We start from the raw sequence: 144,179 nt of genomic DNA, 5'->3' as shown, positions 1-144,179 counted from the left end.
ATCTGACACACACCCCACTTGTACACTGTATTTACATGCACCCACTTCACGTAGCCTTTGCTTGTATCTGCATCTGATGTATATATTTGGACTGATGCATTTGAATTGAACTCTTTGTTTTCAGATGCCTTCATGGTCCGGTCAGCCGCAGGCCAGGCCATCTGGGCCTCCTTGGGGAGCTGGGCCATCTGGGCCATTTCACGGAGTTGGGTCACCCGGGCCTTTTCAGGGGGCGGGGCCATCTCGGCCTTTCCGAGGAGCCGGGCCATCTAGGCCTTTTCGAGGAGCTCGAGGAGGGTCTGTCTGCAGACGCAGGGCTCACGTTGTAGAGGTGGAGCCTGATGAGGAGGAGGAGGATGCTGAGGAGGAGGAGGAGGCTACCGACCGTCAATCAGAGACATCTGCTGAGGAGGGGGGCTCCGGTTTTGGTTCGGGGAACAGAGGCGAGGCTGAGGGGGATCCTGAGGATGACAGCTCCGACCCAGATGATGATGATGGTGCAGAGGTTGTCCCGCAGAAGAGGATGAGGAGTGCTTCTCGTTCCCGTTCCCGAGGACATTGATGCCGCTGTTTCCGGCTTTATTTTTTCTTTTACTAGTAGTTTGTAGCACTTTGCGCATTGTTAGGCAGTTTTATTTTTTGTAAAACTTGTACCTTTTTTTGTTGTAAAGCATGATGGAATGAAATAGCTTTCGAAAAGGTGTTTGTATTTTAAACTTTAGCATCGTATCGCATCAATTTATTTTGCGCAAAAATGAAATTGAATGGGAATGTGCATTGTGTAATCACCAAGTCAGGTAGTGAACTGACGCAACAAACTAAGCAACTCAACTTACTAAGATATAACAGGACCTTAGGAAGTTTACAACTCGATAAGCAATATGCAACAACGTTGACAACGCAAATAAACAAGACTTTAAACAAAGATTGTTTAAGCAGAGAACAATGACTCAAAAAACACGAACCACGTCCGCTCGACAAACAACTCGATAAGCAAAACAACAACTCGATAATCAAAACTACAACTCGATAATCAAAACTCAGCAATAACAGAGTGTACTTCGGACGATCTGGGCACCGGAACGCATCCGAAACGGAGGGAGATGAAGGCCTTTGACTCTCCCGTTGCATGGAAATGCTTAAAACTTTCCCTCGAAGGGTGAAACAGGGCCAAGGGGATACACTGCAGCATTGCCAGCCACCTTGGGGAGCCGGCCGGCCATTTTTGTGGAGAGAGACAGCTGGCCGGCCAGTTTTGTAAAAAGTGAATGGCTGGCCAGCCAGAAAAGGTGGCCGGCCGGCCACTTAGTCCTGCAGCCACCAGATTTTTGACACGTGTCCCCGTGAATAGTGTTTTTCCCTCTATAAAAGCCTCAACTTCGGGAACATTCATCTCATCTTAGTTTTAGCCAAAGATGGAGGCGTTTCTCGCAGAAAATGTCACATCTTGGATCTCTTCTCTAGATGGCTCGGAAAAGCTGAATTTCCGGGGTTTTGGTTTGAATGCACTATTCATGCTGAGCCGTACTCCGCTACATCTCCCTTTTCTCCATGCCGCGGCAAGGTTCTGGAATCCAGTGACGCATGTTTTTAGCTTTGCTGGCCAAGAGATGTGTCCCACTTTCGAAGATTTTCAGGTTTTGATGGAGTCTGAATGCTCTGAAGTGATCTTGCCCCAGCTCTGTTTTGGCCATGCTCAGGCTTTAGGGCGGATGTGTGGGCTCACGGCGCATGACGCTCGATCTCTGATCTGCAGTGGGGAATTGGACATCCTCCGCTTGATCCATCGTTTTTTCGACGCCGGTGACCGCAGCAACCATTATTGGCAGGGTTTCCGGCAACACGCCCTCTGCTTATGTTTGTTGTCTCACTTTCTGCTTTCCTCGGGCTTCGGCGGGGCTAGCATTCGCCTGATTGAAGTCGCCCAAGGTTTGAGAGAAGGAAAGAGCTGTATTGCCATGACCTTGGCCGAGACACTGATGGGCTTAGATTCTGTCTATCGCCGGGAGGTGACTAGGTTTGCCGGGAGTCCACTACTGCTGCAGGTAATGTTTCCCACCCGACCTTACATATATATTTGCTCACATCACTCGACCCTCAGGCTCGGTTTTTCTCACAAAACCCTTGTCTTACTTTTCTCTCATCGTACATCTCTCTGTTCTTTATTCTCTCATTTTCCATCCCTCCCCTAGGTATGGTTAATGGATAAGTTGCAGGTTGTGGACTCTTGCCCGGCCTATTCAGCTCGAGGCTACTTCTTTCGGCAGCGCCTAGTCAATGCTCTTGACGAAAGGTGGTGGTTTGATTGGATGTGCAATTTGTCCGCAGAGCTTGGCGTTGTCCTTGGCTCAACCTCCCGGCAATGAGCTATAGTATGTCTCGGCTGATTGGGATCCAATTGATTGGTCTAACCCACTGCGTATTTTATTTTCCGTTCCGGTTCCTGCGTCAGTTTGGTCATGATCAGACCTGTCCACCGGAGGGGATTGAGTATCCAGCTGCTTTCCCAGTCTGGGGTGCACAGCTTGCCCGATATGCCACAGCATGGAGGACTAGAGAGCTCCTGGCCCCTGCTTCTACTTTCAGTTGCACTTTGTCCGATGAGTGCTTGGATTGGCTCAATGAGGAGGCACAGGTTGGGCCTAGCTTGGCATCAGATGCTCCGTCCAGCTCTGGGAGGGGACGCAGAGATACTTGATTCGACTATGCCCCAAATTTATTGCTTATTTAGCATTTTCAAGTTTTCTTTATGAATGTACCAAAAAAGCAACCTCGATTGTAATGCAAGAGCAGGAGAACTCTATTTTGAAATCAATGAAATTGAAAGTTATGGTACTGAAATTTTTTCGCTTTTGGTCCAAAAATGGTCTTAGTCGTAAAAAGATTAATTTGAACAAAGTCCACTTTTATTAAAACTTTTCAAAACTATTTTCGATGTGGATCAGAACTGGACACGCCGAAAATCTGTCACTGAGATGCACAACCCCAGATCCCTGCAACTGGAAAGTTGCCCCTAGTCTGAAGAACAATGCGGCACTGCAAAGCAACGGAAAGTTGCCCCTTGTCTGAGTAACTTTGCACCGTCGCGGCAACGGAAAGTTGCCCCTAGTTTGAACAGCACTGTACCGGAGATCACGATAAATGCTGATGGATAAAGATGACTGAGATGATCAAAATGGACAGAGTTGATCGGGGAAAAGTTTATGGCTGAACTTCAAGGCGAAGCTGCCTACGTATCCCAAAGATGGGAATCAAGCCTTACGTAGTTCAGGCTTAGGTTCACTCGAGTATTTTCACTCTCCTTTTGCGCTCTAACTTTTGCCAAGGCCGCCCTTTGCGGGTTTTCAACCTTGCGAGCTCGGTTTTTATATTTTCTAATTTTTTTGTGCTCTGACTTTTGCCTAGGTCGCCCTTTCGGGTTTTCGGCCTAGCGAGCCTCTCAAGGATAGTATTTCTTCAACTTGTCCATATTGATCGGTTGTGAGAACTCCAAGCCATCTAGATCCATCAGAACCACAGCTCCACCTGACCAGATGGCTTTGATGATGTAAGGACCAGTCCAATTAGGTTTGAACTTGCCCCTTGGGTCGTGGATGGGAGCTCGGTTATCTTTGAGCACCAAATCTCCTTCTTTCAGATTCCTGGACTTAACCTTCTTGTTGAAAGCCCGGGCAATTCTGCGTTGATAGCCTTGGATGTGGTACAGTGCTTTCAGTCTTCTTTCATCAAAGAGCATGAGTTCTTCGAATCTGCTTTGCTGCCAATCTGCTTCGGCTATCTGGCATTCAGCCAATACTCGTAACGACGGAACCTCAATCTCGATGGGTAGAACAGCCTCCATTCCATAGACCAATGAATATGGAGTTGCCCCAGTAGAAGTCCTGATTGAAGTCCTGTAGCCCCACAGAGCAAATGGCAGCTTGTCTGGCCAATCTCGATAGGTTTCCACCATCTTCTGCAGTATATGCTTGATATTCTTGTTGGCGGCCTCAACCGCTCCGTTGGTCTGCGGCCGGTATGTAGATGACTTATGGAAAGCCACATTGTATTTCTCCAACAAGTCTATCACTTCTTTCTTGAAGTGGGAACCATTATCTGAAATTATCTCGTTTGGCACCCCGTAGCGACAGATGATGTTGTTTCTGATGAACTTTGCGACGTGTGACGCCTTCAACACCACGTATGATTGGGCCTCGACCCACTTTGTGAAATAATCTATCGCTACTAGGATAAACTCATGCCCGTTTGACCCCTTCGGGGTAACAGCTCCGATCACATCAATTCCCCAGACTGAAAAAGGCCATGGCGAAGTCATGTTGTACAGTTTTGACGGCGGGATGTTCATGCGGTTTGCATGAATTTGACACTTGTGGCATCGCCGAACAAAGCTAATGCAATCTTCCTCCATGGTTGACCAGTAGTAGCCCTGTCTGAGGATCTTTCTAGCCAGCATTACCCCATTCATATGTGCACCGCACTCCCCCCCATGGATGGCTTCCATCAGGCGTTTCGACTCTTCAGCTTCTACACAGAGCTTATGCATTCCCAGATGACCCCTTTTGTACAGCTTTCCTCCGCAGATAATGAACTGAGCAGCCATTCTTCTGACAGCCCTCTTATCCTTGGCATTTGCCCCTAGTGGATATGTCTCCTTTTCCAAGAAGTTCCAGATGTCGTAGTACCAGGGGTTGCCGTCTTGAACCTCATCTATGGCGGAAATCGACTCGTATGCCGGCACGAACTTCTGATCAATAATGACTGGACGCATCCGGACTCCGGACGGGATGTCTATCATGGAAGATAGAGTTGCTAGTGAATCTGCAAACCTGTTGTTCTCTCTTACGAGGTGGGTGAAATTTAGCTTCTCAAACCGAGGAATTAGCAGATCCAAGGTTTGGTGGTAGATTATCATCCTTTCCTCCTTGACCTTCCAATCTCCTTTTGCTTGAGACACAACAAGGTTTGAGTCCCCAATGACGTCCAACCGTCTTGCCCCTAGTTCCAGGGCTGCTTCCAGGCCAGCAATACATGCCTCATACTCTGCTTCATTGTTGGAGACTTTGAACTGGAGCTTGAATGCTAAAGGGATACGGGAATCGTCAGGCGCTATCAGCAACACCCCTATCCCATACCCATACTGGTTTGACGCTCCGTCAAAGTACATCGTCCAAGTTTCATCTTCGACGTGCAGAATGGCTTCATCTGGGAATAGATACTCAACCGCTTCATCCCCCTCAACCGGGTGGTCGGCAAGGAACTCCGCTACCGCTCTCCCTTTTACTGACTTGCGTGTTACATACTTCAAATCAAATTCGGAGAGCAACAGCAGCCAACGAGCTAGCCTACCCGTAAGTGCTGGTTTCTCGAAAAGATATTTGATGGGATCTAAACGCGAAACTAACATTACAGAGTGAGCTAACAGGTAGTGCCGCAGCTTCCTGGTTGCCCATACCAAGGCCAAACAAGCCTTCTCCAGCAGTGTATAGCGGGTCTCGTAATCCAGCATCTTTTTGCTCAGATAGTAAATGGCTCTTTCCACTTTGTCTTCTGACTCTTGCGCGAGCATGCAGCCCATGGTAGTCTCAGTTACCGAAAGGTACAATATCAACGGTCTCCCCGGCTCTGGTGGTGACAACACGGGTGGGTTCTGTAGATACTCTTTGATCTGCTCAAAAGCTGCTTGACATCGGCCGTCCCATTGGAATTTCTTTCCTTTCTTCAGGAGACCAAAAAGTGGTTCACAAGTCAAGGTTAATTTTGAGATAAACCGTCTTATGAATTGCACTTTACCCAGAAAGCCTCGCACCTCCTTTTCAGTCCTTGGTGGTGGCATTTCTAAGATGGCCTTGATTTTGGAAGGGTCGACCTCGATGCCCCTTTGTGTGATCAGAAACCCTAGCATCTTCCCTGCTGTAACACCAAACGTGCATTTCTGGGGATTCAGTCGCAGCCGAAACTCTTTGATCCTTTGAAAGAATTTTTGTAAGGCGGTGTAGTGGCCCTCTCTATCTTTGGACTTGACAATCATGTCGTCCACATACACCTCGACCTCTTTATGGATCATATCATGCAATATTGTAGTTGCTGCCCGTTGATACGTAGCTCCAGCATTTTTCAACCCGAATGGCATCACTCTATAACAATATGTACCCCACGGGGTAGTGAACGCAGTCTTCTCCCGGTCTTCGGGTGCCATCACTATCTGATTATAGCCTGAGAAACCATCCATAAACGAAAGCAAAGCGTGTCCCGCCGTGAAATCCACCAATTCATCAATGTGTGGCAAGGGAAAGTCGTCCTTCGGACTGGCCCTGTTCAAATCTCTGAAGTCTACACAGACCCGAATTCTGCCATCCTTCTTTGGCACCGGAACAATGTTGGCCAACCAAGTTGGATATTCAGATACCAGCAGGAACCCTGCGTCAATTTGCTTGGTGACCTCTTCCTTAATCTTGAGGGCCCAGTCCGGGCGAATCCTTCTGAGTTTCTGGTTGACAGGTCGGGCCTCGGGGTCAAGAGGGATCCGGTGCTGTACAATCTCAGGATCGATTCCAGGCATGTCTTCGTAGGACCACGCGAAAACATCTTTGAAATCTTTTAATAAAGCGACTAAGCGCTCGCGCTCCTCCGAAGACAACGTGGACCCGATCTGGACCAGCCGCGGGTCCTTCTCAGTACCAACATTCACAGTAGTGATTTCATCCATTAAAGGTTTAACAAATCTTTCCTGCTCTTGATCAATTAATCGTTGCAAAACTGGGGGAATTTCTCCCTCGTTGTTTTCATCAAAATTTTGAAAATCCTGATTTAAGCAATAAATCAAAGGCATAGAAAAATACTCGGAAACCACATCCACATCATTCTTATTAAATATTTCCAAGCCGTCAGATTCCTCTGTTACAACAGACTCAAAAGAAAATGAAAATGACGACCTAGACAGGACTGTGGCATCCGGGTTATCACCCCCAGGAATACCGGACTCAGACTCAGTCGAGCTGGAATCTGATTCCGACGCACAAGATTCGGTAGAATCAGATTCCGGCTCACTACCTGACCCGGAGCTGCTAGATAAAAAGCCTTCTTCATATTGCCAGATGAGAGAAGGTGCGATAGATGCATCCAAAATCGGCGCTGGAAAGCCCGCAGCTATTTCATCTCCAATCATAGAAACCGAAGAGTAATCCCCCAAGCACTCTTGGCCGATCGGAGGATCTGATAGTAGACTCGCCAGTGCTACCCCCATTTCAAGCTCTGTGCTCTCAGAATCCACTGCTTCACACTGCTCAGCCTCAGTTGGTGGGTCTGTCTGCGCTTCGGCAACGTCATCCCCAGATAATTGTATGTCGAAGAAGATTTCAAAACCAGGCACGCGCTTCCCTTCTGCGTTTAGCCATGGCTCCGGGAAGCCGCAGAATGGAAAATCTTCCCCCTCCCGGACGAAACGTCCGTTTAGGGTACCCCAGATGGGCCTGTGCATTAACTCAAATGGCTTCCCGGCCTTCTTTGCTCTGGCCCTTCCGGCCATTTCTTTTCCTTTCCTCACCCAGTCCTCTTTGGTGGGCAGATAACCCAGTCCAAAGGCGTGAGGGTTGTGTGGCACTTCGGCCAACACTGAGACGCCCTTCCGGCCGCTTCTCCCTAATCCCATCCCGGGGGTATGTTTTAGCTTGTTCATGAGGTAGATAGATTGAGCACTAACGTACATACCCTCATTCACAGCCATGACATTCTGCACCACTTGAGCCTCGGCCAAAGTGAACCCCGACAAAAACACATCCTCCGTGCCGTGCTTGATCTCCAAAACAGGTGTGGACACTTTCGGCGGCGGATGGATTGATGAATTCCCAAAAACGATCGCTACCCCTTTCCCGTGAGGGTACTTTAGCATCTGATGTAGAGTGGAAGAGACTGCTTTGACCTGGTGCAACCACGGTCGCCCCAAAAGTAGGTTAAAGGTTGCGGGAACGTCCAAGATATGAAATTCGATGTTGTGTTGTCCTGGACCAACCTTGGTTTGAATTTTAACAGTCCCCATCACTTCTCTGCTGGTATTGTCGTATGCTCTGATCACTTGGGTAGTTGGGACGAAGTCCACGGGCTTTAACCCGATTGCATATGCCGTTCTGGTTGGGCAGACATTAATCGCAGACCCGGTATCAACAAGTACCACCGGTATCCACTTATCCCTACATTCCACAGAAATATAGAGAGGTTTGTTATGACTTGTGCCCTCAGGCGGTAGCTCCTTGTCCGAAAAGGTTAATGCCGGGGAACCTCCTCCCGGAAAAACCAGCCCAACCAGCTGTTCAGGCGTGGTGTCTATGGAGAGTTTGGACTTGTCCATGGCAGATAGGACAGCTTCTCTATGTACTCGTGATACCATTAGCAGTCCCCAGATGGAGATGTCTGCTTGTATCTTCTTTAACTGTTTCAGCACAGCTTCCTCCTCAATCTGCTTCTCCTTCTGTTTCTGCGCTTCTCTGTCTTTCCCGGATGCCTCGGGTTGGTCCAGGTGTGGGGGTTTGAAGTACCGCCCACTTCTCGTCATATGGTCAACCTCATCAAGGTACCAAGTGTCATCCGGTTGATTATTTCCCCAGTCTTCATCCGTGTGGGCAAGACATAAGTCATCGTCTTCCCACCACATTCCATCGGCAGCCAACAGACACCTGTCCGGCTCCGGTTTAGTTGCACTTGCAGTATTCCCTATCAACATGCTCGTAGCATTCTCTATCTTCGTGCACACAGCACTTTCAGTCCCCTCAGGGCCTTTAGCTTTCCTAATTCTCTCAGCCTCCTCGAACTTTTCTCGTTCCAGCTGCATCAGTACAGCTGTTTGTTCAACAATTCCTGTATCCATAATGCCCAAATCTCGAGCGGAATTCTTAGCACCGGCGCTCTCCGGCGATACAACTTGACTTTCGGCCATTCCGGCCACAATTGATACTTCCGCCCCTGCTGGGCTCTGTTCTGGTTGGGCTTCCCCCACTGCATCTGGTTGATCTTCGAGCCATCCAGTGGCCTCCGCTGATCCCTCATAATCGTACCAATTGATTGACGCATCCCCCAGTTCCTGGTCATCGAGAAATTGCAAGTTAGCAAAGTCCTCCTCTACGGCTGTCAGATCATCTGCCCATAGCCCAGATCCATCTCCCCGGATCATGCATAGCTCTCCTGTCTCTGGCAATTCTATACCTAGCCCAATTCGGCTCGTTGATAGGATGTACTTGCTTGGATCATAGGCTCCCCCAGCAAAACTCTGTCCAGTCCCAGATCTAACAATCTCATTCTCTCCCAAAATCTGCCCTGCCCTGTCTTCGACGGTCACCACCATCGGTTCTGGTTGGGTTTTGGAGATGTCCACCATGCACAAAAAGTCAGTGCAATCGGGGAGGAGCACCTCCGGTTTGGGTAGGTGGGTGGGCGTAATATAGATGCTAGGATCGTAAGATGCGACCCCAGTCTGGATAAAATTAATTCTTTTGGGAGGGGGAGGTTGGTTATGTGGTGGGAGAGGGTTGGTGGTGACATTGGGTTTATCAGGAGGCGCGATCACCTGTTTGTCAATAAGATCTTGGATCTCATGACGCAATCTGTAACAACGGTCGGTGTCGTGACCGTGTTGTTGGTGATATGCGCAGTACTTTGCTGGGTCATAAGAGGGGGGGAGTGGATTCGGTAATGGCTTTGGCTCCAGGGGTTTTAAATGATTTTTTCTGATCAATATTCCCAGAACTTTGGTCAGGGGCATATATAGTAGGGTAAAGGTTCTTTGGCCTCGTGGTTGGAATCTGTTGGTTTGTGTGTTGCTTCCGGACGCGCCGGAGAAGGGTGTGGCAGTCATGGGCCTTGGAGGGGGAGGGGGAGTGGTGGTGACCATACTAACTTCCGAGGCTCTCGTATTTGCAGCGCCACTCGGGCCCGCATTGTTGTTACGGTTGAAGGTCCTCCTCGGTTGTTCTCTGTCGTGGTCAAACAGACCTTGTTTCATTGCGTCTTCGATTTGCACCCCCATCTCATGTAAATCTGCGAAAGTAGGGAAGGGGACTACAATCATTCTCTGCATCAGCTTTGGGTGGAGATTCCGCACAATCATCCGGATTTGATCTTTGTCAGTGGGCCTTAAAGTCATCATTGACGCCTTTGCCCTCCATCGGATCACAAAGTCCGAGAAAGTTTCCTTGGGCTCTTGCCTTGTCGTTTCAAGATCACGAGTTGTGATCTCGATCTGAGTGTTGTATGAATATTGCGCGACAAAGGCCTCAGCCATTTCATCCCAATTCTTTTTCACTTCATCTTGTAACTTTGCGTACCAATGGGAGGCCACACCCGACAGGGTTCGGCCGAATAGTGAGAGCTTCTGTGGTCGTGTTAGGCCCATTGGCCGCAAAACGTCTGCAAACAGTCGGATATGGACCATGGGGTCGCCGGTCCCGTCAAAGCGGTCGATTTGTGGCATTTTGAACCTATCGGGGAGTGTTACGGCCTCCTTAGTATATCCATCTTCGATATCCGGCATAGCCTTGACCCCTTGGGATTTCTTGAAGAGCTTCTCCAGTTTGCTCAATTTCAGAGCTGTATGATCAACCTCGACCTCGAATGGAGAGTCCGGGTGATTGGGTGTATGGACCTTGGACAGTTGTGGTGGAAGCGGGGGCGGAGCTGGCCCCATTGGAAGATTCGTGTCCTCTTGCGGGTTCTGGATAGTCGGCATAGTATTCTGGGTGTTTGGAGGAGCGTTCTGAACAGCAGGTGTCTGCTCAGGTAATGGAGCCCTCGCCGGAGGAGGAATTTGTTGTGAAGCAGATGCTGTATTCTGTTGTTGTAGTCTGGTAATCAGCTCAGCCTGCTGGGTCATAATTTCGGCCTGCTGCTTAGCGAGTTCATCTCGGCGAACGGCATCCTGCTGCATGGCCCGCATGGTTTCCTGCATTTGGCGCATCATTTCCTCAACTCCTGTTGGTGCCGTCATACTGTTTTGATTTGTCTGAACTACTGGCAGATCTGTCTCAATGGGGATCTCAATCCGACTGTCCACTGATGGGGGAAACCATTGTTCTGGTGCTCTTTGTTCAGATACACTGCGCTTTTTCTGCTTCCTTCTGGTAACAGGGGGTAGAGAATGGAACACTGGCTGTCCGTCGATTAGATCCTCAGATCGATGGAGTCGACGACCTCGTGTCCAGAGTGCTTGGGGAATGCCTGCTGGGTTGGAAGCAATTGTGCTAAAACTGACCTAGCAAAAGATAAATAAAGCGAAAAGGAAATAAATAAACAGATAAACGGACAGCATAACAGCTTAAAATAAAATGCATGACACACAGTCGGGCATAACAACACACAGTCAATAAGCTGAATACACACTGTCCTCAAACACTGATTATTATCCCTGTATCGCTGTCCCCTAAAACAGAATCTGATATCCGCAGATAACTAATTCTCAAATACTGGCTGATGCCCGCAGGCCTGATACCCAAACTCATGTACTGAACTGATGCCCGCAGGCCTGATGCCGACAATACTGAACTGATGCCCGCAGGCCTGATACTGACGATCCTGAACTGATGCCCGCAGGCCTGATGCCCAAACTCATATACTGATACATGCATTCCTGTAGAGACGCACTCTAAAGCACATAACAAATAAGTGAGAGCCAAAACACCCCTATATTGGGGTAGGGTTTCCCTGTCCTATTTTGTCAGGAGCTAGGGTTTCACTACGCACGCAGCGGCTTCAAACAACCTATAAACGGGTAAGCAACCTGTCCTAATTTGGAATGGTCACTATGGATCCGAATATGCACTAGGTCGAAAGGTCAAAGAGGGTGCCCCGGTAAAACCGGGGTTTGTGTTCCCATACTGGCAGAGCCCACAACCGGTCAGCCTTATGGTCATGCCTTGACAAGACAAGCCTCCGGCAAACCGTTCAGGAATAGCAGATGGCAAACACGGTGTCCTAGGCGCACCAATGCAAATGCAATGCAAAGAAACACACAAGTGTAGCCAAAAACAGATATCATGAGTTCGAGTCAAGTTCTCTAAATCCCCAGCAGAGTCGCCAGAAACTGTAACAAGCCCGCGGGGGGACCTCGCCACAGCTCAGACTCGACTTTCGTAGTTACGGTTCTAAGTCTGAACCAAAGAGTCCAAATCCGGCAAATCATTTTTGAGAAAACAGATTTTTTTGAAAGAAGTGCCAAACATGGACTGCTTTGCCAGATACAGAGTCGCCACCTAAATATTTTATTTTGGGAAATTTAGGAAACCCTGACTCGGTGCCAAAAGGCCACGTGTCCGTCATCACCAAAGTTGCCTCGGCTCGGGAACTTGGGTACGATTGGGGAAGGTCACTTCGTGAGCACCCCCGCTCGCCCGGTCATAGACCGGCCTCTACTAACCATGATATCTATTTTTGAAAACATTGTGAGTTCTTATTCCGGTTATTAGCCTAGGTTACTATGTGATGCGCACAGCATACAAGTATAGACTGAGTCGCTTGAATTGGAACAAAACATTTCATGTTCGCTTTTTGAAAATGGTTTGCTACCCGCAGGTAGGCTTGAAACATTTGATGATTTATTCCAATTTAAGTAACCCAACCTTCACCCACAGGCATTCAAGCAGATATATCATATAAGCACATAGCCTCATGGTAAGCATGCTATCATGGCATTCACTTACACGCATGCAAGGATGCTAAAGCATAAAGCTCACCGGGTACTCCAAGCCAAAATAGAAACTTCATTAGAAATCATGCATGATCCTAACTATACAAAAATGCCTAATGCAACACATGCAAAATGCAATTATAGCAGGCTCGGCTATTCTAAGATGGCATATGAAATGTTACAACTATCATGTATTCAATTTGGAATTGAAAGTACAATGCAGTTAGTATGATGCGCCGAGCCCGGTGCATGCAATACAGATAAATGATGCAAACATGCTGTCATACTGTATGCTAATTGAAATATGCCCTAATCTAACCATCATAAGCTGGTAAATAAAAGGGAGAAAGACGTGGGGTTGGAAGACATACATCACACTCACGCACACTTATTACAGTTATGCCCTCACTCGGAGGGTCCGAATAAATATACAGTCCCGAATAAAAGAATATTACAGTCCAAATATTACAGTCCGAATAATATACAAATTCCTAATTAATTAATGAATTAACTAAGAAAGCAAGTAAAACTGGCGTGAGAGCCAGGGACTGCCTTGCTTCTGATGGATGATGCATGTCCGGGTTGTCTTGCGCGGAAATCCACCGGAATGCCCCAATTAGCCTCTGTTTACACCTGTTCTTGAAATGCGTGCCAAGCCCCAAAAAAGTTGCTGATTCTTCGTTTTGCTGCAACAGAGAGCAGGAAAGGGGCATAGCAATGTATTTGCACAGATATATACATGTCTCGATCCTCGTGCCACCAATCACGCATACCGAGGCATGATGGCCGAGGAGTCGAAATGCACAACTCAATATAGAATGAATGCATATGAAACTACACCTAAAACCTAATTCCATCATGGATAATCCGGAGTGTCGGTGACTGGGGAATTGAGACACATTCCGTCACTCGGAGCACGAAATGTACCTCGTTTCCCGTGCCCGAGCTAACTCCTATTCCGAACACGATGCAATATGCATGATATGCATGAAATGCAACTAAGATACAATCCTGACATACACAATGCTATGGAATGACATGCCTTGAAATGCGTGCACACAGGCACGCAAACCGAGAAAATGGAAGAATGTGATCTAAGATACAACCTAGTATGCACAATGCTGGGAAAATGAGATGCCTCGAAATGCGTGCACACGGGTACGCAAACCGAGGCGATGGCATACGCAATGCAAATGGCATGGAAACATGATATGGGCTTATACCAACATGAGTGAGCCTCAGCCACACTCACATAAGAAGCCGGTTGATGAAAATGAAGTGCCTCGAAATGCGTGCACACGGGCACGCAAACCGAGGCAATGGCATATGCAATGCAATGGCATGGAAATGACATATAGAATGCAACATGGACTTATACTAACATGAGATAGCCTCAGCCACGCTCACATAAGAGGCCGGTAGATGAAAATGAAGTGCCTCGAAATGCGTGCACACGGGCACGCAAACCGAGGCAATGGCATACACAATGCAATGGCATGGAAATGGCATCATGGACTTATACTAACATGAGAGAGCCTCAGCCACACTCACATAAGAAGCCGGCGGATGAAAATGAAGTGCCTCGAAATGCGTGCACACGGGCACGCAAACCGAGGCAATGACAGAATGCGATGTAATGACATGAAAATGTGATATGGGCTTATACCAACATGAGTGAGCCTCAGCCACACTCACATAGGATGCCGGCGGATGAAAATGAAGTGCCTCGAAATGCGTGCGCACGGGCACGCAAACCGAGGCAATGACAGAATGCGATGCAAATGACATGAAATGGATAGCAATCATTCTAATGGAATTTCAGCACTAAAATATGGGGGAAAACAGTCCCGAAATGAGGCGAAATGACACGAAATGCATGGAATTGTCCCGAAATGCGAATTTAGGCACCCGAAATGGCCTATAGCTATACCAAACATGCACAATATGGACATGCAATGCAAAGACAGAAGCTAGACAGTCCCGAAAAAGGAACTTTCACAGTTATAAACATGGCCAAACAGCAAGCATAGGTATGGCAAAAATGGCATGCAAGAATAGGGGCCAAGAGAGGGGTAATGAAGCAAGTGATATAAGCAAAATCCAAACTAAAAAATTCCCTTCTACAACACTGAAGAGGGACCAAAAATATGAATATTTACAGTATATGGAAACCTCAAAATCAGTATACAAACATGATAGAAATGTGATGCAAAATGAGGCTCAAAAGTGGCTATAACATGAGGTATGCAAAATATTCACCAAACAGCCAAAGACCCTTAATAAAACATGTAGAATGGGCCAAAATAGGACTATTTCCAGAACTGTAAAATGGCCAAAAACAAAAGCATGATAGGCTAACTAAACACGCAAGAATGGGGAATGAAAGAGAGATATAACATGAAGTGGCATATGGAGGTCCCAAACCATGAAAGGACCTAAATGAAACATGAATAATGGACCAAAATAAGCACTTTTTAAGAACTGTAAAATGGACAAAAACAAAAGCATGGTAGGCTGCCATTGCATGTAAAAATGGGACCAAAAGGGGAGTATAAAGGTAAGTACAACATGGAAGTCCCAAATGGTGTTGAGCCCTTCTTCAATGTTGAAGAGGGGCTCAAAATAAGCCTAATATCAGTTTACAACATGCTCAAAAACAGATTACTCATGGGCCAAAAATAGCATGCAAGATTATGACATATAAGAGGATCAATGAAGCAAGTGCATCATGGAGGGCTCAAACAGGGTTGAGCCCTTAATGAAAAGTGAAGATGAGCTCAAAAAAGGGCCACTTTCAGTTAGGGCCGGAGCTTGAAACAAAAAGCATGTGGGGCTTACAAATAGATCAAGAAAAAGGGTCAAAGAGGAGAAATGTTACTCACCCTTGAAGACTAAAGCTTTTGTTGCTTCTTGGATCAATTTGCAGCTCCTTTAGCCTTTGAGGAGCCTTCCTTGTTGCTGGAAATGAAGTGGTGATGGTAGAGCTTGGTGGTGTAGAAGAAATGGTGCTTAGGGACTTAGAAATTTTCAAGGAAATGAGAGGTATAGAGAGGGATTTTTCTATGGAAGCTTGAAGAACAATTTTTCTAACCCCAACATATGATATAGCTTGCTTGTTATAAGGGCCAAAAAGGGGGTGTAAAGGTGAGGGAAAAGGAGGGCAACTTTCCCCCACAAAATATCCCCCGGATAAAGATATTTTCTAGGGGATAAAGCTTCACAGCTGTAAAGTGCACAGTGCAAGGAACTCGGCCGGCCTGTTACTTTTGCTGCAGGTGGCCGGCCGGCCACACCCCCTAGCCGGCCGGCTAGGGGTCAAAAGGGTCAATCAGATTTAGTGGCCGGCCACCAACTGATGGTGTCCTCCTATGTGTGTACAACACAACCCTGTGGTTCAAAGTTCAAGAATGTGGGTCCAAGGGGTTCAACATTAGCTCGGAAAGAGGGGTTCAAAAGGGTCAGATCGAATTATTGGCCGGCCACCAATTTTTAGGGTCCTCTCATGTGTGTACATCACAAATATGTGGTTTGGGTTTGAAGAAAATGGCCCCAAGGGGTTCAATATTAGCCCGGAAGGAGGGGGTCAAAAGGGTCAAGTAACATTAATGGCCGGCCACCAACTTTTAGGGTCCTCCCATGTGTGTACATCACAAATATGTGGTTCAAAGTTCGAGAAAATAGGCCCAAGGTGTTCAACATTAGCCCGGAAGTGCGAAAAACGGGCGCCGGAGGGCGTCGGAGGATGTATAACTGGTTGCTGCAACAATTGCTGGCCTTCCACCCTTCAGTGACCTTCCTAGTGATAAAACAGAGGTACCTGCCAAAAATGAACGAAAACCGTTGCAAAACGAATGTTCGGGGGCCAAAACGCGCAGTTCGGGGTCCCGAAAATGGGCTGTTAAGCACCGAAAGTGGCGTTCGGCCACGAAGTGGGTTTCTCAGACCCCAGTGTCCCTCAAAAGGGAGAAAATAGGAAGTATGCCAAAAACCGGAGCAATAGGAGATGGTTAGGCGGTCCCGAACCGAGGCACACGGCCAACGATCTCGAAAAACCGAAAACCGGACTCCGAAATGGGCAAAATGGCCTACGGCCACAAAATGTAGCCCACGGCCACTGAGAGATGGTCTACTGGACCTCTCCCTCCCCTCAAGAAAAGAAACAGAGAAAACCGAGTCTGATTCGTAAACCGAGGCAAGGTACAAAAGAGGGTTCGGAAGTCCGGAGGCAAGGCTCACGGCCGCGACTCTGAAACTTCTGAACGAGCACATTATGCAACATCACCAAGCGCTCAATCGGTGACGTCTGAGTCTTAAGGTCGGTCAAAAATGGGGTGTCTACACACGCGGAGCGGGGACGTTCGGGCAGTTTACACGCCCTCTCGAAGGAAGGTCCGAATAAATAAGCTAAGCTACACTAAGCTAAGCTAATTATTACAAACCAACTAATTAACTATTCTAGCTAATTAATTATTACAACACAATTGAATAACTAGCTATGCTAAGCTAATTAAAATATTACAAAACGAATTGAATACAATATTTGAATTGAATAATTAGCTACGCTAACTAAGTAAAGCAACTAAATGGCCTTGAGGGCGAGGGAGACATGCATGCTCGGTTGGCTTCCTCCCGAAAATCCACCACCTTGCCTTTAGATGCCTCTGTTTGCACTCGTTTAACCACTGAAAATTGTGCCAACTTCCAGATTGCCTCTGTTCCAACACAGGAACACACTGACGCAAAATTCACTGATGACCGATCGGCTACTTTAGGTGGCCGGTCGGCTGGTACTGGTGGCCGGTCGGCCACTGCTTCTCTGAACTTCCTCATTTTGCTGCAACAAAGAGCAAACAGAGGCAAGGCAGTGTATTTTCCAAGGAATGTGTGTACTGCCACTCTCCTTATCATTTCTCAAGCTCAAAGGAGTATGGCACTCGGCTCTAAAGCCACCAATCAAGCATTTTCATGCATGATGGCCAAAGAACCAAGCTTGTACAAGGTTAATGAATGCACACATAAGACTCAAAAAGCCTCCACCCTATCATGCATGATCAAGGGTGTCGAGGACCAAGAAATGTGACACGTTTCATCACTTTGAGTATGAAACATCCCACATTTCTTGTGTTTAGATTAACGTCCAATCTAAACACATGCAATGCAATAGAACATGCTTATCTTGTTCATGTTTTACTTGTCCAATTCTTGTTTACACATTTTAGCTTACCAATTAGTCCTTTAACCGGTTAAGTCCAATGTGAAGTCCTCTAATTGGAAAGATGGCCTAGGCCACAAGCACCTTGAGCATGAAAGAAGCCTCATGCTGTTGGTTAGTAGAAACCCTCAAGAGAGGATTAAAACCATTAGGCATGAGAGCCTCAAATTCACACTCAAGCCAACAAGGGGCTTAAGATCACTTCCAAAGAAAATTGAAAAATGAAGAATAGAGGGAGGTTACAGACTTTTCAGTACTGAAATGGCATGAAAATAGTGCTATAACATGCAAGCAACACATGCACAACATGTTCAAAAGCTAAAACAACCAAACTAGTGAAAAACATTACACTAGAGGCATGCAATATCAAGCTTAAATGATCAAACCAACTCTGGACAGAGCTTTAAACATGCCAAAATAGTAGCCAAAACATGCTAAGATTTAGGCATAAAAGGCAAGAAAAAACATGCTCGCATGTTGACCCGCAAATAAGGCACAAAGCACAACTCTCAAAGGCAATGACAGAGTGAACTAAGTGAGAGTGTGACAGAGGTATATGCACTGAAATCACATGTAAAATGATGCTATATCATGCAATCATTTCATACAAAGCATGTTAGAGGCCTTAAAACACAAAGTTAGTGAAGGCATTTGAACTATAGCTATACAAAACATAAGCCATATGACTAAGACCACCCAAAACAGAGTTGAATCAAGACAAAACAAAGCTTAAAACATGCTAAGATTAAGCTAAGTTAAGCCATAAAATCATGCTACTTTGTAATGCTAACTAGGCATGGAATAGAGAGACAAGGAGGGGAGGCTACCCCCTCCTATTTTGGACCTCAAAACAAACTTTTTGCCACTGAAATTCCCCTAGAATTTAGTGGTTTAAAGGCCAAAAAAGGTTGACTTTAAAAGCCTTTAAAAGTAGCACAAAAGGCTTCACAAGCTAAAGAGCAAAATATGAGACAACCTCCCTAACTCAACAAGGCTTAAACCACCATTTTAAAACTTTAAAATCAGAGTTTTTTATGGTTGAAAAACCATGTCAAACTAGCATAAAGTGATGGCTAAGCACTTAATTAAAACAAAGCTTAAAAGAGGTAAGTCCTTACCCTTGAAGCACAACACTAAAACAGGTGTAATTTTGAGCTCAAATCAACCTTAGGAGCTCCCAAATAGCCTCAAAGAACCTCAGCTCCAAGATGAGGATGTTTGGTTAAGGATCTTAGAACAAAAGTATAGAGAAATCTCACTTTCAAGCACAAAATAGGGAGGGAGTTCTAGAGAGAGAGAGAAAATTTTTGCTCATAGAAATGTATAACCTCAAAAATGGGGGAGAGACCTCCCCTTCTATAGAAAATCAAGCCAAAGGCTTGCTTTTATCTTTCCATACACGTGTATGGAGATGAGCATCAATGAACAACAACTGGCACAGCTGGCAAAGAAATATCTGAAAAATGAGAAAAATGGCCGCCGACCATCATTGGTGGGCGACTGGCCATCAGTGTAGCCGACCAACCACCATTGATGGCCGGTGGGCACAAGCCCTGGCCGATAGGTTGCAGGGATGACTGGCAAGCCACCCTCTCCTCTAGAAGCAAAGAAACAAGCTCTTGGTCCACAACTAAGCACAAAACAGACAAGTTTCAAAAGCTCAAAGGCAAGGCACTAACATCAGGCGTTCAAAACGAACACATACATGGATGATCATCGAATATTCAAACGATGACGTCCAAGTCTTGAGGACGGTAAAAAATTGGGTGTTTACATGGTGTTATAATAAAATAGAGTTTTTTGCCAGGCCAACCAATTTATTAGCTGGACGGCTAATTAATTGGCTGGCAAGCTCACTTTTTGGCCAACCAGCCAACTTCTTCTGAGATAGAATAAAGCAGTCTTCTGATGATGAACAGAATAGTTTCCAAAGATCTTTAAGGCATATGAAGTTAATGTTTTTCTTTTAATTTGAGAGAGTTGTGAGGTTTTCATTTGTTGTAATATTTTCTACCTTTCCTCCCTTATACGGATATGTAATTATTTAAGTGTTGTAATAATTTTCTGCCTCGCTTCTTTTCTATCCCGTTCTTTTATTTGCTTTTCTTATTCATAAATATGCAGTATATTTTGCTTTTCATCATATCGATATTTTGCATCCATGTTTCATGCATTAAGATTAGGCCAAATTTGTATGTATTAGTTTAATCGATTATTATGTGATTTTGTGCGCTACCTCATGTCTTGAGATGATTCACATGTCATATATTAGAAGCCAGATCTTAGTTGCATTTCATGAATGAATTGCATTCGAATTTTGTATATAAGATCATACATGTTTTACTAACTTTGTTTTGTAACTGTTCACAGGACGTTGGTAAATATGTAAGTTTTTATGTTTTAGCATCCTGCTTGTGTGTTTTGCTTACTATGTTTAGCATTATACCATGAGGCTATTTGCTTATTTGGTATAACTCTATGCATGTCGGTGGATGAAGATTGTGTCTCTTAATTTGGAATGATATTGATTTTCATGTTTATAAATTTCTTTAAGTTGTACATCGTCAAAACTCTTTCAAAACACATGAAATCAAGTTGTTCCAAAATAAATGACACAGTCTATACTTGTTTACATCACATAGTAAATTTTAGGATTTATTAAATAATTAGAATATGAACATATAAAGTGAATAAAAATCATATCATGGTTTAGTAGAGGCCAGTCTTTTGATCGGGTGAGTGGGGGTTCTCAATTAATGACTTTCCCCTCATACCTAAGGTTCCGAACCAAGTAACCTTGGTTACGACGAATAGTGGCTTTAGCACGAGTCACGAATTTCTTAATTTTCTCAAAATATTAGGTGGTGTCTCTCAGATCTGATAACGCAGTCCATTTTTGGTAATGGTTTTGCAATAAAATAAATTTTCTATAAAAGTTGCCAAATCTAGACTCTTATCTATGCACTAGTGAAACTAGATCAAAGAAATTGAGAACCTGAACTGTTTAGCGCGCTCGGGTACCCCCCGGGCACGTTACACCTATATAACAATACTAATTTACCAAGCGCTAGCTGGAAGGTAGTAGTACCTCTGATTCGAAATGCCTGGTACCTCTGATTCGAAGCACATCAACATCATCAACTCATCACAATTCCACATAAATTCCAAATTACACATTTATTCTACATGACACAACACGCGTATTCCATTCAACAACAATCAATACCATCCTCCACCAATAGCCAAGGGCAAAACCTCTAAGCAACGAGCATCCAACTTTTATAATAAAATAATATAATCCTCATAAGGCATTAAGCTTAACAACGATAACAACAATAATAACAACATTAACAATAACCATAACAATAACAATAGCAACATTTTACCCAAGGTATAAACCCATTTTTTTTTCTCAACTTACCAAAAGAGTTTATAAACATCTTTTTTATTTCAAAACCAAAACCCATTATCTCAAATCTATAACATCCATAACCCTTTTCAAAAATCCCCTTTTAACTTATAAAACCCCCAACTTTATTGATCTACACTCATAACACAACAAATACACAACGCAAATTAAATTCCACAACCCAAAATATAGCGATCCCGGTTTTGCCTCGATCTTCATTGTGTTCCGGACTCGGGTTCCGTAGTTGAACATTGTATCCATGCCTTTTCCCCTTTGACTCTTTGTATTTGAGTTTTGGAACTTGTTGGGCGAGTTTGGAATAGGTTGGTTGTTAGTTGGTTTAGGTTGATATTGCCCAGATTTTGGCATCTTCGCTCGAGCGAGGCTTGTGTAATTTGCTTCTTTGCTCGAGCGAGGTTTCTTGCACTCAAGTGAGTTTTGAGGGTCCTCAAGTTTTATAGCGATTCCGGGTTTTGCCCTTGTTGAATAGTGATCCAGACATGTGTCCGTGGATGTTAGTTGTGGTTTATTATCTTGTTTGCATCCTCTTTACTTCATATTTGAGTTATGGGATGTGTTTGGTGGGTTTGTTTCAGGTTGGTTGAGTTTAGAAACCAAAACTAGTTGCCCAGATTTTTGGCCTGTCCGCTCGAGCGGAGATGTTGGCGCTCGAGCGGGGAATACACCCATCCAGTATTTGTTGTGCAGTGTTGTACGCTCGAGCGTAGGGTGGGGAGCTCGAGCGGAGGTCTGGTTCTGCAAAAGTGCTGAGCGAGTGCATTCTGCGCTCGAGCGGGAGGTTGGCCGCTCGAGCGGAAGTCTGTGAGTGGCCGCTCGAGCGGGGTGTTTTACGCTCGAGCTGAGACCTGGGTTAAAGTCCCGAAATTGTGACTTTCCAAATCACTTTTTCACTTTCTCTTCTCTCTCTTACTTTTCCAAAATCACCATTGTTGAGCCTCTCACTCTAGACTCTACCTTCTCTCTAGGTTTTGATCTAGTAGGAGTGATTTGCTCACCTTTGGCCTTTACAAAAAAGTTGTTGATCGTCGAGGGCTACATTTTAATATGAAAATCTCGGGTTTTGGAGCACGTTGGGTTTTGTCGTCTTCTCCTTTGGGGCTCCGAATTTGAGGTAGGGATATCCTACTCCTCTCTATGGATTTTGTCTTTAAATTTTGGTATTTTGAGATGTTGGGGTTGGTTTGGTAATTTTGTGAAAGTTTGGGGCTTTTGTGCAATTTTACAAAAGTTGGGGTTTTATTCATAATAAACCTAGATGCATGTTTGGCATAGAGAAATGGAATGAATGTTAAATCATTGATGAAAATGGGACCTAAGGGTTGAAATGTTAATTATGGGAATTGACCTAATTACATTGTTTAATTAATTGGGATAGTTAATTGAGAAGAATGAGGAAATGAAATGTTGATTGAATATCCATTGTGCATTTATTTTCTGTTTAGAAATAACTGCTTTGGGCTATCGGTGGAGGATAGTCTTGATTGTTGTAGACAATGCATGTTGATTAGGCAAACTGAAACTAATCAATGAAGTGTGTCATGGAACTTGACGGTTGATAGGATACATTGACTATATGTATTGAGTGATGGTATATAGAACCCATGTGTTTGTATACATTATGTGTAGAGGAGGAGAAAGGGGATGTACTCCGCGGTTTAGGGGAAGATAGGGGATGTACCTCTAAACCGGATAGTGTTGGGAGAAGATAGGGGATGAACTCCGTAGATACAGCTCATATGCTTGTCTAGAGAAGTGAAGATAGAGCTCATATGCTTATCTTTGTGAAGTGTGGATATAGCTTATATGCTTATCTGTGGATATTGTTGTTATACATATCTGTTGTAGAATGTGGATATAGCTTATATGCTTATCTGAATGTGGGATATAGTTTTTTATACATATCTGTGGAAATGATGATAGAGCTAGCATGCTTATCTATTGAAAAGGGGAAAATGAAAAGTGACTTGGACTCATTTGTCGGTTGACATAAATGTGTGATTTATGTGAATGTATCAGTGTTGGCCATCTATCAATTGCTAATATTTTAGTCATTGTTCATGGTTGGTTTAGTGTATTTCTACTGGGCTGTGGCTCACCCTATATGGGAATATCATTTTCAGGTGCAGGTAGCATGCCACCTCCAAGGACATAGCTTGGGAGGCTTGAGGCGGACATAATGTTGTCGTTTTACCTTTTGATGTATTACATGTAAATACAAGCCAAGGGCTTAACGTGTATGAGTTAGTACTCTTTTGATGTAACCAAGTGTTAACTTGGAAAGCTGTAAGCCCGTAGGGCATTTTGCTTTTGTTGTTAACATGTAATACTTTTGTAATGAAACACTGATGAGTAGAAGAATGTGGTGATTTTATATGTTAATGAATGTTTTATTTGATGGGTTTATTGTTATTATTTTGAGGGCGTTACAACTTGGTATCAGAGCGTACCGGGTTCGAATACTTTGGGTACGTGGGAAGTGATTAGGATCACAATGGGTTTGTCTCGCTTGGTAGAGACTTAGATGTAGTATCACATGCTTTGTGTTTAATTGATAACATGCTTATGTGTTTATCTGGGTATGGGATTTAATTTCTAGGATGTTGATTGGATCCTTGGGTTTCTGGGAGTCTTGTTGGAAAAGCACTTGATCAATGCTATTTCTAACCGGAACTCTAGTAACGCCTCGGGACTATCATTATCCGGAAATGAAATTCGTAAGTGTTTATGTGTTTATGTGCTTATGTGAAGTGAATTACAGTTGTCCATGCGTTAGGACGTGAGTGTTCAGTTTCGGCACATTTGTGAATGTGCTAATGTTCTGTGTTACCTTTATTAGGATGTCAGGACGAGGAAGAGGTGCTAGGCGTGGTAGACCTGCGAGGCAGGAAGCACCGTTACAGGGTGAGATTCCGGCAGTGCAGGAGGGAGTTGGTCAGGCCAATGTGGCCGAGCCCGTGGGTCAGCAGGCTATGGGTGCCTTGGCTAGAGAGATAGCAGGAGCATTGGGTATTCTTAGAGCTGGGAATCAGGCCGCTGAGGCAGGGCCTTCTTTCTTGAAGAGGGAGTTCTTCCGGTCTAATCCGGATGAGTTTATTGGGGATCCGAAAGAGCCACTGAAGGCTGATGAGTGGCTAGAGCAAATGAGTAAGACGTTTGAGATGCTTGGCATCGAGGACGGAGCACTGAAAGTGACCTTGGCATCCTTCCAACTGAAGGGAGATGCGGGTCAATGGTGGAAGTACGAGAAGGCTCGTGTTGGTGGTACTTGGGAGGCGTTTGTAAATGCTTTCCAGGAGAGGTTTTTATCGGCAGTGGCTAGGGAGAAGCTGAGGGATCAGTTTAGCCGGCTTAATCAGCAGGGCTTGTCGGTGGCCGAGTTTGAGGCTACCTTTACTAGTCTGTCCAGGTTTGCACCGGAATTGGTGGCGTCTGAGGAACGCCGTTGCTACGAGTTTGAGCGGAAGTTGAGGCGGGGCCTCAAGTTGAGGGTTGGTGGGTCTTACATCCGAGAGTATAGACACCTAGTGGACGCTGCAGCTCATATGGAGCTTATGATGCAAGAGGAGGATGAGGGGCAGAAAGGCTCCAAGAGGAGCCAGGATAGCCAGGGTGATGGTAGGAGGCAGAAGGGTTTTAACCCTCAGCAGTCGCAGGGTGGTGTTGCTAGATCGACCTTCCCAGTGCCGAGTGCAGGCTCCGGGAGAGGTGGTCAGGGGGAATTCACCTGTTACAAATGTGGCCAGCTGGGTCACAAGGTTTCTGTTTGCCCGCAGAAGGGTGGGGGTCAGAGAGCTGCTTCTTCTTCAGCTAGACCGCAGAGTCAGAGTTTGGGCAGGGGGCAGCCCTTGTCTTGTTATCAGTGTGGGCAGCCTAGGCACCTGAAGAGGTTTTGCCCGCAGTTGAGTGCTACTTCGGGAGCGTCTGGTTCTAGGCAGACGCAGGGTTTTCAGCCAGCTCAGTCTGTGCAGGCCTCGAGGGCCAATCCGAGAGCTTCGTCATCCCAGTCTGTGCAGCAGTCTTTTGCTCCGAGAGGTGAGCAGGTAGACCAGGGGCCTACGGGGCGCGTGTATGCTTTTACCGCGCAGGATTTAGTACCAGCTCCATCAGTAGTGAGAGGTACTTTTCTGTTTTGCAACTCGATTGCTAATGTGTTGATAGACACGGGTGCATCTCATTCTTTTGTATCTGCTGCATTTGCATCGGTTTTGGAATTGGAGTTAGCACAGTTAGCATCTCCTATTTGTGTGGTATCGCCTTTGGGCGGTGAGTTGATCCTGAAACAGGGTGTTAGAGGATGTGATATAGAGGTCGCCGACTATAGGCTTCCTTTTCCGTTTGTTGTCATGCCCATGAAGGGTTTTGATGTTATTTTGGGTATGGACTGGCTATCGTCATACCGGGCTGTTATTGATTGCTACCGCCAGAGGGTCACGTTATGTACCTTGAGCGGGGAGTGGTTCCATTTCTTGGGAGACCGGGTTGGTAGTGTTTTGCCACCGGGGTTTGATTCGCGAGGGCGAAGTGAGCTTAGTAGTCTACTTGCCAGCTTTGAGAGTGGTGAGAGTGGTGAGACCCAGGTTGTGTTACCAAGGGTGGTTTGTGAGTATTCGGACGTCTTTCCCAAAGATCTTGTTAGTTTGCCACCTCACCGAGAGATAGAGTTCTCTATTGATTTAGTGCCCGGCACACCGCCGATTTCTATGGCACCTTACCGTTTTGCTCCAGCAGAGTTGGTTGAGTTGAAAGTTCAGCTCCAGGAATTGCTCGATAAGGGCTTTGTTCGCCCTAGTGTTTCGCCGTGGGGAGCGCCGGCCCTCTTTGTTAAAAAGAAAGATGGTGCCTTGAGATTGTGTATTGACTACCGGAAGTTGAATCGGGCTACGGTTAAGAATAAGTATCCTATGCCCCGTATAGATGATTTGTTTGACCAGTTGAAGGGTTCCCGTTGTTTCTCTAAGATAGACTTGAGATCGGGTTACCACCAGTTGAGGGTCAGGGAGGAGGATATTCCGAAAACGGCATTCCGTACGCGGTATGGCCATTATGAGTTTCTGGTGATGCCATTTGGGCTTACCAATGCACCGGCAGTCTTTATGGACTTGATGAACCGGATTTTCCGGGAGTTCTTAGACCGATTTGTGGTCGTCTTTGTGGACGACATCCTTATCTATTCGCCTTCAGAGGAGGAGCACGAGGAACACTTGAGAGTGGTGCTTGAGTTACTTAGAGCCCATAGGCTGTATGCCAAGTTTGGGAAGTGTGAGTTCTGGCTGAGGGAAATCAAATTCTTAGGCCACGTAGTATCCGGGGAAGGGGTGTCCGTTGATACATCCAAGGTTGAGGCAGTGCAGGATTGGGCACAGCCTAAGAGTGTGTTTGAGATCCGCAGTTTTCTGGGATTGGCTGGGTATTACCGCCGGTTTGTGAAAGATTTCTCCAGGTTAGCGTCACCGTTAACTAGACTGACTCGGAAGGGAGTCAAGTTTGTGTGGAGTGAGACTTGTGAAAAGTCGTTCCAAGAGTTGAAAGTTAGATTGACCACCGCTCCGGTGTTGATTATTCCGGAGAGAGGGTTGGGTTATGCGGTTTATTGTGATGCCTCACGAGAGGGTTTGGGTTGTGTGTTGATGCAAGAGGGGAAAGTGGTAGCTTATGGCTCACGTCAGTTGAAAACACATGAGAAGAATTACCCCACACACGACCTAGAGTTAGCAGCAGTGATCTTTGCCTTGAAAATCTGGAGGCACTACCTTTATGGTGAGAGGTTCGAGGTATTCTCGGATCACAAGAGTTTGAAGTATCTGTTTACACAGAGAGACTTGAATTTGAGGCAGAGGAGATGGATGGAGTTCATCGAGGATTATGATTTTGAGTTGCATTATCATCCGGGAAAGGCCAATGTTGTGGCAGATGCCCTTAGTAGGAAGACCATTAGTGATGTAGCTTGTATAGCCATCCGGGAATGGGAGCTGTTGGGAGCACTTGGTGAGTTTGATTTGCTACTGGGCGAATCTGTTGAGGCTGCGGCCTTGTTTTCTGTTGTTGCGCAGCCTACACTTGTGACTAAAGTGTTAGAGGCGCAGAGAGGTGACCTTGAGGTAGAGTCCCTCCGAGAGAAGATCTCCAGTGGGAAAGTTGAGAAGGGTTTGATGGTGTATCCCGACCAGAGTGTGAGATACCGTGATCGTTTGTTTGTACCGGAGTCTTGTCGTGAGGAAGTACTCCGAGAGTTTCATCATTCGCGCTTTGCGGTGCATCCGGGAGGTACTAAGATGTATCAGGATTTGGGTCGCCAGTTTTGGTGGCGGGGTATGAAGAGAGATGTGGCGGTTTTCGTATCGAAGTGCCTTACTTGCCAGCAAGTGAAGGCCGAGCATCAGAGGCCAGCGGGTTTGTTGCAACCCTTGCCTATTGCCGAGTGGAAGTGGGAGCATATCACTATCGACTTCGTTGTAGGTCTTCCGAGGACTCAGCGGGGTAGTGATGCTATTTGGGTGGTTGTAGACCGGTTGACTAAGTCGGCGCACTTTATTCCTATGCGCGTGAGAGATACGGTAGATCATCTTGCCGATTTGTATGTTCGGGACGTAGTGAGATTGCACGGGGTCCCAGTGACGATCGTCTCAGATAGAGATCCTCGTTTTACTGCTAGGTTGTGGCAGAGTTTGCAGAGTGCCTTGGGCACTAAGTTGACCTTTAGTACGGCTTATCATCCTCAGACTGACGGGCAGTCCGAGCGTACTATTCAGATCCTCGAGGATATGCTTCGGGGTTGTGTCCTGGACTTCAGTGGGACGTGGGAGAGGCACTTGCCTTTGGTAGAGTTTGCCTACAATAACAGTTTTCAGTCTAGCATCGGTATGGCACCGTTTGAGGCCTTGTATGGCCGACCGTGTAGGTCTCCAGTTTGTTGGGCCGAGGTGGGTGATGCACCTTTGTTGGGTCCGGAGTTGGTTAGGGAGACGACGGAGAAAGTTGAGCTTATCCGTAGGAGGCTTGTTACAGCCCAAAGTCGGCAGAAATCTTATGCTGACCGTAGGAGGAGGCCTTTGGAGTTTGAGGTAGGTGATCATGTCTTTCTGAAAATATCACCTAGGCGAGGCCTGATGAGGTTTGGGAAGAGTGGAAAGTTATCCCCTCGGTTTATTGGTCCTTTTGAGATCCTTGAGAGGATTGGTGAGGTTGCTTATCGGTTAGCCTTACCGCCGCAGTTGTCCGGAGTGCATGACGTGTTTCATGTGAGTATGCTTCGGAAGTATGAGCCAGATCCATCACATGTGTTAGATTGGACCGATTTAGAGGTAGATGAGGATGCCTCGTATGAGGAGAGACCGGTTCGGGTCTTGGATAGGCGGGATCAGGTCCTGCGTGGCAAGACCATTCCTTTGGTGAAAGTCTTGTGGAAACATCACGGAGTGGAAGAGGCCACTTGGGAACGTGAGTTGGAAGTCCGCGAGAAATATCCGGACTTGTTTGTTGATATGTGATCTTGTATTTAAATTTTGTATTTTGTTGAACTTAAGCGCTTTTATATATGTCTTAAGTTGTGAAACATTGAGAATGTTTTGGGTTATTGGAAGTATGTTTTGGGAACTTGCCTCATATGGAAGTTGAATGTAACATTGTATATGTTGAATATATTGTTGGAATTGGAAAGATAGTGCATAATGTTGATGCATGTTGGAAGTACATATGTTGTTTACATATTGTGATATGCCTCTTGTTAAATGGAGGGGATGACCGGTAATGGGTCGAATTGTTGAATGTTAAAATGTAACATTGTTTAAAACAAAGAAAAAACTTGTTTTGGAAACTTGTGCTTAATTTCGGGGACGAAATTCTTTAAGGGGGGGAGGTTATAGCGATTCCGGGTTTTGCCCTTGTTGAATAGTGATCCGGACATGTGTCCGTGGATGTTAGTTGTGGTTTATTATCTTGTTTGCATCCTCTTTACTTCATATTTGAGTTATGGGATGTGTTTGGTGGGTTTGTTTCAGGTTGGTTGAGTTTAGAAACCAAAACTAGTTGCCCAGATTTTTGGCCTGTCCGCTCGAGCGGAGATGTTGGCGCTCGAGCGGGGAATACACCCATCCAGTATTTGTTGTGCAGTGTTGTACGCTCGAGCGTAGGGTGGGGAGCTCGAGCGGAGGTCTGGTTCTGCAAAAGTGCTGAGCGAGTGCATTCTGCGCTCGAGCGGGAGATTGGCCGCTTGAGCGGAAGTCTGTGAGTGGCCGCTCGAGCGGGGTGTTTTACGCTCGAGCTGAGACCTGGGTTAAAGTCCCGAAATTGTGACTTTCCAAATCACTTTTTCACTTTCTCTTCTCTCTCTTACTTTTCCAAAATCACCATTGTTGAGCCTCTCACTCTAGACTCTACCTTCTCTCTAGGTTTTGATCTAGTAGGAGTGATTTGCTCACCTTTGGCCTTTACAAAAAAGTTGTTGATCGTCGAGGGCTACATTTTAATCTGAAAATCTCAGGTTTTGGAGCACGTTGGGTTTTGTCGTCTTCTCCTTTGGGGCTCCGAATTTGAGGTAGGGATATCCTACTCCTCTCTATGGATTTTGTCTTTAAATTTTGGTATTTTGAGATGTTGGGGTTGGTTTGGTAATTTTGTGAAAGTTTGGGGCTTTTGTGCAATTTTACAAAAGTTGGGGTTTTATTCATAATAAACCTAGATGCATGTTTGGCATAGAGAAATGGAATGAATGTTAAATCATTGATGAAAATGGGACCTAAGGGTTGAAATGTTAATTATGGGAATTGACCTAATTACATTGTTTAATTAATTGGGATAGTTAATTGAGAAGAATGAGGAAATGAAATGTTGATTGAATATCCATTGTGCATTTATTTTCTGTTTAGAAATAACTGCTTTGGGCTATCGGTGGAGGATAGTCGTGATTGTTGTAGACAATGCATGTTGATTAGGCAAACTGAAACTAATCAATGAAGTGTGTCATGGAACTTGACGGTTGATAGGATACATTGACTATATGTATTGAGTGATGGTATATAGAACCCATGTGTTTGTATACATTATGTGTAGAGGAGGAGAAAGGGGATGTACTCCGCGGTTTAGGGGAAGATAGGGGATGTACCTCTAAACCGGATAGTGTTGGGAGAAGATAGGGGATGAACTCCGTAGATACAGCTCATATGCTTGTCTAGAGAAGTGAAGATAGAGCTCATATGCTTATCTTTGTGAAGTGTGGATATAGCTTATATGCTTATCTGTGGATATTGTTGTTACACATATCTGTTGTAGAATGTGGATATAGCTTATATGCTTATCTGAATGTGGGATATAGTTTTTTATACATATCTGTGGAAATGATGATAGAGCTAGCATGCTTATCTATTGAAAAGGGGAAAATGAAAAGTGACTTGGACTCATTTGTCGGTTGACATAAATGTGTGATTTATGTGAATGTATCAGTGTTGGCCATCTATCAATTGCTAATATTTTAGTCATTGTTCATGGTTGGTTTAGTGTATTTCTACTGGGCTGTGACTCACCCTATATGGGAATATCATTTTCAGGTGCAGGTAGCATGCCACCTCCAAGGACATAGCTTGGGAGGCTTGAGGCGGACATAATGTTGTCGTTTTACCTTTTGATGTATTACATGTAAATACAAGCCAAGGGCTTAACGTGTATGAGTTAGTACTCTTTTGATGTAACCAAGTGTTAACTTGGAAAGCTGTAAGCCTGTAGGGCATTTTGCTTTTGTTGTTAACATGTAATACTTTTGTAATGAAACACTGATGAGTAGAAGAATGTGGTGATTTTATATGTTAATGAATGTTTTATTTGATGGGTTTATTGTTATTATTTTGAGGGCGTTACAAGTTTCTCTCCCAGACACAGTTTTTCTCGGAAGGAGAAGTTCTTCACTTGAGCGAAGCTTCTTGCACTCGAGCGAGTCTGGTGAAATAGCTTCTTCGCTCGAGCGAGACTTCTTGCACTCGAGCGTGCATGTGGGTCTGTGGCAAACCTGAAGGTTTGCATTCTACACTCGAACGACGCTTCTTGTGCTTGAGCGAGGTCTTTTGTTGTGTCTGGTCGCTCGAGCGACAACTCCTTCGCTCGAGCGACAACTCCTTCGCTCGAGCGAAGATTGTGTATATTAGTTCGCAGTAGAGCTTTTCTGCATCACTTTTTGTATCTCTTTCACCCAAAACCCTAGCCCAGCTGATTCTCTCTCTAAAATACTCTCTCTCTTTCTCTCTATAAATACACCTTGATTTGGGGGTCTCTCAACCCTAGTCCCTTTGTTAAAAAAATAGAGTATCTTGTGGGCTCCCATTTCGTCCGAGCAAAATTGAGTTTGGACATCTTTGAGGCTTCTTCCATGCTTCCTTTGAGCTTCTACATTTGAGGTAGGGATATTCTACTCTTTGATATGGGTTTCAACCTAGGTATTTGTCATTTTGTATAATGGGTGGGATTTGGGAAGATTTGGGTGAAGTCAGGTTTTGGGTTTGAATTTTTGAAAGAGGGGTTTTCTATAATCGGCGCCATATGTGTATGTGAGGCCTTGAACATGATGTTACTTGAGTATAACCGGTGAGATTGGGTCTTGGGGTTAATATTTGGAAAATGGGAGATTTGCCCTAATATGAGTTAAATAAATTATTTGTATAGATAATGAAATTGATATGAGAAATATGAAATTTGGAGGATGTATAAATGAAATGTGTAGTTGGATTTGATAAATCACTCACATATGGAAAATATGATAAATTATCTGTTTGATAGATTGTATATCTGTTTTGGGCTATCGGTGGAGGATAGCTATGATTGTTGTAGAAACTGCATGGGGATTAGGGAAATTGAAACTAATCATGCGGATTATGTCATTGAATACGACGGTTTGATTGAATTGTTGAATATGTGAATTTGGTAGTCATTGTATATGATACGTTCTTAAATACATTATATATGTATCATTGTTTGGGAGGAGATAAGGGATATACTCCATTGTGTAGAAGGAGATAGGGGATGGACTCCATTGAAAATTAAGTTGGCCGGAGTGTCCAGGGTGGAAGTCCCGAAATCTTATATATATGTGGGTGCCGGTTCCCTCGGATGTGATTTCGTAAAATGGTAAGAAGATAGAAGTGTTGGATTGATGAATGTATTGAATTATGAACCATTGAGTTGAAATCTCATTTTGGTTGATTAGATGATAATGAATATGGTTGGTAAATTAACCCGAAATGAATGAATAGAAATGGATTGAGGTATGGTTCCCTATGTTATATGGTCTCAGAAAGAACATGTGTTGGTTTTGAATATTGCACCTTTATCTGATGCTGATATCTTAGTTAATTCTCATACACTGTTTTAGCATATCTCTACTGGGCTTTGGCTCACCCTACTTGGGAAACCATTTTCAGGTACAGGTGACATGCCACCTCCAAGGGCATAGTTAGAGAGGACGAGGCTGAAGGCTCTATTTTGTTACCTATATGTTTATATGTTTTCTTCTTAAGCCGAGGGCTTTAATTGTAAAGAGCTTATGACTCTTACTTTTGTTGTAACCAAGTTATCTCTTGGAAAGATGTAAGCCCGTAGAGCATTTATTTGGTTGTTATTAATTAGTGTTACATGCTATAGTTTCAGAATGAATATTTATGAAAGTGTAATGCATGCAATCTCTTTTGTAATATAAACTCTGATGAATGAAAATAATACATTTCATATTATGCTTGTGAATCTCTTGGGTTGATTTATACCAAATTTTGAGGGCGTTACACAAAACAAATAACAAAATCTAGGGCTTTCAAGAAAATCCTCAAACACAAGATTATCTAACCCAATATTTCCCAAAACAACAAAAACATGAGATTCAACTCCACGACTCAAAAACCTGAACTCTCAAAACCATGCTTTAGAAAATCTCAAGATAAATCATGGGTTTTAATGCAACAAAAACTACCACTTATTTATCTTGTGAAAAGGAAAAGAAATCCCTACCTCTTGATGCGAAGAGGAGAAGGAAAAAAGAAACCCAAAAAGTCAACTGCGACGAAAACACGATCTGCTTAGATAAATACGAAGCCCTCGATGCGCTCAAAAATCTATCCTAAAGGAGTAAGGTGAGGGGATTAATCGATATGAGTAGAACTGAAGAAAATTAGAGCTTGGAGAGAGAGAAAATGGTGTTCACAGTAAAAAGGAAGAGAGAGAGAGAGAGAGAGAGAGAGAGAGAGAGAGAGAGAGAGAGAGAGTGAGTAAAATGAAAGGTGTTTTGAGGCCCTATTTATAGTACTAGGTTAAACATAATATCTAACCCAAAGTCAGACAAGAGAATAACTCAAAAGATCCCAAAAAGATGCCAAAACCGCAGCCCAAATAGATTTGAAAATCTGCCAGGTGTTAACACCTACAATAGGTGGCGTTGACACCACTAACTAGAGGTGAAATACCCCTACACAAAACTGACCATGTATGGACACCTAGAAGCCCTGGTGTCGACACCAGAAAGTAGTGCTGCAGCGTGCACAACCCAGGTCCAGCAGTGTTAACACCAAGAAGAGCTGGTGCCAACCCTTGAAGGCAGAAACCAGAGAGAAAAGAAAAGATAGGCAAGTGTCGAAGCTCAGGAAGTAGAGGGTCGACACCTTGGGCAGAAATAAAAGATTCCAAAGCACCAAATGAACAAAACAAGTGCATAGAACTACCCAATCAAGTTTAGACCGGATTTTAACAATCCAAACCTATGATACACCAATTCTAAACAAAGTTTAACTCATAATTCACTCAACCAACAACCAAATACACCTCTCAGAGGATCTACTTGACAAGATGGAAAGAAATTAAATCTGTCACAAGGACCAAAGAAGCACAAGTGTTACAGTCCATGTTAGCCAAGACTCAACATGGAGATTGGTGGTAAATTTAGCCATAGGAAAAGATATTTTCATAGATACATATCTTGAATGAATCACATAATACTTGCAAGCAATGTTTCACTACAAGATAAATACCCTTGTGAGTATGTGTAAAATTATTCTGTGAGTATTATGTGACCTATTGTGTGATTTATTTTTGTACATATATAGTCATTCAAGATTGATTTGACAATTATTCTTTTAGTAGCTCCTTTACCTTTTTTTAGAAGAATGTTGCTAAAAAAAATTAAGGCATTTGAACTGAGAATTACAATTTTTTACGAAAGATAAAATAAGATATGATATGACGTTTTTAGCAATTGTCAAATAGGGATTGTTCCTATTATTTTTTTTTCTTTTGTCATCTAAATAAGATAAAATAAAACGATAAATTTTTTTTAGCTTAAATAATTAAAAACTGGCTTTTCTAGCAATAATGTAAAAAAAAAAATCAATAAATTTAACTTTAGGTACTCAAAAATAAAATAGTTGGATCCAAACTCAACTATTATGAAATTCCAGTTACTTTTTCACAATACTTAAAAAATTATAACTAAAATTATAAGAGATTTCATTCAAGGAATCAAGAACCAACAGGTCTACTTCGAGGCTAAGTAACCAAGTCAAGCCATTGTAGAAAAACATCAATCTAGGTTAGAAAGTTCACAACATTACGCATAGAGCTAATCTTGGCCCAAAGCGAGTAAAGCGGTCCGAATAAGGGCTTCCGAATAATTTTAACTGTTATGGTTAGTAGGTTTAAAAATAAAGATCTAAACAAAGTCATGTAACTTCACAATCTAAATTAAAGGATTTTAGAGCATCTCCAACTGTTCATTTCTTTCCTGATTTAATTTGATTATAGATTTGTGTAAAAAACTTGATTTGATATAAATTACTCAAACTCTTTCATGAAATTTTCATAAAAATCTTTCTAAAAATTCTCTTCATATCTCAAGTTTTCCTTTTTATCAAATTTGAGGCTAAGTAACTAAAATTATAAGAGATTTCATTCAAAGAATCAAGGACCAATAGGTCTACTTTGAGGCTAAGTAACCAAGTCAAGCCATTGTAGAAAAACATTAGTCCATGTTGGAAAGTTCGCAGCATTATGCAGAGAGCTGATCTTGGCCTTAATTGATAAGGCAGTCTGAATAAGGGCTTCCGAATAATTTTAACTGTTATGGTTAGTAGTTTTAAAAATAAAGATCTAAACCAAGTCATGTAACTTCACAATTTAAATTAAAGGTTTTTAGAGTATCTCCAACTCTTCATTTCTTTCCTGATTTAATTTGATTATAAATTTGAGTAAAAAACTTGATTTTATATAACAATAATGCTAAGTGATTCGATTTTTTTTGGCTCGAATGGCTCAAAACATCCAAAACGACATCGTTTTGAGTGTAAAACAACGTCGTTTTGACACATTCGAGCTATTCGAGCCACACAAATTCGGGCCACCAAACATTTTTCTTTATATAAATTATTCTAACTCTTTCATCAAATTTTCATGAAAATCTTTCTAAAAATTCTCTTCATATCTCAAGTTTTCTTTTTTATCAAATTTGATGAAAAAAAAAAAAATCTTTAATATCTTTTTAAATTTTTATCAAATTCAAAGTTGATATTAAAAAATAAAGTTTCTCTTAAAGACCAAATATATATATATATATATATTTTTGTAGATCTCATTAGTTTTAGGTATCACTCTTATTACATTAATTTTGAATTTACATTATATATATTTAGAGTAACTTAATTAAATAAATAATTTTGTTTATTATTTATACGTGAATGGCCTTAATTTTCAACAGTTTTGCTAGGTTGCTCCTATTGGCTCGAATGTGTTGGCATCCATGCTGTAGCCTTTGGGCCAGATCCCTCAGCCATGCGTGAAACCCACGAGTTTACAAAATAAAGAAAGAGGAGAGAGAGAGAGAGAGAGAGAGAGAGAGAGAGAGAGAGAAAAGAGAGCGGGAGACACGATCTTGGGTTGGGTTGCTCTGAAGTCGAGCGACCTAGCGTCGAGCGACCAACTTGAGTGTTCACCGACGACGACGATGACCACCGACTTGGGTGTTCACTGACGACCGCCACTGACCACCGACCTGGGTAGACCACCGTGCACCTCTCTTGCTGTTGAGCATTACAACATTCATAGGAGATTGACAATGTAAGTAAAGGTTGAATCTTGCTGATTTTGGCAAAGTAAAGATTGGCGTTGAATGTCTTTTTTTTGGCAACATTCATAAGAGCATTACAACATTCATTAGAGTTCATTGATTTTGCTGATTTTGCCAAAAAAAAAAACACATTAGAGTTCATTGTGAATCTTGCTGATAAAGGTTGAATCGCGCTTGTGTTCTGATTTCTAGTTTGAATTTTGCTGATAATGATTCATTGTGATTCATCATTCTGTTCATTCAATTGCTAAAGGATTCATTGAGATTGGCTTTGTATTTTTTATTTTTTATTTTTGGTTGTGGCCAATTTTTTTGTGTTGATGCATTCTAGGTGTTTGTTTAAAGTCCACATGGAAAGAATAAAGCTTATAAAGCTTTGTAGCTCGAATTTGATAAGGTATTCTCGGTGTTTGTTGAAAGTCCACATAGAAAAACAGTTTGTATGATTTTGGACTGAATGTAGTGACTGAATTTTAGACTGAAACAGTTTGTATGATATTCAGATACTTTGGGTGGGTGAGAGAGAGAGAGAGATAGAGAGCAGAGAAAAGCTGTATGTGCACGTGAGGTCCAAAAGAAAAATGCTTGGGAGCACTAATTAGTGCTCCACTAATTAGGTGGTAGTGGGTCTCGTCATTAATGATGTGATGTTTTGGTCTTGGAGTTGTATTTTTTTTTTAGTGAGATGAATCATTGTTGGGTCCAAAATGGGGGAGAGAGGGTGCTAAAATTAGGGCCATTCGGGGTTAAAATACGAGCTACAAAGCTTTATTCAATTTTCAGACTTCCCCTTGGCCTTAGAAAATTTCAGGGCGGGCCCTGATTATGTAGAGCACACCAGAGAAAACTCATGACCACACATTACAAAAAAAAATAAAAATAAGGAAAATGCCTCATACACCCACTGGGGTCGACCCCCAGTGAGGTGGCAGTCCATAATTGGACAAAAAAAAAACTGTTTTCTTTTTTTTTTTTTTTTTTTTTGGGTTTCGGCCAGTGGGGGCGCGACACCTCACTGGGGGTGCGACCCCCACTGGGGGTATGCAGCAGGATTGTAAAAATAAATCAACATACAATACATAAACATAATATGAACTCATTATTTATAAGTAACCATTTAATACAAAACATGTAAAATTTCACATGTATTTATTAATATGACATCATTACCAGATCTACTGTTTAAGAAGTTTAAATTATTTTGTTTGGTTAATAGTTTTGAAAATTAGTTTTTGAAAATTATCATTTATAGAGTTGCCACTACATACACCACTATGCCATAATAATACCACAGCCACTCTTAACTAATGTAATTAATATCATAAATTATCATAGAATCTTGACATTTTGGATTGTGATTCACTACAACAAATCATAACTTTTATCGGACTCATAACTATACACGTTAAAATCATAACATTTTAAATTGTGGTAACAACTCATAAATTTTACCAATAAAAGTCAGAACAAATCATAGCTTTTATCAGTATGAATTACGAATTTTCAATTTAAAATCATAACATTATAGATTATATATGATTCACCGCAATGACTCATAACTTTTCACATTGAAATTATAACATTTTATATTATTGTTACAAATCAAAACTTTTGCCTATAAGAATCTTAAAAAGTCATAACTTATCAGTATAAATCATAATCCTCACATTGAAATCATAACATTTTGAATTGCGCTTCACCATAATAATTCATAACTTTTACCAATAAATTATAAACTTTTGTTTATTGGGCAATCGATTGGATGTCGACTTATATTTCATTTTCTTTATTCGATTATTCAATTGATATGTTTATGATAAAGATGCTTATGGACCTGATTGATCCGACAAATTTGACTGACCCGACCTAATCCATTCGCTTTTAAGCGGTTTCAATAGTATGGGTGAATAGATACAAATGAAGATTTTTCAAATCCTCCTATATTCGGACGGATGATGGATGAGAGGTCACCCAACCCAACCCGATCTGCCAACTCCCTTTAAAAAAATGATTTTATATTTTTATGTTTTGTGTGTTAAAAAAATATTTTATTTAATAATAATATTAGCTACTTATGAAATATGAATATTTTTCTTTTATTTTTATTATAAAAAATGAAGAATAAAAACTTTTGGACTCAAATACTCCGCAAAATAGTAAAAAGTTACTCTAAAATAGTTTTAAAAAAACATATAAAATAAATTCAAATCGCCAAATCGATCTACATCCATCATTACTCGCATGGCTGCTTAATATGCATCCGTTAACTAAGCGGACGGATGCGGATTGATTTTTTTCAATCTACCTAAGTTCGAACGGATGATGAAAGGAAGACCACTCAACTTAACTCGATCCACGAGCCTTCCTAATATTGTTAAATTGATTGTATAATCAATTGGCGTAAAGAGTAATGTATTGTGCATTCAATTTGTTAATAATTTTTATCTTTAATGTTCTCCAATTAATAAGGAAGCAAGTAAGTCTTAATGATTTTGTAGCATCACTTAGTAGTATCATGTTGCACGTTCAATTTTGACGGAGATGAGTTTGATACCCTTATTTCTCTAATATTGTATTAAGTGATTGTTGGCCTTTGATGGGTTTTTTATTTTTATTTTATTATTATTATTATTATTATTATTATTATTATTTTTTATTTTACTTATTTATTTATTTTTTGGGTGATTGTTGGGTTAGGTTAGATGATTTCTTTGTGTTAAATGTTAGGCGTGTAGATATGTATTGTTGGACTACAATCGTCAAGTTTGATATAATTATTTCATATTTGTAATTAATATCTTATCTATTTGCAAAAAATGAAAAATAAAACTAACAAGTATTAGACAATTAAATAATTAAGGGTTTGAATTAAGTTTGGTGTTTGATAAAGTTGAAAATTGAAAACTAGAGACAAAAAATTAAGTACTGAAAACTGAATGCTGAATTTTTTAAGCTGAGAAGTTGTTTGATAAAAATTTAAGTGCTGAACTAAAAATAAGTTGTTTGATATTGTTAACAAAAATCCAGTTTTGACCCAATTGACAGTAATTGATCGACAAACTTAAATAGATTTTAAATAAACACAAAAAGGTCAGACTTTGTGGTTGAGTCCAATGCCTTAAATAGATTAAGGACTTTCCTGGAGGTAATTAAGTAAAGAAGGAATGGAACAAAACATAATATGTATTAATTCGAATAAATTGTCACTTGTCACTAGTTACAAGAGCTTAAGCAAGAACAAAAAATTGAATAAATACAGCAATCGACAGAAAGAAGAGAAAGGGGTGGGGGAGGGGGGGGGTTGGAAAAGCTACTAGTTTAATCTACTCCTAAAATGGGTAATCTAGAACTACTCCTAAATAACTTTTCACGAGGTGGTTGATGGTTGATGATTCCTTGATCCTCATTCCAGCTTCGTTTTATAGTTGACTCTTGGCCTGTCTCTTAATTTTGATCTTCCTTGATTTTCTACCTCTCTTCATGTTTATCCCTCTATTTTAGGAACTGTTTTTTGATTTCTTTTCTAGATTCTTAGTTATCATCTTTCGTAGCCTTCTCTTTTCAGTCCAACTTTATGTAGCGTCAGCTATTTTAGCCATCCTTGCCACGTCATCGCTATGACCCGTCGATGGAAGATTCCTGAATTTTAGTACCAATAATGCCCCCCTTCATTCAAGGTAAAAAGAAAATCTTTTGCCTTGAATGATGTTGGTCTTGAATTTTGTTTGCTTCTGGGCCTAGTGTTTTTATTTTTATTTTTATTTTTTTTATATTTTTTAACTTCTTTGGGCCACTTAGCAGTTCACAGGCCCATTAGCATTTTAGTTTCCCTATTTTTATTTCTTTATTTTGGGCCCCACTCAAAGGTACTTAAAGTTTTTCAAATTCTCCCTCTTTGTTTGCAAACTTGTCCTTTTCCTCTGAAACCAAGACACCCTAACTTTCTTAGCCATGTCTTCGGACTCAGACTCTAACCTAGTTCGTTGATTCCCACAAGAGATCATTCAACTTATCGAGAGCAACAAGTTCGACTGCCATATCACAACCACTCTTACTACCGGTGCTGGGGAACTTGGCCCCTGTGTTTTGAACACTTTTCCAAATGGTCTGACTCCATACTACCCCGTTGCTAATGGTGAGACCCTTCTCCTAGACCAATCTTCCCTTTCCTGGCTGAACTGGTTGACGGGCCTCAGATCATGGCCCAAACCCATTAATGCCTGGATAACTTGGGTGAAGAGGATGATTGCTTTTGAGGGGCACATGTGGCATAATTTGGGTATTTACCACACCATTCAATTGTCTACCATCTCCTTTAAGGTAGACCCCTGGCTGATTGGTACATCCATATGTTTCTGGTCCACATCTTGCAATTCTCTGAAGCTTAAATCTGGTATGGCCTCTCCCACCATCCTTGATATTATACACTTGACTGGCCTTCCTGCTTATGGCCAGGACATCCATGCCATTTTGCCAGCCCCTGTGGTTAAGCATGATGTCAAAGTAGGCAATTATGGCAAATTCATTTCGGATCACTCAAAGAAAACTAGCATTCCTTCAATTACTGAGAAAATTGCTTTTTATTTGTGTTGGTTGTGCCAATTTCTTTTTTGTGTAGGTGGCCTTAGAATTACTAAGGAATACCTCACTCTTGCCCTCTTAATCCAAGAAGGCAGACAACTGGCTTTTGCCTGTTTTCTCTTGGCCACCATGTACAGAGGTCTTTTTTCTCTCCATGACAAATGAATAAGTCATAGTGTAGGGGGCCCTTTTTGGCTTTTCCAAGCCTGACTTCTTGCTTATTTTCTAGAGATCAAATCAAATAGGAGAATGGATTATACACCCAAGTGTGAAACCTATACTGAGTTCTTTATTTCCCATCGTCCTCCTCCTACTGTTATTTTTTCCCAATACTTCTCTACTCTTTTGAACATATCCATCGACAGGATTTCTTCCCTTCCTTTTCAATCCTTCATCTTTTCTTCTGCCTCTTTATCTTACATGTATGCTGATCCTACCACTTTGAATGATGACCTTAGGCGAGCTCAAAAGACAGTCTGGAGCATTTGCCTCATCCCTAGGTACATTTTGGTTGGACGCTCTCTTTCCAACAACAAGCACTCTACTTGTGGTTTTGAGAGTTACAACCCTAGTCAATGGGCCAGGCAATTTGGCCTTATCCAAAGCATTCCTCTCCCTTATGTCCATCCTACTATTCACGAGTATGTGAATGCCAAGGTCCAAATCACTAAACTGCCTTCTGCTTTTGCTATTTTGGCAGAAAACCAAAAGCTTTTGCATAAGCCTAGTTTCTTTGCTTTTGTGATCAATGCGAGTATGAGCAATAGGTTTAAGGACTGGTGGAGTATTCTTAGTGCAGTCATTTTCCACAAGTCCATGGAGGAGTTGTAACGCCCCGAAGAGATTAACATAAATAAACTCATCATATTCCACCAATGATCTTGTTTTCAACTTAATAGCTTCCATTGCATAAATGTATAAGGAATATAATGCCACATCATTAACATCATCATTGAATGTCTAACATTTGTATTCATTATACTCTAAAGACTTACAAAATTATTACCACATGCAATTACGCATTCAACATTTCCAGAATATGAATCTATAGCATGTGGCACAAGAAGTCAAATACAATTCTATGCCTTCAAGGGCTACAAGTTCCAAGGCTTATGCTCGGTTACACAAAATGGTTGTCAAACTCATACATGTAAAGCCCTTGACTTGTCAACAATAATTACAACAAAAGTAAAGAGCCTTGTGCCTTGAAAATACATTCCACGCCTTTAACTCAGCAGGATCACCACATCTTTTCCTACACAAAATCTCATAGGGTGAGCACAAATCTCAGTAGGAAGATTTTAACAAAATATATACATTTTATACAGCCTCCTAAGATGAATGCATATGCCATGTCATGCTCAAAAAACATTTCTCTATCTTTTGAAATTTTTGTGCATAATGCAATTTGAAAACACAACAATTCAATAACTTCAATGTAGTTCAAGGGGTGAAAAAACGACTGAGGTAATCCTTAGGTTGGTGTTTGAAAGTAGGCATATCAAGCACTACCAATCACCACTTTACCGGTTGCTAACTGGAAGGCACCTAGTACCTCTTCCGCGCGTGTTTTCGATCTTTCACCATGTATACTCAGGCCAACTTAACCAATACCAACTACACCCCTTATCCAAACTTATCAACGTATTTATCCCAAAACAATTCAAAATGGTCTTGTTTCACAAACTATTCCTTTCTCAAAGCAATAATTTTACAAGATTCAAAATTAATTGTAACAATGATTAAATGGAATGGCAATGCAAAATGTAACAATGCATTAATATAGTTCCATTTTCAATTCCACCACACAATCCTCCATTGTGATCAAATTCCCACATCACTTATCAATATAACATCATATCAATATCAGTTTGGGTGATTGAGTGGAGAGCGACATATGTTTCCGGTGGAGGAAAATAGTGGTCCACGCTGGCGGATTCTGTTTCTCGGTGATCGATCTTTTGAGTTTGGGGATGTGTCGGTGGAGTTGCTTGGCCGTCGTGGCGTGTCGATTGTAGAGCGAGGTCTTGGGCTTCGTCGGGCTGTAGTGGTGTATGGCCATGATGTGCACTGGTTTGTGGCGAGATTAAGGATGGCCTTGCAGGACCCCGGCAATCTGCAGTTTCTGGGTCGGCTAAGTGGTGGTAATCGAACTCTGGCTGTCTGGGTTTGTGGAGAGAAAAGTAGTGGTTTGTCGATTCAACTAGTGGTCACGAAAGGGAAGCGGAGGGAGCAAATTTTCATTCCTATGTCGGATTTTGGGGATGGTTGGGATGGAGTGGCCCTAGTCCTTGAAGGCTTTCGGTTGGAGAATGGTGGTCCAATGTATGGCAAGGCTACATCAAAACTTGATCCCTTGCAACTGGCAACGCGAGGAGGGGTTGGAGAGGCTACGGCAGTACGGTGCACCACAGAGATAGACTGGTTCCAAATGTTGGATAGATTGTTGGTGGGTAAAGTGGGGCAGTTGGGTGGAAAATGGATGAGTTTCGTAGCAATGTCTGACTGGGTTCAGTGCTGGTGGAAGGCGTCTGGGAAGGTGGAGGTGTGTTTGTTAGGAGATCAGGCATTATTATTTGTATTTACATCGCGAAAAGAGGCGGAGTTGTTGTTGCGCCATAGATGGATTGCTGATGGGCGGGATTTGTGTTTGGAGTGGTGGTCACCTCTTGCCCTATGTCGTTCAAAAGACATATTGTCACCGGCGAAGAGTGTCCGGATTCGGGTGATGGGTTTGCCTCTTCACCTTCGTGGGGACGACGTATATCGTGTTATTGGTGATCAGTTTGGTGGTTTTGTGGAAGCGGATGAGACATCCGTGGACTTGGGCTTCGTTCGGTTGCGTATCTACAGCTCTGAAGGTACTTCGTCGCGAGTGGCTGTTCATGGCTATTCTCTTTTCCAGTGTGGGTGGAGGAGGGGCCATTGGTGGACCTGGCTGTGCCGACGAGGGCGGGTGGCGCTAGGAATGGGCGAATAAGGATGAGCTAGATTCGGTGCAATCGAATCGCAGAAATTTGCAGAGATTAAGGGTGAAGCAATATTTACTGAGATTTTGGGGAAGATGCTAGGGTTATGGGTGGACGGGGTCAAGTGGGTCCAACCCATGTGGGCCTAGATCAGGGTTTCACAGGAGGCTTTTTGCGCTCGAGCGAGCCTTGGGTATTTGATTCTTCACTCGAGCGAGGATAGAGGATCTTTAGATTTCCTTTTCAGACGCAGCTTCCACTCGAGCGAGGCCTGTGTATTCGTTCCTTCGCTCGAGCGAGAACTCTTGCGCTCGAGCGTGCGTCTACGTTTGTGGCAGACCTGAAGTTTTGAATTGTGCGCTCGAGTGACACTTCTTGTGCTCGAGTAAGGGTGTTTGTTGTGTCTGGTCGCTCGAGCGACAACTCCTTCACTCGAGCGAGCCTCGCATATATCAGTTCGCAGCAAAGATGGTTTACACCATTTTTTATCTTTTTCTTTCCTAGAAACCCTAATTCGGCTGTCTCTCTCTCTAAAACACCCTTTCTCTCTACAAATACTCCTTGATCTAGAGTCCTTCTACCCTACTTCCTTTGTAAAAAAGGTAGAGTATCGTGTGGGCTTCATTTTGATCCGAAAAAGTTCAAGTTTGGAGCATCTTCAAGTTCCTCCTTCTTCCTCTTTGAGCTTCTCCATTTGAGGTAGGGATATTCTATTCTTTAATATGAGTTCTAACCTAGATACTTGTCATTTTGTGTAATTGGTGGGATTTGGGAGTGATTTGGGTAAAAGTTAGGGTTTGGGCTCTAAACTAAAGAGGGATTTTCATGTTGATTTACAAAATAACCTTGGGGGTTTGTGTATGAGGCTCTTTATTGTTGAAATGGTGAGATTTAGATCTATGGGTTGGTATTTTGGAATAGGGGGAAAATTGCCCTAAGTTGAGTTGAATCAACTATTTGTGTAAATAATGAAATCGATTTAAAGATTATGAAATTGGGGGAAAATGTGATTGGTTTAGTTCGATTTGATAAATCACACACCTATGAAGAAATTGATAAATTATCTGTTGATAGATTTATTTATCTGTTTAGAAATATCTGTTTTGGGCTATCGGTGGAGGATAACTATGATTGTTGTAGAAACTGCATGAGAATTAGGATGATTGAAACTAATCAATTGAATTATGTCATTGAATATAACGGTTTGATTAAACCATTGAATATGTGTTTTGATTAGTCATTGTATATGACAAAGTGTTTAAATACATTGTATATGTATTGTTGTTTGGGAGGAGATAAGGGATGTACTCCATTGTTTGGGAGGAGATAGGGGATGGACTCCATTGATAATTAAGTTGGCCGGAGTATCCAGGGTGAAAGTCCCGAAATCTTATGTATATTTGGGTGCTGGTTCCCTTGGATGTGATTCCGTAAAATGGCAAGAAGATGGAAGTATTGAATAATGTTTGATATTGAAGTGTTGATAAATGAATTGTAGCCTCGTTTGAATTGTTAGATAACAATGAATTATGTCAATGGACTGATTTGGATAAGTGAATAGAAATGGAAATGAATTGAAGTATTGATTATCTATATTGAATGGTCTTAGAAAGAACATGTGTTGACTAAGAATATTACACATTTATCAAATGCTCATATTTTAGTTAATTCTCATGTATTGTTTAATATATCTCTACTAGGCTTTGGCTCACCTTACTTGGGGCACCATTTTCAGGTACATGTGACATGCCACCTCCAAGGTTATAGTTTGGGAGGCTTAGGGGCTGAAGGCTCGACTCTTGTATATTTTGTTTTGTGATCAATGTAAATTCAAGCCGAGGGCTTTATATGTAAAAGAGTTAGGACTCTTCTTTTGTTGTAACCAAGTGATAACTTGGAAAGCTGTAAGCCCATAGGGCATTTATTTTGTTGATTATCAGTTAGATTTACATGCTATAGTTTCAAGATGAATATTTATGAAAGTGTAAGGCATGTAATATCTTTTAATACAGACTCTGATGAATGAAAGTATAACTTTTCTATTATGCCTACAGATCTCGTGAATGATTGATTTATGTATTTTTTTAGGGCGTTATACTTATAGGTGGGGCCAAACAGCAGTGGGCTACTAAACAAATATTAAAACAACATGGGCCTTTTTTAGATGAAATTCTGAGCCCAAGAAGGGATGGAGGGGCCATTAAACAAATTTTAAACCAATGTGGGCCTTTTTTAGATGAAGTTCTGAGCCTAAGAAGGGATGGAGGGGACCAAATTGAGTTAGCCCAAGCAAACCTAGCTATCAATCGGGTCTTCTCGACGTTGAGGGATGGGTCTGGCCTATCTCGATTGATGGGTCGTCGCCGTTGGCATGCGCGTCGATGGGGCTTGCCGAGCAGTTGTCAACTGGTCCTCGGGAGTCCTCAGGCGTCAGTTCTGATCAGCACCTAGTTCCAGAGGAGGTGGTGGTAGGCAATTTCCTGTTATAGGGACTGTCATAATGGGCTTTTTGGACTTGCGATTGCAGCAGGGGGACAGCGAGTAGGGTTGCTGGACTGACTTGGTAGATGGTTTGGCTCTGGTGGTTAGACTTGAAGTAGTGGAGGATGAGGTGGCGTTGGACACTGGTGTGAGCGATGATGATGATCCAGAGGATGATCCTGACAAGGAAAATTTCTGTTAGGGGGATGGCATGCCATAGCCAGAGGAGGTTTCTGCTTGGGTATTGTCTCGAATTAATGAGGTTAGTCCATTATTAGGTGTTTCCTTTGAGGGCCATGAAGCTGAGGCGTTGCAATTATTTTTGGCCATTGAGGAGTCATAGCGGGGGAATGTTCCTTACCAGCTAGGGGTGGCGTCTGCAAGTCCTAATGTGAAGAGTGCTAGGGAATTACGCAAGCTGGAATGTTCTATTAATTATGATCATATTAGGGGGGGAGATGTGCGAGGTCCAAGATTGAGGCGCAGTGATCCATTGTTGTTGTCATGCGGTTAAAAATATTGTCTTGGAACGTGCAAGGACTGAGTGATAGGGGGAAGAGGGTGTTGGTGAAATCAGTGTTAAACATTGCTAAGGCAGATTTGGTGTGTCTACAGGAAACAAAGATGGATTGTATTGAGGGAGAGACTGTGAGGGATCTGTGGGGAGGCCGTTTTGTGGATTGGGACTTTCTCCCTGCCCTAGGGGTGGTTGGGGGTGTTCATATTTGCTGGGATCGAAGGGTGGTGGTGAAGGAGGATGTCGAAGTGGGGGGTTTCTTGTTATCTTGCCTATTTCGGTGTGTAGAGGACGATTTTTGTTAGGCCTTTACCGGGGTTTATGGTCCAGTTCATGGAGGGGAGAGGTCTTTTTTCTTGGAGGAGTTGCAAAGCATTGCTTATCGATGGGGCGTTCCCTGGTGTGTGGGCGAGGACTTTAATGTGGTTCGCTGTATGGCGGAGAAGTTGGGGGCTAATTCAGGGTTGGGTTCAATGAGACGTTTCTCTTTGTTCATTGATGAGATGGAGTTGATAGATTTTCCGCTTCAGGGTGGTAGTTTCACTTGGTCTAGGAGTGGAGTGATGTCTCAAATTGATCGATTTTTCGCCACAGGGGATTGAGAGGAGCATTTCTTACAGGCGACCCAATGGCGTTTACAGCAGCCCACTTTGGACCATTGGCCTATCTTGTTGGATAGTGGGGGGCATCAGACATAGACCAACACCTTTTCGGTTTGAGAACATGTGGTTTCGGTCTGAGGGCTTTGTGGAGATGGTTAAAGGGTGGTGGGAAAGTTATCGTGTGGCAGGATTGCCTAGTTCTCGGATAGCGCAGAAACTGAAGTTTCTCAAATTAGACCTAAAAAAATGAAATCGGGAGGTATTTGGTCGCCTGGAGGATCAGAAGGCGAAAGTTTTAGCCGCATTGAAGGTGTTGGATGAGAGAGAAGATGCTGGGGTGTTGTTTGCAGCTGATATGTCTATCCGGGAGGAGGTTCGTAAGGAGTTTGGCCCATCTTGCTCGCATGGAGGAGATCAGTTTTCGTCAGAAGTCTTGATGCTTGTGGCTGAAGAATGGGGATCGAGACACAAAGTTTTTCCACCATATGGCAAATGCTTATCGCTGGGTCAATCCGATAGGTCGAATTCCAGTGAATGGGGTGGAATTTTTGTCTTCAGAGGGTGTCAAGGCCAATATTGTGGGTTACTATAAGCATTTGTTTCGGAATGTAAGGGAAGGGTGGAGGCTGGGTTTGGATGAGGTAATTTTTGATGTCCTTTCATAGGCAGATTGCACGTTATTGGAGAGGCCATTTACAGAAGATGAAGTGTTTGTGGCATTGCACAGTATGCCTAGAGATAAGGCACCTGGTCCAGATGGGTTCACTATTTCCTTTTTCCAACAGTGTTGGGGGGTTGTTAAGACAGAGGTGATGGTTATGTTCGACCAGTTTCATCAAACAGGTGAATTTGAGAAGAACCTTAATGCCACATTTATTGTTTTGATTCCAAAGAAGGGTATGGCGGAGGATAGTCGAGATTTCCGTCCTATTAGTCTTTTGGGCAGTGTGTATAAGGTGTTGGCTAAGGTTTTGCCAAACTGGTTGCGAGAAGTGCTGGAATGGGTGGTTTCAGATTCTCAAAATGCTTGTGGGGGGTAGGCACATCTTGGACGCGGTGCTTGTGGCGAATGAGTGTGTGGATTTGCGGTTGCGTCAGGGAAAACTGGGGCTAATCTGTAAATTAGATATCGAGAATGTCACGACCCAAGTTCCGTGACAACGCCGCACACTCATTTAAGTGAGCATGCAAGGCTAAGAGTCCAATCACATAACCCACAATGTAAAATACTCAAATTAAATCCTTAATTATCATAATGCTAAAATCCATAAAAATAAATAGTTCTTATATGAAAATGTCCACCAAGTCCACTAATTTAATCCACTAACAAAACAATAATCAAAGTACTTAAATCATGGTCCTACTCTCGGCACTCCCACATGTAAAAAATCTAGCGTAGCTCTACTCTTCAGAATCTGAAAAAAATAAGGGTGAGCTACATAGTCTAGTAAATAACCAACCATCACTGCTAGCTGGATTAAATATACAAAAATAAATAAATAAATCGATAATCAATAAATATAATTTTTTCTACGGTTCAATAAATGAACAATTATTTGTAAGGTGGTTTCATAGCTAAAAATAAACAATGTACAATACATTTTAAATGAAAAGCCAACAAGATAATTCAAAGTAATTCGTTGTTCAAATCGATGGTTCGATATTCAGATGGTTCAATGATTTGATTCACAAAACCCAAGTCTTAATGACTACGGTCACTTAGCCCGTGATAAGGCCTAGAACCACACATAGGCCGGTGATAAAGCCCCCAAAAAAACTAGTTTCTATGCCAATAAATAACCCCCATTGGCTAGGGTCCAAATCATAGCCAGACTAGAGTGATATTCAAAATTCAAACAATACACAACTTTTAAATAAAATATTCGATATTTTCAGAATAAACATTTGGTATAATTTTCAGAATAGTTTCACAAAATATTCAAATAACTTTCATAATAATATTCGATATTGTTTTATACTTGACCCATATTTTATTTTAAAAGAACATGAAGGCTATAAATAAATAGTTATAATTTTAAACGATTCAGTAGAAATAAAAATGAACCAACAGTGATAGAGGGTCACTTACCTTCAAACAACTAAAATTATATTTTCCAAGCTAACCTCAAATTACCAAGATCCACCTCAATCTCACAAACCTAATAAAATATTACACCGCTTAAACAATTATTATGTGCACTCGTCCATCTCTTCTTGTAACAACAATAGAATAAATTATCCCAATAGTCTATTAGGAACTCCCACGATTTAGCATCAAAACAAAGCCATCACGGCTTCAGAAATTCTCAACCCATATTATTCTATTGTTGTTTATATACATGTAAAAATTTGTAATTGCCTGTAGTCAATCGTGTATCCCACAAATACACCACCATTAAACTTAACCCATCACATATCAATCTCAAAATATGAACCACCCAAACGGGATGCAAAATACACTCTAAAATTGAGCAAAATCGAGACCCCCAACATAGACTACATCAATATATCTATTTAATCATATACGCCCATAAAATCATCTATTGATATATTAACACCAAAATCATAGATAAGAATACAATAAAATAAATCTTACCTTAAGTGATGAATAAAGAAAAATCACCACTCTATGAATCCTCCTTCTTCACTTTGGTTATGTTTTCTTTTCTTTAATTTTTCTTTTACCTTCTCAAACCCTAGCTGCCTATGAAGCAATTCCCAGTCTCTATTTTGTTTGTTTCCCAAGACTTAAAGCCACAATAGGTGGGCTTATTAACCTAATTTCTCAAAGTTACAAAATTACCCATCTAAGTAATAGAAAATATAGTGACATCTCATAACTAATTCTTTGATATTAATAAATGACCCATATAAATTAATTTAATTAGTAATCTATCCAATAAAATAATCCTACACACAACTTGGGTTTTACATTCTTCCCCTCTTAAAAGAAATTTCGTCCTCGAAATTTGACATACCTGTAGTCTCAAAAAGTTGTGGATACTTTTGTCTCATTTCATCCTCAAGTTCCCAAGTAGCTTCTCTCTCCAAGTGATTGCTCCATTGAACCTTAACGTAGTGGATGACTCGACGCCTCAAAACCTGCTCCTTATCAACAATCCTTAGAGGGTGTTCCTCATAGGTCAAATCCTCCTTAAACTGTAACGGTGCATGATCAATCACATGATTGGGATTCGGTATATACTTCCTTAACATCGAAACATGGAAGACATTATGAACTCCAACTAGTGAAGGTGGTAGGGCAAGTCTGTAAGCTCCTCTCTAATTCGATCTAAAACCTCAAATGGTCCAACAAATCTTGGACTCAATTTACCACGAACACCAAAACTCGTTACTCTTTTCATAGGAGACACCTTAAGGAACAGATGGTCTCCAACCTCAAACACCAAGTCGTGTCTCCTATTATCTGCATAACTTTTCTGTCGCTCTCTAATAAGATTGATCTTGTCCACTATTTGTTGCACAATCTCAGGCCCTAACAACTTCCTTTCACCCACATCATCCCAACAAATAGGTGATCTACACTTTCGTCCATATAAAGACTCATATGGTGCCATCTGAATGCTCGCATGATAACTATTATTATAAGAGAATTCCACTAAGGCCAAATGCTCATCCCAAGAACCTCCAAGATCAATAATACAGGCCCTCAACATGTCTTCAAGAGTCTGAATAGTTCTCTCTGACTGTCCATCAGTTTGAGGATGAAAGGCCGTGCTAAAATTCAAACTAGTACCCAAAGTTGTATGCAAACTCCTCCAAAACATAGATACAAATCTACTATCTCTATCAGACACTATGGTCACCAGAATACCATACAACTTCACAATCTCCTTGATATACAATATTGCAAACCTCTCTAAGGAGAACCCTACCTTAAAAGCTAGAAAGTGAGCGGATTTGGTCAATCGATCAACAATAACCCAAATAGCATTGTTACCACCTTGGGTCCTAGGCAATCCCGTCACAAAATCCAAGGTAATATGTTCTCACTTCCACTCGAGAATAGGAAGGGGTTATAACTTACCTGCAGGTCTCTAATGTTCAACTTTCACTTGTTGACATAGCAAACATTGAGCAACATACTGAGCAATTTCCCTCTTCATATTATTCCACCAAAAGTTCCTCTTCAAGTCTTTATACATTTTAGTACTCCCTGGGTATACCGTATATCCTGAACTGTGAGCTTCTCTAAGGATTTCTCTCTTGAGCTCCAAATCATTAGGCACACACAACCTCTCTCCAAATCTCAAGGTTCCATCTTTATGCATACAAAATTCCATCTGTAGCCTTATTTGCATTTCAGCCTTAAGTTTTTGCAACTGAGGATCTCTTCCTTGAGCATCTTTAATTCCATCAATCAATGTGGGTTAAAGTCTAAGGTTTTCCAACTACACTCCATGGTTATGCCATCTATTCTCAATATTCAACCTTTGCAAGTCCTCCAAGATATTCTTTTGGTCAGTGATCAAGGTAGCCAAATTACTTGGGGTCTTTCTACTCAAGGCATCCGCCACTGCATTGGCTTTTCCTGGATGATAATTGATAGTCAAATCATAGTCCTTTAATAGCTCCAACCATCGCCTTTGCCTCATATTCAATTCTTTTTGAGTGAAAATATACTTCAAACTTTTATGATCAGTGAATATCTCACATTTCACCCCATACAGGTAGTGTCTCCAGATTTTCAATGCAAACACCACGACAGCCAACTCCAAATCATGCGTAGGATAATTCTACTCATATGGCTTCAACTTCCTAGATGCATATGCCACTACCTTATCGTTCTACATCAAGACACAACCCAAGCCCATCTTCAATGCATCACTATAGATGGTAAAACCTTCATCTCCGAACGGAACTATAAGTATTGGAGCAAACACCAATCGACTCTTTAGATCCTGGAAACTCTTCTCAGAATCATTAGACCATTCAAATTTAACCCCTTTTTGTGTTAAACGAGTCAAAGGCATAGAAATTTAAGAAAATCCCTCAACAAACCTTCTATAATAACTTGTTAAACCCAAGAAGCTACGAATTTCAGTGACACTAGTAGGCCTATTCCACTCTACCACCGCCTCCACTTTCTTGGGGTCAACAGACACCCCGTCTTTAGATATCACATGACCCAAAAATGGTACACTCTCCAGCCAAAATTCACACTTCTTTAATTTAGCAAATAATTTCTTCTCCCTTAGTAACTGCAACACTATTCTCAGATGTTCTTTGTGCTGCTCTTTACTCTTCGAGTACACAAGAACGTTATCAATAAAAACTACCACAAACTGGTCTAAGATGGGTTTAAATACTCTGTTCATTAAATCCATAAAAGCTGCAGACGCATTGGTCAACCCAAACGGCATCACTAAAAATTCATAATACCCATACCTAGTTCGGAAGGCTGTCCTAGGTATATCTTCCGCCTTAACCTTCAACTAATGATATCCAGAACGAAGGTCAATCTTAGAAAAGACTTGTGCTCCTTACAATTGATCAAATAGGTTATTTATCCTAGGCAAAGGATATTTATTTTGAATTGTCACCTTGTTTAACTCTCGATAATCAATGCAAAGGCGAAAACTACCATCCTTCTTTTTCACAAATAAAGCAGGCGCACCCCAAGGAGAAATAGTAGGCCTAATAAAGCCCTTATCTAGTAATTCTTGTAATTGTTCCTTCAACTCTTTCAACTCTCCTGGCGCCATCCGATACGGAGCCTTGGAGATAGGACCCGTGCCAGGTATCAATTCGATGGAAAACTCAATCTCTCTATCTGGTGGCACTCCCGGTAAGTTGTTAGGAAAAACATCGGGAAATTCCTTTACAACTAGAATATCTTCTAATTTCAATTCAGCCTCACGAATATCTCTCACATAAGCTAAATAACCCTCGCAACCATTCCTCAACAATCGTCTAGCTTGCAAAGCTGAGATTACCAAAGGAGGAGTGTTAACTCCACTACCCACAAAACAAAATTCTGGTTGATCAGGAAATTGAAATACTACCCTTTTGCCTCGGCAATCAACAAAATCATAATTGGTTGCCAACCAATCCATTCTAAGAATTATGTCAAAGTCCCGCATATCTAAAACAGTCAAGTCTACAAGCAATCTCCTGCAATCTATACTAACCACATGAGATCTGCCAAGGTCTTCTCATGTTTCATTGCAACCTATATGCATCAATAATAAAACCTCATCTTATTCTATTCTCAAGTCCCTATAACATGTAATTAAAATTAACATTATACTAAATTGTAAGCGTTCCCAATCCTACATCTACCCAATCTCACTACTATTCTATACCAGTCTTTAAAATTGTAACTTGGCTCTGATACCACAAAATTGTCACGACCCAAGTTTCATGACAACGCCGCACACTCATTTAAGTGAGCATGCAAGGCTAAGAGTCCAATCATATAACCCACAATGTAAAATACTCAAATTAAATCCTTAATTATCATAATGCTAAAATCCATAAAAATAAATAGTTCTTATATGAAAATGTCCACCAAGTCCACTAATTTAATCCACTAACAAAACAATAATCCAAGTACTTAAATCATGGTCCTACTCTCGGCACTCCCACATGTAAAAAATCCCGCGCAGCTCTACTCTTCAGAATCTGAAAAAAAATAAGGGTAAGCTAGATAGTCTAGTAAATAACCAACCATCACTGCTAGCTAGATCAAGTATACAAAAATAAATAAATAAATCGATAACCACTAAATATAATTTTTTCTACATTTCAATAAATGAACAATTATTTGTAAGGTGGTTTCATAGCTACAAATAAACAATGTACAATACATTTTAAATGAAAAGCCAACAAGATAATTCAAAGTAATTCGTTGTTCAAATCTATGGTTTGATATTCAGGTGGTTCAATGATTTGATTCACAAAATCCAAGTCTTAATGACTACGGTCACTTAGCCCGTGACAAGGCCCAGAACCACACATAGGCCGGTGGTAAAACCCCAAAAGAAACTAGTTTCTGTGCCAATAAATAACCCCCATTGGCTAGGGTCCAAATCATAGTCAGACTGGAGTGATATTCAAAATTCAAACAATACACAACTTTTAAATAAAATATTCGATATTTTCAGAATAAACATTTGGTACAATTTTCAGAATAGTTTCACAAAATATTCAAATAACTTTCATAATAATATTCGATATTGTTTTATACTTGGCCCATATTTTATTTTAAGAGAACATGTAGGCTATAAATAAATAGGTATAATTTTAAACGATTCAGTAGGAATAAAAATGAACTAACAGTGATAGAGGGTTACTTACCTTCAAACAGCTAAAATAATATTTTCCAAGCTAACCTCAAATTACCAAGATCCACCTCAATCTCACAAACCTAATAAAATATTACACCGCTTAAATAATTATTATGTGCACCCATCCATCTCTTCTTGTAACAACAATAGAATAAATTATCCCAATAGTCTATTAGGAACTCCCACGATTTAACATCAAAACAAAGCCATCACGGCTTCAGAAATTCTCAACCCATATTATTCTATTGTTGTTTATATACATGTAAAAATTTGTAATTGCCTGTAGTCAATCGTGTATCCCACAAATACACCACCATTAAACTTAACCCATCACATATCAATCTCAAAATGTGAACCACCCAAACGGGATGCAAAATACACTCTAAAATTGAGCAAAATCGAGACCCCCAACATAGACTACATCAATATATTTATTTAATCATATATGCCCATAAAATCATCTATTGATATATTAACACCAAAATCATAGATAGAAATACAATAAAATAAATCTTACCTTGAGTGATGAATAAAGAAAAATCACCATTCTATGAATCCTCCTTCTTCACTTTGGTTTTGTTTTGTTTTCTTTAATTTTTGTTTTACCTTCTCAAACCCTAGCCGCCTATGGAGGAATTCCCAGCCTCTATTTTGTTTGTTTCCCAAGACTTAAAGCCACAATAGGTGGGCTTATTAACCTAATTTCTCAAAGTTACAAAATTACCCACCTAAGTAATAGAAAATATAATGACATCTCATAACTAATTCTTTGATATTAATAAATGACCCATATAAATTAATTTAATTAGTAATCTATCCAATAAAATAATCCTACACACAACTTGGGTTTTACAGAGAAGGCATATGATAATGTGAATTGGCAGTTCTTGATGTACATGTTGGAGAGGCTGGGTTTTGGGAGAAGGTGACGGCGTTGGGTTTTGTTTTGTATTTCTACTGTGTGGATGTCGGTGATAGTAAATGGGTCTTCGAAAGGTTTTTTTCCGACTCATCGAGGGTTGCGGCAGGGCGATCCTTTATCTCCTTTGCTGTTCATCCTGGTTATGGAGGTTTTGGGGCATTTGTTGGCTAGAGTGGTGTAAGAAGGTTTGTTAAAAAGGTTTGAGGTCGGGGTGGCTCTAGGGGCGGTGGAGGTGTCTCATTTGTTTTATGCAGATGATGCGCTCATTTTCTGTGATGCGGAGGAGGAGCATATTGGCTATTTGAGATGTGTGCTGTTGTGTTTTGAGGCAGTGTTCGGGCTTCGGGTGAACTTAGCAAAGTCAGAATTGATTCGGGTGAGGGAGGTGGCGAGATCTTCGATTTTGGCTGCTATCTTGGGGTGTAAAGTGGTCTCTTTGCCTGTCACATATTTGGGCTTGGCTTTGGGGGCTTCCTTGAAGGCCAAACGGGTATGGGATAGGGTGGTGGATAGGGTGCAACGGCGGTTGGCAGGATGGCAACGGCAATATTTGTCAAAGGGTGGTCGGCTTACGTTGATTAAAAGTGTTTTGGCGAGTATTCCGACTTACTTTATGTCTGCTCACGTGATCCCGGTGTCAGTAGCCAGGCGGATTGAACAGCTGCAGCGGCACTTTTTATGGGTTAGCGGGGGTGAGGGTGCTTATTATCATTTACTGTCATGGGATCAGATCTGTCTGCCTAAGGAGAGCGGGGGCTTGGGGGTTCGGAGGTTGGTCTTGTTCAATTTGGCTTTGTTGGGAAAGTGGTTGTGGCGTTTTGTGGCAGAGAGGGAGCGACTTTGGAGAAGGGTGGTGGTTGCTAAGTTTGGTATGGGTAAGGGGGATTGGTGTTTAGGAACGGTGGGTTATTCTCATGGTTGTGGTGTGTGGAAAGGGATTTGGTTATGTCAGGAGGCATTTTGGAGGAGGGTGCGGTAGAAAGTTGGTGTGGGGGATCAAGTTCATTTTTGATGGGATAGGTGGTGTGGTGACTTGTCTTTAGAGTTTCGATTCCCTTTGATCTTTTCTATTGCTGCTGATTGTGAGGTGTTGGCGGGTGTTGTCAAGCTTGGAGAGGGGCAATCGACGGTGTGGAATGTACAGTTGCGTCGCAATGTTCAAGATTGGGAGCAAGATCAGTTGGTGGAACTTTTGGGTTTTTTATATGGTTGGAAGTTTGTGAGGGAAGGTCAGGACTCTTTGGTTTTGGGATTGTCCTAGATCCAAAGGTATTTTTACTATGTCCTCTTTCTATGGGAGGCTTGTTCAGGATACGTTTGCACAGGATGTCGCTAGGGTTTATCCGTGGAGAGGTGTTTGGATGCCGGGCTCACCATCAAAAGTTGCCTTTTTTGTTTGGACAGCAAGCTTGGGTAGTGTCTTGACCAATGATAATTTGATTCGTCGTGGGCATATTTTGGTGAATTTTTGCTATCTGTGCGGTAGGGCAACTGAATCGGTTGACCATTTGCTTATTCATTACCCCGGTCTTGTCTCATCTTTGGATGCTTATGGTTGCAGTTTTTGGTTTAGTTTGGGTACAACCAAGCTCGGTGTTCGCAGTTGTGCAAAATTGAGTAGGGGGCGGGTAGGGCTGCGGCGGCGGCGTCGAAAGGCTTGGCTTCTTGCTTCGCACTGTTTAATGTAGTTGATTTGGCTGGAGCGTAATAGGTGGGTGTTTCAAGGGGTGGCTCACTCCATTCCTTGGTTAGAGAGACGGCTTCTTATAGTTTTGTATAGTTGGGTGACAGGTTTAGTAGATCCGGATGTATTGGCTTTCGTAGATTTTGTGGAGGAGTTGATTTGTTAATTTTGTCGGGCTTTCGGGGCCACTTTTGCATTCTTTGCATCTTCATGATGCTTTCTCAATAAAGTTTGGTTATTTATCCAAAAAAATATATATATAACATCATATTATATGTTCCAAGAGATAATATAACAATATCGACTTACATGTATTCGTCACATATTAATCGTCATTTTCTAGACTTGGTCTTTTCAAGACAAACCAACAATAAGCTATTCGTAAAGTTTCAAAATCAACAATTCTCATTCCTCGATGAAATCCCTCATTTGATACAACTATAGAAATTTCTCCATCATTTATTCACATAACAATTTATCAAGCATGAATTTCACATCTCAACATTTTCTCAAAATCCCCAAATTCTAAGGTTTCCACCAAAATTAGGTTTTTGTTCCATTTTGAAAAGATTTTTCCAAAACAACACCCACACTTTAGAACATAGCTTATACTCTCAAAAGCTTTGGAAAAAATAGAGAAAATTCACTTTTAATATCATTTAGGGTTCATTAACCCAAAATCATGGTCCAAATATGTAAGAAATACTCCAAACAAGTATAGACTTGAAATATATATAAATATGTAACTCTAACAATGTCCCTACCTCAAGCTTGAGAGATGAAGGAGATAAAAACCTTAAAGCTTAATGTTGCAGAAAACTCGATTTTTGCTAAATCTCAGAGTTATATATATATATATATAGAGAGAGAGAGAGAGAAAAGTGAAAAAGTGTCTCAAACACGTTTTTGGCATCGGTTTTGAGGAAAAGGGCTCAAAATTCGAGACAAACGTGTTGAAATCCGCATGAGAGGTTCCAATTCCGCACGAGTGAGATCCCAAATCCGCAGGAGCAGATTCTGTGCCTTCACGGGCGGTTTGCTCCAAAGAAAACCCATAATTTTTCACCAAAATCCGCTCGTGCAATATCCAAAATCTGCACGAGTAGTTTCTGCCCAGAAAACCCAAAAAACCCATGTGTGATTCCGCTCGAGCGGTTGCTAAATCCGCACGAGCGGTTTTGCCAACCAAATCTAAAAATTGATTTCGCATACCAGAACAAGTTCCAACGCCCAAAACTCAAAATTATAACTCGAAAATGTTAAGAGAGGTTAATTAAGAGAAGAAAAGAAAAGAAATCTCAACGACCCAATATGATAATCAAAACACCGAAAGTAAAACAAACTATCTTAATACGCAATACCAATCAAGTCCAAGACCTGGGACATCACAAGAGTGCTTGTCCTGTCTTTCTCCTTCCCATTGACAGAGTCAAATTTGTAAGTCACACATGTTTTCTCTTTTTTTTTTTTCTTCTTTGTTTGTTGAATTTTTTTTTTTTATTCATGCTCACAGTTTTTTTTTTCTTTTTATTTCTTAATCAGCTGATACTCCAGGAGAGTTTGGTGTTGCTAATATTTCTTTCCCACTGCCTCATTTCCTGGCTCAGACCTTTGGTAAAGCTAAGGACAGGACTGCCAAGGTCTATGCCAAGAAGCCTAAAAGGAGGAATCCCTTGGATGACTCTTATGATGCAGACTTTGAGAGGAGGAAGACCAAGCAGAATCCTTCTCATTCTAAGGCACCAACTACCTCACAGAAGGCTAGCAAAACTGGCCCAGGCACAGAGGCTGGCCAAGGTCCTGATGTGGGTGACCTCAACCTTGAAGAACAAAGATTTTTTCTTGAAGACCTATCCTTAACGGGGCAAGCACTGGTCTATAAGGCTACTCCCTCCTTAACAGCTCATGTGGATACTTCCAAGAAAACCCCTTCTTTTGACGAGGACAATGTTCCCATCATTTCCCTTCTTGCAAAGACTGCCACGAAGGCCAAAATTCCTCAGGTCCATTTTTTCTTCTCCTTTCTCTATTTTTCCCTTTTTATTTAGTTCACCACATGAACTCCTTCCTCTCTTTTCTTTTCGGTTGAAGAGGAGAAAGTTACTAGTGACTGAGGATACCAGTAGTCCCTCTAGGGACTCTGCTCCTCCATCCTCTAACCTGAACCCCCAACAAGAGGATGTATTCGTCCATTCTATAGTAGAGATAGTTGTGAAGCTGCCATATTATGCTGCAACTGCTTTGCTTGTTCCTCCTCTGCAATCTGTTCCTATTGGGGATGATGAGGTCAAAGCTTACCACTACTCAAGCTCTGAATCTTCAAGTCGTGACAGTGCAACCCTTCAACTTAATCGACAGAGGTTCCGTCGACAAGATGGTGCTTCCTCTTCAATGGCTGGGATTGGGGTTGAAGCTGAAATGCAGAGCCTAGAAGGGCAAACACCCATGGCTGATGAAGTTCATTTTGCCCCTTCTGAAATGGAAGGAGAAGAAGGAGAAGAAATTTTCCATATCAGTCCTGAGACCGACAATCCTTCCTTTGAGGCTAGGCCTAAAGATCCCTCTATTGATTCTCCAAGGTCTGCCTTTAATGTAACACCGATCACTGCTTCTGAGGAACTTGTGGCAGATTCTGCTGAGCTAACCCCTAACCAGCTCAAGCTTCTCGGACACTTGCCATTTCATTTTCTTCAGAGCATATCTTGCCACACTTAGGTGTGCTTCTTTATCATTTTCTTGTCTCTTGCCTTTTCCCTTCAATTTTTTTTTCTTACTTTTCCCCTTTTATATTGGGATGTGTGTAGCTGCTGGTTTTGAGACCATTCTTGAGCCTGCTTCCGGGGCTCCTACTAAAACTTTTCCTGTCCAATCCATGCCAGAACAACGCGATCACCCTAGTCCTAACCATCCTTCTGAAGGTATTTCCTACCTTATCTATGTCCTTAATACCATATGTTTCCTTCCCCTTTTCCATCTACCACTCCATACTCAATTTATTTTTTGGTCTTGTCCTTTCAAGCCTTGCTATTTATGGCCATTCCCCTGGGGTGGAGTAACCTCCATCTCCTCATCTTGTCACCAGTACTTCTCATAATGAAGTGAGGGTAGCTTTCACCCCTGAAGTGGAGGTCCATACTTCCCAGGCCACCCCCTTTTGAGCCTTATCTTCCCCTCCTGTGTAGGTATCACTATTCTTCTCTTTCTTTTGATTTTCCTTTCATCTTAAATGTCCTAACCCAGTGTTGTTATATATATATATATATATATATATATGTAGGCTGACATTTCTCCTATGGCCTCAACTCCTGACATGCTTCAGCAAGCCAGTGCCTTTCAGCTGTTATTTGCCAGTACTACTTATGAGGAAAGATTTAGGCAACTCTCCTTTGAACAACAGGAAGTTGACTAGTTCTTTTTGCTACTGAGCCTCCCTTTTGAGGATCTTGCCCTCACCAGGGCTGAAGAACTTCTTAGTGGGTTTCAGAGCTTTGTGACATTAGCATAAAGGCTCTTAGATCCTGATCAATTCTACATCTTTCAAGACTTCATGGGCCAGCTTCCTCAATACATTTCCTCCATGGCATAGTTTGAAGCTGAGACTGAGGCTGCTAATGCTAGGATGGCCTCTGTGAGGCAAGTCTCTTATACTCTGGGCAGTGCCTCTGCCAGAACCCAAGTCATTTCTAGGGCCAGTGCCTCTATTGATGAGAGGAAGACTACTATTTTGGCTCAAATTCAACAGCTCCAAGAAGAACTAGCCGCAGGTGAGGTTCAATAGGCTGCTCTGATGGAAGAACAAAGCCATATCAATCAACAGATGAACCAGCTCTTGGCTCAGGATAGCCCAGTTGCCCTCAAGGATGCTCAAGGGAACTTTTCCAGGTTAAGGAAAAAAGGAGAGCCATCTTGTCTTCTTGGGCCAGCGTTGTAACTGCCCTACAGAGGGATTAAGACCCTTTCTGTTTTTTTTTTTTTTTCCTTTTGTTTTTTTTTTTTAAGACTAGATGGTGATATGTACATGAACCTCACGATAATATTATTAATGAAATCATTCTTTATTTTACCCATGCTTGATGCTTTTCCACATGGTTGGATAATATTTTTTAAAATACTTTCCATTTATAATTCTTCTGTGTGGGACTCCCTCTATAGATGCAAGATGATAGGCTCCTCCCTAGAGGACCTTGTAAATCTTTAATGGCCCTTCCCAATTTGGAGATCACTTTTCAAAATTTGGATCTTTGAAGGACAGTATGGTTTTCCATACTAATCTCTTTCTGAAAATACTTTGGTCTTCACTCTTTTATTATAAGCTCTTTCGACTTTTCTTTTCTGAGCCAAGAGATGGTTGTAGGCCATAACTGTTCGTTCTTCCAGATCTTGCAACTTCATTTTCATGGCCTCAGCATATTCATCGATAGGGATGTCATAGTGCAAGGCCACTCTACTGGACTGGATTGTTACTTCTAAGGGCCATACACTAATTCATAGGGGGTAGTCCCAATACTATTTTTCTTGGAGTTACTATAAGCCCATAATACATTGGATAATAAATTATGTCAATCTCTAGGGTTCTCTTTAACCATCTTTTCCAACATATTTTTTATTATTTTGTTGGTGGACTCAGCTGAGCATAATAAGGTGATGAATTGAGGATTTGAATGCCATATTCTTTGGCAAACTCCTTGATTTCATCCTCATTAAACATGGTAGGCTGATCCGCTGTGATCGATTATGGTAACCCTAACCTATGTATTGTGTATTTTTTCACAAAATCAATCACATGGCTTTGGGTCGCCATTTTCAATGGCACTACTTCTACCCACTTGGTGAAGTACTCCATAACCACTAAGAGGTAAGAGTGCTGCTTCGAGGAAGGGGGAAATTTTGCCCAATCAGGTTCATTGCCCATCCTCTGAAAAGCCAGGGTTTTACCACAGAATGTAACACAACTGTTGGCACCCTCTACAAACTGCCATGTTTCTGGCATTCTTGGCATCCCGACATAAGCTATGCAGTCTTTTCTCACTGTTGGCCAGAAATACCCATACCTACTGACCATCCACCTCATCTTCTCTCCAGCTTGATGAGCACCACATATGCCCTCATGTACTTCAGCCATTGCCTTCATCTGCTCATTCTGGCCTATGCATAGTAATGTCATGCCATCATGTGCCCTTCTAAACAAATCATTTCCCATGATGACATAATTCAAGGCCTGATACTTGACTTGCTTGCCAACATTTTCTCCAGAATTCCTTAAATATCTAATCAAAGGGTATCTCCAATCCCCCTCTGCCACTTCTAAGTGTATTATTGGCAAGAAACATCTCCTCTGAATCCTGATTATTCTTTCTTGGTTTCCCTTTGGAATTCTCAATCCTGAAGCTACCTAGGCCATTTCGTTGTCTTGCCTATTTTCAATTCAAAAAATATGCTGAAAACTAACATGGCTGAACAACTTATCAGCCATTTGACCTTAGCTAGATATTCTTCTAGGGCTTTGTTAGCACACCTATGCTCCCCCTTAATTTGCTTAATGACCAGTTGTGAATCCCCAAATACTTGTAGGCTAGTAATTCTAAGTTCTACTGCCAATTCTAGACCTATGATCAAGGCTTCATATTCACCCTGATTATTAGATGTGATGAACTGTTCATCTAATTGGTATGAAAGCTGATGAACTTGGCCACTAGGTGCTACGAACACAACACCAGCTTCAACACCTTCTTTTGTTTTAGAGCCGTCAAACATTAGCATCCAGGGGGTATTTTCTGCATAGTTTACTTCAAACAAATCCTCATCAACGGAAGATCCAGGGTGCTCAGCTAAAAAATCAGCCAAGGCTTGGCCTTTAACAGCCTTTTGGGGAACATATTTGAAGCAATATTCTACCAAAGCCAGCAACCACTTACCTTATCTCCCCCTCATAATAGGCTTAGACAGAATGTACTTAATCACATCAGTCTGGGCTACCACCCATCCTTCTGAAGGTAACATGTAATGCCTTAGCTTGATGGCAGCAAAATATAAAGCCAAACACAGTTTTTCTACTGAACTATATCTGGTTTCTACATCATTTAACCTTCTGCTAAAATAATAGATGGCATGCTCATGGCTATTCTCATTATCTCGAGCTAATAGGCACCCAATGGACCCTTCATACTGAAATATATACTTTAGTGGCTTCCCTTTGATGGGGGGCATTAGGATTGGTGGATTCATTAAGTATTTCTTAATTAAATCAAAAGCCTCCTGTTGAGGCTTTTCCCAATTAAAATCTATATCTGCTTTGGCTTTTACCAAAGGTGAAAAAGCCCGAGTTTTCCCAGCCAAGTTAGCTATGAACCTCCTCAGTAAATTTACCTTCCCTAGAAAGCTCTGCATTTCTTTTTTGTTAGCTGGCGGTGGTGCTGTTAGTATAGCTTTGGCCTTATTTGTGTCCACCTCATTACCCTTTTGACGAACCAAGAAGCCTAAAAAATTCCAGAAGACACCCGAAATGCACACTTCATAGGGTTCATTTTCAACTTATAAGACCTCATCCTTTAAAAAGTCTGTCGAAGGTGGTCTAAATGTTTATCAAAAATTTTTGACTTGATGGTCACATCATCTATATGGACTTCTAAAAATTTTCCAATTAGATCATGAAAGATTAAGTTCATGGCCCTCTGATAAATAGCACTTGCATATTTTAGGCCAAATGGCATAACAACCCACTCAAATGTGCCCACAGCCCCAAGACACCTGAAAGCTGTTTTGTGGATGTCTTCTGGGCTAATAAATATTTGATTATCCCGGCATGTCCATCCATGAAAGATAAGATTTTATGCTTGGCTGTTGAATCAACCAACAAATCGGCCACAGACATTGGGTACTCATTTTTAGGAGTTGCAATATTCAAGTTCCTAAAGTTTATGCAGACTCTCAATTTGTCATTCTTTTTCATGACAGGAACCACATTTGATAGCCACTCAACATACCTGGCAGTCCATATGAACCCTACTTTAAGCAGTCTTTCAATTTCTTCTTTAACTATCAACCCTACCTCATTAGTCATTGTTCTTAGAGGCTGCTTATGGGGAATATGATTACTTCATGTTGGGAGCTTTTGTTCAACTAATGATCTATCTAAACCACACATTTCATCATAATTCCATGCAAAACAATCCATATAATCAGGAAGAAGGCCAATAAGCTTTTCCTTGTATTTATTAGATAATTTTGCATTGACAAAAATGGGCCTCTTATAGGCTTCATCCCCTAAGTTAAACTCCTCTAAGGGATCCTGTACATCAGCTCTAAGATCATCTAACTTAGCAGGTGCTGCCTGCAAATGTTCAAACTGGACTTCTCTATAACCAAGAGGGCTATTGTCAATCACACATTCAGCCCATGAACATAAAGGTAAAATTCTATGACTGACCTTATTTGCAAAAAAGAAACAAAACAATCTAAAGAAATTAGACCTAACTGTACTAATGTCCTCCTCATCATCGACCATTGTATTCATTATTCAACCACCTTGTTTAGTCACCAATTCAATAATTGGTTCACCCTGCATCTTTTGCATTAGGCTGGGTTTGGCCATGTCTTGGCCAATCTGTCGAAATCCCTCATCTATGTAGGCTTGAAACTCTTCAGGAATAATGCCCCTTGTGTCTTTAGCTCTTCAGAAACCACCTCCATTGGTTTCAGGCTTTTTTCATACAGTGTTGCCTCAATGTTATGAACATTTGCTATGAAGGGATTAGCATCAGCCCAGTAAACCTCCATGCCATCATGTGGCTTGCTCCCTTCTTAGCTGGTTAGGAAGATGAGGGCCTGATGTAATAAGGATGGTACACACCCATTCAGATGGATCCACTCTTTTCCCAGCAACAGATTATAGTTAGAGGTGGAATTGACCACGAAGAAAGTTATGCCCATGGCCCTTGCTCCAATTTTCAATTTTAAGACTTACTCCTTTGGCCTCGAACGAGCCTCCTGCAAAGTTACTAATTGAGATGTTAGTAGGCATCAAATCATCCACAGTTTTTCCTAAAATCCTTAGAGTTTTAGAAGGAAGGATGTTAATGATGGCCCCATTATCGACCAAAACCCTATCGACAGGCACTCCATCCAGGTGTACTTGCACATATAGAGGTCTCAGATGGTTAATCAATTCCTCCCCAGGCTTTTGCAGCACTACTTGGTCTCCATTGACCGACTTGACTACTTCGATTAACCTTACTGTTTTGGCCTTAGTTTCTGCTATCTGGGCCACTACTTCTGTGAAGTCTTCCACATCACTAATCAAGTGTGTTGGTTGGTTTGGTTTGGCCTGAAAAACTCTTGGGAATGGCCATCACCACATTACAATCCCTGAGGAGAAAACTGCCAAACTGGATGGCCATTCTCTCCAAAATCCCCAGAACTCTCTGACTTAAGCTCATTTTTTTCCATGTCGACAGGCCCCGTCATCTTGACCTCTGGGCCACTTCTTGGCTACCTTTCATGTGATAACCCTGTTCCTTATTATGCTAATTGGTCCTTATTATAAATGTGATTATGTGTTTGATATGATTCTGTGTGCCATTATATGAAAATATGTGGTTTTGAATTTCTATCTGTTCACCTAGGAATATCTATTGATTATCTGCTTCGGCATTTAAATTGAAGGCCATATCGGCCACGAAACCCGTAATTGATTATGCCATTGTAATTAGCGTAATTTTTAGAGCCTACGGTGAAGTTTAATTGAAAATTTATTCAAATCAAATTAACTTGATTAAATTAATGAATGAGTGTCCAATTAATTAATATTAAATAATGTATTTGAGAGGGGGCTTATAAAAGGCCACTATACACTCTCATTTGTTTCTTTTTGAGCTCAAAATCTGAATTATACATTTGTGAGAGTGAGGGGCCGGTTCTAGAGAGGGAGCAAGAGGAGAAGTGTGCAGTTTTGGCTAAAGGCTTGGAAATCTTAAAGATTAAACTCAAGGATTAACCATGGATTGTGAAGATCAAAGCTCCTTGGTGAGTAATCCATGAGTTTTAGTTGTAAATTTGTAAATTCAAGGTTGAATGATGATAAAGGTCATGAATTGAGTTGGTTTTGTTGAATTTGAAGTCAATAGATGCATGCATGTAAGAAATTGCTATAAATTTCCATGTTTGAGCACAAAGTGTGTAATCCATGTTGAATTTTGGTTGAAGTCCATGTGTTTGACCATCTCTTCACCAATTAAGTTGAGAATAATGAGTATCTCCCACATGCATGTGCAAATCATGGAGGTGTGAGTCTTGAATGTTTGAATTTAGCATGTTGGTGATGAGTTTGGGATAATTTGAGTCATGCATGTAAGTAATTCATGGAATTGAGCCTCATAATGTTGTAATTTGGTGTTGGTGCCATGTTAGTGTATGTATATGTTAAGTTTGAGCCATAATATGCAGGAAATGTTGGTTTGGATGTCGAATTTGAGCTCAAGAACCATTCTGGAAAACCCAGAATTTATGATGTCCGCTCGAGTGGGGGAACCGCCGCTCGAGCGGGAAATGCGAGCTCCCAGTATTTTCTGCAGACATGACGTCCGCTCGAGCGGGGAGCTATGTAGACCGAGTTCGCACTCGAGCTTTCGAGTGCGCGCTCGAGCGTAAATTTGATGTAACTAACACTTTTGCAGACCTCATGGTCTCGCTCGAGCGGGGACCCCTGTTTCTGAAATTTTGAAAATACATTCTGTGTTTCGTTTTTCCGTTCTCTTTCAATTCTAAGCACTCTTAGGCATGCATTGAGCATTGTAAATGAGTTAAAAGGATAAGAATGAAGCCTAAAGAGGAATATGTGAATTAAGAACGGATTGAATTGTTTGTGACCCATATGTGTTATGTGATGTGTAGGGTCAAGCTCCAGGGCAAATCAATCAACCGATCACTGTGAGTAATATCTTAACAAAGATATTTGAAATATGTTGTTGTCCAATTGCGTACTTCTATGTAAGTTTTATAAGTTCGTTAATTCGATTGGTGGACAATGTTTGTTATGCCAAATAAATGGGCCAAAGGCCTGTTTGACATGAATGAATGAATGGGCCAAAGGCCAGTTTGACATGAATGAATGAATGGGCCAAAGGCCAGTTTGACACGATAGAATGAATGGACCAGAGGCCAGTATGATCCGAATGATGGAATGAATTGGGCCAGAGGCCAGTTTGACATGAATGAGAGAATGGTTGGGCCAAAGGCCAGTTTGGTATGAATGAAAGAATAAATGGGCCCAAGGCCAGTTTGACATAAATGAAAGACAAATGGGTCAAGGGCCAGTTTGACACGAATAGATTGGGCCCGAGGCCGTTCGATGTGTTTGGAATTACAGTCAATTGATACACGTATGTATTAGATAGAAATATGAATTGGGCCCAAGGCCGTCTGATGTATATTGTTCCAATGTATTTTCTTTATTTGATATTATTCACTGGGCTTTCGCTCACGCTCATTTATGTGTTTGTAGGTGAGCCAAGAGAGGTCCAGACCTAGCCTCAGTGAAGTCTGTGTGGAACAACCAAGTTTTTGAAAAGTCAGCCCTTGCGTCTCACGCACGAGACTCGTCTTCGTCGTTTGTTATGTATTTATATTTTGTCATGTTGGCGAAGACTTTGAATCTGTTGTATATTGTTTTCATGGGTTGACTTAGACTTAAATGATCCTGTCTGTACAGAACCTTATGCTACTATATTTTCTGAAGTGAGTTATTAACATGTATGTGTATGGTCTGTTATGATGTGCCATGTAAGCACAGCTCTATAGACAAAGTTTTAAATTTTGCTTCCGTTTGGCCCCTTTACTCTAATGAGTTATGTCTGGTTTGGTTTGAGGCCGTAGGTAATCTCAGGATTACTGGCCGGTATGTCCTTAACCCATGGGGCGGGTTCGAATCGTGACACTTCATGGCCTCATCGTCAACTTGCAATTCCTTCTCTAATTCTCTAATTCTTTGTCTGAGCAAAGCCTCCTCCGTGATCGGTATGGGTTCCTCACATGCCATCGACGGCTTGGGGACCTCCTTGGTGCCGTTCCCTGGTGTTAATACTACTACATTTTTCGGTGCATAGGTTTCATTATCCCACTTTTCTCTGGACCAAGTTATGTTTTGTGCCCTTGGTGGTTTTAAGCCCTGGTTCTTCAATCTAGACATCATTGCATGGAACTTCCTTTGCTCCCTTCTTTTTTTTGTTCTGGTTTCAACCATAGGTCTCCAACCTCCCCTAGGAAATTTGGATGCACTACCCCCCCTGCCAACCAAAATGCGGTGGCACAAGGGTCATGATCATTCTGGGCTACTCCAGCCCTAACTCCCTATTTGGCCTGTGTTCTACTGGGCCACTGTATGGCCTAGCAACCATGCCTTCCTCTAACCTTTTTTTCAAGCCATGTGAATATGTCCTAGCCTTTTGATTGTAGGACCTCTGAGCCCTAAAACTTCTTGGCTAGCTATTCTATTGCTGCTGTTTGTACTGCCTCAAATATGCTCTGACTACACTAGCCCTTCCAAGCAAGGATTCATTGGCATCCCTTGGTAAAGCAAGGGCCCATCTTGCTCCCCATAATTCGCTATCTTGGTTGTATAAACTCCTACGTCTACCCTGTCATACATCAATTCTGTGTTAGCATATATTATATTATCATATTACTTTATGAGTGTGTAATTATTCTATGCCTCAGGGCTCTCTTGTAATTTGTCCAACTCTTCATTAATATAAATAGGGGATGGTCCTAATCAAACTCTAAGTTGGTTACTCTATACAATCTTCATGGTATCAGAGCAAAACCCTAATACCTAACCCTAGCTGCCCATACTGTTCCTATTACAAATCAGTGCCACCAGCCACCACCGGAGGGGCTTCGGCTCACGCAGACAAAGACCCACGTTTTCGGGTGGGTTGATGCCTGTTTAGGGTTTCAGCTCACCCTTGTTGGTCGAAAGTAGCACCAATGATGGTTTGAAACTTACCTGAGTTGGTCTTCTACCTCAGTCGACTCCTCCGATGCTATCATCTCTTCTCATAGCTTCCGTCATCGCTTCTTGTCGGTCGACCTCCTCTACTTGGTCAGTTCGTCGATCTCCTCTGTCTTCGTCGATCCTCACTTCGTCCTCTTCAGTCGATCTTCTCAGCTCATCAGTTCATCGATCTCCTTTATCAGTTTAGTCGTCCTCTTCAGTCAATCCCCTCAGTCGTCTTCTTCAGTCGATCTCCTCAGCTCGCCGATCTCTTCATCAGTTCGTTGATCTCCTTCTCTGGTATACTCTCATCTCTGTTTGGTATAACCTATGTCGTGTATAGATATACCCATACCAATACATATATAAATAAATAAATAAATAAATAAACCTTTATGGTTTCTTAATTTTGTTATGCTTTTATAGTGGTCATTGTGCCTGTTCTTTCACCACCATCTTCTGCGTTTGTGATTGCCACTAGTTTTGTTGCGGGTTCGATAGTATAGTATCCATGGCAAATTCCACCAGCGTGTCCCCTACTTCTCAAACACCGAGGAGTGAGAGTCCCATTATATCTACTACCATGACTGAGAACCCCAACCCTAGTCTGAAAATCACCACCTCTCTATTTAATGGTCAGAACTACCTAGCATGGTCTCAAAGTTTGACTATATTTTTGAAGAGCAGAGGGAAGATGGGGTATGTTGATGGCAGGATACAGGCACCTAGTACCACTGACCCAGGTTATGACCAATGGGAGATTACCAACTCTTTGATTATGGGTTGGCTTATTCATTCGATGGTTTCAAAAATTGGTGAGGGCTACTTGTCTATGGAGACTACCCAGGATGTTTGGGATGCTGTGGCTGCCACCTATTCCCGCAAAGGGAATTTCTCACAGGCATTTGAGTTGCGCCGCTCTATTGAGAGCTCACTTCTAGGAGAGCAGACTATTCTTCAGTATTTCATTTTTCTCACCAACGGCTGGAAACGCCTTGACCACCTGCAAGACTATAAGCCTGTTTGCCCTGCTGATTCTATCAGGTACAAGAAGTTCATCGCACAGGAACGGGTCTTTAAATTTCTAGCAGGCCTAAATGTGGAGTATGATCCAGTTAGGGGTCGAGTTCTGGGTATGGACACTCTCCCTTCACTTCAAGAGGCATTTGTCTATGTACAGAATGAGGAGAGTCGCCGGTCTGCTATGATGTCCCCTGTCTCTACTGACCGTTCAGCATTACTGTCTACTCCTCGAGATGGCCTCAACCTGACTCCCATCCCTCCGTCTACTGCTAAGGAGTCTGTCTTCTATGATTATTGTAAGAAGCCGCGGCATACTCGTAAGACATGTTGGAAGCTTCATGGGACTCCATCCAGGGGTCGAGGTGATCGGTCTGGTTCTAGAGGAGGTCTGTTAGGCCAGTCTAGAGGATGTGGTTCCTATTCCCGGGCTCATCAGTCTAGTGTTGTTGATGTTAATTTTAGAAGAGAAAAGATTAGGTTATGAGTGGTTAATCATACCCTTTTATATTAAATCATAAACATAAGTTAAGGCCTAAATAAAGGCCCATTACAGCAAATAAAGAGACTGAATGAGAATAAAATGGGAAATATCCTAACACATTCTAACACTCCCCCTCAAGCTGGTGCGAAGATATCTCTCATGCCCAGCTTGTCGAGAATGCCACGGAATAGTTTAATCCTTAGTCCTTTGGTAAGAACATCAGCCAATTGATCCCCAGACCGCACGAAAGGCATACATATAGTGCCACTAGTAAGCTTTTCCTTGATAAAATGCCAATCAATCTCCACATGCTTAGTCCGATCATGTTGAACCGGATTGTGGGCTATATTAATGGCGGCCTTATTGTCACAGTATAGCCTCATAGAATCTGTCTGATGAATCCCCAAATCCCGCAATAATAATCGAATCCATAAAAGCTCACACACACCTTGAGCCATAGCTCTGAATTCGGCCTCTACACTAGACCGCGCAACAACATTTTGTTTCTTGCTTCTCCAAGTAACTAGATTTCCGCCAACGAAGGTACAATAGCCAGAGATGGATCTTCTATCAGTTACTGAGCCAGCCCAATCAGCATCTGTATATGCCTCCACACTGAGATGACTATGCTTTAAGAAATAAAAACCCTTTCCCGGAGAAGATTTCAAGTATCTCAGAATCCACATAATCGCCTCTAAGTGAGTTGCACGTGGAGCATGCATAAACTAACTAACCATACTCACTGTAATAACAATATCAGGCTGCGAATGGCATAAGTAAAGAAGCTTACCCACTAGTCTCTGGTATCTCCCCCTGTCTACAGGCTCGCCTCCTTCATCCTCACTAAGCTTTAGTCCGGGTTCTAGTGGTGTATCACATGCTTTACTTCTAAGCATTCCAGTTTCTTTTAGTAAATCAAGCACATACTTTCGTTGACATATGAAGATACCATCTTTGGACCGAGCAACCTCAATGCCTAGAAAGTACTTCAGTTTGCCTAAGTCTTTGATTTCAAACTCATTAGCCAAATACTCCTTTAACCGAAGAACCTCCTCAACATCATCCCCTGTGAGTACAATATCATCCACATAGACAACGAGGGCTATCGTTTTACCATGTGAGGAGTGTTTCACAAGCAAAGTATGATCAGCTTGACTTTGTTTGAAACCATATCTCAGCATGGCCTGAGTAAACCTCTCAAACCAAGCCCTAGGAGACTGTTTAAGGCCATAAAGTGACTTGCGTAACCGGCACACCTTTCCTGTGGTTTTAACATCCTCAAAGCCAGGGGGAATGTCCATGTACACTTCTTTTGCTAGATCTCCGTGGAGGAAAACATTTTTTACATCAAATTGATGGAGAGGCTAGTCAAGATTAGAGGCAAGGAAGAGAAGGACTCTGACAGAATTCATCTTAGCAACCGGTGTAAATGTCTCCTGGTAGTCTACTCCAAAAGTCTAAGTAAAACCCTTGGCCACCAATCTAGCCTTATAACGTTCAATTGAACCATTGGCTTTGTGCTTTACAGTGTACACCCACTTACATCCAACAAGTCGTTTGCCCTTAGGTAACACAGCAAATTCCCAAGTGCCATTTTTAGCAAGCACTCTCATCTCCTCTATCATGGCATGTTTCCACTCAGGAGTAGAAAGAGCATCTTGAAAATTGGAAGGAAGACTCACAAAAGAAACTTTAGACAAAAATGCTTTATAGGAAGAAAACAGATTAGTGTAGGAGACAAAATGAGAAATAGGATGTTGAGTACACGACCTAACCCCCTTCATTTTAGCAATGGGAACATCTAGATCAGAAAGAATTGAGTTACCTGGAGGTTCACCAGAAGGAGAGGATTCTGGACACTCATCAGAAGAAGAAGATAGCAGTGGAGAATCTGAATTGGTCTCTTGTACCCAAGTAACTTTCTGTCTACCCTTGTCCCTGACATACACTTTGCCGTCTTTCATTGCAGATGGAAAGTCAGCATTCTCAATAGTTGGATCATCAGTAATAATAGTCTCAAGAGTCGCAATAACTGATGGTGATGGTAGTGATACAGGAGTCTCTTCACATCAAGGCTCCCCCTAAAGAGATGACGGGGACACCGGGGAGGAGAGAAAATAAGACTGAGATTCAAAGAAAGACACATCCATAGAAACAAACCATTTATGAGAGGGGGGATGATAACACTTGTAGCCCTTTTGAGTGGCGGAGTAACCCAAGAAGACACACCGAAGAGACCGAGGATCCAACTTACTACGGGTAGGAGAATGGTTATGAACAAAGCCCACACACCCAAAGGTTTTGGGAGGAATGGAGAAGGCAGCAGATGCTTGGAAGCCGAACAAAACCTAAAGAGGAGTTTGTTTATGAAGGACCTGGGTAGGAAGTCGATTGATGAGGAACGTAGCAGTGAGAACCGCTTCCCCCCAATAGGATCGAGGAACACGCATTTCAAAGGATAAACAACGCGCAATATCAAGAAGATGCCAGTTTTTATGCTCAGCAACACCATTCTGTTGAGGGGTATTGGTACAAGAAGTTTGATGAATAATACCATGAGTGGCAAAATAGCTGGCAAGTCCAAAATCAATGTATTCCCCCCCATTATCAGAACGCAGAATTTTGACAACTGCCCCAAATTGAGTGCAAAGCATTTTATGAAAATTTTGAAACACAGAAAACACCTCACATTTGTCCTTCATAAGATACACCCAGGTGGTCCTAGAACAATCATCAATAAAGGTGACAAACCATCGTTGACCCTTTAAAGACATAAAACGAGAGGGACCCCATACATCAGAATAAATCAAAGAAAAATGAACTAAACTTTATTAATAGAAGGAGCTAAAGAAGCTCTGTGTTGTTTGTCAAGTTGACATGACTCACAATGAAACTCAGAAACATTATTTTTCAAAAAAACAGAGGGAAAAAGATGCTTAAGTAACAAAAAAAGATGGATGCCCAAGACGGCGGTGCCACAGCCAGATGTCTCCCTTGGTAGATGGAAACTGAATGGATGAGTGAGCCAGCTTGTCTGCTTGATCCAAGATATAGAGACCATTCTCGTGTCTACCACTGCCAATCATCTTCCTCGTGATAAGGTCCTGAAACAGACAATGGTCAGGAAAAAAGGTCACGCTACAATTTAAGTCCCGAATAATACGACTCAAAGAAAAAAGATTAACACTAAAATTGGGAACATGTAGGACAGAAGATAAAGGGAGAGAAGCAGTGGCATGAATTAAACATTTCCCAGACATAGAAGAAATGGTACCATCAGCAATTCGAACTTTATCCTGCCCTGAAGAAGGGGTATACACGGAGAACAAAACAGAAGAACCAGACATGTGGTCGGAAGCACCCGAATCGATAATCCAAGGTAACGTTTGATGAGAGAGGAAAGCACTTGTAGAAGAAGCTAAGTTACCTGACTGGGCAATATTACCTGAAGATGAACTAGAGGTCTGACGATCTAGCAAGTGGCGAAGAGCAACCTCCAACTCAAAAGTAGAAAACCCCGAGATATCAGCAGGTGAATCAACTGGAGCTGTGAACTGTGGCTCAACTGTATCAGAATGATGGGCTCGGGCATTGGGCCCACGACCTCGAGACTGTCCGGAGCGACCCCCTCGAGAACTAGAACGGTCTCCACGACCTCCAGATGGTTGCCTATGCAACTTCCAACAAGTCTTACGGGTGTGGCGAGGGCGACGACAAAAATCATAGAAGAGAGTATCTTTCTCAGAAAGAGGACGAGAACCACGATCCCCATCTCGAAAGGGGGTAGAAACTAGGGAAGATCGATCAGAAGAGGCAATCGGAAGCATAGCAAAACGACGACTCTCCTCATTTTGCACATAAGCAAATGCTTCTTGGAGAGAAGGAAGAGCATCCATACCAAGCACACGACTCCGAACACGATCAAACTCCACATTCAAACCTTCCAAAAACTTGAAGACCCGCACTTGTTCAACAAATTTTTGATAACTAGCAGAATCTGTGGGACAGACAGGCTTGTAGTCCTGAAGATGATCAAGTCGCTTCCACCCATTGCTAAGGAAAGTAAAATACTGGAGGATAGTCATCTTACCCTGAACAAACCGGTCAATAGAGCGTCGCAACTCAAAAGTCTATGAGAAATTACCTTTGCGGGAATACGTAGTGGCCATAGCCTCCCAAATATCCTGTGCTGTGTCCATAGACAAGTATCGCTCACCGATCTCCGAAACCATAAAGTGTATCAACTAACCCATGATAAGAGAATTGGTAATCTCTCACTGATCATAACCTGTATCGGTGATACTGGGAGCCTGAACACGCCCATCAACATATCCCATCTTCCCTTTGCTCTTCAAAAATATAGTCAAACTCTGCAACCACGTTAGATAGTTCTGACCATTAAAGAGAGAGGTGGTGATTTTCTGGACAGGATGGAGAGAATCAGTCATTGAAGTAGTCAAAACAGGACTCGTGCCCTGTGTAGCAGGCTGCAAAGTAGTAGACTCACTAGTCAATTCGGCCATAATGACGTCACGACGGAACCCTCACAAACACATCCAGAGTGAATCACAAACCCGAAAGATGGGAAAATATAATAATGAATTGAAAATAAATTTATGAGAACATTTTTTTTTTCTTTTTGGTTTTTTTTTTTTTTTGTGTGTGTGTGTGTGTGTGTGTTTTAGAAGACGGAGAGAGATTAGGAATGAGGAGAGAATACAGACTCAAACGCTTACATATTACAAACACACAGAGAGATGAAGACGAAGGAGTTACACGTAGAGACCGAGAGAGAGATGCGCCTGTGCCTGAGACTGGAGTCGCGACTTCGACTGGGGCTGTCGGAACCCTAGGTGCCTTCATCTGGGGCTGTCGGAGCCCTAGGTTGTGCCTTCGACTGGAGTCGTGACTCCGACTGGGGCTATTGGAACCCTAGGGGTCGTCGACTGGGGCTGTCGGAACCCTAGGTGACGTCGTCGGGGGCTTGCGGGCTGGGGTGGTGGTACTGTGGCTTGGTGGTGGTACGGCTAGGGTTTTTTTTTTTTTTTCTTCTAGTTCTGCTCTGATACCATGTTAATTTTAGAAGAGAAAAGATTAGGTTATGAGTGGTTAATCATACTCTTTTATATTAAATCATAAACATAAGTTAAGGCTTAAATAAAGGCCCATTACAGCAAATAAAGAGACTGAATGAGAATAAAATGGGAAATATCCTAACACATTCTAACAATTGATAAACTTGATTCTAATTCTGCTTCTGTTGGCCAAGCTTCTGATGCTGAGCTTGAGGATGCTCTGCGCCAATTATTGGACCGCCGGTCTTCTATTGCTCTCAGTACAGCTTCCTCGTCCTTTGCCCGCTCAGGTAACTTAGCCTTTTCTCCTTGTGTTTTCCTATGTCATAAGTCTTTGCCTTGGATTATTGATTCCGGTGCCTCAGATCATATGTCTGGCTCCTCTGATCTTTTCTCTGCCTATAAGCCCTCTTCAGGTCTGGCCCGTGTTTTGAACACTTTTCCTAATGGTCTGACTCCATACTACCCCATTGCTAATGGTGAGACCCTTCTCCTAGACCAATCTTCCCTTTCATGGCTGAGCTGGTTGACGGGCCCCAGATCATGGCCCAAACCCACTAATGCCTGGATAGCTTAGGTAAAGAGGATGACTGCTTTTGAGGGGCACATGTGGGATAATTTGGGTATTTACCACACCATTCAATTGTCTACCATCTCCTTTGAGGTAACCCCTGGCTGATTGGTGCATCCATATGTTTCTGGTCCACATCTTGCAATTCTCTGATGCTTAAATCTAGTATGGCCTCTCCCACCATCCTTGATATTATACACCTGACTGGCCTTCCTACTTATGGCCAGGACATCTATGCCATTTTGCCAACCCCTGAGGTTAAGCATGATGTCAAAGTAGGCAATTATGGCAAATTCATTTCGGATCACTCAAAGAAAACTAGCATTCCTTCAGTTACTGAGAAAATTGCTTTTTATTTATGTTGGTTGTGCCAATTTCTTTTTTGTGTAGGTGGCCTTAGAATTACCAAGGAATACCTCACTCTTGCCCTCCTAATCCAAGAGGGCAAACAACTGGTTTTTGCCCCGTTTTCTCTTGGCCACCATGTACAGAGGTCTTTTTTCTCTCCATGACAAAAGAATAAGTCATAGTATGGAGGGCCATTTTTGGCTTTCCCAAGCCTGACTTTTTGCTTATCTTCCAGAGATTAGATCAAATAGGAGAATAGATTATACACCCATGTGTGAAACCTATGCTGAGTTCTTTCTTCCCCATCGTCTTTCTCCTACTGTTACTTTTGCCCAGTACTTCTCTACTTTTTTGAACCTTTCCATCAACAGGATTTCTTCCCTTCCTTTTCAATCCTTCCTCTTTTCTTCTGCCTCTTTATCTTACATGTATGCTGATCCTACCACTTTGAATGATGACCTTAGGCAAGCTCAAAAGACAGTCTGGAGCATTTGCCTCACCCCTAGGTACATCTTGGTTGGAGGCTCCCATTCCAATAATAGGCACTCTACTTGTGGTTTTGAGAGTTACAACCCTAGTCAATGGGCCAGGCAATTTGGCCTTATCCAAAGCATTCCTCTCCCTTATGTCCATCCTACTATTCATGAGTATGTGAATGCCAGGGTCCAAATCATTGAACAACCTTCTGCTTATGCTATTTTGGCAGAAAACCAAAAGCTTTTGCATAAGCCTAGTTTCTTTGCTTTTGTTGTTAATGCGAGTATGAGCAACAGGTTTAAGGACTGGTGGACTATTCTTAGTGCAGTCATATTCCACCAATGATCTTGTTTCCAATTTAATAGCTTCTATTGCATAAATGTATAAGGAATATAATGCCACATCATCATCAAATCTCTAATATTTGTATTCATTATACTCTAGAGATTTACAAAATTATTACCACATGCAATTATGCATTCAACATTCCCAGAATATGAATCTACAGCATGTGGCACAAGAAGTCAAATACAATTCAATGTTCTCAAGGGCTACAAGTTCCAAGGCTTATGCCCAGTTATACAAAATAGTTGTCAAACTCATACATGTAAAGCCCTTGACTTGGTAACAATTTTTACAACAAAAGTAAAGAGCCTTGTGCCCTAAAAATACATTCCACGCCTTTAACTCGGCGGGATCACCACATCTTTTCATGCAGAAAATCCCATAGGGTGAGCACAAAGCCCAGTAGGAAGATCTTAACAAAATATATACATTTTATATAGTCTCCTGAGATGAATGCATATGCCATGTCATGCTCAAAAAACATATCTCTATCTTTTGAAATTCTTGTGCATAATGCAATTCGCACGAGAGGTTCAAATTCCGCCCTAGCGAAATCCCAAATTCACATGAGCAGATTCTGTGCCTCCACAGGCGGTTTGCTCCAAAGAAAACCCATAATTTTTTTACCAAAATCCGCTCGAGCGGGATCCAAAATCCACAAGAGCGGTTTCTACCTAGAAAACCCCTGTGTGATTCCACTCGAGCGGTTGCTAAATCTGTAATGCCCCAATTTTTATGCCCAAATGGTAATACAATAGTCATGGCTCTTTAAAGTAAAACTGATAATAAATCATCATACTTGCATTACATGATGTAAATAGTCTTCATGCAATAATACAATTAATCCAACAATAATTAATTAAACCACAAATACCCTCTAGGGTTTACAAGTTTCCAAGGCTTGAGCCTGGTTATACAAAACGGTTATTCAACCCCACACATACAAAGCCCTTGACTTGCAATCAGAGTCACAGCAAATAAGCACATTATGCTCTTTGTACACACTTTTACGCCTTCAGTTAGGCGAAATCACCACATCTTTTCCTGCACAAAAATCCTGTAGGGTGAGCATAAAGCCCAGTAGAAAATTCTTGACAAAGTATATACATTTTACACGAGTCTCAAGATATGGAATGCTTATGCCATGTCATGCCTTTTTGAAAGTAAAACACACCTTTATCATTTGAAAACCAACATGCTCAATGATGTCATGTCATTTCAACTGCTCAACATTTATCAAACTTTATTCGAGAGGCGGTAAATACAACTCTGGTAATCCCTAGGTCAATGTCTGCAAGTAAACTATACAAGTACTACCAATTTGTCATTTTTACCAGTATCAACTGAAGGCCTCGACACCCATAATCTGTCATTTTACCAGTATTGACTGGAAGGCTCAACACCTATTCTCTGCACTACCTTTCAAGACTTACCACTGTATTTACCCCAAAACCATTTCATGAAAACTTGTTTCTCAACATTCTTTTCTCAATGCAAGTTTTGAAATCAACTTTCAAAATTCAATGTAATCAAATGAATTGATATGCCAATGCAACAATAATCAATACATTACAACAATTCTTCCATTTCCAATTCTTCCACACAATACTACCATTGTGATCAAAATTCTCATTTCTCCTTTCAATGCAATTTCACAATATGAATAAACACTTTTATTTCAATTCATCCAAGGGATAACATAATTCCCACATTTCAAACATTTCCAACAACTTAGTCATTTCAAGACTATATCAATACTTTTAAATAACAATTTCCAAAACTTCAACAATTATCTTATTCCATGGAAAACCATCATTTATATGTAATAAATAAATAATTTTCAACCATCATTTATTTTGGCACACAAAATAAATATAACAACATATTCTAAAGATTTTCAACATCTTTCTTGAACCCCCCCCCCCCAATTTCTAGGTTTTCTCACCAAAAACCATTCATCTTCAAGTATTTGAGAAGATCTCATCAAAACATCTTTCTTTCATCAACATGGTTCAAAACCCCCAATTTCTATCTCAAAGGATCAATTAGTAAACTCACTTTCAAAATCACTCATTTTCTTGAGTCAACAATTAATTTTCAAAACTAAACAAAGGATAATTTTGAAAATTATCTTGATCTTGCAAAAATATATATATAACTCAAAGAAAATCCCTACCTCAAGTTTGACGAAGAAATGAGTTGGAAATCCCAAAATGAACGACGATGAAACTCGATCTCCACCGCACACAACGTAGCCCTCGCCTAGATAACCAACTTTGATGAAGAACTTGGATCTAAATCCCAATGGATTTGGAGAAATCAAAGATCTTGTGAGGTTTTTGGTAGGAAATGTAGAGACAAGGGAGAGGAAATGTCTTTTAGAGAGAGAGAGATACACAAAAGTGACACTCAATCAGCCTAAAAGAGGAGAAAAGAGAAAAAAAAAATTGAATCCACCTACCTCCCACACGTGCAGAGCCTATTCCCGCACGTGCGGCCCTCCTCCCCCCGCACCTCAGCCGCACCTGCTTATTTAGCAGTGTGCTGCACACCTCACCCCTGAAATCCGCACGTGCAGCCCAAGGCCCCGCACGTGCGGCCCTGGTCCTCAGCCCGGGAATATCTCGACTCAACTCCCGATCCTCCGGGCTTGACCTCGTACACTCTGAGACGTGTGAAACTTGACATGGAAGCAAACAAGGACTAACCTTTTGAGAACAGCTTTTAAACATAACAAACTCCAATGAATAATAATGCCCCAAGTGGAACTCGTCACCCTAACAAGGTAACCAAAAGGTAAACAAAAGGAACAAGAAACGCACAACGAAACTGGGCGTCACAAAATTCACACGAGCAGTTTTGCCAGCCAAATCCAAAAATTGATTTCGCATCCCAAAACAAGTTCCAACGTCTAAAACTCAAAATTATAACCCGGAAATGTTAAAAGAGATTAATTAAGAGAAGAAAAGAAATCTCAGCGACCCAATATGATAATCAAAACGCCAAAAGTAAAATAAACTATCTTACTACACAATACCGATCAAGTCCAAGACCTAGGACATCACAATAGTACTTGTCCTGTCTTTCGCCTTCCCATCGACAAAGTCAAATTTGTAAGTCACTCATGTTTTCTCTTTTTCTTTTTTTTTTCTTTTTTCTTTGTTTATAGGAATTTTCTTTTTATTCATGCTCACAGTGTTTTTTTTTCTTTTTATTTCTTAATCAACTGATACGCCAGGAGAGCTTGGTGCTGCTAATATCCCTTACCCACTGCCTCATTTGCTGGCTCAGACCTCTGGTAAAGCCAAGGACAAGACTCCCAAGGTCTATGCCAAGAAGCCTAAAAGAAGGAATCCCTTGGATGACTCCTTCATGGCTTCCTCTTTCAAAGCTTATGATTTAGACTCTGAGAGAAGGAAAACCAAGCAAAATCGTTCTTATTCCAAGGCACCAACTACCTCACAGAAGGCTAGCAAAACTGGCCCAGGCACAGAGGCTGGCCAAGGTCCTGATGTGGGTGACCTCACCCTTGAAGAACATAGAATTGAATAAATACAGCAATCGACAGAAAGAAGAGAAATGGGGGGTTGGAAAAGCTACTAGTTTAATCTACTACTAAAATGGGTAATCTAGAACTACTCCTAAATAACTCTTCACAAGTGTGGTTGATGGTTGATGATACCTTGATCCTCATTCCAGTTTCCTTTTGTAGCTGACTCATGGACTGGCTTTTCATTTTGATCTTCTTTGATTTTCTTCCTCTTTTCATGTTTATCCCCCTATTTTAGGAATTGTTTTTTGATTTCTTTCTAGATTTCTTTGTTATCATCTTTCGTAGCCTCTCTTTTTAGTCCCACTTCATGCTACGTCAGCTATTTTAGCCATCCTTGCCACGTCATCGCTATGACCCTTCAATGGAAGATTCCTGAATTTTAATCAAATTTAAAATTTATTATTATCAAATTGTATATTTTAATTTTTATATTGTGATGGTGGGGGTATTGATAGTAGTGGTGGTGGTGGTGGTGGTGGTGGTGGTGGTGGTGGTGGTTATAGCGATCCCGGTTGTCCCTTTACTGTTCTGTTGTACTCCGGAACTTTGGTTCTGTGGAGTTAGTAGTTGTGTATCTTGTTGTTGTCCTTTAATTCCCTATGTTTGAATTTTAGGATGTGTTGGGCGCGTTTCGAAGAGGTGGGTCGAACCTTGGTCTAAAATCTTGTTGCCGGGTTTTTGGTCGTTCCGCTCGAGCGGGCCTTGTTGCGCTCGAGCGGAGATTGCACACTCCCAGTATTTCGTGTCCCTGCAAAACTTCTGCAGGTGTGATTTTTACGCTCGAGCGGGTTTCTTTACGCTCTAGCGGTAGCGCTCGAGCGGGTACTCTGGCGCTCGAGCGGGTAGTACTTTTTGGTGTAAGTTCTGGGAGGGGAAAATCTATGCTCGAGCGGACTGGTTTTCGCGCTCGAGCGAATGTACTTTATTCTTGTGTCTTGGCGCTCGAGCGGGCCTTCGTGCGCTCGAGCGTACCTAGTTTTTTGTTCTTGACGCTCGAGCGTTGTGTTCTCCGCTCGAGCGGGAATGTCGTATATCAGTTGGCAGCTGGGCTTTTTAAAATCACTTTTTACATTCTCTCTCTCTCTCTCTCTTACTTTCTAAAAAGACATTTTGAGAGCTCCTCTCTCTAGAAACTCCCTTCTCTCTAGGGTTTGATCTAGTTAGAGTGTTTCCCTATCCTCTGGCCTTTGTAAAAAGTGTGTTGATCATCGAGGGCTCCATTTTGATCCGTGGATCTTTGAGTTTGGAGCATTTTGGTTTTCTTCAACTTCCCCGTTTGAGCTCTAACTTCGAGGTAGGGATACCCTACTCCTCTTTATGAGCTTTGTCTTTGAATTTTAGCATTTTGATATGTTGGGGGTTGTCGGGTAATTTTGAGAAAATTTGGGTCTTTGTGTAATTTTACAAAAGATGGGTTTTATTTATAATTAAACCTATATGCATGTTTGGCATAGAGAAATGATATAGAGGATGAACTACGGGTAAAGTGGAACCTTGGGGTTGTTATGTTAATTATGAAAAAATACCCTAATTAGTTGGATAAATTAATTTGTATAATTAATTTTGAGAAATAAGGAATTGAATTCAGAGTATTCAAATTGAAAGAGATTATGGGATTAACGGGTGTGGTTGGATTCATTTAATCGCTCACCAAAGTTGAATGTTGATAATATATCCATTTAGTGCATTTATTTTTTGTTTAGAAATAACTGCTTTGGACTATTGGTGGAGGATAGTCTTGATTGTTGTAGACAATGCATGATGATTAGGCAAACTAAAACTAATCAATTGAGTAAGCCATTGAACATGGTGGTTGGTACAATACAACACTCAAATGTGTATTGATTGATTTAATTTGTATATGATAATTGTTTCTATACATTGCATTGTGTGGGAGGAGATGGGGGATGTACTCCACGGTTTATTGGAAGAACGGGGCTGAACCTCTAAACCGAATGTTGTGACAGTGATACAGCACTATAATGTGTATCAGGCTGCGAATTAGAAGTGTTTTCTTGTGACAGTGATACAGCACTACAATGTGTATCAGGCTGCGAATTAGAAGTGTTTGTTTGATTTGATATAGTACTAAAATGTATATCGTTATCAATTGTGAAGTATAGAAGTGTTTCTATGTCATGTTGATACAGCACCACAATGTGTATCATTCGTATAGTATGGGAGTGGCTTATGTGTTATTAATACAGCATCAAAATGTGTATCCACCATGAATTTCGAAAGTGTTCTTTTTAAGATGAGTCTTATTCTCATCAAGTCATTTGGCTAAGTTTTGAGCCTTGTTTTCAAACTCAAAGTTGAAAAGAAATGAGAAATCAAATGCAACCTGGACTCAAATGTCATGAAACCGTAATGTGATAAAAGTGAGTGTATCGATGTTGACCATTTATCAACTGCTAATCTTTTAGTCATTGTTCATAGCTGGTTTAGTGTATTTCTGCTGGGCTGTGGCTCACCCTTTATGGGACATCATTTTCAGGTGTAGGTAGCATGCCACCTCCAAGGACATAGCTTGGGAGGCTAGAGGCAAGCAGATTCCTTTTGTTGTTTGCTTTCTTTTGATGTATTACATGTAAATTCAAGCTAAGGGCTTTATATGTATTGAGTTAGTACTCTTTTTTTTGTAACCAGTGTTGACTTGGAAAGCTGTAAGCCCGTAGGGCACTTCCTTTTGTTGTTAACATGTAATACTTTCGTAAGAACTACTCTGATTAATGGAAAGATGGTTGATTTCTTTTATGTTAATGCATGTCTAAAATGATGGGTTTTACGTATTATTCTGAGGGCGTTACAACTTGGTATCAGAGCGTACCGGGTTCGAATACTTTGGGTACGTGAGAAGTGATTAGTATCACAATGGGTTTGTCTCGCTTGTTAGAGACTTATGTGTGACATTATGTGCTTATTTGATAACATGTTTATGTGACTACTTGGGTATGGGATTTAGTTTCTAGGATGTTGATTGGATCCTTGGGTTTCTGTGAGTCTTGTTGGAAAGGCACTTGATCAATGTTGTTTCTAACCGGAACTCTTGTAACGCCTCGGGACTATCATTATCCGGAAATGAAATTCGTAAGTGCTTATGTGTTTATGTGCTTACATGGAGTGAATTACTGTTGTCCATGTATTAGGATGCGAGTGTTTAGTTTTGGCACATTTATGAATGTGCGAACGTTCTTCGTTACCTTTATTAGGATGTCAAGACGAGGACGTGGTAGACGTGGCAGACGTGGTAGGCAAGAGATGCCTTTACCGGATGATATTCCGGCACAACAGGAGGGGGTTGGCTAGGCCAATGTGGCCGAGCTAGCAGGTCAGGAGGCTATGGGCGCTTTAGCCCGAGGGATAGCCGACGCTTTGAGGAAGTCTGTGGGTATTTTTCGAGCTGAGAATCCAGTTCAGGCTCTAGTTTAGGCCCAGGTTGTTGAGGCAGGGCCTTCCTTCTTGAAAAGGGAGTTCTTCCGGTCTAACCCGGACGAGTTTATTGGGGATCCGAAGGAGCCACTGAAGGCTGACGAGTGGTTAGAGCAAATGAGTAAGACGTTCGAGATGCTTGGCATCGAGGACGGAGCGTTGAAAGTGACCTTGGCATCCTTTTAGCTTAAAGGGGGTACAGGTCAGTGGTGAAAATACATGAGGGGCCGTATTGCTGGCACGTGGGAGGCCTTTGTGGAGGCTTTTCAGGAGAAGTATTTGTCTCCAGCAGACAGGGAGAAGTTGAGAGACCAGTTCTGTCAGCTTTTGCAGTTGAGTTCTTCAGTAGCCGAGTATGAGGCTGCTTTCACTAGCTTGTCCAGGTTCGCACCTGAACTTGTGGCGTCCGAGGAACGCCACTGTATCGAGTTCAAGAAGAGGTTGAGGCGCGGCCTCAAGATGAGAGTTAGAGGTTCGATGATCCGAGATTATGGGTGCTTGGTTGATGTTGCAGCCCATATGGAGATCATGATGCAGGAAGAGGAGGGACAGAGAGGCTCCAAGAGGAGCCAAGATGGTCAGGGTGATGGCAGGAGACAGAGGGGTGCTAACCCTCAGCAGTCTCAGGGTGGTGTTGTCAGGTCGACCTTTCCAGTGCCGAGTGTAGGCTCGGGGAGAGGTAATCAGGAGGAGTTCACCTGTTACAAGTGTGGTCAGTTGGGCCACAAGGCTTCAGTTTGCCCACAGAGGGGAGGAGGTCAGAGAGCTGCTTTATCTTCAGCTAGACCGCAGAGCCAGAGTCAGGGCAAGGGTCAGCCCTTGTCTTGTTATCAGTGTGGTCAGCCTAGGCACCTGAAGAGGTTTTGCCCATAGTTGAGTGCCACTTCGGGCGCGTTTGGTTCTAGGCAGACGCAGGGTTTTCAGCCAGCTCAGTCTGTGCAGGCCTCGAGGGCCAATCCGGGAGCTTCGTCGTCCCAGTCAGTGCAGCAGTCATTTGCTTTGAGGGGTGAACAGTTGGATCAGGGGCCTACAGGGCGCGTGTATGCTGTTACCGCGCAGGACCTAGTACCGGCTCCATCAGTAGTGAGAGGTACATTTCTGTTTTGCAACTCGGTTGCTAGTGTATTGATTGATACGGGTGCATCTCATTCTTTTGTATCTGCTGCATTTGCATCTGTTTTGGAATTGGAGTTGGCACAGTTAGCATCTCCTATATGTGTAGTATCGCCTGTTGGTGGTGAGTTGATCTTGAAATAAGGTGTTAAAGGTTGTGATATAGAGGTCGCCGACCATAGGCTTCCTTTTCCTTTTGTTGTCATGCCCATGAAGGGTTTTGATGTTATTTTGGGTATGAACTGGCTATCGTCATACTGGGCTGTTATTGATTGCTACCGTCAGAGGGTCACAGTTTGTACCTTGAGCAGGGAGTGTTTCCATTTCTTGGGAGATCAGGTTGGTAGTCTGTTGCCACCGATGTATGATCCGCGAGGGCGGAATAAGCTTAGTGGTCTACTTGCCAGCTTTATGAGTGGTGAGTGTGATGAGACCCAGATTGTATTGCCAAGGGTGGTTTGTGAGTATTCGGATGATTTTCCCGAGGATCTCGTTAGTCTGCCACCTCACCGAGAGATAGAGTTCTTTATTGATTTAGTGCCCGGCACAGCGCCGATTTCTATGCACCTTATCATTTTGCCCCAGCCGAGTTGAGTGACTTGAAGATTCAGCTCCAGGAATTGCTAGATAAGGGTTTTGTTCGCCCTAGTGTTTCGCCGTGGGGAGCACCGACCCTCTTTGCTAAAAAGAAAGATGGTGCCTTGAGACTGTGTATAGACTACCGGAAGTTGAATCGGGCTACGGTCAAGAATAAGTACCCTATGCCCCGTATAGATGATCTGTTTGACCAGTTGAAGGGTTCCCGTTATTTCTCTAAGATAGACTTGAGATCGCGTTACCACCGGTTGAGGGTCAGGGAGGAGGATATTCCAAAGACGGCATTCCGTATGCGGTATGGCCACTATGAGTTTCTGGTGATGCCGTTTGGGCTCACCAATGCACTGGCAGTCTTTATGGATTTGATGAACCGGATCTTCCGGGAATTCTTAGACCGTTTTGTAGTCGTTTTCGTGGACGACATTCTGATTTATTCGCCTTCAGAGGAGGAGCACGAGGAACACTTGAGAGTGGTGCTTGAGTTGCTTAGAGTCCATAGGCTTTATGCCAAGTTTGGGAAGTGTGAGTTCTGGCTAGGAGAGGTCAAATTCTTAGGTCATGTGGTATCCGGGGAAGGGGTGTCTGTTGATACATCTAAGGTAGAGGCAATGCAAGATTGGGCACAGCCTAAGAGTGTGTTTGAGATCCGCAGTTTTCTGGGATTAGCCGGGTATTACCGTCGGTTTGTGAAAGATTTCTCCAGGCTAGCTTCGCCGTTGACTAGATTGACGCGAAAAGGGGTCAAGTTTGTGTGGAGTGAGACTTGTGAAAAGTCGTTCCAAGAGTTGAAGGTTAGATTGACCACCGCTCCGGTTTTGATTATTCCGGAGAGAGAATTGGGTTATGCAGTTTATTGTGATGCCTCACGAGAGGGTTTAGGTTGTGTGTTGATGCAAGAGGGGAAAGTGGTAGCTTTTGGCTCACGTCAGTTGAAAATACACGAGAAGAATTATCCTACACACGACTTAGAGTTAGCAGTAGTGATCTTTGCCTTGAAGATTTGGAGGCACTACCTTTATGGTGAGAGGTTCAAGGTGTTCTCGGACCACAAGAGTTTGAAGTATCTGTTTACACAGAGAGACTTGAATTTGAGGCAGAGGAGATGGATGGAGTTCATTGAGAACTATGATTTTGAGTTGCACTATCACCCGGGAAAGGCCAATGTTGTGGCCGATGCCCTTAGTAGGAAATCCATTAGTGATGTAGCTTGTATAGCCATCCGGGAATGGGAGATGTTGGATGCACTTGGCGAGTTTGATTTGCTTCTGGGCGAATCTGTTGAGGTTGCGGCCTTGTTTTCTGTTGTTGCGCAGCCTACACTTGTGACCCGAGTATTAGAGGCACAGAGAGGTGACCTTGAGGTAGAGTCCTTCCGAGAGAAGATCTCCAGTGGGAAAGTTGAGAAGGGTTTGACAGTGTATCCCGACCAGAGTGTGAGATACCGAAACCATTTATTTGTGCTGGAGTATTGCCGAGAGGAAGTACTCCGAGAGTTCCATCATTCACGCCTTGCGGTGCATCCGGGAGGCACTAAGATGTATCGGGATTTGGGTCGCCAGTTTTGGTGGCGGGGTATGAAGAGAGATGTGGCTGTTTTCGTATCGAAGTGCCTTACTTGCCAGCAAGTGAAGGCCGAGCATCAGAGGCCAGCGGGTTTGTCGCAACCCTTGCCTATTGCCGAGTGGAAGTGGGAGCATGTCACTATGGACTTCATTGTAGGTCTTCCGAGGACTCAGCGGGGTAGTGATGCCATTTGGGTGGTTGTAGACCGGTTGACTAAGTCGGCACACTTCATTCCTATGCGTGTGAGAGATTTGGTAGATCATCTCGCCAACTTGTATATTCGGGACATAGTGAGATTGCACGGGGTCCCAGTGACGATCGTCTCAGATAGAGATCCTCATTTTACTGCTAGGTTGTGGCAGAGTTTGCAGAGTGCCTTGGGCACTAAGTTGACCTTTAGTACGGCTTATCATCCTCAAACTGACAGGCAGTCTGAGCATACTATTCAGATCCTTGAGGATATGCTTCGAGGTTGTGTCCTTGACTTTAGTGGGACGTGGGAGAGGCACTTGCCATTGGTGGAGTTTGCCTACAACAACAGTTTTCAGTCTAGCATCGGTATGGCACCGTTTGAGGCCTTGTATGGCCGACCGTGTAGGTCTATAGTGTGTTGGGCCGAGGTGGGTGATGCACCTTTGTTGGGTCCGGAGTTGGTTAAGGAGACGACAGACAATGTTGAGCTTATCCGTAGGAGGCTTGTTACAGCCCAGAATCGCCAAAAGAGTTATGCTGACCGTAGGAGGAGGCCTTTGGCGTTTGAGATAGGTGATCATGTCTTCTTGAAAATATCACCTAGGCGAGGTTTGATGAGGTTTGGGAAGAGTGGGAAGTTATCCCCTCGGTTTATCGGTCCCTTTGAGATCCTTGAGAGGATTGGGGAGGTCGCTTATCGTTTAGCTTTACCACCGCAGTTGTCCAGAGTGCATGACGTGTTTCGCGTGAGTATGCTTCGAAAATATGAGCCGGATCCATCCCATGTGTTAGATTGGACTGACTTAGAGGTTGATGAGGATGCCTCGTATGAGGAGAGACCGGTTCGAGTCTTGGATAGACGGGATCAAGTCTTGTGAGGCAAGACCATTCCCTTGGTAAAAGTCTTGTGGAAACATCACGGAGTGGAGGAAGCCACTTGGGAACGTGAGTTGGAGGTCCGAGAGAGATACCCGGATCTATTTATGGATGTTTGAGCATGTATTGTATATTTTGTTGTATTGTTGAACCTTAAGAGTATTGAATATATCTTAGGTTGTAAAACATGGTTTATGTTTTGATTTAATGGAAGTATTTTGAAACTTGCCTCAAAATGGAAGTTTAATGTAACATTGCATATGTTGGATGTATTGTAGAAATGGAAATATATCATGAATACTGAATATGATATAGAATTGTGGAATGTAGTATTGAAATTTGTGAAATTTCAGGGAATGCATAACTATAATGCATGTTGTGGAAAATGTTGTAAACTGCCTCTTGAAAAGAGATGAGATGACCGGTAATGGGTCGAGTTGTTAAAATTCGCATTGTGATAATGTTAGGAATTGAGAAAATCTTGTTTTTTTGAAAAACTTGTATTTAATTTCGAGGACGAAATTCTTTAAGGGGGGAAGGTTATAGCGATCCCGGTTGTCCCTTTACTGTTCTGTTGTACTCCGGAACTTTGGTTCCGTGGAGTTAGTAGTTGTGTATCTTTTTGTTGTCCTTTAATTCCCTATGTTTGAATTTTAGGATGTGTTGGGCGCGTTTCGAACAGGTGGGTCGAACCTTGGTCTAAAATCTTGTTGCCAGGTTTTTGGTCGTTCCGCTCGAGCGGGCCTTGTTGTGCTCGAGCGGAGATTGTACACTCCCAGTATTTTGTGTCCCTGCAAAACTTCTGCAGGTGTGATTTTTACACTCGAGCGGGTTTCTTTACGCTCTAGCGGTAGCGCTCGAGCGGGTACTCTGGCGATCGAGCGGGTAGTACTTTTTGGTGTAAGTTCTAGGAGGGAGAAATCTACGCTCGAGCGGACTGGTTTTCGTGCTCGAGCGGATGTACTTTATTCTTGTGTCTTGGCGCTTGAGCGGGCCTTCGTGCGCTCGAGCGTACCTAGTTTTTTGTTCTTGACGCTCGAGCGTTGTGTTCTCTGCTCGAGCGGGAATGTCATATATCAGTTGGCAGCTGGGCTTTTTAAAATCACTTTTTACATTCTCTCTCTCTCTCTTACTTTCTAAAAAGATATTTTGAGAGCTCCTCTCTCTAGAAACTCCCTTCTCTCTAGGGTTTGATCTAGTTAGAGTGTCTCCCTATCCTCCGACCTTTGTAAAAAGTGTGTTGATCATCGAGGGCTCCATTTTGATCCGTGGATCTTTGAGTTTGGAGCATTTTGGTTTTCTTCAACTTCCTCGTTTGAGCTCTAACTTTGAGGTAGGGATACCCTACTCCTCTTTATGAGCTTTGTCTTTGAATTTTAGCATTTTGATATGTTGGGGGTTGTTGGATAATTTTGAGAAAATTTGGGTCTTTGTGTAATTTTACAAAAGATGGGTTTTATTTATAATTAAACCTATATGCATGTTTGGCATAGAGAAATGATATAGAGGATGAACTACGAGTAAAGTGGAACGTTAGGGTTGTTATGTTAATTATGGAAAAATTCCCTAATTAGTTGGATAAATTAATTTGTATAATTAATTTTGAGAAATGAGGAATTGAATTCAGAGTATTCAAATTGAAAGAGATTATGGGATTAACGAGTGTGGTTGGATTCATTTAATCGCTTACCAAAGTTGAATGTTGATAATATATCCATTTGGTGCATTTATTTTCTATTTAGAAATAACTGCTTTGGACTATTGATAGAGGATAGTCTTGATTGTTGTAGACAATGCATGATGATTAGGCAAACTAAAACTAATCAATTGAGTAAGCCATTGAATATGGTGGTTGGTACAATACAGCACTCAAATGTGTATTGATTGATTTAATTTGTATATGATAATTGTTTCTATACATTGTATTGTGTGGGAGGAGATGGGGGATGTACTCCACGGTTTATTGGAAGAACAGGGCTGAATCTCTAAACCGAATCTTGTGACAGTGATACAGCACTACAATGTGTATCAGGCTGCGAATTAGAAGTGTTTTCTTGTGACAGTGATATAGCACTACAATGTGTATCAGGCTGCGAATTAGAAGTGTTTGTTTGATTTGATATAGCACTAAAATGTATATCGTTATCAATTGTGAAGTATAGAAGTGTTTCTATGTCATGTTGATACAGCACCACAATGTGTATCGTTCGTATAGTATGGGAGTGGCTTATGTGTTATTGATACAGCATCAAAATGTGTATCCACCATGAATTTCGAAAGTGTTCTTTTTAAGATGAGTCTTATTCTCATCAAGTCATTTGGCTAAGTTTTGAGCCTTGTTTTCTAACTCAAAGTTGAAAAGAAAAGAGAAATCAAATGTAACATGGACTCAAATGTCATGAAACCGTAATGTGATATAAGTGAGTGTATCGGTGTTGACCATTTATCAACTGCTAATCTTTTAGTCATTGTTCATAGCTGGTTTAGTGTATTTCTGCTGGGCTGTGGCTCACCCTTTATGGGACATCATTTTCAGGTGCAGGTAGCATGCCACCTCCAAGGACATAGCTTGGGAGGCTAGAGGCAGGCAGATTCCTTTTGTTGTTTGCTTTCTTTTGATGTATTACATGTAAATTCATGCCAAGGGCTTTATATGTATTGAGTTAGTACTCTTTTTTTTGTAACCAAGTGTTGACTTGGAAAGCTGTAAGCCCGTAGGGCACTTCCTTTTGTTGTTAACCTGTAATACTTTTGTAAGAACTACTCTGATTAATGGAAAGATGGTTGATTTCTTTTATGTCAATGCATGTCTAAAGTGATGGGTTTTACGTATTATTCTGAGGGCGTTACAGTGGTGGTGATAGCGATAGTAGTGGTAGTAAAATGATGGTGATACGTATGGTGACCATGACGATGGTGATAAAGGTGATGGCGGCGGCAGCGGCAACGACAACGACAACGACAACGACAACGGTGGTGGCAATGGTGGTGGTGGTGGCGGCGATGGCATGGTGGTAGTAGCTGTAGCAATGGTGGTGGTGATAGCAATAACGATGATGATGGTGGTGGTGGTGGCAGTGGTGGTGGTAATGGTGATAATGAGGTTATAATAGTGTTTAAAAATTCTGCCAGAATTAGGTAAGTTTCATATGATTTAAAATTTTCTTAAATTTTAACCTATATTTTAAGAGGTATTTCAATTTTTAAGTGATATCAATTATAATAATCAATAGACTTAATTGATTATCAATTAATACATTCAATTTTATGTACTGAATCAGATTATTAAACACAAGTCATCCAAAGATAAATAAGAGAGGCACATACCGTGTGCACCATGATAATATATCCAAAATTAATTTTTTAATGCATATATTATTAGTGAGATTAGTCAAATATGTATACTCTTACACCATTCCAAATTATTTAATTGACATAAAATTAAGAACCAAAAAATATATGTATTATTGTGTCGAATTTTTTTAGTTTTTCATCAATTAAAAGATTTTATAAAGTACTTTTAGTTTATGAAAAAAGCAAATTAAATTTTTTGCACAAAAATTATATTATTTTTAAGTTCTTTTTGGTATTGGTCAAACAATTTAGGGACAATTAAAAAACAATCCCTAGATTTTAGTATTTTAACAAAATAAACCCTAAATTTTAATTTTATCAATTTAAACCCTAATATTTTAATTTACCTTCAATCTAAATCATTAACCTATTTTTCATAAATAAAACCGATGGAAACGAGTATTTTAATCATTAAACTCAATGTAGGTATATATAAAATGTCTAAAATACTCTTTTTCATAGAGTTTAATGATTAAAAAAATATTTTTTCAATCAATTTTACTTAACAAGAATAGACAAATGGTTTAGATAGAAAGTAAGTCAAAAGTTTAGGGTTTAAATTGATAAAATTAAAAAATCATGGTTTATTTTGTTAAAAGTGTCTAACTTTGAGGATTTTTTTTTTGTAATTATCCCAACTAACTTTGAGGATTTTTTTTGTAATTATCCCAACAATTTATAACAGAGATAGTATTTTTTAAGGTAAATTACATTTAGATACTACTTTTTAGGATAAATTACATTCACATTCCTTGAGATTAGGTGAAAATGCAGTGGCCATCATATTTTTAATATAATTACACTAATCTACTTTATTGTTTTAATTCACAAAATAATTATGTCTTTTTTAATTAGTAATTTATTAATTATATGAATTAAGAAAATGATATTGCCATATATTTCTTACTAAAGTGTATATTAATTTTTTTTATTTTAGTATTGACCCATTAGCTATATTAATTTTAATTATTTTAATTTGACTAAACAAAAGTAAATAATTATGTTAAAATGTGGGATTAACTATCTTTTGTCCAACCCTCATGGAGCTTATTGTAATTTACTTTATTTTTTAATATTGCATATGCTATTAGTATGGAATTCACGTGTTTCATATAATAATACAATCACCATTTCTTGTCCTTTGGTTGACGTGGATAGATCTCAATGACCCCTTATTTTTTTTAAAAATAAAAATACCAAATAGATAGCTCTGGAAATCCTCCACTGTATCCTATGTAACTTGTCACAAAATATATAATTTTATTACAAAACTATGTAATATTAATTATAAAATGTGTAATCTCGTTATAAATTAACATGATAAAAATATTGTAATCAAGTTATAAAATTTTATAACATTAACCACAAAATCACAAACTTTTGCAAGATTAATTACAAAATTTTAGAAATTTTTATTATGCTAATTTGTTGTGAGATTACACATTTTGTGATTCATATTACAAAATTTTATGATAAAATTATACATTTTTATGATAGGTTACAGATAATGTGCACCCCTAAATGTGCGCACAGGATAATTTCCCCTCACTGTACAAAGCTAGTGTGAGGTGAATAAATACAGGCGAGAATGATTCTTTACTGAAATTGCAAGACTATTTTGAGAATACATTTGGAGCTCTCTTTTAGCTGGGAATATATTTGTGTAGAATTGTTCTGTCTTGCCTAGGCATTCACCAATATCATAATATTTATGTATATATTTATGGACAACAACTCTTCAAAAACTAATCTAGAGCTGAGTTTCCCAGGAAATCTTGGTTTGCACCCTTCACTCCACTGCTTGTGAGGATCTCTTATTTATTTACAATTTCTATCACTTCCTATCCATTTATTTATTCATCCATGTGGGGTTTTACAATACAATTTAATAATGATTCTCCAAGTTGTTTGTTTTTTAATATATATATATATATATATATATATATGTAGTTCTAGAGAAGAGAAAGAGTTAGGGAATGAGGTAGACTTCATTCCCTTTTATATTGATAATACTGAGTAATTATAGGAGTGCCATAAGGCATAATAAAAGGAAACACAATTATAGAATCACGTATTTCCTATTCTAACACTCCCCCTCAAGTTGATGACAAAATATATCTCATTCCCAGCTTATTGAGAATGCCATGAAATGGTTTGCTCCCTAGCCCCTTGGTGAGAACATCGGCTAGTTGGTCTTCAGTCTTCACAAATGGAATAACATATGATACCACTAGTGAGTTTTTCCTTGATGAAGTGCCTATCAATTTCCACATACTTAGTTCTATCATGTTGAACTCGATTATGAGCTATGTTGATTGCGGCCTTGTTGTCACAATATAGTCGCATGGAGTCATTCTGATGGATTTCCAAGTCTTCCAACAATAGTTTAATTCATAGTAACCCACATACACCTTGAACTATAGCCCTAAATTCTGCCTCAGCACTAGATCTAGCAGCCACATTATGTTTCTTACTTTGCCATGTGACTAGGTTGCCACCAACAAATGTGCAATATTCGGAAGTTGATCGTCTGTGAGTGATGGATCCAACCCAATTTGCATCAGTAAATGCCTCCACACTGAGATGGTCATGTTTCGAGAAATATAGACCCTTTCCCGGAGAAGCTTTCAGGTATCTCAGGATTCTCATAACTGCCTCTAAGTGGGAAGTTCTCAGAGCATGCATAAACTGACTCACCATACTCACGGCAATGGCAATGTCTGGACGTGAGTGGAATAAGTATATGAGCTTTCCAACTAGTCTCTGGTATCTCCCCCTATCCACTGGATCTCCCTCTTGATCCTCGCTCAATTTCTGGCCCGGTTCTAGAGGTGTATCACATGGTCTACTTCCAAGCATTCCAGTTTCCTTTAGCAAGTCAAGTACATACTTCCTCTAGCATATGAAGATGCCATCCTTGAACCGAGCTACTTCAATGCCCAAAAAATATTTCAAATAGCCTAAGTCTTTGATTTTAAACTCCTTGGCTAAGTATTCTTTCAAACGAGGAATCTCCTCCATATCATCTCCTGTCAGAACAATATCATCAACATAGACAATAAAAGTTGTGGTCTTACCATGTGAGGAGTGTTTCAAAAACAAGGTGTGATCGGCTTGACTTTGCTTGAACCCGTATTTCAGCATAGCTGGAGCAAACCTTTCGAACCAAGCCCTAGGAGATTGCTTTAGTCCATCAAGTGACTTTCGGAGCCAGCATACTTTACCGTTGGACTTAGCATCCTCAAAACCAAGAGGAATATCCATATAGACCTCTTCTGCTAGATCTCCATGAAGGAAAGCATTCTTCACATCAAACTGATGAAGTGGCCAATCCAAATTTGCAGCAAGAGAGAGTAAGATTCTCATAGAATTCGTTTTAGCAACCGGTGCAAATGTCTCCTGGTAATCCACTCCATAAGTCTGAGTGAAACCCTTAGCAACCAGTCTTACTTTGTACCATTCTATGGAACCATCTGCTTTGTGTTTTACCGTGTACACCCACTTACACCCAACTGGATTTTTGCCTCGAGGTAATCCACTAACTCCCAAGTGCCACTCTTGCTGAGAGCTCTCATCTCTTCCATCATGGCATGCTTCCAATCAGGAATAGAGAGAGCATCCTGAAAATTGGTAGGTAGACTCACAAAAGACACTTTAGACAGAAAATTTTTATATGATGAAGACAGATTAGAATAAGAGACATGATTAGTAATAGGATATTGAATACATGACCTAACCCCCTTCCTATTAGCAATAGGAACACCAAGATCTGAAACATCAGGAATAGGAGCACTAGAATCAGAATTACCTAGACTCTCAGGAGGGGTTTGACTCTGGACACTCATCCGAGAAGTTGGCAGTAGAGGAAGAAAAGTAGTTTCTTACATCCAGGTGACTTGTTATCTGTCCTTATCCCTGATATAAACTCTGCCTGCTCCCTTTTCCTTAACAACTGTTGGCTCATCATCTTCTATCTGTTCAACCACGAGCGGAAGTGCAACAGGAACCTCTTCACACCAGGGCTCCCCCTGAAGGGATGACTGTGATACTGGGGAGGTCGGAAAGTAAGGCTGAGACTCAAAGAAAGTGACATCCATGGAGACAAACCGTTTGCAAGTGGGAGGATGATAACACTTATAACCTTTTTTGGTGGCAAAATAACCTAGAAAAACACACTTAAGGAACCGAGGATCGAATTTACCACGAGTGGGTGAATGATTATGGACAAAGCAAACGCAGCCAAAAGTCTTAGAAGAAATGGAAAACCCAGAAGAGGTCAACCCGAACGAAGAGGGGTTTGTTTCTGAAGAACTTGAGTAGGAAGTCGATTAATCAAATAAGTGGCAATGAGAACCACTTTCCTCCAATAGGATCGAGGAACCCGCATCTCAAAGGATAGACAACAAGCGACATCAAGAAGATGGCAATTTTTGCGTTCCGCAACACCATTTTGTTGAGGGGCATTAGTGCATAAAGTCTGATGAATAATGACATGAATGGCGAAGTAAATGGCAAGACCAGAGTCAATATATTCCCCCCCCCCCAATTATCAGAACATAGAATTTTGACAACCGCCTCAAACTGAGGACAAACCATTTTATGGAAGTTTTGAAATACAGAAAATACCACACTTTTATCTTTCATCAAATAGACCCAAGTGGCCCGGGAACAATCATCTATGAAGGTAACAAACCATTTTTGATTGGTTAAAGATACAAAACGGGATGGACCCCATACATCAGAATGAATCAAAGAAAATGGAAGGAAACTTATTAATAGAATGAGCAAAAGAGGCTCTGTGTTGTTTTCCAAGTTGACAAGACTCACATTGAAAATTTAGCACATTATTTTTCTCAAACCCAGAAGGAAATAAATGCTTAAGTAATAAAAAAGAGGGTTGTCCTAAGCGACGGTGCCACAGCCAGATGTCTTCCTTGGCGGATGGTAACTGAATAGATGAATGAGCCAGCTTGTCGGTTTGATCCAAAATGTAGAGACCGTATTCCTCTCTACCACTGCTAATCCTCTTCCTCGTGATGAGGTTTTGAAAAAGACAATGATCAGGAAAAAATGTCACGCTACAATTTAAGTCACGGGTAATACGACTCAAAGATAAAAGATTAACACCAAAATTTGGAACATGGAGGACAGTGGACAATGGAAGGGAAGAGGTAGCATGAATTAAACCTTTCCCTGACACAGATGACATAGTACCATCAACAATACGCACTTTTTCCTGACCTAAGGAGGGGTTATGCTCTGAAAATAAATTAGAGGAGCCAAACATATGGTCGAAAGCACCAGAATCAATAATCCATGATACAGTCGTATGAGAGAGCATTGCATATGGAGAGGAAGCCAAGTTACCTGAATTAGAAAAAGAAGAAGAGGGTGCACCTGTAGTAGAAGTGGAGGCTAGACGGTCTAGCAAGTGGCGAAGAGCAATCTCAAAATCCGAGGCAGATAACCCCGAAACATCAGCAGCAAAGGAGACAACTGGAGATGAAGATGGTGACTCAACAGTGTCTGAAAGATGCGCTCGTGCATTGGTCCCTCGGCCTCTAGACTAACCAGACCTACCCCTCGAGTACTAGAACGGTCTCCGCGGCCACGAGAGGAGGTTCCATGCAGCTTTCAACAAGTCTCTCGTGTGTGGCGAGGTCTACGGCAGTAGTCACAGAAAAGATTATCCTTCTCATATGAAGGACGAGGACCATGAGTCACACGGTCGCCATCTTGAGGGGGTGCAAAAACCAAGGCCGAACGATCAGTGGTAGAAGAAGGAAGCATCGTAGAGTGGCGACTCTCCTCATTCTGCACAAAAGCAAAAGCTTCTTGGAGAGAAGGAAGCACATCCATGCCAAGAACTCTACTCCAAACTGGATCATACTCCACATTGAGGCCTTCCAAGAACTTGAAGACCCTCTCTTGCGCCACAAGCATCTGGCAACTGACAAAATCAATGGGACATACAAGCTTGTAATCCTGAAGGTGATCAAGGCGCTTCCACCCATTGCTAAGGGAGGTAAAATACTGAAGGATAGTCATCTCACCTTAGACCCACCATTCAATGGAGCGATGTAACTCAAAAGCCTGTGAGAAGGTCCCTTCCAGGAGTAAGTGGTAGTCACGACCTCCCAAATATCCTGAGCAGTGTTCATAGAGAGATAGCCCTCTCCAATCTCCGATGCTATAGAATGGATCAACCAACCCATAATGAGGGAGTTGGTGATCTCCCACTGATCATAACTCAGGTCTATGGTGATGGGTGCCTGTATTCGGCCATCAACATACCCCATCTTCCCTTTGCTCTTCAAGAAAATAGTCAGACTCTGCGACCACGCTAGATAGTTCTGACCATTGAATAGAGAAATGGTGATTTTAAAGCCAAGGTTGAGATTATCAGTCATAGTAAAAGGGATAAAGGAACTCTCGATCTTAGGCGGCTGAGAAGTTGTGGACTCACTAGTGAAATCTGCCATGAATAGTCTACTAAGAAACCCTCAAACCCAATGCCAATTACAAACTCGGAAGATAGAGGAGGAAAGCACACTATGACCACAAAAAGATCATCAAAAGAATAATAATTGTCCTTTTTTTTTTTTAATGGATCATCATTTTTTTTTTTGTGTTTTTTTGTTTTTTTGGTTTTTTTTTTTAATATATATATATATATATATAGATAACTAGGTTGACACCATTAACAACTACCTACAGCATTACAAGAAAAAAAGAGAGAGAAGAATGAACTGTGATAGAAACGGAGTCGACTGAGAGAGCCGACCGAAGCCGAGGAGTCGAACAAGACCCCGACGGAGGCCATGAAAGCCCGAGAGGCTGTCTACAGGCCCCTAGGGTGCCAGAGAGGCTGCTGATAGACTCCCTAGAAGACTGGGTGACTGTCGATGCCTTGGGTGAGGCTGTGGGTGACTGTCAATGGCCTGGGTGAGCGGCTATGGGGCTAACTGAACTCTTGGGAAGAAAGAGCTGCCGGCAGTGATAGTAGGGTGCTTGCTATAGCGATCCCGGTTGCCCCTTCACTATTCTGTTGTGTTCCGGACTTGGTTCCGTGAAGTTGGTAGTTGTATCTATCTTGTTGTCGTCCTTTAATTCCACTTGATTGAGTTTTAGGATGTTTTGAGGAGGGTTGTTACAGGTTGGTTAGGCCTTGGTTTCAATTCCTTGTTGTTCAGTTTTTAGGTAGTCCGCTCGAGCGGGTCTTCTTGCGCTCGAGCGGGGATTGCATACCTCCAGTATTTCGTGTTCCTACAAAACTTCTGCAGATGTGATTTTTACGCTCGAGCGGGTTTGTTTACGCTCGAGCAGTGGCGCTCGAGCGGGTTTGTTGGCACTCGAGCGGGTAGTACTTTCTGGGTATAAGTTCTGGGAGGGGAAAATCTACGCTCAAGCGGACTGGTTTTCGCGCTCGAGCGGAAGTGTTTTATTCTTGTGTCTTGGCGCTCAAGCGGGCAGTATTGCGCTCGAGCGTGTCCAGATTTTGTTCTTGGCGCTCGAGCGTTTTGTTCTCCGCTCGAGCGGGTCATGCGTATATGAGTTATCCGCTGGGTGATTTTAAATCACTTTTTATGATTCTTTCTCTCTCTTACTTTTTCAAAAACACCATTGTTGAGCTTCTCACTCTAGAACTCTACATTCTCTCTAGATTTTGATCTAGCTAGGGTGTTTTCCTCACCTTTGGTCTTTACAAAAGAGTTGTTAATTGTCGAGGGCTATTTTTGATCCGAGAAACTCGTGATTTGGAGCAAGTTCGTTTTCGTCGTCTTCTCCGTTGGTTGTCGTCTTTTGAGGTAGGGATTCCTACTCACTCTTATGGTCTTTGACCTAGATTTTTAGTTGTTTTGATAGAGTGTTGAACTTGGGAAATTTTGGGACTTAGGATTTCAAAATGTGTAAAAAGGGTTGTGTGATTTTGAGCTCATAACTTGTATTTTGGGTTCCAAAGTAATGATATAGTTGTTGGTTGTTGATATTAAGCCATTGGGTCAATATTGGGAAAGGGGGTAGAAAACCCTAATTTGTGGTATAAATTAATTGGCATAATTAATTTGGGAAAATTGTGAACTTTTGGAATTAAGTTGGAAATAATGAAATCGGTTCATTATATGGTGGAATAGTGGAGTTAGATTTATTAATCGCTCACTTTTGAAAACATTGATATTTTATCTGTTGGAGCTTTTATTATCTGTTTAGAAATAATTGCTTGGGCTACCGGTGAAGGGTAGTTTTGATTGTTGTAGACAATGCATGATGATTAGGCAAACTAAAACTAATCAATTGGATATGTCATAGAGTATGACGGTTGGTAGAATGCATTAACGTTATGTATTGATTGATTGTGTATATGACCTTTGTGTATATATGCATTGTGTGTGGGGGAGGAGATAGGGGATGTACTCCACGGTTTAGGGGGAGATAGGGGATGGACCTCTAAACCGGATGTTGTTTGGGAGGAGATAGGGGATGGACTCCACTAATACAGCTCATATGCTTGTCAGATAATGTGTTGATACAGCTTATATGCTTGTCATTGGAAGTGTTGATACAGCTCATATGCTTGTCATTGGAAGTGTTGATATAGCTAATATGCATATCTGTTGACATGTGGATATAGCTTGTATGCTTATCTGTTGAGATATTGATATAACCTGTGTGTTTATCTATTGTAAAAATGGAAAATGCTTAATCTAAGTCTTTGTCTCATATAAGTGGTTGGCCAAGTTCTGAGCCATTGATGGAAATTGTGAAATTTGTAAGAAATGGAAATGGATTATGAAATGGTTTATGAAAATTGAACATTTATCGACTGCTAATGTCTTAGTCATTGCTCATACTGTGTTTAGCATATCTCTACTGGGCTGTGGCTCACCCTATATGGGAATATCATTTTCAGGTACAGGTAGCATGCCACCTCCAAGGACATAGCTTGGGAGGCTAGAGGCGGGCAAACTTTTGTTATTTAGTTTCTTGATGTATTACATGTATATTCAAGTCAAGGGCTTAATGTGTAATTGAGTTAGTACTCTTTTGTTGTAACCAAGTGTTAACTTGGAAAGTTGTAAGCCCGTAGGGCATTTGCTTTTGTCGTTAACATGTAATACTTTTTGATAATGGAACTCTGATGAATAGAAGAATGTGGAGCTTTTATATATCAATGCATGTCTATATTGTTGGGTTTAATGTTATTATTTTGAGGGCGTTACACTTGCCGACAAAACAGAAAAGGTATGGGCTAGGATTTTGGCTATGATACCATGTGGGTGTTTGGGAAGTGAGTTTTTTTATAGATTTTTTTAGTTGTAGGATATTATTAGAGAAAAAAAAATTTGTGTTTGGGAAAATAGTTGAGTTTTTTTGTAGTTGGATGTGATGTTTGTGAGAGAACAAGTAAAATGATTATGGGGTTTGATGTGATATTTTGTTTGGATTTTTTTTTTTTTTTTTTTGGTTTTGTAACCAATTTTTCTTTTAGTGAAAAAAAACCAAAAAAAAACAAAAAACTATGTTCCCAAACAGCGCCCATGTAGTTTTGGAGAAAAGAAAGAGTTAAGGAATGAGGTAGACTTCATTCCCTTTTATATTGATAATACTGAGAAATTACATGAGTGCCATAAGGCATAATATAAGGAAACACAATGACAAAATCACATATTTCCTATTCTAACTTATTTCTTGTTCTAACAATATACATATCCATATACATGTGCTTATATGTGTGTATGTATAAACATCAATATGATTACGATAATGGGTAGCTAAAATATTGGGACTTAGATTATTCCCATGTAAACTTGTTCTAGTTCCCCATATAAGTTTGTTCTTGTGTACTAAATTTCAGATTCAAATTATTCTATGAATTCAATTTTTTCGTTTTTTGCTGTTAAATATCCCTACATTATTTGGGTTTTCTTTTTTATTTTTTATTTTGAGGACTTGGGTTCTGAGAGTTTGGGACCCACTTTGTGCGGTAATCTTGATCCTATATCTTCAAGTTCCGTATTGTAAGCTTCACTTGCTTGTTGCATCTGTTAACAGGTGTATGATTTCTTGAAAATTTCATGAAACAATGCTAATTTGAAATTGCTGAATAATCAGTTAGGCAATTGCTGGCTTGCATAGAAATGGAGACTGGTCCATTCATTAGGAGAACATTGATGGTGGTGTTATTTTGTATGTGGGTGCCTATGAAAGTCATTAGTAGGACTGGAAATGCTAGTGTTTCTTCCTCAAAGCTGAGTGTAGTGAATATTAGAGCTTTGTATACCTTCAATTCTGTTATTGGACAATCAGCAAAGCCAGCAATTGAAGCTGCAGTTGATGATGTCAATTCTGATTCAACTGTTCTTGCTGGGATGAAATTGAATCTTATTTTGCATGACACGAATTGCAGCGGCTTCCTTGGAATTGTGGAAGGTAATCTCTGAATTTATACACTTGTATTGACGAAGAACTGTCTTTACTTGATGCTACCAAAACAGAAAATGTTTTTAAGGAATACTTCCTTGCCTTGGTATAATAGGAGTTCGCTACTAATTATATTTTTTGTTGAGTATCAAGTTCTTTGTTGGATATAGAGTCTTAGTATGAGTTTCTTATAACTGCACTATTTTATGAAGATCTATGCTTTTAACGCCATGTTCCTAGTCTTCTTAGAAGACTAGTTATAGAATTGCAACCAAACTGCCGACTTTGTTGAACATATTTTAGTCTTGATCTATGGATGTTGTCCTACTACACCAACCATTGACAAAGAAGTCTTTTGATGTCTTTGTTGTTGTATTTTTTATGATAACTAGAATGCCGAGTTTGGCATAAGGGCATTTTCTGTTTGCTCTTTGTTTAGTTTGGTACTTTCATTTCTTTCTCTTTGATATTTGTTTTCTAGGAATTTTATTTGTTATGTGTTTGTATGACATTTGAGTTTTCATTCCTGAAAGTTATGCCTAATGGTTCGTAGATATGACAATGAATAGTTGTGCTAATATTTGTATGAACATTGAATTATAAGCATGTATAAATAAAATGACATAGGGAGGAACCCTCAAGTACTGATCTAATTAGATATTGCTCCTGTGAAAGGATAGTTGTTATCAAATCATTAACTGCTTTGGTATTAACAAGCGAAAACTACATCAGAAATAACTAATGTTTCCTAGATCACAGGCAACACTAATTAACCTACTCAAAGATGGTAAATAAAAAAATACAAAAAAAAAAAAAAAAAAAAACATTCTTGCACTTCACATCCAACATTATATTCAAGTGAAATTTATGAATAATGAATAAATTCTGTGACCGACAACTCCTGTCAATGAAAAAGAATGACAACTAAGTGAGAAAATTTGAACTAGCTTCTCTCTCTCTCTCTCTCTCAAGCATCAAAATGAGAAATGAGAAATTTTGATAAGTTGTCTTTAATTACTTATGTAGCTTTGCAGTTGATGGAGAATGATGTGGTTGCTATGATTGGCCCTCAGTCCTGGCCCTCAGTCCTCTAGAATAGCACATGTTATTTCTCATGTTGTCAATGAACTTCATGTGCTGCTCATGTCATTTGCGGCGGCAGACCCAACGCTTTCGGCATTGCAGTTCCCTTACTTCCTCCGTAATACACACAGTGACTATTTCCAGATGTATGCAATAGCTGATCTGATTGAATTTTATGCCTGAAGGGAGGTAGTCACCATCTTTGTCGATAATGATTATAGAAGAAATGGGATTTCTGTATTAGGTGATGCCCTTGCAAAGAAGAATGCCGAGATTTCTTACAAGGCTGCCTTTACTCCCAGAGCCTCTAGAAAAATGACTTGTTAGTTAGAGTAAACATGATGGAATCTCGGGTTTATGTTGTTCATGTTAATCCAGACCCCGACTTGACAATTTTTTCTGTAGCAAAGTTGCTTCGGATGTTGACTGCCGGCTATACTTGGATTGCTACAGATTGGGTTCCTTCTGTGTTAGATTCATCAAAATCAATTGATCCTAACACAATGAATCTGTTACAAGGGATTATTGCACTTCACCATCACACCCCAGATTCTGATCTCAAAAAGAGTTTTACTGTCACGACCCCATTCCGCCCCTAGTAGAATGGCGCCATGATGGCTAGTAATCCGAGATTACCAAAGGCCAACTTACAAATATTCACACACAAACAGAGTATACATATGGGGCTCACATGTACGGAAGCAATAAGTTAATTCTAATTAGTCCATAAGAGCTGTGCATAGATCAAATGAAATGACATACATCTTTTCGAGGTCTTACAACTTGAATACAAATGAATAAGTACATAATACATCTTGATCAAAAGGCTTCTCAAGCCGACATATGCAAAATACAATGAATCACAAGCCAAGAAGCATAGTCTTCAAGATGCTATCAAAAGTATGAATCCAAAACATTATGCCAAACGCATCTAGGCGTCACCGTCGTCCTGCTCAACACCTACATATATATATGGAGAGGATGAGCTTGGATACTCAGTAAATGATATAATTAATAAAAGGGTTTGCATGTATGATATCCGAGATCTTTATCAAACCAAAACTCATCATATCTTGTACGAAATCAAAGGACAAATCAAGTTCATCTAACAAATCTTTCAAGTCTCAAGGGATGCTTACTAGCATCAATAATACAAGGGATGACATAATCAAAGGTGCTACAAAAGTTTAGAGTCTCCTAGCACGTACGGACTTGTGCTACAAATGCTTATAGTCCTTAGCACGTACGGACTCGTGCTACAAATGTTATCAAAACCAAAGCTAATACTTGATACACAAAATAGGGATAGTCATTCATGCTTAACAAATACTTTTCCAAAACAAGCAAGGCAAAGCTTTATCAAATGTCATAACATAGCTTTATTAAAAATACCACTCACTTGGTTCTTCAAACGTCGGGGTCAAAGCAAGAGTCCAAGTCCTACAAACATATGGCAAAGTCTATTGAATGCACTCTCAAACAAGTTTTACATGAATGCAACTGATCTCGGCATTCCTTTAAAACTAAGTCGGACCAAAACAAAACACTGTTTCTCATCTCAGGAAAACATAATGGGCACCAACCAGGCCTTGGCCGAGGTCCCACACCTCCCTACCGAGGTGTGGTTCCGATGGCCATATTCAAAGAAATGAAGTCGGGAAAATCTGGGTTTCCCTCTACTGAAGAACATGAAGAACATGAATGCTCAATCACAACTTGCTATTACGAAATCTTTGATTTCATGAGATGAGTTCGAAAACATGGACCTGGGTACCCATACTTGAAGATCTTATGAAGACAAACACAAAAACATGAATCTTGATGCAAGCTTTCGGATCAAACAAAACTTTTATTCAAGAACACATGAATATCACTTTCTCTTTCTAAAACCAAACTTTAAATCAATGCATGGCTTACAAATCGTGCTCGATCATGCAATGCAACTAGATAAACAATAAGAACAACAAGAGTATATCAAGATTCTAACCTCAAGACACGAATCTAACGGCTCAAGGTGTGAAGATCAAGCTTGGAAATCTATTCCCTCTCTAAGAACTCCTCCTTCTTCTTCCTAGAGCCCCTCTCTCTAAAAGCAAGGGATATGATATAAAATGATGTGTTTCTCAACAGCTCACTGACTTAACCCTCTGTTGGGACACGCGGCATCGGCTGGTTGGCTCTTCTCAAAAAGGTGACTGAGTGAAAAGACAAGACTATGACAAAGTGTGTTCAACAAGCAAGATGGCATAGGCACTCCGGCAGGTAATGATCTCGGCTAAGGACAATGCTTCGGCAAGTAAGGTCTCAATGATCTTGGCTAGGAAGGACAACACTTGACTTAGCTGTGCCACACCTCGGCCTAGATGTGCCACACCTCGGTCTAGGTCATACCAATCCAGGAACAAGATCACTAGGTGCAAGGGTAACATCTCGGCCTAGATAATACACATCTCGGCCTTGGTGATGAACACCTCGGCCTAGATAGTGACATCTCGGCCAATATGCCAAGGTGCGAGTGGAGGTTAACCAAAAGATTCCAAGATAGTCCTAGGTATAAGAGATTCAAAGGTGCAACCCAGGCTTAGGATAACCTCGGCTAAACTCACACCAAGCAAGGAACAAAGCATGCAGTAACACTTAAGCCAAACAAGGACAAGATTTGAAATGCAAGCTTAACAAGACAAAATCATATAAATGCATGAGAGCATGACTAAGATGAAGTGAGGGTTGTTACATTTACATCTAGGTGGAAAAACTTCATATGTAAGGAGACCTCAAGCTTCAATTCTTGTGCACTCTATGCTTATGATTCCGTTTGGCTACTTGTCCGTGCACTTGATGTTTTCTTTAGCGAAGGAGGGAACATCCCGTTCTCCTACGACCGTAGGTTGCACGACATTAATGGAAGCACACTGCACTTGACAAGACTTCGTACTTTTCAAGAAGGCCAAAAACTGCTCTAGATACTTCTGGGAATGAACTTCACAGGTCTAACTGGTCAGATTCAATTTGACTCAGAGAAGAATTTAATTCTTCCAGCATTTGATATTCTTAACATTAGTGGGAATGGGTCTTAGAGGATTGGTTACTGGTCAAACTATTCTAGTCTTTCTGTTATTGTTCCTAAAATCTTGTATATGATGCCCTCAAACACGTCTGCCAGTAACCAACATCTTGACAATGTAATATGGCCTGGAGAAACTACAAAATAACCTCGGGGGTGGGTGTTCCTTAACAACGAAAAGTCTTTGCGAATTGCAATGCCTAACCGAGTAAGTTATTTAGAATATGCAACCAAAGACAAGGGTCCCCTTGGGGTGAAAGGATACTGTATTGATGTCTTTGAAGATGCAATAAAATTGTTGCCCTACGCTGTACCCCACACGTATATGTTATACGGAAATGGTTTGAGAAACCCTTCCTACAACAATCTTGTGAACGATGTCGCCGAAAACGTGAGTATTTTCTATTAATTATACTCAAAATTATGGTATTGGTATGAACCAAGTAGATTAAAAATATATGTTGATTGGATTGCTTTAGGGTTTTCGAAAATATTGTCCTAATCTTCTTCCTTCTTTAGAAATATGATGCAGCTGTGAGGGACATTATAATTATTACAAACAAAACAAGGATTGTAGATTTTACGCAGCCTTACATGGAATCTGGACTTGTCATGGTTGTTCCTGTCAAAGAGAAAAAATCTAGTGCTTCTGCTTTCCTCAGGCCTTTTACTGTGGAAATGTGGTGTCTCACTGGCACCATTTTTCTTTTTGTGGGAGCTATTTTTTGGATTCTTGAGCATCAAATGAATCATGAATTCCGTGGTCCACCAAATCAACAACTTATAACAATCTTTTGGTTAGTATCTCATAGCACAAACTTCATTGAAAGTCCCCCTGATTTATATAGTTTCATAAATGATATTAAAAACCTCAGTGATAGATCTAGATGTTGCCTGAGTGACCAATTTCTCTTATCAATCTCTTGGCAAATCATAATATCTAATGTGTTAAAAGTATTGCTAATTCAATGAATGCTATAAACAGTAAGACGTCTTTATTTTTATTTATTTATTTATTTGGATATCAAATAGCGCGAGTTTACTAGTTCAATTGACTACGCTTAATTATAATGAATTACATCATAGATTATGTGGTAACAATAATTTGTATAAAACTGGTGTAGTTATTTAAGCATCTTGGCCTAACACTCCATTTGCTTTATGGATGTCAGAGAATTACTAATGATCGCTTCTAATGTTGCAGGTTCAGTTTCTCAACAATGTTTTTTGCACACAGTGCGTTGCCTAATCTATTGTGTTCACTTTTAATTATTGCATCATGATATTTTTTAAGTGGCAATACATTAATATTTCTCTATTTGGATTTGAACACAGGAGAGAGCATTGTGAGCACCCTGGGATGTTTGGTGCTGATCTTATGGCTTTTTGTAGTGTTAATTATCAATTCAAGCTACACAGCTAGCTTGACATCAATCCTCATGGTGCAACAGCTAACGTCAAATATTAAAGGGATTGACAGCTTGATCACAAGTACCAATTCAATTGGAGTTCAAGATGGATCATTTGCATACAATTATCTGATTGAAGAGCTCAACATAGCAGAGTCTAGATCAAAACATTAAAAAAATCAGGAAGAATATGTTGATGCCCTTCACAAAGGTCCAAAAGTAGGGGGAGTAGCTGCAATTGTTGACAAGCTTCCTTACATTGAGCTCTTATTGTACAAGATCAACTGCAAATTTAGAACCGTGGCACAAGAATTTACTAAAAGCGGATTGGGATTTGTAAGTGTTTTCTTAGTTTAATCTTGAACGAGTAATTATTGTTGCGATATTTGAAATGGCTAAGCCAAACTTCGATCAGATAAGTTTTAAGCTGTCATGTTAATATCAATAGAAAACAAAACCCATGAGATGTGACCAAAATATATCATTGTTGCATAAATTTGATATTTATCTTATATCATACTTGACTGTTAGCCAAAACTTATATGCTTCTAGGCTCTAGTTTTTATGTTACTTTCTTTTCTTTTTTTTCATTTGTTGAATAGTGCTTATGTCTATGATTTGATTTCGAAGAAGAAAGTAAGATTGTGGGTGTTCTTGCTAATATTGTATAAATGTGTCTGTGTGTAGTGAGATTTTCTGGACAAAGTTATTTTTAGGCTATGTTTGGATTAAGGATTTAAGTGGGAATTTTAGGATAGAAATGAAAAGGGAAATTAAACTTTCATTTCATTCACTTTTGGTATCCTTTTTTGTCTTCCTCTACAAATCCTTGATCCAAATACACAGCCTCCATGTAACTTGATACATTGGCATAAATGTCTAATATGATTATGATATTTAATTTCCCGACTCAGGTATTTCAGAGAGACTCTCTTGTGATGGACTTGTCGACTGCTATTCTACTACTCTCAAAGAATGGTGATCCCCAAAGAATCCACGATAGATGGCTATCACTTAATAGGTGCTCTGCGCAAGCCAACCAAGTTGATGAAAATATTTTGTCTCTCACTAGCTTTTGGGACCTATTCCTTATTTGTGGCACAACATGCTTCCTTGCCCTTATAATATTTTTCTGTAAGTTGTGCTGGCAATATCACAGGTACACCCCGAAGGATGAGGAACAGGATATCGATGAACTTGAATCTGTTAGGCCTAAAAGTACATGGCGTATGACTAGCTTCAAGGTTTTTGATGATAAGAAAGAAGATAAGGTCATGGAATCAATTAAACGGAAGAGTGATAGCAAACGACAAGCAAGCCAACGCTCTTATGGGCATCCTAGTTCACCTTCTAGGTAAATTTTTTTGCCTGGGCTAGTCGTTTTTCCAAACTTCCTGCCCCTGTTAGGTATAATATCAACACAAAATCTCATATTCTTTTATACCTATTTTGACCCTCTGATACTGAAAGTTAGGCAGCTAGGTTGAAAATGTCATGTATAGGATCTGTGGAGAAATTGAGAAAATTTTGGCAAGACAATTTTTTTATTTTAATGTTTTTATTATGCAATTATGGTTGTACTTTGTAATTTTATTATTATTTTTAATAAGGGGGCTTTTGGAGATGTTGAAAGTTACTTTCAAGTTTTTGTTTAGTGTTGGATTAGACTGATATATTAGCTGGTTGTTGTGATTCCCCCTGAACTTGAAATTTTGAAAACAAGAACAAAAATGGAGCTGTGAAGTTGTTCATCTGATGGCATTTGGTTGGCATCCAATTCCCAAGTGACTTAGGACTATGTTTGACAGTGAAGGAAACCAAGAAAAAAAAAAGGAAATTTCTTTTACTTCGTTTCTCTTTGTCCTGCAGAATTTTCCAACCCAATCGCAATCGTAAATTTAGGAGGTTGTGATCTCAAGCCATCCCAAGTGACTCAACAAATGTTCTCATCTCATGTTACCAACTTACCAAAAGTGAAATGAAACTGGTGTTATCACCATTAATATATGCTGATGATGCAAAGTGGTTGGGATTATGGGTGAGGTAGGTAGGCAGGTGACAATGATGCTCTAAATCAAGTTAATCTTGAAAAAGACTTGGAACCATGTTGTAAGTTGTTGAATTATTAATGTGTCACAATGATATTCATTCTCATCACTACCCAAACATTATATGATTGTCAACTGAAATTTTGGGTTTTGGATTTTTGGTCTGTTTTATAATATATTTAAATATTTTTATATTTTAATTTTTTAAGCATCAAAAGATAAGTGACTAAGCATACAAGTTTTGTAATAAAATTAGGGAGAAAAACATTTATACAATTACTTTTATCATTTTTTTTCATTTATTCCTAATGTGAGATTCTCCGAGTTTTTATAAAAAGGCCTTGGTTTGCCTCCAGTCCAAAATGGGATTGGATCGTGTTATTGGGCTTCATTGGCCCACTACGAAATCCATATCAATAATCCAAACTATTCAATGCTTAGAGTTCATCGAGTACTTCATCCCTGCCAAAAACCACATTAATCGGATATCGATAACCACTTGATCAGATGAAATTTGTGTCAACAGTAACTATGATTTTAAAAATAAATTATTGAAACAAATGTGATCCGATCAAGTAGCTATTGATATCTAATCAACGTTATTTTTTACAAGTATGAAGTAGTTGATGAGTCCTAAACACTAAATAGTTCGGATCATTGATGTAGGCTCCATCGTGAGCCCACAAAGGCCCAATAGGACGCTTCAATTGGAAAACCCAACTGAAGAGCAACATTACCCTTAAAAAATAAAACTAAAACCTATTAAAATCTCATGTGAATCCTTCTTCTACGTCAAACTGACAAAACAAAAACAAAACAAAATAACACAAAAAAACCAAACCACAATCCATTTGTTTTCCTCAACCAATAAAATCAAAAGGTTACTTTGATGTTAATTTTTTTCTCAATTCTGACCGAACCAAACAATTTTCAATCCTAATATATATATATATATATATGAAAAACTCAATACAACCTCTATTACTTCTTTGATAAATTTTAGCCTAAGCTTAATAAGATGCGTAAATAAGATGTCACATTTGAACAGGTATCAGTAAAATATAATTTTATAAAAAATTTTAGGCCTTTCATTGCATAGTAAATCCCAAATATCCAAAGTCAAGTTACAAACCGTGTGTCCACTAAGTCCAGAAGTTTTAATCAATAATTATATATGAGATTTGCCAAATTACAATAATAAAGTATTTTAATTCCACCATTCACCCAATGTTGATATCTACTTAGTAACCATACAATTCTAATTCTTATTTTTATACCTTATGAATATGATATGAAGCTCTTGAACCATGTGATTCCATTAAACAATCATTGGAATAGCATATTCCCTGAAAACATGTGGGATGTATTTATGTGATTGGTCAATTTTTGGGGAAGAAAAACCAAATTCCAATCACAAAAATTGGAAGCTATCATATGATTATACTAATTAAAAATGGAATACATTACAATAAATGATGATCACATGTCTTGATGAGGTTAAGCCACATTTTTCTCAATCATTTGGTGGAGCACAAATCTCTTTTGGCTTGTTTTATCCACACCTATCAAGATTCTCTCATTACTCAGTTAATTTAATCAACCAGTTGGGGGATTAATGAAATTTCTCTGTAACATATTTACACACCACTATTATTCTAGTACACTCCATTACTTAAAAATAAAAATAAATAAATTGTCACTGTGTCCTCAAAGAAAATTACATTTTTAGACAAAAACCCTAAAATCAAATATTTCAATACATAGCATTACAAAACACCAGATGTTGTTGCCTATGAACCCCCTTCTTCATTCACCACTTCCTGCCCATCCCCATTCCTCCACCACCACCTCCAGCTAATTCCTAGATCTAACAACTCTCTCTACCCCAAAACTAGCACCCTCTCAACTCTCACCACCCCACAACCACTACTATCGCAACTGTAACTTCGGCGAGACCTGCCACCCCAATGACATACAACTTGTACAACCCCTACCTCTACGACGCACAACCCATTCTCTTCTTCCTCTTTTTTTCTTCTCCTCTTTCCAAAACCATAGATCAAAAAACCCTAGATCTAGGGTTCATGATGGAGAAAGGCTATGAAGGGGTTCGTCATTGAGGAAGGGTAATGCAGGAAAGGTAATGAAATGAACACTCAAACACAGAACAATTATGAATTTGATAAAAAGATATACTTTCTCTTGTAATGACATTAATTCTCCAAAATAAAATTACTTGACCTAAGGCTAACAACATTTATTTATAATAGAACAAGATCCTAATTAAACTAGAAAATAAACTGAAAAAGACAGTGCGTGCTAATCAACCCTAAATCAAAAGAATTATGAAAATAGCTCAAACCCAAAAGTTAAACCCAATTTTTAAACCTAATAATGTGGCAATCAATTAAAATATCTAAGACAACTTTCTCTCTCATATCTTCTCTAATTATTAGCAAATCATCTCTCTTACACATTATTGGTTCTAGAAAGTGGGCTTATATATCATTTTCTTTGTGAAGAGTTTGAGTTGAGATCAAATTTGAAAATTATAATGAAAAATATATATTTTGAAAAAAAATATCTAATCCCAGTTGGATTTGTCTAGACAAAATTATAGGCGAATAAATTATTTTTAAAATTAACAAAATCACGAAATTGAAAGTCTAAACATTAGAATTTGATCTAAATTCATCGTAGACAATGGCAAAGCAATGGGTATTGGTTACCACGTCAATTTCCATGTCTTGATCGAAGTCCACTCTATTTTGAGTATGCGTCATCTTGCATCTACTAGTGTCTTTTACTTTTGCCTTGTTTGGCCATGAGTTCCAGAAACTCTATGGCCAAACACTCTACATCAAGGGGCTAGAAAGGGGTTCGCGAGGGGAATTGTAAGAGAGGAATCATAGCAAGATGTGGGGACTAGGTTAGGGTATGATGACGAAGAAGAAAAAGGAGAAAGAGGAGGTAACAACGACACCCGACGGGAATAGTGCGAAAGGAAAATCGCAGCAGCGGAGGGCAATTGGGTTAGGGTTTTGCGGTGAAAGAGGGGTTGGAGATCAGCTGTTAATGGCAACAGATGGTGGTGGCTAGCGTTAGGGTTAGAGATTGAAGAAGGTGAGAGTATTTTGATATTTTTTTTAAAATTAATAGTTTAAATTTAGAAGAAAAAAAAATACAAAAATTCAAATTGTGTATTGTTTGAACGGAGTAAGTGGTGTGTATTAAGATGATTTGTGATTTACAAATAAAACTCCCATTCGCCTTCAATAAAGAAAGTTTTTTTGTTCTGTTATTTACATAAGAAAATTTGAGATTAAGGAAATCTCACAACAAATGTCCAAAAAATAAAATAAAAAATTAAGTGTCTTCATAAGATGAGTTAGTGTATTCATAGTGTACGGGCCAAAATGTGCTTCAACTTAATAACTACAATGATCAAATTAATAATCAACTGAGCTATCCCAAATTAGGAAAATATTTGCACTTCACTAAAAAATAAACTATCCAATTTCGTATCATAGATAAGATTTTGCATTCCCCAAATATATTGTCCAAAATAAAAAGAGTGTTTGTACAGATAAAATTGTTAGGGGTCCAATCTGAGCAATACAAATCCATATCCAATTAAAAAAAAAAAAATAGAACTTTGACAATATAATTTTAAATTGAAAATTGTTAAAAATAGCTCTCAAAGTTATTGTTAATGTTGAAAAATGTATAACTGTAGACACCCCATTTTTGACCGTCCTCAAGACTTGGGCGTCACCACTTGAACACTCGGTGATCATCTATGTTCGTGTTCGTCTTGAGTTCCCGGAGGTCTCGGCCACGCGCCTTGCCTCAGGATCTCTCGACTCGGTTGTTTTGTGTTTGGTTTTGCACCAAACACTTGTGTTTTGCCTTTGAGGGGCAAGGAATGGCTTGTTGGCCATTCCTACACACCACCGGCCATGGCTTGAGGCCACCGGCTGTGTTTTGTTTCCATCGGCCAAATGTTTTGCCTACCGGCACTCTAGATGGTCGACCGGCCATCTATTTTGGTCAAATATCATTTTTGGCTAGCCAACCACTGTTCATCTGCTTTTGTAGATATTTTTTATGCCAGCTGTGCTAGCTGGCATACACTTTGCTCCCCTCCATACACGTGTATGAAGGGATCTCCCTCTTGACTAGCTTATTGGAGGAGCTTTGCAAGAGTGAGCTCTATAAGAAGGAGCCTCTTCTCCCTCCATTAGGGTAACAAAAAAATTCCACAGAGAGAGCTCTGAGATTAGGGTTTACATAGTGTGTGTATTCTATCTCTATTTCTCCCTCTCTTTTGCTCTAAGTGTGTTTGTGTCTTACTTTTGTGCATAAACATCTAGTGTTACACCTTACCTTGGCTACTGAGTTGCTGAGGGGCTGTTCTTGGTGTTCTTGAGTGGATTCAAGCTTGAAGAAGGGGCTGGAGCTCAGGTCTTGAAAGAGGTCTTCAAGGGTAACAACTTCACCCTTTATTCCCCATTTTTCCATAGCTTTTTTGCCCATCTTGCAACTGTTTTTAGACTTTGTGTAGAACATAAAAAAGTCTTGTTTTTGAGTGCTTTAAATATTTGTTTAAGGTCACTTTGTTGTTTGAGGTAATTTGACCCCTCTTAGGGCTTGTTTGGCCCCTTTTTTGTGCTATTTTGGTGAGCTCCAGGACCACTTTGTTTGGGCCTCCTCACCACTGAAATCTTGACGGATTTCAGTGGTGAGGATGGTGCCTTAACGTCCTAAGAAGGAGAGGGCCATCCCCTCTCCTTGTTGTCTTTAATATATGCCATTTAAGCCTCATGTGTGAGCACCATTTTTGAATACATGTTGGCCATGTTTCAGTAGGTATTTGGCAGTATTTTGCCATGTTTTACCTCTGTTTTTACTTGGTTTAGGTACACTATGCTTGCTTAGCATACATGTCGTGTAATGTCATGAATTGCCTTAACATGCCTTGTGCTTTGAGCCTTGTTTCTAGCATGTTTTTGGCTTAGCTTTGTGAAGCTTTTATGCTTGTTTTAGCATGCTAAAGGTCTATTTTTGGTCATTTGGATTGTCCATGCTCTGCTTTGTATAGCTACCATGTAACCTCTCTTGTAGGCCTTAAGCATTGACCCCTCTAGCATGCCTTCCTTGCATCATTTCAGTGGTTTGGAACCACTTGTCATGTCATTTCAGTCCTTATGATATGCTCATATGCTTACATTTGATGCTCCTTTCATGCTTTAAAAGGTTGGTGTTTCTTGCTCCATGTTTGCGCCATTGTGTATGCCTCTAGGATTAGATCATTAAGATGCCATCTAAGTGGTTTTTGGGGCTTACTTTTGCATGATTTAGGACTGTTTTAGTTCATTTTGGTCATTTGCCTTATATGTCATATGGCCATGGTTTAAGTCCTTGGGCTTGGTGGCATGCCTAGCTTGCATTGTAGATTGGTTTGGCACCTTCTCTAACATGATTTTCAGAGCTTATAATGCATGCCATTTGTCCATGTTTGCATCATCTTAAGTGTGCTTGAGAGTTGTTTCTATATGCCTAAGTGTTGGTTCTTGTGTGCATGCATGTTTGCATGTCATTTTGCCTTCATTCTTGAGCATGTTGGCTACTGTTTTGGGCTTAGTATAGAGCTGCCCAAATTAGTTTAAGTCCATAGTTCGCATGTTGTTGCATGCTCACCTTGTGTGTTATTGCATACTTGTGTGTTGTTACATGTTTAGCTTGTTTAACATGTTTGCTCCATGTGTTGTGGCATGATTGAACGAAGTCACATGCTTGCTTGCATGCTTGAACATCCCCATTGTATTTGGCATACTTCTTGGTTAGCATGATTGTCACATGCCTTGTATGCTTGTTCGCATTGCTCATGTTGCATACTAGCTCATACGTCTAGGATGCATTGCATTGACATGCATGCTTAGCCTCTTGAATTGAGTATGATAGAGGTTGAGCTCCTTGTTTGTTTACGTGCATTTCATTTGAAATCAAAGTGCATAACTTGGTTTCTTGGGCCATCACGCACGGAAATACGCGATTGGTGGTCCAAGAGTCAAGGACCATACCCCCTTTAAGTCACAAACATGATAAGGGATGTGTTGATGCACATATTCGCTTGAAAAGCATTGCTATGCCTTGTTTTGCCCTTTGCAGCTGTCAAAACAGGATTCTGCAGGAAGATTTGGCCGGCCGGCTATCTTTAGTGCCGACCGACCAACAATTGGTGGCCGATAGCTTAACCAGTGACCGGTGACCATTTCCCTTGGCCGGTGGTATCCCACAGGGTTCATAGAGTGCACCTTGGGAATTTTGCAATGATCAGAGAAGGAAAACAGTGTGAACAGAGGCAACTTGTGCATAGCAGTGGACTTCCGAGCGGAGCCGAGCACGCATTGCATTGGGCCCTCTTCCCGAGGCTGCTTTTACTGCTTAATTAGATTAGTTAATTTGCTTAACTAGTTTAATTGGTCTGTAATATTTAATTAGCTTGTAGGTTAGTTAAATCTGTATTTTTCTTTCGATCCCTCCGAGCGAGGGCAAATGTGTAATAAGTGTGCGTGAATGTGTGTATGTCTCCCAACCCCACGTCTTTCCTCCCTTTTACTTACCTGCTTTTGATGGTTAGTATTAGGACATGTTTAATTTAGCATCCTTATGCTATGCATGCGTGCATCATTCATCAATATTGCATGCACCGGGCTCGGCGCATCATACTAACTGCATAGTATTTCAAATCAAACTTGAATACATGTTATCTGTCGCATCTCACATGCCATTCATAGATTAGTCGAGCCTATTCTAGTGACATTTTGTATGAGATACATTAGCCACCTTAACATGAATTAGGATCATGTATATGATTACTAACTAGTTCACTGTTTTGGCACGGAGTACGATGTAAGTATTTATGCTTTAGCATCTCGCATGAGTGTGAATGTTAAAATGATAGCATGCTTACCATGTGGCTATATGCTTATGTGATATAACTGCATGAATGCCTGTGGGTGAGGGTTGGATTGCTTGAGTTGGAACAACTCATCAAAATCCGTGTTTTAGCCTACTCGCGAGTAGCAAATTTCAAAACATTTTCCAAACAAACGGATATGCGATACTTTGTTCCAAATTAGGCGATCTAGTCTATACTTGTTTTGCTGTGCGCATCACATAGTAATTCTAGCTAATTAACCGAAATAAGAACACATAACGTTTTCAAAATTGGATATCATGGTTAGTAGAGGCCGATCTTCGGATCGGGCGAGAGAGGGTGCTCATAGCTGACCTTCCCCAATCGTACCCAAGTTCCCGAGCCGAGGCAACTTTGGTAATGACGGACACGTGGCCTTAGGCAAACGAGTCAGGGTTTCCTAAATTCCCCCATTAAAAAATATTTAGGTGGCGACTTTGTATCTGGCAAAGCAGTCCATGTTTGGCACTTCTTTTCTAAAAATCTGTTTCTTTTCTCAAAACGATTTGCTGGATTTGGACTCTTTGGTTCAGACTAAGAACCGTGACACAAAAGGGAGTCCGAACTGTGGTGGCATAAAGCCCGAGGGCACGTCCACAATAACATTATTTTAAAATATGTCAAAATATATATTGCGATTATAAATATTTTATCATTGTTGATTTTTTTATTGACAACTCTTGAGATTGTCATTAGCATGACCCTTTTAAATTTAATCAATTTCTAGGTTAAAATTTGTCAATCCAAAAATTTGATGGGTTAGGTATAACCCTCACAATACAAACAATCTGAATACTACTATTAGTATATAATTATATATAATAGGGGAAGCACCAATAAATCCTATTTTCATATTTTGGTAATCAATAAGTCTTTCAAATAATCAAATGAACCTAATAGCTTAATTTATGTGGAAATGAGAGTATAACCTTATAGTTTACATATAACGATCCTGGTCTTTCCTCATTTGGTTATTGTATCCGGACTTAGGTTCCGTGGAGCTTGTTATTGTATATATCTTGTTGTCATCCTTTAATTCCTTATTTATGAGTTATAGGATGTGTTGGGCAGGTTTGTTACAGGTTGGGTGTGATTGAAAGCAAATGGTTGCTGCCCAGATTTTGGTGTCTTCGCTCGAGCGAGCACTTTGTCGCTCGAGCGAGTTCTTTGTTTTAGATCCTTCGCACAAGCCAGGGTTTGTTCGCTCGAGCGAGAGTTGAGTTTTGTATCTGGTGGCTCGAGCGAGAAATTCTTCGCTCGAGCTTGCGTCTGCGTCTGGTTCTGGACCTGAGAGTTGCATTTCTTGGCTCGAGCGAGATTTCCTTCGCTCGAGCGAGCGAGGCGTATGTTTTGAGTTTCTTCGCTCGAGCAAGCAATCTATCGCTCGAGCGTTCTTCTGGGTTGTAGACCTAAAGCATCGAATTGTTGGCTCGAGCGAGACTTTCTTCGCTCGAGTGAGAGTTCTTTGTGTCTGGTCGCTCGAGCGACCAATCCTTCGCTCGAGCGAGCCTGTGTTATATCAGAAGACAGCAGCGGGTAAACACTTCACTTTTTCATCTCTTTTAATTTCAAAACCCTAGATCCGAGCTCTCTCCCTCTCTCTACACACCTTCTCTCTAGGGTTTCATCTATTTTTAGTGACATTCTACCCTAAGTTCTTTGTAAGAAAGATAGAGGGTCGCGAGGGCTTCCTTTTAATCTGAAAATTTGGAGATTTGGAGCACTTTGGTTTTTGGTCATCCTCTCTATTTGAGCTCTTCATTTCGAGGTAGGGATACCCTACTCCATCTTATGAGCTTTGTCTTTAATTTTGGGCACTTTGATATGTTGGTGTTGTTGGGTAAATTTTGAGAAAGTTAGGGTTTGGTTGATAATTTATAGAGGAGGGGTTTTATGATATTAAACTCCATGTGGAAGTAAGGTTTGGAAAATGGAATTATTGTTGTCAAAGTGTTAATTTTAAGCCTTAAGGCTATGGTGGGAAAAAAGGGGAAAATGGCCTAATTGTAATGAATAATTAATTTGTATAATTAATTTGGGAAATGTGAAATTGAGTTGAGAATATTGAAATTGGGAAATTATGGGATTAAATGGTATAGTTGGATTAATTTATCACTCACCTATAAAAATGTTGATATTATATCCGTTTGATGCAACTATTTTCTGTTTAGAGATAACTGCTTTGGGCTATCGGTGGAGGATAGTCTTGATTGTTGTAGACAATGCATGATGATTAGGCGAACTAAAACTAATCAATTGAATATGTCATCGAATATGGCGGTTGGAATAATACATCAAATTTATGTATTGATTGATCTTGTATATGATATGTGTTTATATACATCGTGTTGTGTGGGAGGAGATAGGGGATGTACTCCACGGTTTAGGGAAAGATAGGGGATGGACTCCTAAACCGGACATTGTTTGGGAGGAGATAGGGGATATACTCCATTGATACAACAAATATGTGTATCTATTGAAGTATTGATATATCAAATCTGTATATCATATATGAAGTATGGAAGTGTTTTGTTTGAGATTGATACAGCAATTATGTGTATCTATCATGAAGTAAGAAATGTTTAATATGAGTTGTTATCCCAATTGAAATGGATGTTCTATTAATATGAGATGTAATCTCATTTAAATTATCTGGCCAGGTTCTGAGCCATGTTTATGAAATGAGTTGATAAGTAAAGTAAAGTGAAATGTAACATGGACACGGTTATCATGGGACTGTAATATGATATAGAATGGTTTATAAGTGTTGACCATCTACTAAATACTATAATTTTAGTCATTGCTTATAGTTGGTTTATTGTATTTATACTGGGCTGTGGCTCACCTTTATGGGAAATCATTTTCAGGTACAGATGGTATGCCACCTCCAAAGACGTAGCTTGGGAGGCTAGAGGCTGACAGACTTTTTGTGTTATATTTTGTTGTATTACATATAAATTCAAGCCAAGGGCTTAAAGTGTAATTGAGTTAGCACTCTATTTTGTGACCAAGTGTTGGCTTGGAAAGTTGTAAGCCCCTGGGGCATTTACTTTTGTTGTCAACATGTAATACTTTTGCAATCGATTACTCTGATGAATGGAAAGATGTTTATTTCTCTTATATCAATGCATGTCAGGAATGATGGGTTTTATGTATTATTTTGAGGGCGTGACATTACACACATAAATGCTAGTTAATACCCATAAATAACTGAAATCCACACAGTTAGAAATTACACATTTACCCAAAGCTTACTAAGGGATTTTTCTACTCATTTTGGAATGTTTGAAAAATCCTAAATTTCAAGTCATTCCAATTCAAAAAGATTTTCATATCAGAATCCACTCTAAATATTTGAATACCTACCCCACACCCCAAAAAGATTTCCATATCAGAAGATTTTATGCTCAATGAAAATTTGGTATGGCTCCCCTTGATAGTCTTATCCTCCATACTTCTCCATACTTCATTTTTTGGGCTCCATTCTAGGCCCGCAATGATAATCTAAACCGTTCGTCTTGTAAATCTCATAATAAAAACTGTCTGTGCAAAAAAATTAACTTCATCGGATACTGATGAACACATAAACAAATCACTTTTTTTTTTGAATTTTTTTATTGAATGAAAGGTTTAAGTTTAAACTCACAATTATTGTCAATTTTAAAAAACGAGATGCAATTTATTCATATATCTAGTGATATCAGATGAAACTAATTTTTTGAATGGGATTACGAGATGAACAGTTTAGATTATTAATGTGGCTTAGAATGGAGCCCAAAAATTAAAGTATGGAGGAGAGCCATTCCCAATGCGGACATACACAATGTTGCATTTTTTTTTTATAGCATGCTTAATATGGAACGATGTGGATTTGTATAGTGTCACATTGTTTGATTGTTTTTTTGTGTGTGTGTGTGTGCGCGCGCGCAAGACATTTGTGCCACTAGATTTACTCAAATGAATTCCACAAAATAAATGACTCAAATCCCCATAGTTTGAAATTACACATTTTTCCAAAGCTTACTAAGGGGTTTTTACACTCTTTTTGAAATGTTTGAAAAGCTCATATTTCAAGCCATTTCATATCAAGTCTACCCCAAATTTGAATACCAACACCCCACCCCCAAAAGTATTTTCATATCAGAAGATTTTATGCTCAATGGATATCAATGTGGATATACACAATGTTATATATATATATATATATAGAGAGAGAGAGAGAGAGAGAGAGAGAGCATGTTTAATGGGAAACAATGTGAACTTGTATAGTGTGACTATTTTTTTTTTTTTTTAATGTGTGCAAGGCATTTGTACCATTAGATTCACTCAATTGAATTCCACAAAATAATAAGTTGTGTATCTTACCTTTTCAGCACAAAAGAAAAAACAATGAAACGTAATGAAAATAAGGGCATAATCGTAAACCTAATTTTCAAAAAATATATTAAATCCACCTTTCCAAAATCAATAGGACTAATTGGTCTATAAGAAAATCCTTAGAACTAAATGGATCACCATTTCTTAATATGGGATTTATGGGTAAATTTCCTACATAATACTAGCTAATTAGTTTTCCCAAGTTGAATTCAATTATGAGTGCTTGGCCCATAAATCTAAATTTGAATTTTGTTTGTCCAAAAGTCATAAGGGCATGCTTAGGCAAAATGACCAAACTACCCATATATATATATATATATATATATACTTATCGTACACCTCTATTTAAAATAAAATTCGAATACAAAATCAAGAGCTAGGGTTTTACCAAACTAAGATGAAAGATTTAGAAAATATCAGAAATCGATGAGCTGAAAATGGTGAGAAGGCACTGAAATGACGAATCTACAAGGGAAAAAGAGATTGAGTAGCGAAATGTGATCAATCAAATGAAAACAAGGCAATCGAAGAGTTGATAGAGGAGAGGCAAATCATACCAGAGAGTGAAAGTCGATTAGAAGTGAAATCACAATATTGTCGCCGTGATCGGTGAGTTTGGAAACAAATGACTTGTAAAATCCTAACATCATACGAAAATGTACTCAAAAAATGGCTTTAAGCGTTGCAGCGACGGTGGAAGAAGATGTGACAGAGGTATTGGAGAGACAATAGAAAGAGGAGTCAAAGGACTGATCTGTGTATATGTATATATATATACATCCATCTCTCTCTCTCTCTCTCTCTCTCTCTCTCTCTCTCTCTCTCATCTCTCTATATATATTTGTTTGTATCGTTCAATGATGGTGATGATCTGTTTAGAAACGAAAGATAAAAGTAAATTGGTGAAATTTGTGTGATGGTGTTGGGGACTCAAAGGCTATTTCAAAGGACTCGAGTCTCTTGTTTTCATCTAATTTCAAGCAATCAAATAGAGAATTAACGAAGAAAAGTAGAGATTTCATGAATTTAGATCTGTATCAACAACCTCAATAACAAAATCAGAGCTTTGGCTTAATGCATTACCGCTTGGCGCCGAACTCGTTCTTCACGAGCCCTCATCACCATCGTAAATCATTATCGTTGAATCTGTTCAAAAAGGCTCAAATTTGTTCAATTTTTGTAACAAATAAGTTGATATAGGTTCAAAAATAATTGAATAGATAAAAAATAATTTCAACAGATAGGGAAAATAAACTTGCGAATCCAACAGCTGGATTATAATTTGGACAGATAAGAAAAAAATTAAGATAAAAATTTGAACAGATAAAAAAAATTAATAGATAGGAAAAAAATAATCTTGGTGAATAATTTTGACATATAGATTTTTTCTATATATAGGTTAATAATTTTGACAGTAAGTTTAAAAAAACTAAACAGATAAAAAAAGATTTGAATGGATAGGTTAAAAGAAGGGGGTAAAATTTGAAATAAAATGTCCTCTATTGATGTAATATTTCTCTAAAATTATATTGCAGTGACTTGGGCTTAGACTAGTCAGTTAAGGCAAGAGATCAGTTTGGATCGAATTTAGACAAATCTCTGTATGCTTTAGAATGAAATTGAACACCTAGACTTCAACCCGATTGAATTTATCCAAGTTTCAACCTAAAAAACTGTTGGTCCCATTCATGAGATAAGTCATTAGAGTAAGAGTAGCCAAAAAAGAAAGTACTATATGAAACAATTTATCCCATCATCAGATAAGTCATAGTAGTAAGAGTGGCCAAAAAAGAAAAGTATAAGCGGTTAGATCAAGTTCAATTTAGATGACTAAAATCAACAAATCACAATTAAAACCAAGCTAAAAAATAATTACAAAAATATATTGCATGAATTTCAATTTCAGTGATTTACCATTGGAAAAATGTAAATGAGAAGTAATATTACATACTTTATACAGTACATAAATGGTAATAAATTACATATCGCACCATGTATACAAAATTTGAAAATTGTCATATACTAATGAATGAAATATGAAAATACTTGAATTTTTTTTTTTAGGAAATCAAACAAGCAAAACTATGGTACACACTCTTAAAAATGTATACCGTATGTTCTTTCAAAACTATACTACAATGATTGGTAACAAAATCACAGTAGTTAATAACTTTTTTTCACCATAACAATACGTAATATTTTAATATTCATAACATAATCATAATAGTTCATTATACAACTGTTAGGTTTTTATTCTTAGCAATCCCGCTTGACAAAACTCCTTTCAGTTGTACTTTTATTTGCACTTTTATTTTAGTGAGGCTATGAGTTTTTAGATGCGAATCCAACCCAAATTGTGTCTTGCAAAGATGTTTCAGGAGTTAATGTTTTCATGTTTGCCACTTCGCTGACTATGTCGATGATCGAGCTACCCGGTCAGCTCTCGAGGGTCCACGGGCAACGCCTCTTGGCGGGTCTAGGGCAGCCCCCAGGCAAGGTCGAAAGGAAGCGCCCCCGAAGCCAAAAGCAAAATTGCAATCGAAGTTGTTTGGTCGCTCGAGTGAAGGAATGTGCGCTCGAGCAAAGAATCCTTGGTTTCAGAAGTTTTCACTGACTGTAAAAATACTGAGAAGTTGCATTTCTAGCTCGAGCGAGACTTTGGTGGCTCGAGCGAAGACACTTGAAAAACACGCGTTTTAGTCTTCTCATTCGAGCGAGAATTCCTTCGCTCGAGCGAGCATCGCGGCCCTATTTTCTATAAATATGTGTTTTAGTCCGTTTTTAGGGTTACGACTTCCAGATCTTCTTATTGGATATTAGGGTTTATATCTGGAGCTTCTTTGCTAGGTTCTTTGATGTTTGTTTGAGTTTCACTCATGGTTTGGAAAATATACATCAAAGGATTATTTGTTTTGTTCAATACAAAAGAGAGTGTTGTTCTTCGGTAGATTCCGTGGAATTCGGGCCTGAAGCTTTGTTGGATTCCGGAGTGGCTCATCGTCGTGATTTGACATCGGCGTTGTGGATTCAACGTTGGGCAAGACAATTCTGAGGTGAAGAGGGGGCTGGAAGAGGCACATAGGGGTCGGTTTGATTTGGGCGTGGATTCGCTAGATAATTGAGAGTACACTTGTGTAATTCTTTTATGTCTTCTTAATAGATTGTTTTGTGACTTTTGCTCGTGGTTTTTTATCACAATTGAAGGCGCTCCAATTGTGATTTTTTCACGTAAAATCGTTGTGTCGATTTGTCTTGATTGTTTGATTGTGATTGTTATTTACTGCTTAAAATTGATACATAATCACAAATCAATATCTAGGGGATTTCTAGATTTTTCAATAACCTTAATAATTTGTAACTAAAACTCTTTTTTTTTTTCTTGGTGCAACCATTCGTAACATAATTATAATAATTTGTATTAATATTACAAAAACTCATAACTATTCTACAAAATAAAGTATATAAGTAAAAATAAAAATAAAAAGTTTGAGAGGGCTAAATGCAATTAAGCAACACATACATCATATAATCACACACATATCCTAGCAAAATAGCAGGGCCAAGACCCCTCCTAACCCCTCTTTCCCTCCGCCCCTAATAATAGATACATAATGGGTCCGGCTTCTGTCCTGTCCGGGATCGGACTGGACCGTACTGTTGGGCCCGTGGGGGCCCACCACGGGCCCCGTTTTAAAAATCTGAACCGTTCAATGTGTAGAACTCGTTGAGTACTATATGCCTGTAAAAAATCACGTTGATTGGATATCGATATCTATGTGATCAAATCAGTTTTGTATAAAAAAAAATGGACGGTGAAAAAATTAACGGTTGATAAAAAACTGTTTTGTTCACATAGCTATCGATATCCGATCAACGTGATTTTTTACAGGCATATAGTAATCGGCGATTTCTACATATTGAACGGTTCAGATTATCAAAACGGGACCCGTGGTGGGCCCCCACGGGCCCAACAGCACAGTCCAGTCCGATCCTGGACTGGACAGAAGCCATGGCCATACATAATTACGACAGCGTAATGTATTCTTTTACTTATTAATTAACATGTGGTAGAAGTAGTATTCTATAAGTCACTTTGTATTTGATCTGAGATGTTGAGTGTTCGATTACATCAAATTTTAATCTTATTTTTTTATCACATATTAATTAATAAGTAGATCTGAGAAGCCGGTAATGTTGAATTTGTTTTACATCTAACCTATCCAAAAAAACAAGTCAACTATCCATATAAATCGGCCACCATCTTAGCCAAATAGTCGTTAAAAGATAAACTATCAATAAATTCTAATAGTTAAATTTTATTCTCAGTAAAGCCTTGTTTGGGAATATCACTTTTTAGCTTAAAAGTCAAAAAGCCATTAAAAAAAAACCAAAAAACCAACAAATTATATATATATAAAAAATCAAAAATTCTTTTTTCTCTTTACTCTTCGTACATCTTTTCGTAAAAAATTAAGAAGTCATCTCAAACATACTAATTTTTTATCTCATATTTTAGCAAAAAAATCAAAAAATTACTAAAATAGTCTATTTCCAAACGAGACTTAAGTCCAATTGAAAGTAGTCCTCCTAAAATCGTCACTAAAAATAATTTTTTGTTACAATTTTTTATGTATGTTGCTAAAAACTGATAATTAGTTCGTAATGAATTTTCTAAATTATAACTAAAAGTTAAATTAGTAACTTTTTTGTGATTTTTTTTAAACTGTCGCTAAAACTTATAATTAGTAACACTTTTTTGTGAAAAAATTTCAATTTGAAGTTGAAAATTAACAATTAGTGATATTTTTTCAAATATTTTTAAAAAATACGTTAATTATCACAAAACATATTAGATAATAAATCCACTTATTAAAACTTATACATAAATTTCTCTTGAAAATATATAAATAGTGAATTCTAAAAATACCCCCCCAAACACACCCACAAAAATATAATACCACAGAGAACCTAGCTTTCCATGGCCGCACTGCACCTGCTTGTTTTGAGGCCATCCCACATGACCCTTTTTTCACTGCTTAGTCCGTTTGGCAAGCAAGGTTGAGGCTAAAATAGCCACAAAAGACAAAATAGGCTATTTTAGCCACAACAAACAAAACATCACATCCAACCCATAATCATTACACTCTTCTCTCACAAAAAAAGTCAAAAAAGCCAAAAAGCCAAAAAGCTCTTCCCAAACCAAGCTTTTTAGCCCAGGCTAAAATAGCCAAAAAAGCCAAAAAGCCAAAAAGCCAACCCACTTCCCAAACGGAGGCTAAAAAAGACCCAAAAAAAAATGTTAAATATCACCGTCCGTCAACGAATCCTCTGCCGCGCCTCGAGCCTCCGGGGCAGCTTTCGCTCTTTCTGGTTTGAAAGCATCTTATCAATTCTGGAAGAAAAATAAAAATTTTGGCCCTAGTTTTGTATGAAACTGAATACAGTTGAAGGAGTAATTGAATCTTCTTTGAATCCTTCTACTGCTTTTTTTCTTTTCTTTATCTGCTTTGAATCTCTCACAGGTACTATTAATTTCAGTATCTCTTGAGGAATCGAATCTGGTGCACGGATTCCTTTTACGCACTGTTTGGTTGCTTATAAATTGGGGAAAACAAGAAAAGAAAAGGAAAATTTTGATATACTTGTGTGTTTTCATTTTCCTTTGCCTCATTCTTAATTAGTGACCTTACTCTCTGGATGCAATCCGTATAGAATGATAGCTTTTACTTTACCTTCATGCAATAGAGAATTTATTCCTACCTAGGTGTAGTTAAACAAAAATAAAATATTAATATAAATATCACTGACGACGACGACGACGACAACAATAATAATAATAATAATAATAATAATAATAATAATAAAATTCTTCTTGCTTCCACAATAAATCTAGTTGCAGTGATATCTTCAAATGAAACTACAAATTTCATAAAATTTAATATACCATTTTATAGATCATTGAAGTTTTAGATTGTGAATGGTCTTTGGCTGGTTCATACAAAACTTGTGAATAGACTATATATATGTTGGCCATATATAATTCATTTGACCTTGTAAAGTGTAATAAGCGGTAATAAAGCCAAGGTAGAATCTTGAAGGCTGTTTCAATTAAATATAGAACATAATTTTTGGACTTATAAATAGGTCCTAAATTCACATTTTAGGTTGAAAGTATGACGAAAACTTTCCCTGATGTTCTGCAAAGATTTTTTACATATAGCTTGAATTTCTATTGATATTGCAACTAGGACGAGTGATGTAGGGAGAATGAAATGAAGCAATCCAAGTTCAAGAGGATTTGTGTCTTCTGTGGGACTAGCCACGGCAAGAAGAGCAGCTACCAAGCAATCCGCATTTGTGTCTTCTGAAGAAGATTTATTTTTAGTGGTTTCTCTCGTCTTAATAACTAAATTCAAATAATGGGGAAAATAAATGGTATATTGGCTTGAGGTGATGCTTATCAGTGTTGGCTTAAAATCTCTGTGAATCAAGACACCCCTTTCTAGAATATGCAGCGCAATATGCTGTAGCAGCAGCCCTTGCGACATTGGAAAAGGATAAAAAGGATTTGTTACACAAACTACTTTTACAAGGTAATGTTTGATGCTTCATCTTTCTTATTAAAATTAAGTAATTGTAAATATCTAATGTCTCAACTAGATTATTCATGCAGGTCTTGACATTACAATTTTAGGTTGCAATGACTTCTATTCATATCGAAATCAGGTATTGTACCTTTCCTATTGTACTTTTAAAATCTTTAACTTATTTGATCTTTAGTGGTGTTTATTTGCTCATATTTTTTGCCTATCATGTTCTTTCTCTTTTACTACCATTGAAACATGTAGATTATGCTTTCTGAGCTACTAGAATGAAAGTGATTTTTTTAATCATCTTATCTATATCATTAATGTATTGTTACAAATTTGCACATTATTATACTTGAGATGTTTCCATAGGCCAATGTTTAGAGCAAGCCAAAGTTTAACGGATTGAACTGTGTAAGTTTTCCATGCTTCTAGGTGGGGTTTATCATGTGAAATTGGAAAAGGGAAAATTTTCTGCAGTTTACAGTAGTCAATGATATGTTCGCTTTTCACCATAAGTGCTTTCTTCTGCTCAGATTTCTCTCTCTTCCTCTCTCTTTCTCCCTCTATATATACAATTATATTTTGTCCTTGTAAAGTATTATTGAATTCTTACCTTGGCCTTTCAAGTTTATTTTTTCCAATTTGGTCTCTAAACTATATGATCATTCCCAATTTGGCTCAATTCCCAACTGCCGTCCAAATTATTGACATAAATTGGCACGTGGCACTCTTTGGCCCCACATGGCATATTAAATAACCATTCATTTTGGTACATGTATGATTGCATTAGTGTTACACTTTGGCATTACAATTCATCAATGATCATTGATCAAAACATAGCATGAAAACATTCAACTTTGTCAGATATCAAGAGCTCTGTGGCAGAGATTATGATGGGAATGAGCTGAGAACATGAAAAACAAAAGAAGGTTAGGAAGTTATAGAAGACTGTTTTTGATAGTGTCCTTTTGGGGACAATATTGTAACGAGGGCTACTTCATTAGGTGTATTTTTCTACAAACTTTCACTAGAATTTGTCTTATTTATGAGTTTTCCTTATTTGGAATTGCAGGATGCTGTTTTTTTGAATGAATAAAATTGCAGGATGTAGTTAAAGGAAAAGCGTTAGAGGAAGTCATTGGTGATGTGCTGAATGGCAAATGGGACCATGAGAGACTACACAGAAGAGAATGTATTGTGTTTTCCATAGAGTCTGCTACATATTGAATCCCTTAGTAGTTGGCATTGTTTTTTCCTTAAGAGCACTACTAGAAAATTGACTTTTTGCGTCTTTTTTTTTTTTTTTTTTTTTTGCGATTGTCTGTTTGGCCATGGCAAAAAATATATTTGTAACAGCATTATGAGAAGCAAGTCAGGGGTGGTAAAAGGTCCAGTTTATGAGTGGGTTTTATATTTGCCCAATTTATATTTGCCCCCATTTATTTCTCCTATTTTCTTTTATTTATATTTGCCCTGGCCAAGCATGCTTAAACGCTCGCGCTCTCTCTCTCTCTCTCTGTCTCTCTCCGAGGTTCTGTTCTTGTTGCTCACATTGCATATATATACAGATATAGATATATAATCTAAAAACCAAGCATGCAAGAATCAACTGTTGTATAGAACATCTTGCCGAATCGATTCTAATAGGCTAATTTGCTATAGGATTTTTCGGCTCCAATGGGGCAGATTTTGGATAGACTACAGGCATTTGGTGTGTAACACCCTCAAAATAAACCCATAATAACCATAACATTAACATGCATTTATAAAAGAAGACGAGTCATTTGAGTTATTCATCAGAGTATTCTTATTGAAAGACATTACTTGTAACATCCTGCAACATCAAAATAAATGCCCTAAGGGCTTACATCTTTCCAAGCTAACACTTGGACACAAAAAGGATGAGTACTAACTCATTTACATGTTAAGCCCTAGGCTTGAATGTTTACATGAAATCTCAAAAATAACAAAATAGAACATATAACTAAAGACAAGTCTTCAAAATCCCAAACATCAAATCCTTCCAGGCTAAGTCCGTGGAGGTAGCTTATCACCTGAACCTGAAAATGATGTTCCCATAAAGGGTGAGCCACAGCCCAGTAGAAAAATACTAAACCAAATATAAGCATTGAATAAAGCTATAGCATTCAATAGATGATTAATCAAGATAATCAATTTTATTATTAAACAGTCTCATGACACTAATGTCTAAGACACATTTCACTTTCCATTATTATCAACATGGCTCAGAACCTGGCCAAACTTACAACAGTGAATTATATATCATAATCACATTACTTCCAATATCAACAAAACAAATGAGACTCATGCTCATATCAAAACACTTCATACTTCCCATCTGATACACATTTTAGTGCTGTATCAATAATCACGTAAAAACACTTCAATATAATAAGCACACATAAAAATGGTGCTAATGGAGTCCATCCCCTATCTCCTCCCAAACAAAAATCCGGTTTAGAGGTCCATCCCCTATCTTCCCCTAAACCGTGGAGTACATCCCCTATCTCCTCCCAAACAATATGCATATGCAATGCTCAATCAATACATGTAATTTCTGTATTAATTCAATAGTCTAAATTTATGACTTAACAAATTGATTAGTTTCAGTTTTCCCTAATCCGCATGCAATGTCTACAACAAGCACGACTATCCTCCACCGATAGCCCAAAACAGTTATTTCTAGACTCGAAAAATAAATATACTAACCATTCAATAAGCGAGTGATTTATATTATCCAACTACACCATTTAATCCATAAATTCCCCAATTTCATGGATTTAACCAAATTCCCCAATTTCCTTAAATTAATTACTCAAATCAATTTAGTAATTCATCTAGGGTTTGCTTCCAAAATTTTCAAAGTGTCCCCAACCTATCAAATACCAAACTTAGAACAAAGCATATAAAATGGAGTAGGAAAATCCCTACCTCGAAGAAAATAACCCGTATGGAGAAGATGGAGATGAAGACCAAAGACCAACGTGCTCCAAATCCCAAGTTTCTCAGATTAAAACGAAGCCCTAAACTCACTCTAACTTTTTAATAAAGGATCTAAGGTAGAAACTCACTCCAAGTAGATCAATCGAAAGAGAGAAGGTGTGTAGAGGGAGAGAGAGAGATAAAAACACTCCAGGGGCGGTTTTTAAAAAGTTATGAATGAAAAGTAGGTCAAAAAGTGATCCAAAAAGTGAAATCACGGACTGATATAATCGACTCTACGCTCGAGCGTAGAAAGCCCCGCTCGAGCGTAAGACACAGAATCATGCTCGAGCGTGAAGAAAGCCGCTCGAGCGTCGATTGCACCCTTCCAGAAGTTTTGCAGGCGCTGGCACCCGCTCGAGCGTCAAACTCCCCGCTCGAGCGGAGGAGCAAAATCAAGAGATCACGCTCGAGCGTAAAAACTACCGCTCGAGCGGAAGAACTGCAGAGCAAAATACTGGGAGATGGAAAATCACGCTCGAGCGTCAAAATTCCCGCTCGAGCGGAGAAGCAACAAGGAAGGGACCGCTCGAGCGTTAAAACTTACGCTCGAGCGTGAAGGCCAAAATCTGGGCATCACCTATTGGCATCTAAAATCAACCAACCTGTAACAGACCCGCCCAACACAACCTATAATTCAAATACTAAGAGATTAAAGGACAACAACAACCAATAAGTAATGACAGGATCCACGGAACCTAAGTCCGGATACAATAATTTAAAGAGAAAAGACCGAGGTCGCTATATGGTGAATTTGAGGTATTGGATTGTTATTGAGAAGAATTTGTTATATTCACCATTGCAAATTGAATTGGAGTGAAAACAAGTTTAAATGATAGAAAAATGCTCTGTGGAGATCAATTTAGTAACAATGCATTCTAATGACATGTTTGTTGCTCGCTATGTTGTTTATGGTGATTTGTATAATATTGTTGCAGTTCAAACATTTGGGGACAAGGTTATTGTTGAGGAACAAACAGAGAGGTACATTTGAATGCAGTTTGATGAAACATATATGTGCAATTGTACTGTATAGTCTGTTTTAGTGGTGTATGATGTTGCTTAGTTAGAGATATTGCTCTTTGATTGTTTTTGAATTGGCATTTTTCGTTTCATTTTTCTTTTGAGATTTTAGTTAATATTGTTTTGTAAGGGATATGAATGAGATATTTCGTGGAAGTTCATTTCTTGAATTAAGAAGTGCATGATTTTATCCTCTGCGGAAAATAGCTCGCTGAAGGTCTTTCTCATCGGAAATAGAAATAACACGTTTTTTAATTTTTAGTGCATTTTAATTTTTGACATGTGTATGTATACTCTCTCTCTCTCTCTCTCTCTCTCTTTCTCTCTCTCTCTCTCACACACACACACACGCACACACCCACACCCACATTTTTGAAGTATTATGTTGATCAATAATACAATACTTGCTTCTTGAAACTAACATTTGATGATTAAACTTTTATTTGTAAATTTTTTAGGATTGCATAAGTCAATGTTACATGCCTTAAACGCAAGCAACAAGTATGGTAGGACAAGATTATTTGTTGTTTATCTTTGACATATTTTGTAGAATTGTGTTTGATGTTTATCAGTTTGGATTTTTATTTTTTATTTTTTAAATTTAGATGACCAACTTGGTGGTCAAATGTGTAATATTCTGTGGAAATATAAGAGTAGTTGTAGAGAAATAACCCTTCGCCACTTATTTGGCAGGAACCATTTCTGGGGATTTTTTTCCTTATGCACCCATTGCAACACTTTTTTTTTTTTGGCTAGACAAGTTTACTAACCGAGACTTCCTATGTACAGGTATTATACTAATTATGGTCTTCGATTTAACTGTGGATACAAAAAATTGTAGTAGCCTTAACTTGAAAAGGTTAATAGTTTAGTGTTTGCTTCATTTTACTACTTGGATTGTTTCTCTCTCTCTCTCTCTCTCTCTCTCTCTCTCTCTCTCTCTCCATACATGAGAATATAAAAACATCTTTATCTATCTATCTGTTTGTTCGTCTCACGAGCCTGTATTTGTTTATTTGTTTTGGATTCTGGTTGCAAGATGTGAGGATACATTCATTATTGATTTGAGGCACTGTTTTCTTGGTTTATGATTTCTTTTGCTCCTCTGTTTGAGGAGCAAAAGATATGGCTATAAAAGTGCTTCAAAATGTGTTCAACCTAGATTTTTTTTCCTTTTGAGTAGATCGCAATTGAACTTTAATTGAACCATAATGAGCTGAGCTCAAATAGTTTGGTGTTGTTGTTATTATTATTATTATTATTATTATTATTATTATTATTATTATTATTATTATTATTATTATTATGCATTTAATCTTATCGAGCCAAGTAGTATCTTGTTCAAGCTTGACTTGAAAAATTAATGAGCTGAACATGAGTTGAGCTCAAGTAGTTTAGTTTCTTTTACAATGAGAGAGAGAGAGAGAGAGAGAGAGAGAGAGAGAGAGAGGGTGGGTGGGAATTTGGTCGATGGTGGCAAAACGGTGAAGATTAACTAAATCACCGATGTTTGACTGGATTGTACCAATGAGATTGTTAAGGATGAGGCTGAGTTCTAACAAAGTAGTGCAGTTGTATATGCCAGGTATGCTTCCATTCAAGAGAGTATTCCCAAAGTCTATATACTGCAAATTCTTAAGGTTTCCTAGTTCTAGTGGAATTAGACTGGAAAGAGAATTATCACAAACAGTTGGCTCTAAAGGATTAAGATATGTTTGTTAATTGAATGATAGAATAGGTTCCCAAAACTTGAATTCTTTTATTTTGAAAGTAGTTCTAGAATTTGAATTGGTACTGATGATTAATTCTTCTGTTAGGAGCGAAACTCTTGCAGAATTTATATGCTAAGAATTTTCAGTGGAAACACTAATAATTGTTTTCACTTGCAAGACAGATATGAATCAGTTCACAAAAAATATTTTATAAGAAAAATGATATTTTTTAGTGCATATTCATTTTTGGACTTGTATGACAATTGGTTATATTAGTTATGAGTTATAGTAAGGACCATATTTATATAAATGGATAATGGTCTCAATCTAGGCACTAGGAAACGAAGTTGGGGATGATGAAGGCTTTTCTAGAAGTGAATTTCAGAGCTATATCCTGCAATAGTTGGGCCCTTTTGTTGTCAAGCATTTTACAACTTATAAGATTAGTAATATTTATGTATTTCTTCTCTGAAGTTACTGCATACTGACTTGTGATATTATGTTGATTTCTTCCCTAATGTTACTGCATACTGATTTGTAATATTTATGTTGATTTCTTTTCTAAAGTTTCTACATATCAATTTGTGATATATATGTTGTTTACTTCTCTCAAGTTGCTGCATACCATATTTTGATCTTGCCGCGTATTCTAGTAGTTCACTTTCTGTAAAAAAAAAGTAGTGCAATTCTAGTAGTTCACAAAGTAGTGCAATTGTTTTTTTTTTTTTTTTGATGGACCTACCCTGTAAAGCCCTCAAAATAATAACATTAAACCCATCGAATAAGACATTCATTGACATAAGAAATAACCCCATTCTTCTATTCATCAGAGTTTGATTACCAAAAGTATTACATGTTAACAACAAAAGCAAAATGCCCTACGGGCTTACAGCTTTCCAAGTTAACACTTGGTTACAACAAAAGAGTGCTAACTCATTTACACCTTAAGCCCTTGGCTTGAATTTACATGTAATACATCAAAAATAAAACGACAAAAGTATGTCCGCCTCTAGCCTCCCAAGCTATGTCCTTGGAGGTGGCATGCTACCTGTACCTGAAAATGATATTCCCATATAGGGTGAGTCACAGCCCAATAGAAATACACTAAACCAACCATGAACAATGACTAAAAGATTAGCAATTGATAGATGGCCAACTCTGATACCTTCACATAAATCACATATTTATGTCATACGACTTATGAGTCCAAGTTACTTTTCATTTTCCCTTTTTCAACAGATAAGCATATTAGCTCTATCATCATTTCAACAGATATGTATAAAAACTATATCCCACATTCACAAATAAGCATACAAACTATATCCACATTCTCAACAGATATGTATAACAACAATATCCCACATTCACAGATAAGCGTATAAGCTGTATCCACACTTCACAAAGATAAGCATATAAGCTCTATCTTCACTTCTCTAGACAAGCATATGAGCTATATCTACGGAGTTCATCCCTTATCTTCTCCCAACACTATCCGGTTTAGAGGTACATCCCCCATCTTCCCCCAAACCGCGGAGTACATCCCCCATCTCCTCCTCTACACATAACGTATATAAGCACATTGGTTCTATATGCAATTACTCAATACATATAGTTAATGTATTCTATCAATCGTCAAATTCCATGACACATTCCATTGATTAGTTTTCGTTTGCCTAATCATCATGCATTGTCTACAACAATCACGACTATCCTCCACCGATAGCCCAAAGCAGTTATTTCTATACAGAAAATAAATGCACAATGGATATTCAATCAACATTTCAATTTGGTGTGTGATAAACAATTCAACTACATCCTTTAACCCCATACATTTCCAATTCAATTCCTCATTTCTTACAATTAATCTTACAAATTAATTAACTAATGTAATCTGGGCATTTTCCACAATTAACATTACAACCCTTAGGTCCCATTTTCATTAATGTTTTAACATTAATTCCATTTCTCTATGTCGAACATGCATCTAGGTCTATTATAAATAAAACCCCTACTTTTGTAAAATTACACAAAAGCCCCGAACTTTCACCAAATTACCAAACCAACCCCAACATGTCAAAATACTAAAATTTAAAGACAAAATCCATAGAGAGGAGTAGGATATCCCTACCTCAAATCCGGAGCCCCAAAGAAGAAAATGACAAAACCTAACGTGCTCCAAATCCCGAAATTTTCAGATTAAAATGTAGCCCTCGACGATCAACAACCTTTTTGTAAAGGCCAAAGATGAGCAAATCACTCCTACTAGATCAAAACCTAGAGAGAAGGTAGAGTTCTAGAGTGAGAGGCTCAACAATGGTGTTTTTGGAAAAGTAGGAGAGAGAAGAGAAAGTGAAAAAGTGATTTGAAAAGTCAAAACACGGAGCTTTAACCCAGTCGACCCGCTCGAGCGTCACTCACAGACTCCCGCTCGAGTGTCAACAATCCCGCTCGAGCGGCGGATACACACTCCCAGAACTTTTACAGAACCAGGTCTCCGCTCGAGCTTCCAACTCCCCGCTCGAGCGACACTCACACAACCCCGCTCGAGCGGCCAACTCCACGCTCGAGCGTCCAACACTGCACAGGAAATACTGGATGGGTGCAATTCCCGCTCGAGCGCCAAAACCCCCGCTCGAGCGGACAGGTCAAAATCTGGGCAACTAATTTTGGTTTCTAAACTCAACTAACCTGTAACAAACCTGCCCAACACATCCTATAACTCAAATACGAAAAGAAAAAAAAAAGAATGTAAACAAGATAATAATCAACTACCAACATCCACGGACACATGTCCGGATCACTGTACAACCAGGGTAAATCCGGGATCGCTATATAACCATTGGAAATTGAACTTTAACGTGTTTACAGCCCTGTTTGGTAGAGCTGTGGGAAAGTGCTTATAGCTTATGCCTAAACAGCTTATAGCTTATAACTATGAACATAAGCTGATTTCTAACTTATTCTTAAAGCATCTCCTGCCCCACTCAAAGAATAAGTTGATTTCTGACTTCCAAAAAGCTATAAGCTATAAGCTAAACCAAACACATCAAAATAGCTTAAATTAAACTGAAAGCTGAAATAAGCTGATTATAATTTCTGCCAAACAGGCACTACATCTGTTTTCTTTTGTTCTGAATTTGGCAAGGTGGTAAATACATAAATATTTTGTTATTTTGGATGATTTAAATAAATATATTTTTTTGACTTTTTATGAAAAGATGTGTAAAAAAATATAGAAGTGATGTGACTCAAATAAATATACTTATTTAAATAAGTGTACTTATATTCATCGTGCCAAACCAATGGAGAGATATGAAGTAATTTGCTTCTTTTGTTTTGGGCTTGTTGCTTTTTACTTTTCTGCTTTGCTAACATAATTTATGCTATAGTTATAAATAAATGTAACAAAAGTCTTTCGCTTCATACACAAAACAAAAATCCTATGTACATCTCTGTTTCATATATCCAGAATTCTATAGTTATAGCTAGTAGTATATTGGCTTCATATACACTTTGGCTTTTCAGTTTGCCTTTTGGAAATTTGGATACTTCGGCCTTGTTTGGTTTGGTTTTGAGAAACAAATTTTAAATTTTTCAAAATTTTATTTGGTTTAGTGATTTTGGAAAAAAAAAATTCCAAAATCACTTTCTATCTCTTACACATCAATCAATCACTTTTTCTCTTTCTTCTCCCCTTCTCAATCACTTTTTCTCTTACACACATTTACTCAACTATAACAAAATATCAAATTATCCTAAACTCCCATATTCTAAACTTTTCAAAATATACAATCAAACAAATCAAAAAAAAATTTAAACTCTTTTTTCAAAAATATTTTTGAAAATTTATCTCTCAAAACTAAACCAAACAAGGCTTTTTTTCTTGTTTTTCTACTGCAATCTCAAATGAAATCAAATTTGTGGATCCTGACATTTTTTTAATGTTAGGACTGATATGCTGTGTTATTGTGCTTTAGGATGATGAGTGACTATGCTGTGGAGCCAATAAATGATGGGTTTAGTGAATTCAATGTGGAATTCCATGGTCCAAAAGAAAGTAATGTTTCTAGTCTTTCCATGCTGTAGTCTTATTTAAATATGACCCTTAACAATTGTTCCCACAGATACTCTCTCATTGTTTTTTACGAATTCAAAATTTGAATGGTTATTAGGTTTTGAGTTAGATAACAATGGCCTTTGGCTGTATTTCGACCCAACAAACCTTAACGACAATATAATTTGTTTTTGCAGGTGTTGCTGAGAGAATAGTTGATATGATTGCGCAAGTAATATTGGAAGCTAAATTGAGATTGTTTTTTTATTTTTTATTTTTTTTGAGGACTTGAATTTGTTAGTACTTTGTATAAATACATTTAAGGATGGTTGATAGATATTTGTTTTGCATGTATGGAAGTTTATATTTTGTATGCAAATTTTTTTTTTCTGAAGAAAAAGAATATTATTAAGGGAAGAGATGAAAAATAATGCATGAATGTTAGAATTTTTACAAACAACTCTTTACATTTATTATATATTATGTATGTGAAGATAGGTTGATAAAACATTGTAGGCATTTATTTTTATTTTATTTTTTTGTACTATGGTAACAAGATGATCGCTAAAACATTATAGTTTTTTTTTTTTTTTTTTTTTTTTGCGACAGCAAAACATTCATGAGTAGGTTAGGTTATCGCAAATAATTTGTGACCATTGTTTTGCGGTCGCAAAAGTATTTTCCACCCCACATTTGCATTCCCTATTTGCCGTTACATGATCGTCGCAAAAGATTTTTTGTGACTGCATTTTTGTTATTTGTGGTAGCGTCCAGCAGTCACAAAAAAAGATTTTTTTTAGTTGAGAGTTCGCTACATATTGAATCTATTAGTAGTTGTATTGTAGACTTCTAGTTTATGCATGATGATGAGTCCTTTAAAGTTAGAGTTTGTTGGCAGGCCAAATTTGAGTCTTCAAGTTATTTTTTGCTACCAACAATCCTAAGTTAACAACCAATTAATTGAATATTTAAAAATTCAAACTGATTTAATTTGGGTAAGTTTATGAAGGTACTTCTTTCTCGAACTATTTGTATCTATACATGTTTCATCACCCAAAAACACTACTAGCTTCTACATATAATTTTAAAAATGGCATAACTATACATGGTGGATAATGAAAAGAGTTTTGTTTGAACATGGGAATAATTATTTGCATAACTATACACTACTCTATCGTCGATGCATAGGTTGCAATCTACGACAGCCACATAGGCATTGCTTCTTGCTTGAAGTGGGCACCTCGTAGGGTCATGTTTGTTACTACATCCTTAGTTTTCACGTTTTGTATACGTAATAATCCAAAATCAGCTGTTGAATTTGAAACCGGCAACCCTTAAATCGTAGGACATTCTAAACATATTTCTCATTGAGTGCACAATAAAGTCTATTTACTTTGCAATAAAACCCTCAACAATGTTCCTATACACTAGAGAGAGATCGGCTTGTCTCGCAACTTGTGTTTTGATAAGAATTCAAAAGGGGGAACCATTTCTTTGGTTAGTTCACAGCTACGTAAAAATTTGTAGTCTCATTACTTGTCATGGGTTATTGTTTAGGTGTTTTATTTGTAGTTAGAGATTTTGGTGAACATTGTGTGTTGATAAGGCTGTTAGGTCTCTAAACTTCTCATCTCTAATTTTTCAAATTTGTTTTAGTTGCAATATATAGATAAATTGTTGTAGTAAGAATTTTTTTATTTTTATGAGATGTATGGGTATATATATATATGAAAATATAGGTTGATATTTTTTTTACATCTTTAAATTAATTTGTTAATTTTATGTTATTTTTCATCTAAAAAAAATTGTTAAGTTCTTGCAATTGATATTTTTGTTCTAACAAATGCATATATAATTTGTATAATAAATAATTATTTGTAACAAATGTCATTTAAGACTTTGCGATGGTACGTAGAAATCAAGGTGGGGCATCTTGAGAAACATGATGAAATACAATTTTTGGAGAGTACAAGTTCCCTTAATTGCAATATCAATGGCCTTACATAATTTCATAAGACAAAATATTCTCATTGATGAAGTAATGCAAAATATACAAAATGATAAGGACCCGAAGCACCGGGCCTTCTTGACCACCCAACAATGATAACAATTGGAGATATAGGCCTCGTTTGGGAAGTGGCTATTTTAGAGGCTTTTTGACTTTTTGACTATTTTAGTAGGTTATTTTAGTTTTTGTGTTTGGGAAGATGGGATAGATTTTTATTTGAGTTGGTGTATTGAAAAATGTGTTGAAATGATGTTTGTAATTAAAATGACAATTTTATCCCTATTCTCACATTTTTCAAAGTAAATCAATAGGGGCAAAATTGTAACTCTACTACCTGTCACTGTGATAGCCACTGCCGGTCTAATTTTTTTTTTTTTTTTTTTTTTTGAAAACCTATGAACAGTGTTGTTTTTTGGCTTTTTTTCTCAAATGAGGCTATAATAGCCTCATTTCCGGCTTCCCAAACAGCGCCATAATGATGCCAGGAGATGAAGACATTAAAATGGCAGATGTGAGGGCGAGGGCAACTATGGCATGAGCCTTGGCCACGCGAGCGCAAGCACAGTATCTTTGTTCGCAGATTTGTTGGTGAGGACAATGGGAAGTAGATTACAAGATTGTTTCTGTGTATATGAAAAATATAAATCATGTTATTTTTGACATTATGTTTTTGTTTGTTAAAGATAAAAAAAAATAATAATAATTAATGTCATCAAACGCTGAGGGTAAAAACAAACCAATTTTTTTTAAGATTTATTTATGTACGGATCAAAAAATAAAATCTTTTAGATCATCATCAAATCTTTGTGTATTGGCAACTGTGAATTTTTATTATGCAAAATCATGACCCCAAGTGGAGATTGAAGGGAATAACCAGGTTGTTATTCACCTGTGTCTCTGAAAATGTTTATCTTGGGAGTGTGGTGCAATATTTACTGATATTGTGCCTGTTTGGCAGAAATTATTTACAGCTTATTTCAGCTTTCAGTTTAATTTAAGCTATTTTGATATGTTTGGTTTAGCTTATAGCTTATAACTTATAGCTTTGTGGAAGTCAGAAATCAACTTATTCTTTGAGTGGGGCAAGAGATGCTTTAAGAATAAGCTGGAAATCAGCTTAAGCTGAAAGTTATAAGGTATAAGCTGTTTAGGCATAAGCTATAAGCACTTTCGCACAGCTCTACCAAACAGGGCTATTGAGCGGATGGCAGCTCAAGGGAGCTTCTCTTTTAGTTGGAGGTCGAGAACCGCCAACAAGGCTGCTCATTAGGATGGCCCAAGCCTCTCTTCATGGTCGCTTTCGTCTTGATTGGGTTGCCAACCCCCAACAGAGCTTGCTTTACTTCTTAAATCCACTTAGCTTAGGCTTTTCCTTTGCTTGCTGCTGTGAGCTTTCTTTCGGGATGTGTTTGCCTTTGTTTTTGGGTTCCTCTGGTTTAAAGCTTCCTATAATCAAAAAATATATATACATAAATAAAATAAAACGAACCGGTACAAAATTAATTTGACGATCAGAAAAACACATTTGTACAATTGTTAACAAATGTGGTCAAATAGATTGGAGCAATAGTGTTATTTTATAAATATGTACGTATTTTCACAACACTTTTTTATAAAAATAAAACATACATATTTTATAAAAACAAAATGTTTGATTATGAATTTTAAAAAATAGTTCATAAAAAAAAAAAAAAAATCTAAAAAAAACGCCCGTTTGTGTATGGTTTTGAATTGTATGAGTTTTGATGAGCAAACAACAATGATTCATGCTATTAATTTGGGAGCACTAATAGACCATTAATAAGGTGAAAATTTTAAAAAAAAAAAAAAAAAAAAACACTAATAGCTCTAAAGTGATGTGGGTCCCACATAATGGGATGTTTTGCTCTTGTTTTTTTTTTTTTTTTTTTTTGAATTTTCACCTTATTAGTGGTCCATTAGTACTCTCAAATTAATGGGATGAATCATTTTTGTTTATGTTATCAACAATCTTGATCCCGCGGTTCAAAAAAAAAAACAATCTTGATCCCAAAATAAAAAATGCGGTACCAAAAAAAAAGGAAAATATTTGAGATCTCCTTTTGGGAGATCTTCACCACCTCTACACTGATGTGGATTAATAATGTGTATGTATTATTTTTTTTTTATTTGAATTAATCACAAGTGAGTGGAATTGTGAAGTTGATATTTTTGTAAGAATTTCAATCATTACTAAAAAAAAAAAAATTTGAAACAGCAAGAGTAAAAAAAATTAACGTATTCCACTCTGGCAGAAAATCATGACTGCAAATGGATAAAAAGGTGGGTCATTATTACCTTCAAATAAAAGAATGCGTGTACAGCCATGTATGCAATAATGACACTCCTGCATCACTGCCCGCTGCAGGGGCAAGGACCAAAAGAAAAAGACACTCCTGCATCAGGGGCAAGGATCAAAAAAAAATTACGTCTCATGAAGCTGCATTTGTTGTAGATTTTTGGTCAAAAAGGTGGGGGTAAAAATGTAAATTTACATTACCAACTATTATTTTACATTACACGCAAAAAAAAGTTAAAAAATTATTCTAAATATACAAGTTTTTTAATCTATTTTTCTAACCAAAAAAAAAAAAATCCAAAATATACTTATTTAAATTATACCAAATAATTCTTTAATTTAAAACTAATTAGCCTCGTTTGAAAATAGGTTAGTTTAGTAATTTTTTAATTTTGATAAAAAAAATATATAGAAAAGTAGAGAGAGTAATGTAACAATTCGTTTGGGAAGTAGGTTGGTTTTTTGGCTTTTTTAGCTATTTTAGCCTAGGACTAAAAAGCTTGGTTTGGGAAGGGCTTTTGGCTTTTTTTATTTTTTTATGAGAGAAAGAATATAATGATTATGAGTTGTATGTGATGTTTTGTATTCTTGAATTAAAAAGCCTATTTTGTTTTTTTGGCTAAAATAGCCAAAAAGCCTGACTTTTGGCTTCCCAAACGAAGCCTAACTTTTTAACTTTTTTGCTAAAATTGAAAGTTATCAAACGAGGCCTTAGGCTTGGTTTGGGAATTGAGTTAATTTTTTGGCTATTTTAGGCTCAGTTAAAAAGTCTCGTTTCGAATGAGTTTTTTGATTTTTTTTATTTTTGTGAAAGAAAAAATAAAATGATTTTGATTTAGATATGACATTTTATCTTTTTTAACTTTTTAACCTAACCTATCTTTTTATAGCTATTTTAGCTTGGTAACCCCATTTTAGCTCATGTCAAACTTGGGCCTAAATTCAAAATTAGACACACATTAACAATCACATGTCATAAAAATATTTTATTATTATATAATACACATCTAAACCACAAATCTAATGTGAAATTTTTTTTCTAATTTTTTTTTTAAAAAAAAAGAAATTAACTTTGGAGCAAATAGAAAAAAACACTTGAAATATGAAAGGTCATATTGGAAAAAAAATTAAAAGGTCAAATAAGAAAATAAATAAATATAAAGGGCGAAGCGTAATTTAACAAACGGTGGCCCCAAGGTGTTTACCATGGATTTCGTTTTGATGATCTAAGTCAATTAATGTGTACAGCTTGTCAAGTATTTTATCTCTACAAAAAATCACACTCATTGGATATCGATAGTATCTTGATTAAATTATATTTTTTTCAATGATAAATATAATTTTAAAAATAAATTATTGACAAAATATGTTATGATATAAGAGTTATCGATATCCGATCAATATAATTTTTTGTAAGAATAAAATGCTCGACAAACTCTATAAGATTCAAATAATCAAAATAGCACCTACTAATCCAACAATACCGCTTTCTCTATTAACAAAGTTAGGGATTGTTTGGCATTCTCTATACTAGTACATTTTTTTATCTTTTTATTTTTTAATCACATTACTTCTCTATTTTTGTACACATTTTTCTTAAAAAATATGAAAAAATATACTTATTTAAATTATTCCAAATAATAC

At 39.5% G+C, this 144,179-nt stretch overlaps 3 long non-coding RNA genes and 2 pseudogenes across 5 annotated transcripts; all 5 read left to right on the top strand.

Annotated features, from left to right (window-relative positions):
- The first annotated feature begins 36,094 nt into the window (after nucleotides 1-36,094).
- On the top strand, nucleotides 36,095-103,427 carry LOC145795312 (uncharacterized). Its single transcript, XR_014336087.1, has 2 exons — nucleotides 36,095-36,381; nucleotides 102,557-103,427. It is a non-coding gene; the product is annotated as an uncharacterized LOC145795312 (long non-coding RNA).
- Nucleotides 103,428-103,738: 311 nt separating this feature from the next.
- On the top strand, nucleotides 103,739-104,547 carry LOC145796093 (glutamate receptor 3.5 pseudogene; annotated as a pseudogene).
- A 1,031-nt stretch (nucleotides 104,548-105,578) lies between these two features.
- On the top strand, nucleotides 105,579-107,543 carry LOC145789021 (glutamate receptor 3.5 pseudogene; annotated as a pseudogene).
- Nucleotides 107,544-127,089: 19,546 nt separating this feature from the next.
- Nucleotides 127,090-129,856, top strand: LOC114277492 (uncharacterized). The gene is made up of 4 exons (XR_014336085.1): nucleotides 127,090-128,421; nucleotides 128,502-128,554; nucleotides 128,851-129,347; nucleotides 129,491-129,856. It is a non-coding gene; the product is annotated as an uncharacterized LOC114277492 (long non-coding RNA).
- A 2,314-nt stretch (nucleotides 129,857-132,170) lies between these two features.
- LOC114316992 (uncharacterized) lies at nucleotides 132,171-138,589 on the top strand. 3 transcript variants are annotated; one of them, XR_014336083.1, is made up of 4 exons: nucleotides 132,171-132,405; nucleotides 133,138-133,233; nucleotides 138,134-138,213; nucleotides 138,408-138,589. It is a non-coding gene; the product is annotated as an uncharacterized LOC114316992 (long non-coding RNA). The 3 variants fall into 3 exon arrangements; XR_014336084.1 differs by lacking the exon at nucleotides 132,171-132,405 and adding an exon at nucleotides 132,432-132,950; XR_014336082.1 differs by lacking the exon at nucleotides 132,171-132,405 and having other exon boundaries at nucleotides 132,450-133,233.
- The last annotated feature ends 5,590 nt before the right edge of the window (nucleotides 138,590-144,179 follow it).

Source organism: Camellia sinensis, chromosome 7 (genome assembly GCF_055761805.1).
Source record: "Camellia sinensis isolate YWXY chromosome 7, ASM5576180v1, whole genome shotgun sequence".
Classification (NCBI taxonomy): domain Eukaryota; kingdom Viridiplantae; phylum Streptophyta; class Magnoliopsida; order Ericales; family Theaceae; genus Camellia; species Camellia sinensis.
This window is presented reverse-complemented; position numbering and strand designations above follow the sequence as displayed.